Source organism: Dromiciops gliroides, chromosome 1 (assembly GCF_019393635.1).
Source record: "Dromiciops gliroides isolate mDroGli1 chromosome 1, mDroGli1.pri, whole genome shotgun sequence".
NCBI lineage: Eukaryota > Metazoa > Chordata > Mammalia > Microbiotheria > Microbiotheriidae > Dromiciops > Dromiciops gliroides.
This window is the reverse complement of record NC_057861.1, coordinates 59254124-59388701: the sequence shown is the minus strand read 5'-3', so window position 1 is coordinate 59388701 and position 134578 is coordinate 59254124. Positions and strand designations below refer to the sequence as shown.

General features: G+C 42.7%; 5 protein-coding genes across 5 annotated transcripts; 3 read left to right on the top strand and 2 right to left on the bottom strand.

Annotated features, from left to right (window-relative positions):
- The first annotated feature begins 17144 nt into the window (after positions 1–17144).
- Positions 17145–30152, top strand: HSH2D (hematopoietic SH2 domain containing). Its single transcript, XM_043979354.1, has 6 exons — positions 17145–17257; positions 19766–19855; positions 22795–22960; positions 25220–25318; positions 29517–29856; positions 29920–30152. Exons 1-6 carry the CDS (start codon positions 17145–17147, stop codon positions 30150–30152), a joined length of 1041 nt encoding a protein of 346 aa, XP_043835289.1.
- A 6521-nt stretch (positions 30153–36673) lies between these two features.
- On the bottom strand, positions 36674–37202 carry LOC122740098 (60S ribosomal protein L21-like). The gene has a single exon (XM_043981945.1). The coding sequence runs from the start codon at positions 37200–37202 to the stop codon at positions 36720–36722; it is 483 nt and encodes a 160-aa protein (XP_043837880.1). The 3' UTR covers positions 36674–36719.
- Positions 37203–44310: 7108 nt separating this feature from the next.
- Positions 44311–67944, bottom strand: CIB3 (calcium and integrin binding family member 3). The gene is made up of 6 exons (XM_043990401.1): positions 67892–67944; positions 67765–67773; positions 48996–49107; positions 46495–46642; positions 45708–45903; positions 44311–44401 (listed from the first exon to the last, which is right to left on the bottom strand). The coding sequence occupies exons 1-6, from the start codon at positions 67942–67944 to the stop codon at positions 44380–44382; spliced, it is 540 nt and encodes a 179-aa protein (XP_043846336.1). The 3' UTR covers positions 44311–44379.
- Positions 67945–72578: 4634 nt separating this feature from the next.
- FAM32A (family with sequence similarity 32 member A) lies at positions 72579–78601 on the top strand. The gene is made up of 4 exons (XM_044002685.1): positions 72579–72743; positions 72901–73039; positions 77370–77423; positions 78070–78601. The coding sequence occupies exons 1-4, from the start codon at positions 72670–72672 to the stop codon at positions 78136–78138; spliced, it is 336 nt and encodes a 111-aa protein (XP_043858620.1). The 5' UTR covers positions 72579–72669; the 3' UTR covers positions 78139–78601.
- Positions 78602–87374: 8773 nt separating this feature from the next.
- Positions 87375–119161, top strand: AP1M1 (adaptor related protein complex 1 subunit mu 1). The gene is made up of 12 exons (XM_044002672.1): positions 87375–87569; positions 97072–97228; positions 100220–100287; positions 101544–101674; positions 102454–102601; positions 105186–105312; positions 108341–108483; positions 110139–110210; positions 111952–112110; positions 113535–113660; positions 114368–114443; positions 117623–119161. The coding sequence occupies exons 1-12, from the start codon at positions 87528–87530 to the stop codon at positions 117643–117645; spliced, it is 1272 nt and encodes a 423-aa protein (XP_043858607.1). The 5' UTR covers positions 87375–87527; the 3' UTR covers positions 117646–119161.
- The last annotated feature ends 15417 nt before the right edge of the window (positions 119162–134578 follow it).

Sequence of the window (134578 nt, the reverse complement as noted above, 5' to 3'; positions counted from 1 at the left end):
ACATACTTTAACCATATGTCTAATAGGCAGTTGGAGATGTGAGACTGGAGGTCAGCGGAGTTTAGGCCTGAATAAGTAGAGCTGAAAATTATCTACATAGGAATGATCATTGAATCCTTTCAATGTAATGAGATTACTAAGCAAATTGATATAGACGGAGAAGAGAAGAGGGCCCAGAATAGGACCATGGGGTACTCCCATGGTTAAAAGGAGCAACAATAAGGAAGATCCAACAAAGGAGACTGAGAAGAAGCCATTAGACAGGATAAGTATGAGAAAAGGTGAATGTTATGAAAACCTACAGAAGAGAATATCAAGGAGAGGAGGGTTATCAGTGTCAAAGATTGCAAAGAAGTAAAAAAAGATGAGGAATGAGCGAAGGTCATTAGAGATTGGTAACTTTGGGGAAAATATATCTATTGAATGATAAGGTTAAAAGCCAGACTGTGAAAAATTGAGAGTGAGAGCAAAGGAAGTGGAGGCACCACTAGTAAGAAGTCTTTTCAAGGGGTTTAACTATGAAGGAGAAAAAATATACAGGAAATAGCTGGCAGGGATGGATGAATCAAGTGAAGGTTTTTTGAGAATGATGAACATAGGAGTATGTCTGTAGGCAGTAGAGAAGCAGCTGGCAAATGGTAAGATGGTGCAGTCTGGTGGGTTCTCCTCCAAAAAGATCTAGAAAATGTACCAACCTAAAACTTTATGGGAAATCTAGAAAAAGTCAGAGTGAGTCATTTGTCCTGCTCAGTTGAACACAGTGAGACAGACAGGAAAGTCTGCAGACACTGGAGATGGGGTCTGGCCAGGAGCACACAGCATGTGAGGCACTTAGCACCCAGGAAAAGGCTGTGCCCCAGGGCAAGAGAAGGTTCCAGACCCATTCCATGACACCCTCAGACTCATACTGGAGCACTGTGATTGGCACAGGTACCAACTAGTAGCTTTGTTGCCCACTACCCAGTTCCTGGGTAGTGGGCAGGATAAACCAAGAAGGAGACCCATGCAAGGCATTGGTATTCCTGGCTAAAGAGGTCCTAGGTGATATATGGAGAAAGGAAGAAGTTCAGAAGCAAGTAGCAGCAGCACCAGTATGATTAATCATATGGTAGAGTCAAAATGAGGCCTCACTTTCAGCATCTAGTCCAGCTTGCTGGGAAATAACCAGAATGGGAATCCAACATCAAGGGGAGCCTACAATTCTGCCTTTCTGAACCAATAAGACTTTCCTGCTCATTGATAGGAGCTGAGTCTGGCAGCCATCTATTCTTTTGGGGGGGGGGCAATGAGGGTTAAGTGACTTGCCCAGGGTCACACAGCTAGTAAGTGTCAAATGTCTGAGGCTGGATTTGAACTCAGGTCTTCCTGAATCCAGGGCCGGTGCTTTATCCACTGTACCACCTAGCTGCCCCTTAGCCATCTATTCTTGTACAGACCCAAAGTCAGGTCAGGAACTTGGAGAGCTCACAGAGATGGAGGAAAAGAAGGGGAGGGAAGATGGTAATCAGACTTTGCCCTAGATGATATCACTTTGAGAGTTCTGAAAGATTGCAGGTCCATGGCTTGTCCCTAAAATCCTAGAATAACATAATACTCCAAGAAAGAAGTAGCAGCACCAACCCAGTCTTTACTTCCAGAAGGAGTATTGAGCCCAGGCCTCACATCAAATCCAAAGTCAGGAAGAATGGGGAATCCCACCATAATGACCTATTATGGTCCATTTTGGAGTTTTCTTGGCAAAAATAGAGGAGTGCCTTGCCATTTTCTTCTCCAGCTCATTTTGTATATGAGGAACTGAGGCAAACAGGGTTAATTAACTTGGCCAGGGTTACACAGCCAATAAATGTCTGAGGCCAGATTTCTTTCTTTCTTTCTTTTTTTTTTTTTTTTTGCGGGGCTACAGGGGTTAAGTGACTTGCCCAGGGTCACACAGCTAGTAAGTGTCAAGTATCTGAGGCCAGATTTGAACTCAGGTACTCCTGAATCCAGGGCCCGTGCTTTATCCACTGTGCCACCTAGCTGCCCCCTGAGGCCATATTTGAACTCAGAAAGATGAGTCTTCCTGACTTCAGGTCTCTATCCATTGTGTCGCCTACCTGCCCACTGAGTATAATGCTACAGGGTAAAACAAAAGCAAACAAACAAAAACTCAACATGATTTCCAAGTATTCCTGATGAAAAGACCAGCACTGCAGAGAAACTTTGAAGTTCAAAAACAAGAGTTAAACATGAAAAGATAAACATTAATTAACAATGATGAAGGACTAAACAAGGATAAATTGCTTACATTATCTCACCTAATCAGTGTACACAAGCAGACATCCATACCAACAAGGAGGAGGAGGTAAGAGGGAGTGGCTGATGGTTGAATATCACTCATCTGCACCCATCAAATGAAGAAACAAGGAAGAGGAGAAGGAGGAGGAGGAAAGAGGAAGAAGAAGAAGAAAAAAAGAAGGAAAGAGTGAGAGAAGGAAGAGAGAGAGTTGGGTGCAGAAATTCATTTCATTCTACAGAGAAAAGGAAGGAAAGGGGAGAAAGGAAGAGGGTAGATTAAGGGAGAGATTAATCCTAAACAAAATAAATTCTAAGGATTTACAAAAAAAAAAATCTATAGCTCTTTTTGAGATGGCAAAGAATGGGAATATGAGAGGATGCCCATAAATTGGGGAATGGATGAATGAGTTATGGGTGTGTGTGTGTGTGTGTGTGTGTGTGTGTGTGTGTGTTACATAAACATGATAGAATACTATTGAGCTGAACTCTTATTGGCTTAACAACCTCCTGACAGAAAGGTTATCTAGGATATTGGCCAGTGTGGAAATTTGTTTTGATTCACTATACATGTTTGTAATAGGTTTTGTTTTCCTCCTGTTTTCAATGGGGGAAAGGGGTAGGAGTGAGGAAAATGAGAAGGCAGAACTTGATTGATTAAAATAGAGAAAGATAGACAGACATAAACATGTATATATATATGAAAGAAAACTTGTGAACTCCGATCAACACAATGACCAATCACAGTTCCTGAAGACTCATTGCCCACGTGACAGAGAAGTGATGGATGTCAAGTGCAGATAAAGACATTTTTTTAAACATGGCCAATAATAGGGGATTTGTTTTTCCTGCTTTCTCAATGGGGTAGGGGTAGAGAAATTAAAGAGAGAAAAGGCTGACCTTTGAAAATAAATGAAATGAAAACAAAAATTAGTGAAGAGGGGTCAATCTGTGAAAGAAAATGGAATGAAGGGGCAGTTAGGTGGCTCAGTGGATAGAGCACTGGCCCTGGATTCAGGAGGACCTGAGTTCAGATCTGACCTCAGACACTTAACACTTACTAGCTGTGTGACCTGGGCAAGTCACAACCAATTGCCTCACCAAAAAACAAAGAAAATGGAATGAAATGGGATTACTTGGATATATAAAGGGTGTGCTTGGCAAGAAAAGCCATCTTTTTTTATGTGAGACAGATATGTAGGAAGGCATCTGAGTGATGTGAGCTGAGAAGAGAATAAGAGGGCATTATGGCCTTCATTTTTTCAAGGAAATATGAAGGCAGGTCATCAATGTCCTGAGAAGCAAGAGGTGACCTTTTGGATCCCAGGGCAAGAGACTAAGACAAGACTCATCAGGCAAAGATGCTGCCTTTGGAGATGAATTCAGTGAAACCAGCGCTATGTTGGAATTGAGCTAAGTTTTGAGCCTTACGCAACCCCAGAGACAGGGGTGGCGTAGAGGATAACATGACCTCAAGGTGTTGAGGAAAATTGTTAGTAGTTGATTCTTGTTATATCTTTGAAATAAATAGCCCCTCGGAAAAGCTGATCAATGTTAAGTGGCCAAATGAACCTGGGGTATTAGTGACCAACCTCTAACAGGAGAGCAAATACACCTCTGTGAGCCAATGGAGTAGAAGAGACACCCCAATCCTGCAGGCTTACTCCCTTGAAACCCTCAGGGGCATATGGAGCAGCCTGATTCTGAGAGAGTGGACCATAGCATACCTCACTACAACTAATATTGAGGGTAGATCCTTTCCTCTAAGGAACTTAGTGCTTACTGGTGTTCAGTCATTTTTCAGTCATGCCTGACTTTTCGTGACCCCGTTTGGGGATTTTCTTAGCAGAGATACTAGAGCGGTTGGCCATTTCCTTCTCCAACTCATTTTACAGATGAGGAAATGGAGGCAGACAGCATGAAATGACTTGCCCGGGGTTGAACAGATAATCTCTAAGGCCAGATTTGAATTCAGGAAAATGAGTCTTCCTGACTCCAGGTCCATCACTCTATCCACACTGTATTTGGTTAATTGGTAAAATATTACACATTTGGGAGAAGTGACTCTAGTATCCCAGGCAATTCTTTAAGATGGTCACCATCACCATCATCAAGAGTAATAGCTATCATATATATGTATCCTTAGAATTTACAGTGTTTTACAAATATTATTTCATTCGATCCTGAAACAACCTTGTGAGATAGGCGTTATTATTATCCCTATTTTATAAATGAGGAAACTGAGGCAGGTGGAGATTAAATGACTCAACCAGTGTCACACAGCTAGTAAGCATTTGAGGCTGGATTTGAACTATCATCCCAAACCATATCTAGCCAACCCCAGCCATTGGGTCATGTTTTACCACCATCTTCCTTTTGCATACACTCTAGCTTTCTCTTTCCATCTGTTATCTTTGAGAAGTTTTCAAATAAACATTACCATTGCTTCTCAGAAGATCATGTAAATATATTGTCCTATAGCTCATCCACCACCCTTGTGACTTCCTAGACCAAAACACTCTGCATTGGTCACCACTCTCCTGTTAGAATGTAAGCTCCTTGGGGGCAGCTAGGTGGCACAGTGGATAAGGCACCAGCCTTGGATTCAGAAGGACCTGAGTTCAAACCCAGCCTCAGACACTTACTAGCTGTGTGACCCTGGGCAAGTCACTTAACCCCCATTGCCCTGAAAAAAAAAAAAAGAAAAACAAACAAAAAAAAGAATGTAAGCTCCTTGAGGTCAAGGACTGTCTGTCTTTTGTATTTGTAATCTTCAGTACTTAAGAAAATGACTGGCATAGAGTAAGCACTTAATAAATGCCTTTTTATTATTGCATGCATTGCCACTTGTAGTAATATTAATAACTGAAATTCATAGAGCATTTTAAATTTTGAGAAGTACTTCCCATATATTCTCTTGAGCTTCATAACTACCCTGTGAGCTAAGAGGTACAGATATTATTATCCCCATTTCACAGATGAGGAAACTGAATAGAAGTAATTTACCTGTGTTCACATAGCTAGCCAATGTCAGAGAAAGTATTTGAACATGTCTTCCAGACACCAGGTACAGCATCCCACCCACCCATGATACCATGCTGGAAATAAAATAATAACAGCTTACATTTCTCTAATATTCTCTAACTTACAAATTGCTGTTCTCACCCTGTGAGAGAGGACAAATATCATTGCCCTAAATTTAGCTGGCAAGGGAGACAGGCTAGGTGAAATAGCTCTAGACCTTCAATTCAAATCCTACCTCAGACACTTACTAGCTGTGTGACTCTGGACAGGTCATTGAATCTTTCTCAGCCTTGGTTTTCTCATCTGTAAAATGAAGTTAATAATAGCCCTTACCTCACAGAGTTACTGTGAGGATAAAATGAGATAACATATGGAAAGTGCTTCACAAATATTAAAGTGATATATAAATGTCTGCTATTATTATTGTGGGCAACTAGGTGACACAGTAGGTAAAGTGTCGTATCTCAAGTTAGGAAGACTCGTCTTTCTGAGTTCAAATCTGGCCTCAGACACTTGACACTTACTAGCTGTGTGACCCTGGGCAAGTCACTTAAACCTCATTGCCCTGCAAAACAAACAAAGAAAAGAAAGAAAGCGCTGATTACAAAAGGGCATATTTAGTCTTGATGGGGAGGGTACTGTGGTGGGGGGAGAGGAGAAATCCTAACAGTCAAAACCATCCAAAAGCAGAATGTATGAGTAGCCTTAGGAGGTAAGGGTTTCCCCCACACTGGAGGTCCTGAAGCAAAGGCTTGATAGCCACTTGTCAGGAACGTAGGAGGATTCATGGAAATATTGTTTGATAGGTCGCCTCCAACTGATTCTGTAAGTCCCAGACATGGGTTGGAGTCCTAACACTAACACTTCTGTAATATTTGCCCATGAGCTAGTCACTTCACCCTCTGAGTCTTGATTTTCTCTTCTGCAAAATGGGAATATGGGAATAATAATAATTACACTGCATATACCACAGGGTTATTGTGGGGGTAGAGCTCTGAAAACCTAAACTGCTCAAGAAATGGAAGTATTAGCAATAAGCTCCAGAGGCTCTAGTGGCTATGATAAATGATTAAGTTCCAGAGAGAATGCAAAAGAGCCTTTACAAATCATCTGTTCTAGGGACAACTAGGTGGCGCAGTGGATAGAACACCGGCCCTGGAGTCAGGAGAACCTGAGTTCAAATCCAGCCTCAGACACTTGACACTTACTAGCTGTGTGACCCTGGGCAAGTCACTTAACCCCAATTGCCCCACCCAAAAAAAAAAAAAACCAACCACTCACAAATCATCTGTTCTGGCCCTCTCCATTTACAGATGAGGAAATTAAATGATCTACTCAAGGTCACCCAGGCAGAGCTACTAGCAGCCTACCTCAGGTACCCTAATTCTTAATCAAGTGTTCTTCCTGCTACACCACAACCAATTCCTCCAGGTTTTCTATGTACACTTGCAGATGTAGGCATCATAGTTGGGTGATATTAGGTTAGAGGAGGGTGAGAGGGAAATATAGAAGGTTCAGGGTTTTCTGTGGCTTTTATAGCAGGCCTGTTTGGGAAGTGGGCAGGGAAGAGAGATAACAGCAGTTCAACGGCAATTACTTTTTGATAGCAAAACCAAAGAACTGGGGGCTGGGGAGGGAAACCATCTTGGTCCTGCAAACAACACATAAATAGCGCTATATCTCCTTGTGTACAACAGATCAACTCTTGAAACAGTTTTGCATGAAGAAAACTTTTGCAATTGATTCATAATTTAGAAGTGCTTTTGGGAATCCTCTGATGAAAACCCTTCTGAAGCCAGAGTCACTTGTACAGTGAAGAATCATATCATCCATCCTAGAGCACCTAAATGTAAGCTGTTTTTAGGATTTCTTTTGTAGACCCATCTGTATAATAAGAAAAGGCAGGCTGCCTGTCAGGCTAAAATTTTCAGAGCTAGCTTATTTCATGTAATCAGCATGGCCCGGCTTGCACTGGCTGCAATGGAAGTTTTGTGAAGATGTGGAAAGATTACTAGAACTAGACAGGCCCAGCCCTCCCGTGAGCTTTCTGGATGAATTTTGGCAGAACCAGGTGATCTTTCTAGTTTCTTCCATCTCTAAAGTCCTCTGATTTTTTTGGATCAGTTAATTAACAAGCATCAATTAGGTGCCTCTTATGGTGCTGGACGTTATGGGGCACAAAGACAACAATGAAATAGTTTCTGCTTACAGAGAGCTCCCATTCTAGAGCTATCATTATATCATCCTTGACCTCAGTTTCCCCATCTATAAAATTAGAGGCCAGACGCTAACATCTCTTCCAGTTCTGCCATTGTGTGATCTGAGGTCCTTTCCAACTCCATAATTCTGTGTTTTAGCTCACATATTGTATGTTCTAAGGTTCCTTTTTTTCTGTCTTGTGATTCTGTTAGGGTATCTACAGTCATACATTACCTCCATATTTGCTGTCCCACTTCCTCTGAATTAGAACTGGTCTGTTTAATATTCATTTGTTCTCAGGCACTTCCTGAACCTCAGAAAACCTGCTCCCCAGGCAATCACCTTGTGATTCAGAGGAGGAAACACACCTGTCCTAGGCCCTACCCACTTGTGACATACAAACACTGAACCGAAACTCACCATCGAGGGGCAAAAACTGAAATACAGTGTTCAGGTGGACAGAGGTTAAACTTCATTTGTGTACTCCTTGCCTTCTTGAGGTAATATCAAATCAGGCTTGGGAGGGCTCATACAACTTCAAGTTTTTGATGCTAGCCTATCCGTAAACACCTGGACTATCAGAGCGGGCATTGAGGAAGTTGATCACCCATTTGAAGAAGTGAAAATCCCCAAAGAAGAAGGTGTATTTATTCAGACAATAGGAAGGTAAGTTTGACTTCCATTCCTGAAAAAATTCTAGAATGTATAATTAAACAGATAGCTTGTGGATATTTTAAAAGGGAAACAAGGATGATTTTTAAAAATCCAACATGGTTTCAGCGAGAGCAAGTCATGTCAAACAATTCTCTTTTGACAGGATTATTGGACAAGTAGATCAGTGGAATGCTGTAGAAATAATATACCTGGATTTCAGGAAGGAATATCCCCATGATAACCTTGTAGACAAGAATATTTCTCCACCTTTCCCTTCGCTTTTAGAACATAAGGGAACAATGATAGTCTTTCATTTTGTCTTTATATAACCTGAGCATCTATGTAGTTCAGTGTTCTTCATGTGGTAGGCATTTAATAAATGCTTGTTGGGTTGGATTGGATTGGACTGAAATGAACTGTAAGAAAGAAAGATTTAAACTGGCCCATAGTAAATTTAAGTGAATTCAGAACTGGTTAAAATGATCCAATCCAAAGAATGTGAGCTAATGGATTAATAAGGGGGTTGAACTAAATAACCTCTTAGGTCCTTTCTAGTTCTAAGTCTATGATTCTATGATTTGTCTAAATAGGAGCCTCTAGTGGAGTATTCCTTAGTTTATGGTAGCACAGTATATAGAGTATTGGACTTGGAGTCCAGAACCCTTGAATTCAAATCCTGCTTCAAACACTTACTAGCTATTCAATCCCGGCCAAGTAACTGCATCTCTCTCAGCTTCAGTTCCCTTATCTACAAAATGGAGGTAACAGCTATGAGGAACAAATGAGATAATATATGTGAGGCACCTTGTAAATCTTAAAGTACCATATAAATTCTAGCTGGGATCAAATGAGATAACATTTGTAAAGTGCTTAGCACAGTAACCAGGACATAGAAGTTCCATAGTAGATTATATAACCTTGTATATGGTAGGTTTTCATAAATGCTTGTTCCCTTTCCCTTACCCTTCCCCCAACTGTGATTACCATATCTATCTTTAGCACTGTTCTGCTCTACATTTTTATCAATGACTCAGATGATGTCATAGAATTAGCACTTTTCAAATTTACAAATAATATAAAGCTTGGAGGGATCTCTATCCTGTGAGATAACAGAATTGATATCCCAAGAGATCTCAACAGGCAAGAAAGTTATGTGAAACAACTCAGAGGAAATCTAATAAGAATAAATGTGAAATACTACGTGGGAGTAGAGGGGAGGAATGAGCAGTGTAGTGCCAATCTTGCTACTAGACTGCATTCAGTCAAAAGATCTGGGTTCAAATCCTAGCTCTGATAATTACCACTTATGGGACCGTTGGCAAGTCTTATCATCTATAAGTAAAATGGTGGGCGGGCAGCTAGGTGGTGCAGTGAATAAAGCACCAGCCCTAGATTCAGGAGGACCTGAGTTCAAATCTAGCCTCAGACACTTGACACTGTAAAGTTGCTATCTGTACGGTTGCTAAAATTCTAGCTAAACTGTCTAAAATTCTATTGAGTGGTTGCCATAAATTATAATTATAAGCTTTAGCAAGAGTTTAGACTTTTAAGTATTTATGAAGGAGCATAAGAATTTGGTAAGGAGAAAGAGGCCAAGATTCCTTCATCTATCTATCTCAGGGAGCCAGCATCTCAGTTCCACTCAAAACAAGGTCCCTGGTGAAAGAGAGCTCCCTCACCCCTTCCTCCCACCAGAAGCCTCTTGTGAAACAGGAAATAGGGCCGTACACATATACACAGCTCCAAGCTAATTGGTTGGCAGCTTTGATTGACAAATCCCACAGGTGGTTCTACAGAAGTAACTTCCAGAAGCTAAGGTCACATGGCTTCTAAATCACATGCCTTCTCCTCATGGCGGAGCCTCCCTGCAATATCTCTCCAGCAGGGGGTGCAATTCTAATTCTCACAACACTTACTAGCTGTGTGACCCTAGGCAAATCACTTAATCCTTATTGCCTGCCCCCCCAAAAAATGACAAATATCAATAATAGCATTTATATAGCACTTTAAGATTTGCAAAGCACCCTACAAATATATTTTCATTTGATCATAACAACAACACTGCAAGATAATCACCATTTTCACAGATGAAGAAACTAAGGCACAGTGAGATTAATTAATTTACCCAGCTAGTAAGTGTCTGAGATCAGATTTGAACCCAGGACTTCCTGACTCTAAGTCCAGTGCTCTATTCACTGCACCACCTAACAGCCTGACTTCCCATGCATAGTCTGAGGGTGATGGGATCAGACATCAAGAGGGCATATTCCACCCCTCAGCTTCCTGGTGTTTAGAGAGCAATCACTCACACCATCCTGCTCTCCCTCCACCATGCCAGGACCCTGGAAGGCAGAGGGCACTGCTTAGCTGGTTCTTCCCCAGGCTCCACTATGGCTACCTAATTTGCACCTTCTGAATCCTGAATCCCTGTGATTCAGAGTCAACAGGTGGGGGGGTGGAGCAGAGAGGGAGGGGAAAGGAGCACCCCTAGCCTGCCCCTTCTCCCTGTACTCTCCTACTCACCCTCCCCAGTGCCTTTTCTCTCTCCTCCTACTGGGCTTTCCAGACCTCTTTCTCTCCCCTTTATTCTTTCCATTGTCTTGTGTTTATGAAAACCCTGGGGGCAGCTAGGTGGCACTGGGGCAGCTAGGTGGCTCAGTGGATAGAGCACAGACCCCGGAGTCAGGAGGACCTGAGTTCAAATCCGGCCTCAGACATTTGACACTTACTAGCTGTGTGACCCTGGGCAAGTCACTTAACCCCAATTGCCTCACCAAAAAAAAAAAAAAAAAAGAAAATCCTGCATCCCTGGCCACCACCCGCAGTGCGAATGACTTCTGCACAGAGAGAATGGGAAAGCTCTGCTTCAGTTACCTCGGGGATAATTTTACTCACCATCACCATCACCTGTAACTCTACCTCCTACAGCCAAACTCTTGCAATTCCTCTCTGATCATCATTTTCAAACCTTTCACTTTTCCCTTTGCTTTACTTCTCCTAAATCCTTTTCCTCACTATAACTCCCATTTCCTCCATCTTCCTTGTTCTCCCAACCCATCACCTCTACTTTGGATGCTCTCTTTCTCCTTGCAATCTTGTCCTTACAGATAACCAATTCATTGCCCTGTATCCTTTCTTTCTTGCCTTGTACTTCCAACATTCATCCCTTGCCAGTCCTCAACCCTGGATCACCCCCACCATCTTCCTTCTCTGTTCCTACTTCTATGCTGCTGAATGCCAGGAATGGAGGACATGACAAAACCATGCCAACTGAATTCATTACCAACACGTTTTCTCTAAGCTCAACGAGGCCTTCACTGGTATACAACTCCTTTTCTTCCTTCGTTTGTCTCTATCTCACCCCTCTCCATAGATGTTCCAAATCTGAAGTCTCCGGTGCCACCTTCATACCCTCTCTCAGCAGATACTTTCACTTCATACTCCAAATATAATATGCCATAATATAATAATATCTTTGAAAATATTGAAACCATTTATCACTAGTTCCCTCTTCTCTACTTCACACCTCAGAATCCTTCTACATCTTCACTTGTTTTCTCCCTTTTTGTTCCAGCTCCTGAAGAGAAAAACATCCTCCCCAACCACCATTGCCCATGCTCTCATCCCCATTCTCCTTAACCCCATTCTTTCCATGTCCTACTCCAACTCTGGCTGTTACTTCCATTGTGCCCTTTGGAATTCCTGTTCCATAACTAACAAACTTCCATTCCTTTTCCTCTTTCTTTCATGCTCCTAACATGGCTTTCTAACACCCACAGAGAACTAGCTTTCTTCAGGTGACATTGCATTCTTAGCCATCTTCTCTACCACTAGCTATACCTTCACTCCCACCTCCACATACTCCCCCAACACTCATCCAGAAGAGATGTTGGGGTACTACTTGCTCCACATTACCCCATACGCTACCTTTACAACCATCACTCAGCATCCTTTCCTATCACCCAATCCATTAAAGGGTAGCTTTGTCTACAAGCCACAGGTCATTCTCCTTTTCTCCAGAAATTTCAGCACCAAACTTACGGTCTTCCTTTATTCAGGAAATTCAATGTTCATGTTGATACCTCATCAAATTTCCTAAACTCTTACTTCTTTAATTTCCTTCAATCCCATGATCTAGTCTTCCTCTTCACCTCAGCTAGAGTGAGTTCTCGAATCACTTGAAGGTCTTCACGTAGAGGCTAGATGACCCCTTAACAATAATGTTGGATGGAATTCCTCCTCCTGTATCAAATGAGCTGAATGATCTCTGAGTCCACTTTCAGCTGTGATGCACTTCTATGAAGCTCTCTTAGGTGGTACCCTATTCTTTTTTTTTTTAATAATGAAAGGCATGATTTATTTTTATTTTTATTTTTTTGTGGGGCAGTGGGGGTTAAGTGACTTGCCCAGGGTCACACAGCTAGTGTCAAGTGTCTGAGGCTGGATTTGAACTCAAGTACTCCTGAATCCAGGGTCGGTGCTTTATCCACTGCACCACCTAGCTGCCCCAGGTGGTACCCTATTCTTAACAGCAGCATTGCCCCCCAGGTCCGTGTCCCTTCCCCACTATGGCCAAAGAAAGTGTTCTTTGGAGGGACACTAAAAATAGCTTATAGATCTCACCTCTTCAAGTTTCTATTAAATTTGATAAACATTCATTAAGTACATGCTGTATGCAAGAACTATAAAACCCCAGAGTTCTCATATCTGGGATTTGAAAGAAACAAGTCCTTATTTATTCTGTCTAGACCATTCTCATCAATCTAGATTTGGGGCTTGTTCAGAACCTCAATCATCCCCTCCCCAAGAAGAAGCATCAGATGTGTGTTTTTTCATCCCCTTCATCACCTTAAGCCAAGTCAGTGGTTACTTGCTAGTGAAACACCTATTATTTGCCTACTTGGGGAAGAATGGGGAGAAGAGATGGCATATAAGAAGACTATGCTGATCTTAAAGAGTTTCCTGTCTAATTGGGAAGATGAGCTTGATGTACTACTTGTTTCAATGCCTCAGTTACAATTTTCTTCTGCCTGGAATGTCCTTCTTCCCCATCTGTACCTGTTAGCACCCTTTGTGTCCTTTAAGGACTGGCTCAAAGTCTACATCCTCCATGAAGGATTCCTTGATTCCTCATCCAAAAGGTATCTCCCTCTTCCTCTGATCTCATAGAGTTGTGTATTCTTTTTGTTTTTTTTTAGTGAGGCAATTGGGGTTAAGTGACTTGCCCAGGGTCACACAGCTAGAAAGTATTAAGTGTCTGAGGCCGGATTTGAACTCAGGTACTCCTGACTCCAGGGCTGGTGCTCTATCCACTGTGCTACCTAGCTGCCCCAGAGCTGTGTATTCTTCTTGTAGACTGTATAGAGGGTGAGTCCAGCAAGAACCTGGTCAAGATTATACCCTTGTTAATCAGTTTTACAAGGTTAAAAGGTGAAGTCTTCATTCCAACATTGATGCTATCTCCCTATATCAGGTATAAACAAATCCATTAACATCACATTTGAAGATGGTTGATTGAATCATGACTGACTAGTACATAATGAGCGATGCCCTGGAATTTGGCTTTTTTGTTTTGTTTTGTTTTGTTGTTGTTGTTTTTTTTAGTGAGGCAATCAGGGTTAAGTGACTTGCCCAAGGTCACACAGCTAGTAAGTGTTAAGTATCTGAGGCCAGATTTGAACTCTGGTACTCCTGACTCCAGGGCCGGTGCGCCACCTAGCTGCCCCGTGGGATTTGGCTTTTAAAAGGAAGATCTGAAAATACAAACCAAAACAACTCTGACGGTCAATTTGACATCTATCAGACTAGCAAAGAGCACAAAAAAAGGAAATAACAATTGTTGGAGGGGCTTTTGAGAAAAGGACACATTGATGCAGTGGTGGTGGAATTATGAATTGATCCATCCATTCTGGAAAGCAATTTGGAACTATATCCCCAAAGTCACTAAACTGTTCATGCCCTTTGATCCAGTGATGCCACTCCTAGGCTTATACCCAAAGAAATTAAAGAAAGATCCATATGTACAAAAATATTAATATCAACACTTGTTACAGTGAAGACTTATAAATTGAGGAGGTGTCCCTCAATTATGGAATGGCTGGACAAATTGTGGTAGATGGATATGATGAAATATTATTGTGCCATAAGAAATGACAAAAAGAATATCTATTAACTGATGCTAAGGGAAGTAAGCAGAACCAGGAGAACCATTAAATGACTATAATAATGTAAAGGAAAACTGAAAAAATAATGAATGAATAAAAATACATTTCTTTTGGGGATCTCTTTCTGGAGGTGATTGGTGGATTCTTTCAATTTCTATTTTATCTTCTGCTTCTAGAATATCAGGGCAATTTTCCCTGAGAATATCTTGGAAGATGATGTCTAAGCTCAGGTAGACCAATAATTTTCAAATTATCTCTCCTGGACCTATTTTCCAGGTCAGCAGTTTTTCCCAGAAGATATTTCACATTACCCTCTATTTTTTTTTATTCATTTGGATTTGCTTTACTGTGTCTTGGTTTCTCATAAAGTCACTAGCTTCCATTTGTTCAATCCTAATTCTTAAGGCAATTATTTTCATCAGGGAGCTTTTGTACCTCCTTTTCCATTTGGCCAATTTGACTTTTCAAGCTGTTGACTTTTTTCTCATGTCTTTCCTGCATCACCCTTATTTCTCTTTCCATTTTTTCCTCTACCTCTCTAACTTTATCTTCAAAGTCCTTTTTGAGCACCTCTATGGCCTGAGACCAATTCATATTTTTCTTGGAAGCTTTACATATAGGGGCCCTGACATTGACATCTTCCTCTGAGGGTGCACCTCGATCTTGCTTGTCACTGAAGAAACTTTCTATGGTCCTCACCTTTCTCTGTCAGCTTATCTTGCCTTTCTTTTACTTGACTTTTAGCTCCTTAAAGTGGGGCACTGTTTCCAGGCTGCAGTATCCCAAGCTTCAGAAGATCCCAGGTGGTATGATTTAAGGAGGATAAGGTTCTTCACTCACCTGGCCTGTAAATGACCCCAGACCAACTTGCTAATCAACCAACTTTGTGTTTTGGGGTTGTCATCTCTGATGAGCCTGTGCCCCTCCCCCACCTGAGCCACTGCTACTCAAGCCTACCTCCTGGTTCTCAGCAGGGGTGAAAAACCCAAGTTCTGCCTCAGCACCAGCATAGACCCCTGCAGTCTTCCCCCTGCCAAGGGCTCAGCCCTCTCACCAGACTGTGAGCTTAGTTCCAGATGACACTGGTGCTCCAGCTGATTCAGAGGCTCTGGGAGTCTCCTTCTCTGCTGAGGCCTTCCTGGGACTGGATCTGTGTTAGGGTGACTGTGGGGTTGGGCTCTACTCCTGTCTCAGCACAGCAGCTCCCTCCTTCTGACCTTCCAAACCGTTCTTGGTTAGAAGATGATTTCAGCACATTCTTCTGTGGGTTTTGCTGCTCCAGGAATTGTCCTATGGCATTATTTGGATGTTTTTTGGAGCCATTGTGTCATGAGTTCGAGAGCTCACTGCCTTTCCTCCACCATCTTGGCTCCGCCTTCAAAAATGCATTTCTTAAGCTCTTTGCTATCAAAACACTGTTGATACAAATAGAAAAGCAAGCCTGTTTCTGCTCTCAAGGAGCTTGCAGTCTAATAAGGAGAGGCAACACATATAGGTTTCAGCTGCAAAGCAGATGTAAAGACCCCTAGTTCTTAGGGTACAGCCTCAGCAAAATGGATGGGAATGCATCTTCTTTAGTGTTATTTCTATTTTTTTTTTTTGCGGGGCAATGAGGGTTAAGTGACTTGCCCAGGATCACACAGCTAGTAAGTGTCAAGTGTCTGAGGTCGGATTTGAATTCAGGTCCTCCTGAATCCAGAGCCAGTGCTCTATCCACTGTGCCACCTAGCTGCCCCTTTTAATGTTACTTCTACAGAAAAACCATCTATTTTTTTTTTGTGAACTCAGGTCCTCCTGAATCCAGGGCCAGTGCTTTATCCATTGTGCCACCTAGCTGCCCCATAATTTTGTTAAATACTCCCCAATTACTTTTTTTTTCCGGTGAGACAATTGGAGTTAAGTGACTTACATAGGGTCACACTGCTAGTAAGTGTTAAAAGTCTAAGGTCAGATTTGAACTCAGGACCTCCTGAATCCAGGGCCAGTGCTCCATCCACTGCACCACCTAGCTGCCCCATATCTATTTCTGATATTCAACTATTTGACAGTGTCAAAGACTTTTTGTTTGAGAACTTTCTTGTCTAGGTCTTCAGTAGGTGTGGTGCATGAGGTGACTCTAATAGCTGCTTTCCTAGATAATGGCTGCCAGGGGCTGCACTTGGGGTTCTGGGCTGTTGGCATCAGGGTGTGAAGGGAGGTGATGACTTGACCTGCCTGGCACATGCTACTTCCTGTTTCTCCCACAGCCTTGCTGCTTCAGCTAAACTGAAGCTAAGCCTGCCCTGTGGGTTACAGTTGTCCAGCAATTATGATAGGAATGGTTTTCCCCTTCTCCAAAGGGGTTGCTCCCCTGGAGGGGGGCAATCTGGAGACAGGGCTGGTGGTCTTAGAGGCACTATTATTTCTTGGGCTTTTGGGCTTTCCCTGACCATCTGTGGCAGTTGGTCAGTGGTTGGTATGGATTGTATTGAAGACAGTGAGTCCCTTCTCTGTTTGGTTCTCTCCTTGTTGACTGTGGGGGGCAGGCTGGAAGCAGAACAAGTGTTTTGGAAGGTACTGCTCTCCCTGTGACTTCTGGACTCGGGGTCCTGAGCCATCTCCATGAATGTGTCCCGGGCCCTTAATAAAATGTTTGTTGATTAAATGCACAAACAAAACAAACCAGATGCCTGAGTTCAGTATTTATATATTCACCAATGGCCCCAAAAGACTCCTGCCCAGAAGGGAGCATAACCTGAGGCAGGGAGGGAGCCTGCGGCTGAGTTAATCAGACTTTTACTTTCTCTCCTTAGCACCGGTGGCCCACAGAGAGAGAACATAGAAGCCATAATGCAGATGCCATTATCACTTTCCTCTCCTTTGGGCCAGTTTGGAGCCAATCAGGCCAGCTGGCTGATGCAAGATGGGACGTCCACGTGGTACCACGAAAACATTTCCAGAGAGTGAGTCTCCCTGCCCTTGTGTCAGTAGAGTGGAACAAGCAAAGGATTCCCTGTATCTTGCCCAGAATCAGCAAGGCAGGCAGCTGGGCATGCTGGGTACCCACACCCAAGATGTTAAGACTTCTGGACAGTGACAGAGCAATACATCTCTCCACCCTGGCAGTGGAGGACACTGACGCATATGGAAGAAGTCAGGAGAAGCAGGTGGCTCCCTGTGGGCTGTTACTTCCAGCTCCAGGTCTCTGCCAGCTTCTCATTAAACTTCTCCCTTTCCATGTATAGAACAGAAGCCCAGGAAGAATTATCATTGATAATGACAATAGCTTGTGCTTCTATAGCACTTTAAGCAGAGTGTTTACATATAAACCTGAACACAGGACTTAGAGTCAGGAAGCCCTGAGTTCAAATCCTGCCTCAGAGACTTACTAGCTGAGTGGCCTGAGGAAAATCACCTAACTTCTCTGTCTCAGTTTCCCCATCTGTAAAGTGGAGATAATAATAGCACTTACAAGGTTTCTGGGAGTCTCAAGGGAGTTAGCATGTAGAAAATTCTTTCCAGGCCTGAAAGTGCCATATAAACAGTAGCTATTATTATTGTCAATATTATCATTATCATTTTTTGATCCTCACAACAACCTTGTGAGGTAAGCATTATTATTATCCCCATTTTGCAGATGGGGAAACTGAGTCACAGAGAAGTTCGTTGACTTGCCCAAGATTTACAAGGCTAGTAAGTAACTGAATCAGGATTTGAACTCGGATCTATCTCACTCCAAGTCTCTCTCCATTGTGAAATGTGAAATACTTAAATCTCCATAAACTGAGTCACTGAACTTGAGCCAGTGGGAAGTACCTAGGAGTTAAATCCTTTAGGGGGTCTCTGGGGTGTTCAGGGAGGACTAAGACCTCTGGTGTGAGGGCTGCTCATACACCTTTGGTGTCCACTTAGTTCATCCAGCTCTCTCCTGTGGCTCCAAGAAGCTGTAGCGGGCACGGTGGCCACACCCGGGTAAACCATCTCAGCAGACAGGCTAAACCAGGTTGAGTGTCTCAAGTATGTGAAGACTGTTGTTCCAACAGCCATGAAGGCGGCTGAAGCAGGCCTATGGAGCCCTGAGAGCTTGGTCAGACACAGAAGATGCAAAGATCACCCTCTGCATCCTGGGTCATCATGACTTGTCCTTTTGTCTTGCCACTGGACTCTGATGACTCTGGAAGAGAGAATGAGGCTGACGACTCTGTGCAGCTCTGCCTCACTTAAATCCAAGACATCCGCCTGTGATGTCATTGGTCCCCTTTGAAACAGAGGACAAACAACAAATCCTCTAGGGTCAGCTGAAGTAGGCATTATAGGCCACACACAGTCCAAATTGTAAGAGAATTCTCTGTAAACCTCCGCCATCACCATTTCTCCTTTGTCAATTCTACTCAGATGTGCTTTCTTGGGCAAACTTCCACACAGTGGACCTTCCCCTTCCCTGTCACTTCCCCATCATTTAGGACCATCAACATTAACACCATGCTAAGTGTCCCTCCCTCTCTCTGAGGCCACAATTATACACTTTTACAATGGCATGGAATGCCATAACTAGAAGTGCTAATGATGGGATTTCAGGTACCGCAAAAGCCCAATGATAGAGATACTTCTGAACAGCAGACCTTCAAAATGCCTCCCCTTTATATCATGTAGGCATCCTTGTGCACATCCACATGTACAGAATGGCCCAGTCAGTCCTGTCCTGTCATTCCAAAATGCATACTGAAAAGTCTTGTGACCAGGAGATGCCTGATCGGTCTTAGAGCCATCAAACCAGCAGCTGCTATCGCACATTGTATACCTAGAGCCCCAAAGCCAGAAGGGGACCCCAGAAGCTGCTGGTCCAACCCGGCCTGAACAGAAATTCTAGCTCCCCCATCCCAGTCAAGTGGTTACCCAGCTTAAGGCACTGGGGCATGCTTAGGCTAAAGAAGAGGGAACAGACTAATGAACTGCCTCCAAATTATCTGTGAGGATAGGCATAAGGCAAGTTGCAGACTGACAGATGCCTGATTGAAGAACTTCATAACAATTGAGGCTTTCCGGCAATTCAATGAGGTAATGAACTCCTGTCATCAGACTTCTTCCAATGGAGGCTGTTTGCTCAGGTTTTTTCTTTGTTTTGTTTTTGGTTTTGGTTTTTTTTGCATGATGAGTAGGAGATTTCAACACTGGTAAGAGTTGAACTAGATGACCTATCAAGTCCCCTCTACCTCTATAATTTAGAGATGAGAGAGCCTTGGAGTGGGGGTGGGAGGGGAATTTGGAAGAAACCAAAGTTTACAGGATTTTTTTAATGCATTAGGGAGGGTGCTGTCCTCCTCAGAGAATTGTCTGGAAACTTTCCCAAGGGTGGGGGGTGAAGATGGAGGTTTTTTTGGGGGAAGGGGGTTTCTAAATGGGTAGCCAAAGGTTGGTTGAGTCCTGGGATCTGCCGTGGCATCATTTCAGGCTTCTATATATTGTTCTAGAGCCGCTGAAAATTTGCTCCAGAACAAACCTCTAGGATGTTTCCTAGTACGAGCAAGCCAGCGTCATGGGGGCTACACACTGACCTACAGGTAAGTAGATAAAACAGAAAGGAGCAGATCCCTTCCCCCTCAAGATCCACTATGGTATATAACAAACTGACAGCATCTAGCTAGAATCAGAAGACCTGAATTTAAATCCCAGTTCTTTCATTTATAATCCACGTGATGCTGGAAAAGCCATTTAATCACTATGGGACTCAGTTTCCCTGTTTGTAAAATAAGGAGGTTGGACAAAATCACTTCTAAGATCTTTTCCAGTTTTAAATTTATGATCTCTGATCCTGTAATATATATATATATATATATATATATATATATATATATTTTGCAGGGCAATGGGGGTTAAGTGACTTGCCCAGGGTCACACAGCTAGTAAGTGTCAAGTGTCTAAGGGCAGATTTGAACTCAGGTACTCCTGAATCCAGGATTGGTGCTTTATCTACTGCGCCACCTAGCTGCCCCAAATATTTTCAATAATTTTCAGTTGTGTCCGACTCTTTGTGACCCCATTGGGGGTTTTCTTTGCAAAGATATTGGAGAGGTTTGCCATTTCCTTCTCCAGCTCATTTTACAAATGAGGAAACTGAGACAAATAAGGTGAAGTGACTTGCCCAGGGTCACTCAAGTAGTAAGTGTCTGAGGCTGGATTGGTACTCATGAAGATGAGTCTTCCTGATTCCAAACCCAGTGCTCTATCCACTGCACCACCTAGCTGCCCTTACTAATTCATAATATAAGAAAGACTGAGTTTGACATATTCTCCCAAATGGGGAGAGGGCAGGAAATGGGGAAGCAAGAACAAATTCCTTCTAATTTCTTATATTTACATATGAAAGAGCCAGGTCTAAATTAGTTCTGAAATTAAAACCTTAAATAAGCTGTGTATAATGGAGCAGCTAGGTGGCTCAGTAGATAGAGCACTGGCCCTGGATTCAGGAGGATCTGAGTTCAAATCCAGCCTCAGACACTTGACACTTACTAGCTGTGTGACCCTGGGCAAGTCACTTAACCCCAATTGCCTCACCAAAAAAAAAAAAAAAAGTTGTGTATACTTTTGCACCTGCTTAAGCGAAGAATGCCTCAACAAAGTCCATGTGGCCCCTTTTTAAACAACACAGAAATTGTGCCTCTTTTTGTATTCCCAGCACTTAGTACAGTGCCTAGTACATAGTGGGTGCTTAATAAATGTTTATTAATTGATTAATTGAAATGCACATTCTTCCCTGAGGGTTCATGCCCATAGACATAATACTCAATCTCCAAATACATGGTTCCACAACTGAGCAGACAGACATAATATCTTTCCTATAGGATTCTGCCTGTTTAGGTGCTTGCAGGGGTCTTCTTCGATCCAAAGACAATAAAGCAAAGAAAACAGAAAAGAAAAATCAAGCTTTCCCTCTCAAAGAAAGAGTCTGTTTCCAACAGGATCTCAAACAGCCGTACAAGATTTGAAGTTGCCTGCAGGTCACCCTCTTACCTTAAGGATCAAATGAGAGCACATTAGGAAAGGGCTTAGCGTAGTACCCGGCATACAGTAGGCACCTAATAAATGTTTGCTTCCTTCTTCCCTTCAAGTGAGAAACCAGAGGTAACTAGGTGGCGCAGTGGATAGAGCACTGGCCCTGGATTCAGGAGGACCTGAGTTCAACACTTACTAGCTGTGTGCCCCTGGGCAAGTCACTTAACTCCAATTGCCCCACCAAAAAAAAACCCCCCAAACCAAAAAACAAACAAACAAACAAACAAAAAAACAAGTAAAAAACCAAACTGGCCTGAGTGAAAATTCTTCTAGGTCCCTGCCATTTAAAGGGCGTGGGCAATTTCTCCAGGGAACCCTACAACATACAGGGAATTTCAACTAAAGATCCTTACAAACTTTTCAATGAATGAATGAGGATTTAGTAAACAATTACTGCATGCCAAGCTCTGTGCTAAGTGCCAAAGATACACATACAAACCCCAAAATAGCCCCTGCCCTCAAGGAACTTGCATTCATTTTATTTTGGTTTGGGGCGTTTTGAGGGGGGCTTTTTAATTTAATTTTTCCAACTATTTTCTCTCCCTCCCACCTTCACACCCCCCCCCTTTTGAAAAAGAGAAAGAAAAACAAAACCCTTGTAATAAATATGCACAGTCAAGCAAAACAAATTCCTGTACTGGCGCTGTCCAAATTTATCCCTTCCCTTCATCCTTCACCCTAAGGCTATCACCTCTCTGTCAGAAAGCAGGTAAGTTTACAGTCTCATAACAGAGTGACAATATCTCTAGGAGACTGGTAGTGAGAGAGGGATATTTTGGTTTATAAAGTTATAGGGATAGCTAAAGGAGCCATTTTCTGTTCCATCATTTCAGTCACATCCAACTCTCCATGATGCCAGTTGGGGTCTTCTTGGCAGAGAGACTGGAGTGATTTATCATCTCCTTCTCCAGGGATCTGCTTTAGTGAATGGATAATAACCTGTGTTTCAAACATTAATTATTTGTATACACGAAGCTGACAACCTTGCTTTCCCTGGAGTTTGTATTGTTTCTCCACAGGAATGATGCCCAGACCCAGCTCTGTAGGAATTATTAAAAAAATAAAGACCTGGGTTCTGATTCAGAGAGGGGTCACTGATTCTGATTAATTAATAAAACAGCCTTTTTCATTATGAAATCTACCTTCCCAGACTTTTCTCATTTTTCCCTTGGTCCTCTCCTTCCTGACTTTGTTTCTCTTTTTCCCCTCTCCCCCTCCCCAAGGAATATGGAATGGTGCCTGGCCTATGGTCAACAACTGAGGCACGATGGCTTTGACACATTCTTTCAGAGAAAGGGGACCAATCCTCCCTCTTCTCTTCGATTTGGATCGGAGAAAGTCTGTTTTCCATTCCTATCCCCAGCCCTGAGTTCTGGGATAGCTCCTCCCACCCCAATTACCCTCCTCACATAGAAACTTGACCTGACTCTTGGTCTCTTCTCCTCAGAGCCAGGGACTGCTGCCGCCACTTCATGATCAAGCTTTTGCCTGATGGCCGATTGGTGATCCCTGGAGAGAAGGGTATCCATTCAACACTAGTGGAGCTGGTCAGCTTCTACCAGAAAACTCCCTTCCAGCCCTACATGGAACTGCTAACTCAGCCGTTTGGCCAGGTGAGGAAGGGAGGGTTCTGGGTGGGAGGGACTTTGCTGGGAACTTCTGCCACCTCACCCACAGAGGGATGGAAATGGCCAGGGCTATCCCTTCCCAGAAACCAGAAGCATGAGCAAGAGCCTACAAACAGAATGAAATAAATAGTAGAATTTACACCATTTCCTGGCAAGATAGCTGAAGATCCCATAAGAAGGGATACATGACAGGTCTGGCCACATGTCCCAATTCTGCTGATCACCTCCAAACATGTAGGAGAAGCAACCATATACAGGAATTAATCTAGATAACTAATGTAGGGTTCTATCATAATCATAATAATGACTAGTATTTGTATCGTGCTTTAATGTTTGCAAAGCGCTCTTTGCTGTGTCATTTGATTCTCACAGCAACCCTGAGAGGTACAAGCTAGTATTGTTCTTATTTTATAGATGAGAAAAATAAGTCTGAGAGAGGTTAAATACTTGCCCAGGGTCACACAAAGAGCAAATGGCTATGAGCTTAGTTAGGTGACTGAAGGGGTGGAAGGACTTGAACTCAGACCTTCCTGATTCCAAGTCCAGTCCACTATCCACTGCCCCACCTAACTTCCTCTGGAATTCTAGAGTTCAGTAATTCTAGGGTTCTATGATCCAAGGGTGGAATAATTCTTATTATTGTTTGGTCGTTGTAGTTGTGTCTAACTCTTTGTGACCCCATTTGGGGTTTTCTTGGCAAAGATACTATAGTGGTTTGCCATTTCCTTCTCCAGCTCATTTTACAGATGAGGAAACTGAGGCAAACAGAGTTAAGTGACTTGCCCAGGGTCACACAGCTAGTAAATGTCTGAAGCTGGATTTGAGTTCAGGTCTTTCCTGACTCCAGGCCCAGCACTCTATCCACTGAGCCACCTAGCTGCCCCATAATATAAGATACTCTGGCATTTAAATCCCTCATAGCCAAGCCCCTTCCTACCTTTCCAGTCTTCTTATACTCTACTCCCCTCCATTCACTCTATGATCCAGTGCCACTGAGTGGCCTTCTTGCTGAGGCTCAAACATGGCGCTCCATCCTCCCGACTCAGAGCCTTCATCTGGAATGCATTTCCCTCACCTTCTACTGCTTCCATCACTACTCAGCTCAGATCCCACCTCTGTCAAGAGGCCTTTCTCAGCTTGCTTCCACACCTCCTAGGCCTTCCTGCCTGAGATTTCCTTCCATCTACTCTTTATCTACCTGTAAGTACTTGATTACCTTCCTATTTGTGTCCTGCGTTAGAATATGGGCTCCCTGAGGGCAAACACTGTACTTTTGCCCCTTTTTGTATCCCCAGTGCTTAGCACAGTGCCTGGTTTCAAGTAAGAACTTCATCAATGCTTATGGATGAGCTAACTAGGATGCTGGATCCTATTATCTGGGTTCATGTGACTCTAATTAGAAGGGTTCTTTGGCTTCCGATTCTAAGAGCCCGCAGTTCTGTGTTTCAGAGTCCTGCAGTTCATACTTTAGTTTCCTTACATCAAAAACTGCTGTAGATTTGTCTTATAAGTCAGTTCTGGTCTCAGTTTCCCCCCTTCTCGGCTAAGTGGCAGAGTAGACTTGGAGTCAGGAAGAACCGAATTTGAATCCTGCCTCAGACATTTACTAGCTGTGTGAATCACTGGGAAAAACACTTTACCTCCCTTGACCTCAGTTTCCTCATCTGTAAAATAGGGACAATACTATCATCTACATCCTAGGGTTGCTAGGAGGATCAAATAAGATGACATAGGTAAAATGTTTCACCATCCTTAAAGTGCTATATAAATACTGGCTATTGCCATTATTTATCTATGAATATTGCAGTCAAAGAACATGTCATTTTTGCATTACTATCTCCAGTGCCTCATGCAGTATCTGGTGCATAATAATCAATCAATAAAGATTTAATAATCAGCTAGCACTTTACTAAGCACCCACTAGGTGCCAAGCACTCTGCTAGTCATTGTGCTACAGTAAACACAAAAAGGAAACTGTCCCTATTTTCTTTTTCTTTTGGGGCAACAGGGGTTAAGTGACTTGCCCAGGGTCACACAGCTAGTAAGTGTCAAGTGTCTGAGGCCAGACTTGAATGCAGGTCCTCCTGAATCCAGGGCTGGTGCTTTATCCACCGCACCACCTAGCTGCCCCAACTGTACCTACTTTCAAGGAGCTTACATCTCTCACACGGTAGGCACTTGATAAAGGTTGGTTGAATAAATGGAAAGGAATGACTGACTTGTTTTTTTTTTCTTTCTTTCCAGGAGGATGAGTACTCCAACATGGCATTGGATATTAACACCATACCAGTGAACAGCTCATCTACCCACATGCCCAAGCCCAACTCATCTCTTCCCATCAATGTAAGACATCTTTCCCCATGGGTATCCTGTAGCCTTGGCTTTTTCAATGACCATATAGAGAAGATATATGATCAAAGTGACAGATAGTTAGGAAAGTTCAGAATTAATGGAACAACTAGACAGAAAGAGTCACAATCAGTGAACCAACATCAACCAGGAGGGAGGTCCCTAATGAATGAAAACTAACAAGATCTCAGAGTAGGAAGGGCCTTCAAAGGCTATCAGGTCTGACCTAACCAGCAATCTACCCTATAACATCTCCAAGCAGTAGTCATCTTTAGTTGAAATATCTCCAGGAAAGGCGGGGCACTATCTTAGGGGGAGCCCTATCCCACCTTTGGAAAATGTTCTTTCTTAAGAAGCTATTCCAGGGGCAGCTAGGTGGTACAATGGATAAAGCACTGGCCCTGGAGTCAGGAGGACCTGAGTTCAAATCCGGTCTCAGACACTTGACATTTACTAGCTGTGTGACCCTGGGGAAGTCACTTAACCCTCATTGCCCCACCAAAAAAAATAAAAATTAAAAAAAAAAAGAAACTATTCCTTACATGCAAGCTAAATCTGCCTCTCTGCCATTCCCACCTGCTGTTCTTGGTGCCTACCCACAACATCTATCTTTGGCCCTGTTCCATTCAAATGTAACATTGGAAAGAGGACTGGAGACAGAAGATATGGGTTCGAATTCTAGCTCTATCACCAGTTGTGTGGTAAATCACTTAATCTCTCCAGATCTCAGTTTTCTCATCTGTAAAATGTAGGTATTGGAATACATAACTTTTGAAGTCCTACCGATTTTAAAGCTATGGTCCTATCAGTGATTTGGAGGAAAGTGTAGGTGACATATTAAGCCAATTTGCAGAAGGTATAAAATTGGAGGAGAGCGCTACCATATTGGATGACAGAATCATAAGCCAACAAATAATAACAATAATTAGAATTGATACAGAGCTTTAAGGTTTTGTAAAGCACTGTACAAATATATATATTTTAGTGAGGCAATTGGGGTTAAGTGACTTGCCCAGGGTCACACAGCTAGTAAGTGTTAAGTGTCTGAGGCTGGATTTAAACTCAGGTACTCCTGACTCCAGGGCCGGTGCTCTCTCCACTGCGCCACCTAGCTGCCCCACTGTACAAATATTTGGGCAGCTAGGTGACACAGTGGATAAAGCCACTGTAGGCCTGGCATCAGACACTAGCTATGTGACCCTGGGCAAGTCACTTAACCTTCTTTGTCTCAGATTCCTCATCTCTAAAATGAACTGGGAAGGAAATGGCAAACCAATCCAGTATCTTTGCCAAGAAGATCCCAAATGGACTCAAAAAGAGTCAAACACTAAAAAAAAAACCCTTAGTAATAAATATAAATCTTATCTCATTTAATCCTTGCAACAAGCCTGGAAGCTTCTAGTATCCTCATGATTTTAGTTGAGGAAACTGAGGCTAAGAGAAATTAAATGATATACCCAGGGTCACATAGCTAGTAAGTTTTTGAGGCAGGATTTGAACTCAGGTCTTCTGTCAGGAAGTATAATGTTTGATCTACAGAACCAACTGGCTGTCTACAAAACATATCTGGACAAACTGAGATGATGGTCTAAAGCCAGCAAGATAAAACTTTCAGAGAAAGTCCTTCAGAGTCATTTCCAAGCCACATTAAATAATTTCACCTCATCATTTCAGAGTCAAAATGGGTGCACTTGACCCCAAATACTAGCCCCTCTCTAATTTGTTACCCCTCCTCAATGATTTTGGCTTCATTCAAAGAACTAAATCCACCCTCAAAAGTTCAACTAAGTCCCGTCCCCCCCTCCACCCCAACTGAAGACTTTCAGAATAACATGCTTCGGACTCTGAAAGTCATGGTACTAAGAAATCCAAAATTAGTTTTAACCACATCCTGATATTGCAGGACTAAGAAGTCACATCAAGAAATCACAAGCATTTATTAAATGTCCATTCTGTGCCAGGCATTGTGCCAATCTCTAGATTTATAATGACAAGTAGCAACAACTGATATTTTAGAATATGTAAACAATTTAAGTGAGACACACACACACACACACACATATATATGCATCTAGAGAGAGATCACTCTTGTCACTATTTAAATTAATAAGGACTGAGGCAATTAAATCTAAGCATATAGATTTCTTAACAAAGCTAGTCATTACCAATCAATTGGCTCCAAGACCTCCTCCGTAGGTAAGCATTCTCCTAGTCAATAATAAGGAACCAATCATTTTATACAATTTTGAGTAACATAGGCATTCTCTCCTCTGATTGACCAGAGTTTTACAAATCCTTGGGTTATTACAGGAATATCCTGAAACATTCTGTGGCTATTACAAGAACATGCTGCAAGAAGCATGGAAGATTTTGTGGTTGGCACCCATTGCCTTTTCAGAATTTTCTCAACATCTTAACCTCCCATAATCATATGATTTATGATTTATATCAAAGCAATGCCTGACTCACAAAATGGCAATCACAAAAGGGAAAGGACCAAATAAAATGGAGTTAGTTTGGGCTTTCACACTATATAGACATTTTGTTGTTCAGTTGTTTCAGTCATGTCTGACTCTTCATGACCCCATTTGGTGTTTTCTTAGCAAAAATACTAGAGTGGTTTGCCATTTCCTCCTCTAGCTCATTTTACAGATGAGGAAACTGAGGCAAACAGGGTTAAGTTGACTTGCCCAGAGTCACACAACTTCTAAGTGTCTGAGACTGGATTTGAATTCAGGAAGATGAGTCTTCCTGACTCCAGGCCCAGCATGCTTTCAACCGCACCACCTTAGCTGCCCCTACATAGACATAAACATAAACAGAGACGCAGATACAGACATAGACATAGACAAAGATATAGATATCTTTAGAGCCTCACAACAAGCCTATATGGTGGGTGCTACAGTTACTATTTATCCCTGTTTCACAGATGAGGAAACTGAGGCCTGGGGAGTTTCTAAGTCATGAATTCTTAATCTTTTTTTTGAAACTTATAGACCCTTTCTCAGACAATGTTTTATTTTTTTTTTTATTTTTTTTCTCTATGGCACTTTTTTTTTTTGGTGGGGCAATGAGGGTTAAGTGACTTGCCCAAGGTCACATAGCTAGTAAGTGTCAATTGTCTGAGGCTGGATTTGAACTCAAGTCCTCCTGAATCCAAGGCCAGTGCTTTATCCACTGGGCCACCTAGCTGCCCCCCTCAGATAATGTTTTAAAATGCAGGAAATCAATTATATTGAAATGTAATTATCCACAAAAAAATTTTTAAACAGATTCATGGTTCCCAGGTAAAGAACCCATTCTAAGTGACTTGCCCAAAGTCACACAGCTAATAAAAGTCAGATGCAGTGGGGAGGAGAAGGGTTTAGACCAGGTTCCCTTTCTGTCTTGCCCATTCTATATAGATACTCCAGTATCTATATTTTAGCTCTTGCCCATATTAAAATTCACTTCCCACTTTTCATGGTCTTTCCTACCACCTCATTGCTTTGGCTTAAACCTTCAAGTCTTTGAGGAACCCTTATTAAAATGTATTATTTGCCTATTAGAGTCCTTTAAAATATCATATCGGGGCAACTGGGGGGCACAGTGAATAGAGCACCTGCCCTGGAGTTAGGAGGACCTGAGTTCAAATCCATCATCAGATACTTCCTAATTGTGTGATCCTGGACAAGTCACTTAACCTTGATTACCTCCAATAAAATAAAATATCATATCATAGGGAGTTTTTTGTTAGACTGAACAACAGAATATTTAGACCTAGAATACCTTTATCAGAACACAGACCATAGAATGTCAGAGTTGGAGGGAATCTTAGAACCTAAAACTTTAAATGTTAGGGCTTTAAGGAGGTGTTAGAGAAAATGTACTCTGATCCCCTCCTTTTACAGTTGAGAAAAAGGCCCAGGGAAATGAGAATGACTTGTCCAAGGTCACAAATCTAGTTAGTGGGAAAACTGGATCTAGAACTTGGGTTTCCTGATTCCTAACTTTATGCTTTTTAAAGGGGAGGTCTAGGAAGGGCCATCTCAGTGGGGTACCCTAAGAAAGAATACTGGGCTACACCAGGAGCCTGTGTCAGGGGAGGATGCTTAAAAGGGGGGGAGGGTAAAAAGGTACAAAAACCAACTTTCCAATATTTCCAGGGTCTAGCCCAGGTGGAATAGCCAGTCACACTGAGCTCTGTTTCCAGGTATCCCTGAAACCTATGCCGCTATCTCAAAAAAGAATGATGGAGATGCCCAAGGCTGACTCATCCCAACCATGGGTAAAACCTTTAGAGCAATTGCCAGCCCTGGGTCATGCCCAGATGTCAGAGAAGGTTTTGCTCCATGATGCCCCACAAAAAATCTGGAAGAACATTAAGAATCTACCTCAGGCTGGGAAGAAGATAACAGAACAAATAAAAACCCATCTCTCAGGTGTGAAGCTCTCCTTCCCTTCTTCAGTAGTAGCTGACAGCCATGTAGAGGGCCAAGCCAGGGAGGCCCCAGGTCCAGAGGGAGATGGATCTGCCACCCAGGTGGAATACAGTCTTCCAAAGAAGGAAGCACAGAACCCTCCCAGCAATGTCTATACAGATCCTTTTGAGCTAGATCGGCTTCCAAAACACACCTCTCACCCCAAGATTCAAGATCTCCACCTGCCTCCAAGGAAAATGTTTGGGACATCAATTACCCCCATTCCAACTTCTAAAGATGCCATCTTGCCTACCCCTAGAAGGGGGGTGATCTCAGGGACTATACACCAGCGTAGACCCAGGCCAACAGTTAATTCCTCTTTCCCTGAGGAATACCATCCACCCCCACCCTTTGCCCCAGGGTACTGAGAGCCCTGGAGGAAACTGAGGATCACTCACAATGTTGGTCTAGGGTGACAAATAGGTCCTACATCTAGAGCATGGTGTTCAATTCTGGGCACCCTATCCTTAGATAGACATCAACAAGCTCAAGAGTATCCAGAGGGGAATAACTAGTTGGTAAGGAAACCAGAAACCCATCAATATAAGAATTAGTTGAAGGACCTGAGGAATTTTAGCCTGGAGAAGAGACTTAGTAGTGATAATAATTTATTGTCTTCAAATAGCAAAGAAGCAATAATCATTTTGCTTGACCCCTAAGCACAGAACTTTGGCCAATGGGAGAAAGGAACAGAAAGGCAGATTTGGGGTCCTTATAAAAAAGACCTCGGTTCGAGTCCAGAATTTGACACGACCTAGCTCTATGACCCTGGACAAGTCACAACTTCTCAATGCTCTAGGCAAAAATCAATCACCCACCTCTATGAGTAGCAGGAGTTTCCTCACCTAGAAGTACCCAATACCAATGAGATCACAGGTTCTGGTTTTGTCCCCATAGAAGAAGACATTTCTAATATTAGAGTTATCCAACCACGGAATAGACTGCCTTGGGTGGATAGTGAGCTGCCCATCACTGACTGTATTCAAATAAAGACTGGATAACCACATTGTTGAGGATGTTGGATTTGCTTATCAATGTGCATGTTGTATTGTCCCCAGTAGAATGCAAGTTCCTTGAGGGCACAAACTACTTTCTTTCTAGGTCCTGAGTTCTGGACCTGATCAGGAAGAATTGAGTTCAAATGTGATCTTAGTCAGTTACTAGTTGTGTGACCCTGAGTATATGTCTGCCTCAGTTTCCTCAATTATAAAATGAGGATAATAATAGTACCTCCCTCACAGGGTTGTTGTGAGTAGCAAAGGAGATAATATTTTTTTTCAGTGAATAAATGGGTCAGAGTGGCTGTGAGCCTAAGAAATCAAGTCCCATATACTGTTGGGGTTTTTTTGGCAGGACAATGAGGGTTAAGTAACTTGCCCAGGGTCACACAGCTAGTAAGTGTCAAGTGTCTGAGGTCAGATTTCAACTCAGGTCCTCCTGAATCCAAGGCTGGTGTTCTATCCACTGTGCCACCTAGCTGCCAGGAGATAATATTTGTAAAGTGCTTAGCACAATGCCTGGCACATAGTAGGTCCTTAATAAATGCTTGTTTCCTTCCTTCCCTTTCTGTCTTTGTATCCCCAGCATAGTGTCTTATATGTTATAGTAATTTACTAAGTATTTTAAAAGTTGAATTGTAAGGTGAATTAATGCATGGGGAGGGAGTTTAAACCACATGACCTCCAAAGTCCCTTCCACCTATTAGTGCCTGTGATTTTATAGTCTTGGAGATGTGGGAGGTATGGAAAAGTAGACCTTTGAGTATACTTCCTGCCTCCAACACTAAAAAATTTAAGCATCTAAGCTAAAGCTACCTAAGGACTGGAAAGCATTCAAAAACTCAACTTACATTCTGGCATTTCTGCTCACTCACACACAGTGATATTTTTGTTTGCGGGGAGTTTTTTTCCCCCTGGAGCTACAACCCAGTCTCTTTCCTCTGCTTAACCAGAATTTGTTCATCAGGCCCCTAGATTTACTGGAACTTCTTCAGCACTCTTCTGTTAGGAAAAGGAAATGGTTGACAGGCCTGAGATGTTAGCAGAGGCAGTTGATCAACGTTGCCCATCCCACCAAAGTAGAGAAGACAGGGGTCATGCCTGTGCTTCTCAAAAGCAGGGCTGTAATTAGCAAGAAAAAGCGACAAAACAAAAATGTTTATAGCAGCTCTTTTTGTGGTGGCAAAGAATTGGACATTGAGGGGATGCCCATCTATCAGGGAATGTCTGAATAAGTTGTGGTATAAGAGTGTAATGAAATACATTGTGCTGTAAGAAATGATATGGGGCAGCTAGGTGACACAGTGGATAGAGCACCAGCCCTGGATTCAGGGGGACCTGAGTTCAAATCCTGACTCAGACACTTGATACTTACTAGCTGTGTGACCCTGGGCAAATCACTTAACCCCAATTGCCTCATGCCGCGCCCCCCCCCCCAAAAAAAAGAAATGATGAACAGGCAGATTTCAGAAAAACCTGGGAAGACTAAAGCGGATTGATGCTAAGTGAAGTGAGCAGAACCAGGAGAACATTGTACACAGTAACAACAACGTTGTGTGATGATCAACTGTGATAGACTCCACTCTTCTCAGCAATACAATCATCAAAAACAATTCCAAAAGACTCATGATGGAAAATGTTCTCCACACCCAGAGAAAGAACTAGAGTCTGAATGCACATCGAAGCATACTATTTTCACTTTTTTGGTTGTTTTTTTTTTGTTTTTTCTTTCTCGTGGTTTTCCTCTTTTGTTCTGATTCTTCTTTCACAAAATAACTAATGTGGAAATATGTTTAACATGATTGTACATATAAATTTTTTAAAAAATAAACATTCTGGGGGAAAAAAAGAGTGACAAAATGGAGCTGGTGTATCTTGGGTTGGGCTTATGCCAAATGAGCAAGCAGGGAAAGGTTGGAGAAGCTGGCACATATACCCTGGGGCAAAATGCTCCTGCCACACCTCAGTAAATAATCAGTATAGTGGAAAGCAGGATGAATTTGCAGTTGGAGAAAGTGGGTTCAAATCTTGATTCCCATGTGATCTTGGGAATCATTTCATGTTTCTAGTGCTCAGTCTCCTCAGCCTGTAAAATGGGAGTGGGGATAGAGTTGGATCAGCTGGTTTCTAATTAATTAAGACATGAATTTTATGGTCTTGCCATTATGAATTTGGGGGTAATCCCCAGATCAGGGATTGAAGTATCTGTTAAAAATGACCCAATCAGGTGTTTTTTTAAGTACTTTAAATGTAATGGAAGACAATGGTAACTTCTTGGTTCCAAGGGGCAGAACAAGGAACAATGGGTAGAAGATATAAAGAGAGAGACTGAAGCTCAGTGTGACTGTAGACCCTTTCCCTCCCTCCCTACCCCAACACATTGGCATAGAGATTTGGTAAACCTAGAAGATATCTGCACTGTTGAGCACATACATTTTTTCTGGAGGTCCCTAAGTTCCTAGGGGCTTTGGACGTTGGATCTAACTTCCTTCCTCCTAAGAAGCCATGTGGCCAAGACATAGAGAAGTCAGTCATATGGAAAGATAGACGAGGAGGCCTTTGAGCCTCAATGGAATGGACCTCCATCTTTCTCCTGGCAAGGTGGCAGGTATTGGAGGAATTTGTCACCGTCTCTGTGGCAGGAGAAAAGTAGAGCTGAGATTTGTGGTGTGGCAGAGCATAATGGAAAGTAGGGAAAGATGCATGAAATCAGGCTGGTTAGTGCTAATAGACTAGAGCAGGGAGCAGACTGTGGTTGGTGATATGGGATTCTGGTACAGCTCATTCTTCCCTCTGCTTCCCTGGAGCTAGAGGAACCCCAGAGATGTAGGAGAGGTGAGCCCATTAGAGAATTTCTCCAGTGTTAGTAATCTCTGAGATATTCACAATGTGGACTGCTTGAATGCAGAGAGAGACTTAATAAGGAAATGAGCCAGTAGCAGTGGGAGATAGAAGTTGGTTTGTTTATTTAGGTAATGACCTGCAGGACCAAGCACCAGGACAAGCCCCTCCCTGACTCCATGAAGGGAAAACTTTAACCATTGGGGCTGTCCATAAGAAGAATGATCTGCCTCAGAAGGTAGTAGATTTCCCCTTATTATCAGACTTCAAGTAAAGATCATGCTCTGGGTATGTGGCAAAAGAGATTCTTATACAAATTAGTTTGAACTCTGAGGTCCCTTCCCAATTTTGTAAAATTATGAATAAGAATAGCCTTAGTGTTTATCCCCTTCTCTCCATCTACCACCAAAGTACTGCATCCATGAAGAATGGGGGTTATTGTTGTTCAGTTGTGTCCAACTCTTCATGACCCTGTGGACCATCACAGCCAGTACTGTCCAGGCTTTTTTTTGGCAAAGATACTGGAGTGGTTTGCCATTTCTTTCTCCAGTGCAGTTAAGTGACTTGTCTAGTAGGTGTCTGAGGTCAGATTTGAACTCAGGTGTTCCTGACTCTGGGCCCAGTGCTCTATCCACTAAGCCATCTAGCTGCCTCTTATTAGTATTAGTATTGTGATATTGGTGTTTAAATTCACAGCTCTTAGCCTCTACCAATGTATGTCTTTATACCAGAGCAAACCCGATGACAGATTGTCATCATAAAAGCAAAAATATTGAATTATACAAACCATGGCCCAGAGCTCCCCAAAATTCTAGCCTCCCATGTACTGGGTTTGATCCTGAGGACTGGCCTTAATGGGTCATTATTTTTCATGGTCTCATTGCCCCCATCTGGAAATGTCCCACAGAATCTCCAAATATGCTTATAGAATAGTTTGTGTCTAGGTTTCCCAGAGTGTGGGTAAAAGGGGTTCTTAGCTCCTACAATGACTCAAGATGCTAAATGTACAACAGGTACTGAAAAGTTTGTTGTACCCCATGGAAAATTCACAAGATTTAATGAACTCACAGAAGCCCCTAAACAGATACAGAAATGTATAAAATGCTCAAAAACTCAACTCCCCTCAGAAGGGAGCTAAGCTGGGGTGGGGGTGGAGATTGCTCTTAGGGAGATCCTTGGACATTTTGGTGAGTTCCTCTTTTTCTCAGAGAGTCCTATATAGTCTATTCAGGAATAGTAGTACCCCACCTATGGTTAAATTCCCCCCAGAAGTCAAACATCCTTTGTGGGCTGTTAAAAAAAAGTCTCCCCTTCCCATCAGACCTGTATTGTCCAGTAAGAATGCTGTGCAGGAATTTGAAGATGATCCTCCTTCTTTCTCCAAGGGGCTCACTCCATCAGAAAATCTCTTCTCTCTAGGAAGTCTCAAGCTCAAGCTCACAAAATTGGGGTTATCAATAAGGCAATTCCCAAAGTTGGTGCTAATTAAGGAATCTCCCTTCTCTAGTTAGAGGGCTTGATTCTGGGACCAAACGACCCAGAAAACTAAAAGGTACCTTTCCTCTGCACAGGAGTCGGGGGTTCACAAACGTTGTCCATGAACACATACCTACCACTACCACGCTTCTACGGCCAGTTGCCATCCACTTCCCATCAGATAAAGAAACCATGGCTGGACACAGGCTCTCTCTCCACATCACCCCAATCCCTAAACACAATTCTGCTCGGCTTTATACCAGTCTGTCTTCTCAGAGTTCAAGAGAGCAAGAAAGGGAGGGAGTTGGCTTTGAAATCTTCTTTTATACCGTCCTGATGAGAGTCCATCACTCTGATCCAATTATTTTGTATATCTGGGATCAGTAGCAAGATAAACATCAGGATGAGTGGAAGTGGCCCCAGATATTTTTTGGGTTTTGTTGGGGTTTTTTTTAAGCAATTGGAGCTAAGTGACTTACCCAGGGCCACACACCTAGTAAGTGTCAGAGGTCAGATTTGAACTCAGGTTCTCCCAACTTCAGGGCCAGTGATCTACCCACTACACCACTTAGCTGCCCCTCTGATCTGATTATTTTGAAGATAGCCCCAGTCTCAAAAACCTGAAGATTAAGGTGTCAGTGTTCATGCCTACCAGTCCATTAGGAAGAGTCCCTCAAATGCCTCCAAACAAAGGTTCAGGCATTATAATCTGATCTAGTTGAGTGACAAACTCTTCAAATTGTTCAGGGACTCTCGTAATCAAACTCCCTTACAATTAAAACAGATGATATGATGACAAGGGATTGAATCAGGTCTTAAGCACTCTTGGCACCCAATCCCAGAAACATGTCTCCTGGGAAGTCTAATTGGTTCCCAATGAGTCCTCCTGCCTCTCCCAGTATGGCAGTAGAGGGGCACATCAATTTACTCAGAGAAAAGTGATAAGGCAGGCTTGGAGTGTTCTGGGTTCTCAAATGGCAAGATTGGCATTGTAGAAATTGTGATTGATTTCTCTTAATGCAACAGCAAACTGAGGTATACTGACTTCTCTGAGAACTGCAACCACTTCTGCTAGCTATGCTAACCCCAGGAAGGAGAAGAGGGGTCTAGACATGGTTGCCATTTTCCCTTGCCTCTCATCTTCATTACTTTAGCCACCTCATTTCATCAGACTCCCCAACCTTTTAAACTGCGCATACCATAAGTATGTTTACCCAAGCCGAGTCTGTGTTAGGTGATGTCACCAGGCTATGGAGCCCACACACAAGCTTCTGGGTTATGTATTCCAAAGAGAATTTCCTTCAATGAACAAGGCTGACTCAGCTCCAAACGTTGTGGGAATGTGGGCCCCATACATACATATATACCCACCCCCTTTCATAATGAAAAACTTCCAAACAATTAGAACTATTCAGAAATAGAACCAGTTTCTTTGAAAGATCATGAGTTCCCCATGACTGAAGTGCTCAAGTGAAGTCTGGATGACCACTTATCTTAGATTATGAAGAAGAGTTTAATTTTTCAGAGGCAAGTAGGACTAGACAATTTCTGAAGCCCCTTCTGATTCTATGAAATTTTTTTTCATAATCCAAGAATCTTTTTATTATGTTTTTTAGTCATTTATGCCATGAATTCGTAGGGGATTGGTTCCAACAGCTCAGGTTCCTTGCCATTGGTCCTCACAAAGTGTGATTCTCTGGGTGGAGCAGGCTGACGTTTCAGTTGAACCCAGGTGCCCTTTTCTTTGGCTTCCTTCTTCTTCTGGTCATTTTCTTTTACCCTCTTCAGGAAGCTATCTCTGCTCTTAGAATGCTTAATATGCTCAATAAGTACATTAATTCTCTTGGCTAGAATTTTGCCCTTAACCTGTTTGTTTACAACAATGCCTACAGCATGTTGGGTAACATTATAGACCTGTCCAATCTTGCCATGGTAACATTTGTGGGGCATTCCTTGCTGAACTGTGCCCATACCCTTGATATCTACAATATCACCTTTCTTGTATATTCGCATATACGTAGCCAAAGGAACAACACCATGTTTTCTAAAGGGCCTAGAAAACATGTAACATGTTCCTCTCCTTTTTCCTTTTGTGTTCATCATTTTGGCAACTCACTGGAATATGGTGGAGCTGGTGGAAAGGAAGCTCTATGAAAATTTTGAGAGAAGGCATAGGTTCTTTCTTTTGTAAATATCTCCAGTGCCTAGCACAGAGCCTGATACATAGTTGTTGTTCAGTCATATTGGACTCTTTGTGGCCCATGGACCTTACAATCCATGGATTGTTTTTTGTTTTTCATTTTTTGGCAAAGTGGAGTGGTTTTCCATTTCCTTCTGCAGCAGACTAAGGCAAACAGAGTTTAAGTGACTTGCCCAGGGTCATACAGCTAGAAAGTGTCTGAGGTGATATTTGAACACAGGTCTCTCTCACTCCAGACCCAGTACTATCCAATTATCCACTGAACCCCTTACCTGACACATAGTTCAGTCATTTTTCAATCATGTCCTAATCTTTGTGATCCCATTTGGGGTTTTCTTAGCAAAGATACTGAAGTGGTTTGCCATTTCCTTCTCCAGGGTCTCCATTTTACAGTTAAGAAAACTAGGGCAAACAAGATTAAGTGATTTGCTTAGGGTCACACAGACCAGTATCAGAGACCAGTTTTTGAACTCACAAAGATGAATCTTCCTGATTCCAGGCCCAGTGCTCTACCCACTGAGCCACCTATCTGCCCCCATTTGACACATAATAGGCACTTAGTAAATACTTGTGGAATTATTGATTAATTAATTGAAATCAACAGGGAGGATGCTGCAGTAGATGAAGTACTGAACCTGGAATCATAAAGACCTGAGTTCTAGCCTGAGATAGTTACTAGCTGTATGGTCCTGGGCAAGTCACTTAAATTCTGTTTGCCTCCATTTCCTCATGGGGGGGAGGGGCAGGGCAATGAGAGTTGTGACTTGCCCAGAGTCACACAGCCAATAAGTGTCAAGTGTCTGAGGCTGAATTTGAACTCAGCAATCCAGGACTGGTGCTTTATCCACTGAGCCACCTAGCTACCCCTCCTCATTTTTAAAATGCAAATACCTCCCACAGTCATCATGAGGATTAAATGAGATAATATTTATAAAGCATTTAACACAGCACCTATCAACCTAGCACAGCTGTCAAGGTGGATAAGGTAATGGGCCACTATAGAAATATTAGCTATAACGATAGCTATATATAATAATTATTATTATCATTGAAATGTATATTGTGGTCAGAATTCCTTGATTTATCAAGACACACCCTATGACAAAGAATAGACTTAGAAAAGTGCTGCAAGACTGAGCCTGGAGCGTTAGATCACCAAGAACCAGCTAGTTCCCCATTGGAGTCTGCAGCCTCTCAATCAGGGACAGGAGCAACAAATTAGCCCAGCTGAAGGGATAATGTGTACATCCCATTGTACAGAACCGCATAGACCAAGATGAATCTATAGGCGACCCCACCCAAGGAAACAGAAGCTGCTTCTTGACCATACTATGAAGATCTTGGTCATAGAGGATGACCAATGACGAAACTTAACTTGACAATTCCAAAGCCACGGGAGATAACTTTTGAGTATGACAAGGGATCAGAGAAAGCAGTCCAATAGTGGAGAGTTGAAGCTCAGAGGAAGGAGGTCATTTTCAGGGGACAGAAGCTTGTTCATAATGTTTTCAGAAGACTAAGGTTCATTTTTCTTAGGTCGGTGTGTTTGGTGACCACAATATAAACTTAATCAAGCTCCCAAGGGTATTCAACTGCATTTCTGCACACCCCTCTACTCTCTGCCCTGTGTGAAGAGTAATAGTTGGGAGTCTCCATTGTCATCTTGGAAACAGTCATAGGACGGGGGCACTAATTCACTGAGGAAACTTGCCTTCAATGTAAAGGGAGCCCCTACACTCCCAATTGAAAGCCTTCTGTGAATACACACTAAATGAAGCACTCCAACCTCTTCTGGCAGCTAAGGATGTCTAGGAGTGAACACCCCAGGCCCCTGATCAGGGGTGTTCTCCAAGCTGGAGCCTCCAGGAAGTCACAGTCTCCCACCAGACACATCTCAGGGGATATGAGTGAGACATGTTCTTCATGGAGGGAAGGCAAAACACACATATTCACAGAGAGAAAAACACATGTGCCCTAAGATGCCTGAGACATGAGAGTCATGCCTTCCTCTCTTCATTTGTGCCTGTCTCACCCTCACACATTCTCAGATCACAGAGTTATGGCCTGCCTGAAGGATCAGAAGTCAGAAAAATCCTTTGATTGCCTTCCATGGTTTAAACATACCAGCTGTTAACAGCTTTTGGAAAAACAGAAGCGCCAGAGGAAAGAGAGAAGAGTTCTGCACTTGGAGTCAGGAGTCCTTGGTTCAAATCCTGACACTAGTAATGTGACCTCATTCAAGTCACTTCCCATCCCTGAGCTAACTTAGTTTCTTCATCAGTAACATCATGATTATACAGGGACTTCAGAGGTCATCAAGTCCAACAGCATTATTTTAAAGATGAGTCAACCGGAACAGCTAGGTGGCGCAGTGGATAGAGCACTGGCCCTGGATTCAGGAGGACCTGAGTTCAAATCCAGCCTCAGACCCTTGACAGTTACTAGCTGTGTGACCCTGGGCAAGTCACTTAACCCCAATTGCCTCACCAAAAAAAAATAGATGAGCCAACCAAGGCCAAGAAGGGAAGGCCTATGTCCTTGAGCCACCTTACTCACAAAGGGCAGTCAGGATTCTCTCTCTCTCTCTCTCTCTCTCTCTCTCTCTCTCTCTCTCTCTCTTTCTCCCTCCTCTCTGACTCCAAATTTTGTACTCTCTCCATTCTACAATGCCCTCCTGACATTACCAACCTTCAGGGCTGTTGTGAGCCAAGTACTCCATAAAACTCATTACCATAATCACCATCATTCTTGGCACTCAGGCTGCAATTACTTTTCCTGACCTGCCCAGCTTAGCTACAATGCTTTCCCAACTATGCTAAGAGCAAATCTCTAGATGAGTTAAGTAGAGCCAAAAAGACTTAGCAAAAAGTATGTAGATCCAGGCTGCCAGGAAGGCAGGGCAGGATAGCAGAGCCCAAGTGGGTTGATGAGCTAGGTACATATATGCCTATGGCTAATACATGTCAAATGAAGATCAGCTGAAAAAGAGAAGACTCGGAGGAGGTGGGAAGAAGAAGGGAGAGGGACATGATAGCTGGCATCCAGTATTTGATGGGCTGTCATGTGGAGGAGGGGCTAAATTTGTTCTATTTGACCCCCAAGGGAAAACGCAGGAACAGTGGGTGAAAGCTGCAAAGAGGTCAATTTCAGATTGATATCAGGAAAAACGAGAGCTGTCCCAAACTGGAATAGGCTGCCAGGGGAGATGGTGGGCTTTCCCTCCTCAGAGGTTTGCAGGCAGAGGCTAGACAACTAGCCTCTGGTACGTTGGTATAGCCAGCTATTCCTTCATACACAGGCTAGACTAGGTGGCTGTGGAGGTCCCTTGCAACTCTTAAATTCTGTGATCTTGCTTCAGAATTTTAACTCTAAGTCAAAGAAATAGAAACCAAGTGGGTACCTATCAATTGGGAAATGACTGAACAGGTTGTGGTATATGAATGTAACTGAATATTATTGAACTATAAGAAATGGCAACTATGTTTCAGCAAAATCTGGGTCAGGGGAGGCGGGGTGTTATATGACCTGATACAGCTTGAAGTCAGCAGAGCCAGGAGAACAATTCACATGCTGATTATAATAATAAAGAGAAGAACAAATTCAAAAGACTCCAGGATTCTGATTGATGCAGTGACTAATCATGATTTTCAGAAGACTCATGATGAAAGAACAATAAGAAGAACCAGCATCAACATAGCTTTTTCCCCCCAGGGCAATGAGGGTTAAGTGACTTGCCCAAGGTCACACAGCTAGTAAGTGTCAAGTGTCTGAGGCCAGATTTGAACTCAGGTCCTCCTGAATCTAGGGCCGGTGCTTTATCCACTCCACCACCTAGCTGCCCATCAATATTGCATTTTAAAGTTTACAAAGTGCTTTATAAACTACCTGGAAAGTAGGTGCTAGTCTACATGGTTAGTAAGTATCAGAGGCTGGGTTTGAGCTCAGGCCTTCCTAAATCCACTTGGAGTGTTCTATCCACAGCACTACCTAGCTGCCTGAGTGTGCTTCCCTCCTCTTGGCAGAGAGTTGATAACGACTGAGGTGAAGAAAGGAATATACTTTTACAGACAGAAACAATGCATTGATGTGTTTTCCTTGACTATATATAATGGTTAAAAGAGAGAGTCTCTTTTCTGGGGCAGGAAATGGGCCTAAGAGAAGTTTGTGGATAGAAATAGTGGTTCAAAAAAAAAAAAAAGAACATAGTGAAATGTTTGAAAATATATAGAAGAAAGCAGAAGGAAATTCAGAAAGGGGCAGAGAGAAGCCCAGCAGCATTCTTACTTTTGTACCATCGCATTAAAATTTATAAAAGATGCACCAGGAATTCTAAGTTTCATATAAAACATTTAAAATCCTCTTTCATGTTCTTTGTTGTAATACTGAAATGCTTGTGTCTATTGTTGCCTAAGTTCATAAAAAAAAGAAGACAATAGCTCAAAAAAAAAAAAAAGGATTGGGGAAGGGGGCATATATTCGGGGGAAATGAGTTCTTCCATTTGCCGAAAGCATAGAGTATGTGTGGGAGGAGCAGAGTGAGATGAGGCTGGGAAAGAAGGCTGATGACTGACAGTGAAGGTCCTTGAATATCAATCAGACTAGTTGGACTTTATTAAGTGATAATAATAGAAGGTTACCTTACTACATTGCTTTACAAAGCACTTTCCACATGACAACCCTCTGACACAGGTAGCCAAAGTATTTTCATCTTTATTTTACATATGAACTGAGGCTCCAGAGCGTTAAGGGATTCACCCAAGATTATAAAGCTACTTCCTAAGTGCGGTCCAGAGACCCCCAGTGAGTCCCTGAGACTCTTTCAGGGGCTCCATGAGATCAAATTCATAATTATAATTTCAAATCCAAGTCGCTCAATTTGAATTTCATTCAAAATCATAATATTCATAATAATACTAAGTAATTTTAATCCCAAATAGATAACTATCGATAGATGTAGACCACAGAAACCAAGTTCTTTGGGTTCCTCAACAATTTTCAAGGGATCCTGAGACCAAGAAGTTTGAAAACTGCTATCTATAGAATGCTGTCTCTCAGTATAAATCACTAAGGTGCTTTGAATGGGGGAGCGACTGCAAAGCCAACATCGACCAAACAGGATGGAATTAGCACCCAGACAGGAAAGAACCCGCTCCTCCTGTGTCCAAAGGAGGCCTAAAGGAAATTGCTATTTCTAGCACTGAATGGTGGAAGTAGGTAGTCCAGCCTGAATAACCAACATTGGCAGAGTGCAGGCCTCAAGAAAGGGCAAATAGGCCAATGGGGGACGACATCAGAGAGTACATATTTATAACAGAGTCAAGGAACCTGATCAAGGCGGGGACTCTTTCGGCATTGGGGCCAGTCTGTACTGCTGGGGAAAGTCTTACAAACAGCCACTGTTCCACAAAACCATTTGGTATTTAGTTTTAGAGAACTCAGGAGGCATTACCCCAAAGAGAAAATGGTACAGATAGTGGCTAGGTTCCAAGGCCAGACCACAGAAATCTATCTGACCCAGGGTGTAGCTAAATTCTACCATTACCCTGACTTCCGAGTCCTGGGAACAGAGGTCAGATTGCATAGGAAGAAGGAAACAGAAAAATGTATTCCCTTTTGTTGGTATAGAGTCAGCTGTAAGCAAAATCTCAAAGTAGGCCAAATACCCTGTCTCGCCTCCCAGGAGACATTGTCCTGATCTCTCCTCATCTGGTCCCTTGAAAATTCAGCACTCAGTGACTTCCTCTGGACTTGGCTGCAGGACAGAGGAGTCAGGCACTGGGGCAGGCAGGACCATGATAGGGGAGGAATGGAACACTAAAGACATAGTCTGGCTAGGTAGAACTGGACATTAGCAAGGTACCTTGGAGTCATGGCAAACCAAGCTGCAGAGACAAAGAGCGGACTCAAAAACAGTCAACCCAATTCAACAATCATTTATTAATTAAATGCCTACCGTGTATAATAAATACACTGTGCTAAGTATAGAAAGGCAAAATATAAAATGGTCCCTGTCCTCTGAGTTTACACGTGGCGGGACGGGACGGGACGGGGGGGGGGGGGGGGGGGGGGGGGTTAGTTCAGGCTGACAGGGGTTGAGAATCAGAGACGATAAATAATTGATGCATTAGCACCACCTTGTGAGTGAATAACTGTGTGCACCCTTTATTATTAGGATAGCTCAGTATTTAAAGCAAAAAAAAACAAAGAAATCAAATAAAATCTCTGCAAGAATAATTCTAGAGAATAAGGATATTTTTTGTCCTTTCAGCCTTAGCATGACAAAACTTGTTCCAGGCCTTAACAAGGCAAGGCTTGCACAACTAACTCCTCGGACCCCAGGAGACCGGCCAGGCATTGTCACTGGAATTCAAGCTTTAACCACAAAACTCTCCCAGGAAACTCTTGCTGCTTCAGTGATTATGGCCTGAGTCTGGGGAGGTGGAACTCAGTCAGAGGGGCGACAAATGAGGCAGTAGCTTCCTATCTGGGCCAGGCAGGACAGCTCATGGGGAAGAATGGGGAACTTAGGGTAATGATTGGACTAGGAAGGAACAGCTGTCCGGGTGGATAGGATAATGCATCAGTCCAGGCTGGTCACAAGGAAGAATGGGGCACTGGAGTCATTGCCAGGTTAACCAGCTCACAGAAATAAATGGGACATTGGGATTAGCTAAATCAGGCCAGGTTGGTTATGGGAAAGCATGGGAGGCTGGGTTCACATCCAGGCTGGGCAGGGATAATAACTACAGGGATAGATGAGTAGAGTTCTGGGGTCTTGGCTAATGTGGGATATTGAGACAAGATTTAGTTATAGGGAAAGACAAGGTGCTGGGGTATCAATCAGAATGGGCAGGTCTGACTCAAGGGCCAAAGAGTCCTAGGGTCACAGGCAGGCTGGCTGAGTAGACATTGGGAATGGATGGGGCACTAGGACCATGGCTTAGTTAAGCCTAGCTGGTTATAGAGAAGGATGAGATGGCAGGGTCGTGACTGGGATGGGTGGATCCAACTGTAGGGGCAGATAAATGGGGGCAGATGCTGGAGTTACAGTAGGGCTGGGCCAGGCTTGCCAGCTACACTTCAGACTCGGATGTGAAAGGTGCTGTAGGAGAAGCAGAGAAGTGAGAGTGTTTATGGGGTGTCCCCTCTCAAAGAGCTCATGCTGTTTCAAGACCTTTAATGAGGAGTCCTATAACTCACCCTCTTCTTCTTCTTCTTCTTCTTCTTCTTCTTTTTTTAGTGAGGTAATTGGGGTTAAGTGACTTGCCCAGGGTCACACAGCTAGTAAGTGTCAAGTGTCTGAGGCCGGATTTGAACTCAGGTCCTCCTGACTCCAGGGCCGGTGCTCTATCCACTGCACCACCTAGCTGCCCCTACTCACCCTCTTCTTGCCACCATCTCCTAGAATCCCTGGCTTCCTCCAAGATTCCCTCTGCAGAAGGCCTTCCCTAGTCCCCTCCCCATCCTTTTTTTTTTTGGCAGGGCAATGAGGGTTAAGTGACTTGCCCAAGGTCACACAGCTAGTAAGTGTCAAGTGTCTGAGGCCAGATTTGAACTCAGGTCCTCCTGAACCCAGGGCCAGTGCTTTAGCCACTGTGCCACCGAGCTGCCCCACCCCATCCTTCTTTTTTTTTTTTTTTTAGTGAGGCAATTGGGGTTAAGTGACTTGCTCAGGGTCACACAGCCAGTAAGTGTTAAGTGTCTGAGGCCAGATTTGAACTCAGGTACTTCTGACTCCAGGGCCGGTGCTCTATCCACTGCGCCATCTAGCTGCCCCACCCCATCCTTCTTTAACGATCTACTTGGTATATAGTTTGTCTATGCCTACATATGTACATATTGTTTTCCCTCTCAGAATGTAAGCTCTAGGAGGGCAGAGACATGTTTTTTGCTCTCTATCCTCAGCACTTCACACGATGACTGAATAAATGGATATATAGATATACAGTTGGGTAAGTGGACAGATGAATAAATAAATGAATGGGTAAGTGGGTAGATAAATGAAAGCTTGAATGAGTAGAAAATGAGGTAAATAGATATATGAATAAATAAAGGAATCCATGGATATGTAAAGAATAGGTACATAAGTGAATAGGTAAAGAGACAAATGGATAGATGGGTAAAAGAGTAGAAACTATGGATGGAATGATGGTGTACAAGATGTTAAGCAAACGTGATCTCAGTGCTTCCAGTCTCCTCACTACTTACAAGCATTTGGTGTCTTTTCAAGGTCTTCCCTATTCCTGACATCTTTTCTGAAATTATTCACACTAAACTATAAATGATTAAAAAGAATTTCAAGCATAACCTGTCTCGGGGTGGGAGTGAAAAGCACATGTTAATAAGAAGTACAGTCCTGGTTGAAGTCATAAGATTCTAACAGTAGATTTTGTAGAGAGGGTAATCACCTGAGGAAGTCTGGGGCGTGTAGAATCATGTTTTGAAAGTCATCCAGAGAGAGTCTGCCATCATTGTCCACATCAGCTTCATTAAGCACCTTCTCACACACAAGGCCAACTTCCTCAGGAGTCAGCTCACCTCGAGTGAGCTTGGTCACTGTCTTCTCTAGGTCCGATGGGCAGATATAGTCATCGTTGTTAAAATCTGGGCCAAAGGGTACCATTGAGCTTCACCAGGGCCTTGGAGCCAAGACCCAAAATGAAGAAGGGTGCCCTGGGGTTGAGGGACTGGGAGAAGCAGGCATTGTCTGGGGATGAGGAATTTACAGACAAGCAGTGTCCAGGAATAGAGTGACATTAGAGGCAGACAGTTGCCTGGGGTAAGGATGTTAGAGATAGGTTTTGTCTGGGTAAAGGAGTAACAGGAGCAGGCAGCACCTAGGGACGGGGGTATTAGAGCCGATGCTTGGCCTGGGATAGGCCTGTTAAAGGTAGTTAGTGGTGGGTGCAATTTTAAGGCTAGTAGAACTGGAAAGTCCTTAAAGATCATCTATTCCCACTTTGTTCTTCCCGGTCCCACTTACATGAGAGAAAACTGAAGGACAAATTGGCAAAGTGACTTGCCAAGATCATGTAGTGGCTTAGTGTAAGAACTGGGACTCAAACCCAGTTTGTCAACTGCTTTCTCACTGTTTGGGGTTGACAGAACTGAGACCACATTCTAGGTGGAAAAAATATCTGGCCTCAGAGCTCCTGTTTTCCCCTCAGGCCCCATGGCCAGGTTCCTTTTACTTACCATAAATTTTAAAAGCATAATACGCTTTGAGATCTCTAGGAGCCATTTCACTCATCACGGAAAACATGTCCAGAAAATCATCCAAGGTCATGTTCCCATCCCCATCATGGGAAAAGACCTGAGCAATCCTCTCTCGGAATGGGTTATCCTAGAAAACAAAGAGTTAAAAGCACCAACAGGTGGATACATATCTTATTGGATGGCCTAGCCCAAACAATAGTGATCAAGGGATCCGTGGAATGTAAGCTCCTCTTGGTGGCAGCTAGATGGTGCAGTGGATAGAGTACTGGCCCTGGCTTCAGGAGGACCTGAGTTCAAATCTGACCTCAAACACTTGACACTAGCTGTGTGACCCTGGGTAAGTCACTTTACCCTCATTGCCCCCACAAAAAACCCACAAAAATAAAAACAAAACAAAACAAAAAAAGAATGTAAGCTCCTCTCAAGGAGAACCCGTTTTCTATGTAGTCATTGCATCCCTAGTACCAAGCAAAGGATCTTTCACCAGTGTTTCTTTCTCTATGAAGACTTTCCCAATCCCCCCAGTTGCTTGTGTCCTAACTCTGAAACCTACAAGGTATTCATTTTGTATCTCATTTATATTCTTACATATCTACAAGTTTTCTCTCCTCTTATATTGTAAGATCCTTTGAGGGCAGATACTGTCAAATTTTTGTCTTTAATGCGATTACTGAATCAAATCGAACGGGTTTGTTGTCGACTTGGAGGAAGATCTCCAACTGCTTAGGGGATGTGTCCTTCATCCTATTCTGTTAGATGTTTTATTTTTATTCATGACCTAGATGAAAGTACAAATGACATGCTTGCCAAGTTTGCCAGAGGCCAGGCACATCCCCGTTACTAGGGGATGCTGCAGCTAGTAGACCATTTGAGTATGGAAGTTCTGAGCTGCAATAGGACTAAAGTCTATCTAGTGTCCACATTAAGTACTGTACCAATATGGCAAGCCCCAGGAACAGAGAGCTACCTGACTGGCTAAGGAGGTGAAGCTGTCCCAGATCATAAAAAAATGGAGCAAGTTAGCTTTCATACCAATCAACATTGGGATCAGACCTATGAGTGGTCACTATTTCTAGACTGAGAAAAATAAGGAAACCCAATATCCAAAAAAATAAAATAAAATACTGATGATACAAAGATAGTAAAGATAAATAAAATATTGGGTAACTGAATTATGATCCAACAATATCTCAGTGGATGAGAATAGTTCAAATCTAAGAAGGTGAATTTGAATAGCGACAAATGAAAAAATATTATTGGGCTCAAAAAGTTAACTGAACAAATACAGAATAGGGAAAGGGGAATTGATATCGGCTTTTTAAAAAAAAATATCTGAGGGTTTTAGTGGACCCTAAACAGAATATGAGTCAACATAGCAACCCCAAAAAAGCCAACAAAATCTTAGGTTGAATGAATGGCAACAGAGAGAATTCAGGGTTTGGGGCATGATGGCAGTTTTAAATCATTTGAAGGACTGTCACATACTCGAGGGACTGGATCTGTTCTGTTTAGTTCCAGAGGGCAGAACCAAAATGAATGGGTAGTAGTTCTAAAAAGGCAAATCAAAGCTTATCAGGGGAAATCTCCTAGTGATTAGAACTGTCCAAAAGTAGAATAGGCTGCTTGGAGAGGTGGGAAATTCCCTTTCCTCGGAGGTCTTCAGGCATAGGCTGGATAGTATTTTATAGTTCCTTCATGTTTTTTTCTTTTTCTTTTTTTCAGTTAGGCAATTGGGGTTAAGTGACTTGCCCAGGGTCACACAGCTAGTAAGTGTTAAGTGTCTGAGGCCGGATTTGAACTCAGGTACTCCTGACTCCAGGGCCAGTGCTCTATATCCACTGTGCCATCTAGCTGCCCCATTCCTTCATGTTTGAATCAGACCAGCTGGTGGTTGAGGTCCCTTTCAGCTTTCAGATTCTGTGATTCTATGAAAAAGTTAAGGAAAAGCTATGATAGGATGACGACTAGGGAACTGGCAACAGGGCTACTAAGGCACTGAAGACTAAAACTAGTCAGTTACCTTAGGGCTGTTAAACTAGCATTAGAATTCTCCCAGCACCAAATACAGACCCCACAAAACTCTGCAAACTAGGCTACTACATGTAGACTGCCCTTATGCCCTTAAAACAATGGCCGATTGCTATTTTTAGGGAGCAAGGAAAAGGAAGGGCCTGTGCAAACTCCCCTACCCTCTCTGTAGGCTAAACTGGGGGGAAAGAGAACCTCACAGGGATAGATCAACCAGCACATTTTGAGCTGTCAGTCGGATGGACTGGCTGACACTGAGCATTGGTAGGAAGGAGGGGCTGGGAGAAGGTCCGAGGCGGAAGAAAAGGAATTCCAAAGCGGTGAGAAAGCAAGAGGGAAGCAGGAGGGCCCCGAGATGCCTCAGAGAAGGAAAGTCCAGCAAGTAGGGAGCCAGCCCATCTGAGGGCTGGCCCTGCCCTGAATTCTGACAGAATCTCCCTCCTCTCTCCTACCTTTAGTTCAGGCATGCTGCTGATGACTTCATATGGCACCTTCACATTGGGGTTGCTGTTGTAGTCTAGAGGAACCAGCTGAGGAGCCAGATCCTGAAAACGATAAAATAGCCTGGGATGTGGAAGAAAAAGAATTGTTTAGGATGAGCCTTTAATTAGCCATTAGAGCCTTCAGGGCTCTTGGAAAGAATTGTGGGAATTGTGGGAACCAAACTGACTCCATCTTGTGATTCAGTACTGGATCTAGTTCAGTTCCCTTTCTATTCAATTACGGGTCTAGTCCAGTTTCTGTCTTGTGGGAAAACTTTATTCCATTATGGGAATGGTGAGAAAATTTTGTTACATTGCTTGAGTCTAGCCCTGCATGGCTGGGCCAGTGGACCACCTCTCCCTGTTGCTTTGTTGTTGTTGTTCAGTCATTTCAGTCATGCCCCACCCTTCGTGACCCTATTTGGGATTTTCTCAGCAAGGATATGAGAGTGGTTTGCCATTTCCTTCTTCAGCTCATTTTACAGATGAGGAACTGAGGCAAACAGGGTTAAGTGACTACCTGTTGCTTAGAAACCCTTAACTACAGACCTAGATTATGCAGAAGCCCAGTTAGATCTGTTGAAAATTAAATATAGTTTTTATCTGCCTGTCTCCTACAGAAAATAATAATAATAAACATTTCAGAGAAATCAATTTTATAATGTCTCCTACAATTTGTTTCCATACCTGTCCTCCTATGAACAAAACAGATCAGAGGACATAATGTCTCTCCTACAGGAAAAACCAGATCAGAGACAGACAGAAAAAACATAATACCAGTTTATTTTGTCCCAAGAAGAAAGAAACATTATCACATAGAGACCCCCTCCCAAGAAGGGAGCTCAGAGACTCCCCCTTTCTGAGGTTATATAAGGTTTTTTGTTTACTGGTTACAGAGTGTTGTGAATTTCATTAGCATGATACAAATCAACCCAAAAGCAAATACTATAACAAGAATGGATGTAATGCAAAGCAGTTTTAACAATTTCAGTTATAACAAGTATGGAGGAAATATAGATTCACCATGATAAGATTACAGAATTCCAAAAAGGAGTTTGGCAAGGATGAGGATGCCCAGATGTCCCCATAAGATAGGGACTTACTATCCTGAGGAAAGAAGTCACCAGGTAGGGACTTTTATCTGCTAGCTATCTAGGTTCAGTTTGAAGTTCAATTGAAGGACATTTTGCTCCTATTAACCCAGAGTTTCATAAAAAATCCTTTTGGATAATAAGGTACCACCATCAAATCCAGGTGATTCATACATTCTTATTAACAGATCTGAAGATTGAAGCAAGGAGTTTTCTCATAATTATACATCTCAAGCAACCTATATGTCATCTGAAAACTGATAAACATATGAAAAACTGATAAAGTAACTGGTCAGTTACTGTTTCCTTGTCACTTTGATTGAATATAGACACTTGGCAGGGGTGGGGAGTAGGACAAGTGAGACACCTCTTTTGCCAATTTGAAGAAATTGTACCAGTTCACTCTCTTCCTCCCAACTTGGAAAGTCCCTAATCTTTCCTCCAATTAGAAATCAGATTACCTAATTTTGTATGCTGGTTTATATCCTGTTCACTGTTTTCTTTTGATGCATAAAAATCTGTTTCCCCCATCTTCGGTTGGGGGGAAAGCTGAGGCGGCCTGATCCCAATTTGTTATGCAATTATCATGCATTGCTTAATAAAACAATATGCTCAGAAGCTTTAAACTTTATTTCCTCTTGTTTGGGGCAAACTGCCTCAGTTTACCCAAATAACTCGAGGAGACCACCAAGTCAAGCAGAGACAGATTTATTACATTCCTGCAAGAATGGGCAAACTCAATAACTGAGTTGCAATAACTAATACATGCCTTGAGCTTTTATAGTAATGTTGGTGGGGAGGAAGTCCCCACAAACACTAGGGTGAGCTCACAATCTAACATCCAATCCTGTCTCACCCAGGGTGCGTGTTTAGCTCGTGATCAATGTATGGAGACATGCATATGTGTTCCAGGAACAAGAGGGAAAACGGGAGAGGGAACAAGGTCAAACCAAAGGAAGAGGGAACAGGGGAGTGACAGTGAGAAGAATGACAGTTCCCACTGACTCCCCCCTCCCCTCTCCTGGCCCCTATCTCTAAAGATATTCAACTTGAATAACAGGAAGAGTCACTCAGGTGTTTCAGCACTGTTTTGTAGTCGTGTTAATTTTAGAAGGATGACAGGCTTAAAATTTATCTTTGGCTATGTTGGGAAATCAAAGAAATAGAATAAAGAATAAAAGAATAATCCATTGTTGGGACCCTAGGGTCCAGGGGATTCTGCTCTGAGAAAAAGAAACATGTCACTTAACATCTGGTCTCAACTTAATTGCCGCATCCTGTGCTGAGCCCCGTGATCGCCTGCCCTTTCTTCTTGAGTCCCGAGTATTGAATTGGTGGGCAAACTCCCGGACCCACTCAACAGGGACTGGGGTTCTAACATATGATGGATTCCAAATAAAACTAAGATGTAGCTGACAAGTGGGGAGACTGAGCAGAAGTAAAAATACTGTTAATTGGCAATAAAACTTAAAGGAGACAGTGAGAATTTGACAAGCAATAAACTTTTATTGGGGCGGGGCTGGGTACCTTTCAGACCCCATCCTCAGAGTTTAATCTGACTCAAATCCATAATCATCTCATGCACTCTGTTGTTTCAGATTTTACCCATCACATCTGCCATAAATGAATATCAGTGCGTTGTATTCCTATTTGACATATTCCTCCTCAGTGATCTGCCTCTGGTACTGGTTCAGGCAGTTCATAATGCCTAAAGCACTGAGAGATTACATGACTGGCCCAGGCTGACACAGCCAGTATAGGTCAGAGGCAGGACTGGAACCCGTGTTCCTAGCTTTGAAGCTGGCTCTCTAGTCTCTCTACACTGCACTGGTTCTCACCTGGAACATAATAGGCACTTAATGAAAGTTTGTTGATTGATTATATAATGTTGTAAGTACTAATTGTGTGACCTAGGACAAGTTACTTAAGTTATCTAAGCCTCAGTTTCCTCACCTGTAAAATGAGAAGACTGGACAAGATCATCTCTAGAACTATGATCCAATGATCTCATCGCTTCACTACAAGTCATGCATCTGCTATCTCAGATGAGATGTTTTTCCTTTTTGAGACTTAGTTTCCTCACCTGTATAATGAGGCTAATAAGCCATGCTTGACCAACCTGACAAGGCCATTGTAAGCATCAAATGTATGTGTTGCATTAGCCTGTGAGCTCCTTAAAAACCGGGACTTTTTTTTTTTTTTACCTTTCTTTGTATCTTCAGCACTTAGCACAGTATTTGGCGCATAGGCTCTTAGCAAATGTTTTTGGCTGACTTGTTGGCTAAAATATGCCATAATTATAAAGTATTCTGTAAATGTGAGATATTATTATTAAGCTCATATCTAGAGGATCCATTTGACATGTGACGCTGACTTTGTTCTCTGTATGAAGCCCATGAGACCCATTTAAAGCTGTCATCGTTGGACAAGCCTGGGAACAATAGGGCAGTATTTTGAAAAGGATTTCACATCAATAATAAATGCCTTATTCCTGACACAATTATGGACTTGGCCTCCAATCAATACATGATCAAACACCAACCCAGGCTTGGGTTTCAGGTATGACAGACTCCCCGACCCGGGCAGTCTGGGCTTCAGGTAAAGAATACAATGGAATGAGGGTCTTGCAAAGGGCAGATGAATTATATAACTAGTGACATGGCCCAGCCCAGACCTTCTGAAGATTCCATGATTTCTCGAATGACCAGAGAGCAATTTGTGCTGAGAGTACCCTGCAAAGGAGAACAATCTCCCTCCCACCTGTCTGACCTGATGTCTAGGGTCACGAAATCACAGGATCTCAGATTTGGAAGGGATCTCAGGGCCATCTGGTCTAACTCAAGCCAAAAAAATGAATCTCATCTACAAGCTAGTTATCTAACCTTGGCTCAAAGACAGTCTGATTTTCCAAAAGCAATCGAATCCACTTTAAAATTGCTCTAATTGTTAAGCTACTTTTCCTGACATTGAGCCAAATTTTACTTTTTTGCAATTTTCATCAATTGTTCCCAGCTCTTCCCTCTGAGAGGCCAGTCAAAGCAACCAATTCTTCTTCCAACTGACAGCCTTTCACAGACAGATAAAATAGACATGTGTCTACTTGAAACAAACATATGAAATGGACCTGTGTCTGCTTCATAGACATATGAAACAGATTTACAAAATGGGCAAGTGTCTGATTTGTAGATACATGAAACAAACATACAAAATAGACATGTGTCTATAGACATGTGAAACAAACCTATGAAATGGACATGTGTCTACTTCATAGACATAAAACAAACATACAGAATGGGCATGTGTCTACTTTATAGATAAATGAAACAAACTTGTGAAATAGACATGAGACATGTCTACTTCATAAACAGTTATTAAGTAATCCCTAAGTCTTTTCTTCTCTAATTTAAATATCCCCAGTTTAGATATCCTCTCTAGTTTAAAACATCACTAGTTTTAAAATCTTCTCTGATTTAAGTACCTCTAGTATTTAAATTAGTTTACCTCTAGTAAACATCTCTAGTTTGAGCAATTACTTCAACTCATCCTCTTAAGGCATGAACTCAAGAACTTTCATCCTCCTTCTTGTCCTCTATGAGTTGCTCTCCAGCTCATCTGGGTCTTTCCTTAACTCTGTCGTGAAGAACTGATCACCGGTACTTTGATATGTAGTCTAACCAGGGCACAGCATAACAGGACCACCAGTTTCTGATGCCTGGAAACTGCAGCTTTTTTAAAGCAGCCAAATACCAGAATAGTTTCCATGGCTTCCATATGACAGAGTGGGCTACCATTAAGCTTATGGTCCACTAAGTACCTGTCACAAACTGCTATCTAGTTATGCTTCTCCCTTGTTGGACTTGGAAAGTAGATTTTTACAATGTATGCATAAGACTTTTCTTCCAGTCCTATTCAGTTTCATCTTATTTAGTTGGGTCTGACATTCTAGTCCATCAAGATCCTCTTGAATGGGAAAAAGATCCAAAGTTCAGGTTTCTGTATAAGTGGATGAGATGCATATTGAGATGTTCCCAGGATTGGGAGCAATCTATGCTTCTATAACCAAAAAGAAGTTCTATCTGATATAGTCATAACTAATAACAATCCTTCACATGTGCAAAGGGCATTAGCACTCACAAAGTATTTTTCATCTGCTATCATGGAATTGCCTCATGGTAGGATGTGACTTTAGAGGACAGCCCTATCAAATGGTCACGCAGACTGCCAGGAACCAGTGTTGGGAACTCACTGGCTCTAGAGTCAGCTCATTCCACGTTAAGAAGGAAACAAGGGAGCAGCTAGGTGCCATAGTGGATGGAGCAACAGCCTTGGATTCAGAAGGACCTGAGTTCAGGTCTAGACTCAGACACTTGACACTTACTAGCTGTGTGACCCTGGGCAAGTCACTTAACCTTCATCGCCCCCCTCCAAAAAGGAAAGAAGCATTTATTAAGTGCCTACTATGTACCAGGCACTTAAGCACTCAAATATTGTTTCATTTGGTCCTCACAACAACCCTATGAAGTGTTATTATTACCCCTATTTTGTAGTTGAGGAAACTGAGACAGACAGAGGTTAAGTGACTTGCCCAAGATCACAGTTAGTAAGAGACCATATTTGAATCCAGGTCTTCCTGACTCTAGGACCAACTCTTTATCTACTGTGCCAACTAATTATCTGCTTTTCTTCTTTCCTTCCTCCCTTCCCTCCCTCTATGTAACTTCCAATGCTAGACTACTAATATATGATTCTTTCTGACCTTCGTTCTCTTCTCTTCTCTTTTAGGAATGTGGGGGGAGATACTATCTCTGATTACCTTCTCCCTCCCACCTCTCCATAATTGAAAAAAACAAACCCAAGACCCTTGCAACAAATATGCACAGTGCGAAACAAACTCTCACATTGGCCATGCCTGAAAATATATCTCATTCTTCACTTTTGGTCCATCACCTCTCTTTCAAATGGCATGCTTCATCATTAATTTAAAGGAGAGCTTCTTAATCTTTTTTGTGTCATAGGCCCATTTGGCAGTCAGTGTGGTGAAGCCTATGGATCTCTTCTCAGAATCATTTTATTAAATGCATACAGTAAAATACAGAAGACTGCAGAAGAAACCAAGTATATGGCAATGGTTATCCTGAATTTTTTTTTCAATTTCATAAATCACAGGTTAAGAATTCTTGGTACAGAGAAAGTTCCTTACATCGATGAAATAGTTGGTCATGTCCCTATCCCTATGTATTGAGCCAAAATCTAATTATCAGCAACTTCCACCAATTGCTTCCAATTTTGCCTTCTAGAACCAAGCAGAGCAAGTCTTCCACATAACAACCTTTCACATATTTGAATAGAACTATTGTGGTCCCTCAAACCTTCTCAGCTCCAGGCCAAACACCCCCAATTTCTTCATTTGATTCTCATGTGAAATGGTTTTGGGTTCTTTCATCATCCTGGTTGCCCTGTCATGGAAACATTACAGATTGTCAAGGTTTTCCTTAAAACATGAAATCCAGAACTGAACACAAACTCTAAATGCAGTCAAACCAGGGTAGAGTACAGTGGGATTCTACAGTGTCCACATTAAACTAGAACATGGGTACAAGTCTGAGTATGGTGGTAAGTGAAGCTAGAAGAGATAAGGCTGGATTTGAACTGAGGTCTTCCTGACTCCAGGCCCAGTACTGTATACACTGAGCCAACAAGCTGCCTCTAGCATCAGCAAGACCTGAATTCTAATTCGGCCTCAGATACTTGCTAGCCATGTGACCCATAGCAAATCATTTAACCTCTTTTGCCTCAGTTTCCTCAATTGTAAAATGAGAATAATAATAGAACAAATAGCAGGTACTTAAACCCTTCCCCCGACTCCTCAAGGATGATAAGAGGGGTTAGGATATAAGACTCTTCACAATCTGGTTCCAACCCATCTCTCCAGAAATGACATAGCGAATAATGTACTAGACTTGGATAAGTAGAAAATCAGGATTCAGATCCTGCATTGGATACTACTTACTTGTATGACCCTAGACAAGTAATTTAACCTTCTTAGCTTCAATCTTCTCATCTATAAAATGAGAATAATCATATATGTGGTACCTACCTCAAAGGGTTATCAAATATCAAATGTGATTATGTAGATAAAGTGTTTGCAAATTTTAAAGTTCTAAATGGCTAATGTGATTATGATTTAGAATGAAAACAATCTAGACTATCAAGATCCTCCCAAAAATATGGTGCCCAGAACTGGGCACAATATCCTAGATGAGGCACTCTGACAAGGGTAGTGTACAGGGGCATTCTAGAGTGGGTAGCATTAAAGTGGCAGACCATCGGTACAAATCTGAGTGTGGAGGTAAGTAAAACATTCCCATTCGTGTACTCCCGTACTCCAGCCCAATTCAAGTAACCATTCCCCAAACTTGGCAAGCTATCTCAACTTTTGTGCATTTGCACAAGTCATGACCCATGTTTGGAAATCCATCCCTCTTCATTTCTGCCTTTCAGAATCTTTCTCTTACTTTCAGGTACAGCACTAGTGCTACCTCCTCCTTGAAGCTTTCCATTTCATGAAGATTCTCCAAGATGAACGTATTCTCTCCCTTTCCAAATTTTCTTAGTGTACTTTATCGTCTCATTTTTGCACCTATCAATATCACTTTGTATTATATGTATCTGTGCTGTTGTCACATTCCCCCTAATAAAAGATAAGGTCCTTGAGGGTAGAGAATATTTAATTTTTTTTTCTTCATAGTCCCCATAGAAATCTAAACCAGTGTCTTACATATAATAGCTTTCCAATAATACTTGTTGTTGAAAGAAAAATAATGAATCTGGCACTAAAGTCATTGGAAAAAGTTGGGAGATAAGTGATAGCAACAAAACTGGAAAAGGAGTGATTTAAGTAGATTGGATGGAATCCAAAGGAAGAAAGGTCACTGAAGGATGGTGGTAGACAAATGACCATAAAATGTCACCCATCCTTATAAGTCTTTATACTTTATAGTTACTGTAATTATAAGTCTGAGGGAGAAGGAAGGGAAGAATACAATCAAGAAAGCTGGAGGGATGCAGCATCTTTGAGGAAGAGGCAAGTTTCCTTTAAAACAAGGAGATAATTGTAATTCTGGTTAAAATTTGAGGAGGTAGGAGATTTTATTGAGGATCGAATGGAAATTCCAAGGAGCAATTCTAGTCCAGCAGGCTAGAAAAGATAAGTGAACCTGGAAGGAGTAGGGATGTTGAGAAAAGAGATGGAGGTTTAGGTGAAGGGACAAGGGGGCTTGCAGTCTAGGCCTAAAGTGATGAGATTAGATGGCTAGAATTCACCTCCCAGTAGGATTACAGATAAATTAGAGGGACATTTTGGCAATAGGGGTAGGGGACCCCTCAGCCAGCAAGATTCGGATGTTAAAGGAATTTGAAGAATTAGCATGCTAAATATAACCAAAACAGAAAATATTGGATGTTGGAGGGGATGTGGGAAAACTAGGATGCTAATCCCCTGTTGGTGGAGTTGTGAAAAGATCCAACCATTCTGGAAAGCAATTTGGAACTATGCCCAAAGGGCTATAGAACTGTGCATACCCTTTGATCCAGCAATATCACTGCTAGGTTTATAGCCCAAAGACAAACCCAATAAGAGAAAAAGACCTATTTGTACAAAAATATTTGTAGCAGCTCTTTTTGTGGTGGCTAAGAATTGGAAATCAGGGGGCAGCTAGGTGGCGCAGTGAAAGTTCAAATCCAGCCTTGGACACTTGACACTTGTTAGCTGTGTGACCCTGGGCAAGTCACTTAACCCTCACTGCCCAGCAAAAAAAACCCCAAAATTTTAAAATTTTTAAAAAGAATTGGAAATCAAAGGAATGTCCATCAATTGGGGAATGACTAAACAAGCTGTGGCATATGATTGTAATGGAATAATACTTTGCTAAAAGAAATCCCAAGCAGGATGATTTCAGAAAGACCTAGAAAGACTTGTATGAGGTGATGTATATAGTGAAGTGAGCAGAATCAAGAAAATATTGTGCACATAGACAGCACTATCATTTGATGGAAAACTGTGAATGACTTAATTATTCTCAACAATACAATGATCCAAGATAATCCCAAAGGACTACAGATGAAACATACTATCCACCTCCAAAGAAAGAAGTGATATTTATGGAAAACAGACTGAAGCATGCTATTTTTCACTTTCTTTCATTTTTTTCTCCTGTTCAAGTTTTGTTGTACAGGATGACAATTATGGTCATGTTTTGCATAATCATACATGTATAACCCATATCTGATTGCGGGGAGAAGGGATAAAAACTGGGACTTAAAACTATAAATAAAAATGTTTATTACTTTAAAAAAAGAATTAACATGATGAAGTTCTAAAGGAAATATGATATAATGTTGTTTGAAGTGTGTCTGGTCACGGTATCCCCTGTCCTAGGAAATCTTTTCCCAAACAGAAACCATAAGGAGACCAGAAGCTCATTCTCCTGATCCAGTCCTTTTTATTCAGGAAAATGCTTTATTTGTGCACATTAATGATTAGACTTAACATAAAGGAACGATTCCATTAAATTTAAATCAGATGGGGGCAGCTAGGTGGCACAGAGGATAGAGCACCGGCCCTGGAGTCAGGAGTACCTGAGTTCAAATCTGGCCTCAGACACTTAACACTAGCTGTGTGACCCTGGGCAAGTCACTTAACCCTAATTGCCTCACTAAAAACAAAACCAAAAAAACAAAACAAAAAAAAAATTTAAATCAGATGCTAAATTATGTGGATTTAGCACAGCATTGTGGTTAATTGTTGATGCTGACTGGGCTGCACTATGTCCAGCCTCATGATTTAGATTTGATATATAAAGCATAATATTACTTTTATCATGTCGTGGCCTATAACTACATAGGTATATGCTGCATGAATTTAGGAGTGGGTACCAGAAACTAAGTCACATCCCTGCCCTACACACATCTTTCTCATACCCAATTCCTAATGCACAAGGGAAGCTCCCAAGAGTCACACTTTCCTTGATATTCACTGAGAGAGGCAGTCAGGTAATGGATTTGATAGTGAGACAGAACCTAAAGTCAGGGAAGTTGTTGTTGAGTCATTTTTTCAATCATGTTCAACTCTTTATGATCCCATTTTGGGGGTTTCTTGGCAAAGATACTGGAAGTGATTTGCCATTTCCTTCTCCAGATCATTTTTACAAATGAAGAAACTGAGGCAAACAGGGTTAAATGACTTGCTCAGGGTCACACAGCTAGTAAGCATCTGAGGCCAAATTTGAATTCAGGAAGTTGAGTCTTCCTGACTCCAGGCCTAATGCTAATTTATCCACTGTGTGCCACCTAGCTGCCCTAGAATTAGAAAGATTTGCATTCAAATCTAGCCTCAGACACTTACTAGTTTCTTGACTCTTGGCAAGTCACTTAACCACTACATGCCTCAGTTTCCTCATCTATAAAATGGGGATAATAGCAGCATCTACCTCACAGGGTAATTGTGAAGTTCAAATAAGAAAATATTTGTGAAGCACTTAGCACAGTGCCTGGCTATATCAATGCTTATTGCCGGGGTTGTTATAGGAGGATAATAATAGTGGCTAATAATAATAGTGGTTTACCAAAGCCTTATTTTGTGAATATCATCTCATCTGATTTTCACAACAACCCTGGGAGGCAGGTGTTGTTATTATCCACATAAGGAAACTGAGAATGGTAGATTGTAGAATGGTAGATAGACTTGGCAAGGATCACGCAGCTAGTGGCTAAAGCCAGATGTGAACTCAGATCTTCCCAACTTTAAATACTCTATCCAATGCACCACCAAGCAAGATTACACATAGTGCTAGATAAGTGCTATTGTTGTTGCTGTTATTATTATCATTATTATTATTAAATCTTTCACCAACAACCACTGAAACTTCCTTCCCACCAAATAGCCTCAAACATTCTTTTCTGACTCTCCACTCTCACTGGGTCACCAGCCATGACACACCACAATCTCCAGTTCTTCTAATCTCTCAATAACTACTCCCAAGTTATTTTCTTTACCTTCATACTAACCAATAACTGCTCTGAGGTTATGCTCAGATACTTCTAAATACTGTGGAAGAAATGCAGGGACTTGCCTTCTCTCTTGCAGACCCTAACACATATCTCTTTCTCCCTTTCCCCACCTCTCAACCTCACAAAGGCCAAGATCCTAATAAGCCTGCCTGGAATCTCACCCCAGATGTTCTTTACTTAGCACCTTAAAGACAACATCTGGCATTTCTCTAGGGCTTTACAGTTTACAAAGCACTCTCCTTGAAGCAATTCTTTGGAGAACAATATTATTATCCCCACTTTATAGATCAGGAAACTGAGACCTAAAGTTATGAAATGCTTTGCTTTTTGTGACCTTGAGGTCACACAGATAGTATAAGAACCAGGATTTGGACCTAAGTCTCCAGACTCCAAATACAATCCTCTTTCTACTAAACTACTCTGTGCTAAGCACACACTCCCACAAATCCTCCATCCTCCTCCACTTACTAGCTAAGACCTACCATCTCTGAGCCTACATTTCTCCATCTCTAACATAAGGGAGTTGAACTAGATAGTGGTTCTTGCTTTTTATGTCATAGATTCCTTTTGCAGTCTGGTGAAGCTTTTTGAAATAATGCATAAAATGAAACACAGGATTACAAAGAAAACCAATTACAAAGAGTGACCCAAGAGTCTTAATTTTCAATTTCAACAGCTTGAAGCTCTGTAGTTTTTATCTGTTAAAGCTTAAAAGTAAGACTTTTAAACTAAGGTTTCAACTTTCATAACTTAAAAACCATGGGGTTTTAAGCTATTATGGTTTAAAACTAAGACTTTGGGAGCATCCTGTATTGAAACAGTTATCAAACTTTTTCTTTAATGTTTACAGATACCAAGATAAGAACCTCTGAACCAGATAATCCCTAAACCTCCTCCCTGCTCTAAATCCTAGTATCTCCCTTTTAAATTGCATTCCTTCTTTGATCTCTGTTTCAATCCACCACTACTTTCCCCACTGTCCTGCCAGGGCTCATCCTTAAAGCTATCAATTACAGAATCACAGAATTTGACAGTTAGAAGGGAACTCCCCAGCCATGTAGCCTAACCTAAGCATGAAGGAACGTCCGATATAACCTATCCAACAAGTTGGTTATGCAGCCTTTGCCTGAAGTCCTCCATCGAGGGGGAACCTGCAGCATCTTGGGCAGCTCATTATACCCCGGGATAGCTCTAATTGCTGGGCAGCTTTTCCTGACATCAAACCTAAACTTGCCTCTTTGCAATTTCCATCTGCTGTTCCTGGCCCTGCTTCCTGGGACCACACAGAACAAACCTATCCCCAATCGTTCCTAGTCCTTTGTACTTTAGTCTGAGTGAAGGCTGTGGGAGACAGGTTTTGACAAGGGCGAGGAAGAGAAAACATGATGTACTTCCTACTGTTAGGGCCATTCGTATACAGGTAGTGGGGGGAAAGGAGAGAGCAAGAAGTCTGACTGGCTGAGATGTCAATCAGCATCCAGCCAAAGCAGTGATCCTATGATAATCCTGACGAACTGACCTAACGATACCAAATGACAGGTCAGCCCGCCAGTGACTGTGGTAGAAAGAAGAGAGGATGCTCTACTTCCCCTCCATTTCTCAGGATTCTGGCTCTCTTTTGAGAGAGTACAATAAAATAATTCCTTACATCCCTGTCCTGAAGACAAACTGTCAGTTTCATTGCTTTGCTATCTGGTGGCCTTGCCCCTGATACTGTGTTCTGAGCAATATTGGATTTGTGGTCGCAGTATCTGGGTTCAAATACCAATTCTGCTACTTGCTGTATGAATTTAGGCAAATTCCTTAAATATAGACCTCAGTTTCCTCATTTGTAAAATGACAAAGTTGGACTAGCTTAGGAGTTCTTAACCTTTTTTTGGGGGGGGAGGTTCATAGGCTCCTATGGACCCCTTCTCAGAATCATGTTTTTAAATGCATAAGATAAAATCCAGAGGATGACAAAAGAAACCAAAAGGTTTTGAAAATAAAAGAAGAATCTTTTCTCATCCAGCTTCACAGACTACCCTGAAATCCTAGGTTAAGAACCCCTGGACTTTAAGATCTCTGAAATCCCTTTAAACTCAAATCCTGTGACCCTATAGGCATCCACCCTTGGCTTGAACTTTCCCAGTGATGGTGGGCTGGGTCCCAGAAGAGACTTACCTCAGAATTTCTTTCCTTGTGAAGAAAGTGCAGTCCTGCAAAGAAAGGAGACTAGAGAATGTTGAGTTGTCAAAGCTTCCTCTGCCCCATTTCCCCCAAAAGCAGGGAAATAGCAAAGATCCTCCCATTTGTGCCATAAATATGCCTTTTTTATAAGGGTGATGAGATCCCCCTTGGACTTCTTCATGAACACAGTTGGCTAATCAGAAGGAAGGTCAGTTGCCCATGGGCCTGAAAACTACAACATGAATCAACCATTCAGACTAGTATTTTTCCTCAACCACCTGAATTTCTGGTAGAATTGTTTCAGCACCACACAAATCACTGAGTGCAATAGCTATAATCCAAGATGTAGCAGTAAAAGCAGTCAAAAAGAGACACATGGCCAAAGCATAAGTCACCCCTCTCAGATCCCTAGAATTCTCCCCTTTCCAGTCTGTCCTTCACATGCTTCTAGAATAATCTCCCCAAAGCCCAGGTCTAAACCCTGTTCAAAACCCTTCCATGGCTCCCTATTGCCGGCAAGAGAAAATCCAAACTCCCTGATTTAGTATTCAAGGCCCTCCATAATCCAGTTCCAATGGACTTTTCCAACCTGATCGAGCATGACCACTCTATATTCCAGGCAAACTACAGAACTCAATATTCCTCAGTCTCATCCTTCCCATCCTGTCCTTTCCTGTCTGCATGCATTTGCAAACCATCCTCAGTAACTGGAAGAGATGAACCTTCTCACACTTCTACTGATAGGAATCCCTCCTTTTCTTAAAATAAAAACTAAATATCCCTGAAGCCTTTTCTGACCACTCCAGCTTGAAGTGATCCTGCCTGACCCAAATTTCTAATCTTTTTTTTATTTAACCTCTTGTATACCCTTATCACATTCTAACTTGTCTTATAGTTATTCCTGTCTATTCCCCTATTAGATTGTAAGATCCTTGAGGGAAATAGACGTTTTTCATCTTTGTTTCTCCAGGACCAAGCAAAAGGACTCACATTTAGTTTGTTGAACACTTACTATGTTGAACTAAACTTGGTAAAAATGGCAGGTCCTTGTTTCTCCTTCTCAAGGTTCTTACCTGATATGCGTCAAGCTGTTCTGGAGTGAAAACTGTCTGTTTGTTGCCCATGTCTAAATTCAGGCTCAGTTCTCCTAATAGCTTTCCCCTTAAATGCAGCGGTCACTTGGTTTTAAAAGCAGGGGCAGGAGCCTGGCATAAGGGAGTCAGCCTCCTGACAGCTATGAGAATTTCTAAATCACCTCCAGGAGTATTTAAGCAAAATCCCTATCTGGCATCAGTCACCTATGCCCTCCCTTTGCTCCCAGCCCCCACCTTCAGCAGGACTCACATTACAGCCTCTCATGGAGCACAGCCCAAAGCTGCCTCCCGCCCATCATGTGCAGTCCCACCCTCTATCCAGGGAGTATATGGTAGGCAGAGGAGTATGTTGGAGCCTGGACTGGGAAGCAGAAGACCTGAATTCTTATCCTGGTTCTGCCACTAATTACCTGTGACCTGGAGCAAATTTCATTCCCTCTCTGGGACTCAGTTTTCTAATCTGTAAAGAGTGTTAGGGGACAGCTAGGTGGCGCAGTGGATAGAGCACTGACCCTGGAGTCAGGAGGACCTCAGTTCAAATACAGCCTCAGACACTTAACACTTACTAGCTGTGTGACCCTGGGCAAGTCACTTAACCCCAATTGCCTCACTTTAAAAAAAAAAAAAGAGAAAGTGTTAGACTAGATCAGAGGTTCTCAATCTTGTTTATGTCCTTGACCCCACTAAAAGTCTGAAAAGCCTAAGGACCCCTTCTCAGAATGAGAAGAATCATATTTTTAAATGCATAAAATAAAGGAGATAGGATTAGAAAAGAAACCGATTCTATTTAAATGTAATTATCAAAATATTTTTAAAATAAATTCATGAACCCCAGGTTAAGAATCTCTAGATTGGATGATCTCTAAGATCACTCACAGCTCTGGCATTCCATGACCTATGGACTAAGACAGGGCTTCTTAAACTTTTTCCATTCACAACTGCTTTTCACCTGAGAAATGTTTATGTGACCCCCGGGTACATAAGGATATAAAACATTCATACATAAATTTTTCAAGACCTCCCACATTCAGTTGCATGACCCCATATGGGGTCATGACCCATAGTTTAAGAAGCTTTGGTCTAAGATCCCTCCCAGATCTGAGATTTCATGTTGTGTGTTTTAAGGTCCCTTCCAGCCCTATGCCTTCTATATACTGTGTTTATTATATACTTGACATGAGTTTCTGTTCCCTTTTGTCCTTGAGGTCAATGAGTATTCAGATTACCTGTGCCTAAGACAAAATACATTACTATATATATAGTAATACACAAGACTGCTGCTTGGTCCCTCTACCTCCAAAAGGCCTCCTCTCTTGCTCTGGACCCATGCATACAGACTGGATTCAGTCATAGGGAAGCCCAAACCTTAAAAAGAGAGGTAAGGCTAATTTTCTGGTCCACTCCGGCTCTAGTCATTGCCACCCTATAGCTCTAGGGAAAATCACTTATAGCTAAAGTTTGGATCATGTCCGGGGTATCCAGAAAAAGGTCAATGAAAGGTACTCTGTACAATGAAGATCAGGTATAGGACAGCTATTTATTTCTTCCACTCAAAAGAAATGTTTAAAACACAAAACTCACAATCATGAATCGACAATAGCAACCATGAAATCACTTACAATTACTACTGCTCTTCCAGGAGGATGATACTTCAAATGTTAAGACAAGGAACTTTTTGTGATATTGTTGAATAGGCATTTTACCTTCACCATGACTCTGTACTATACAAACAGCTCCCTCCAGATTGATGTCTTCTGGGAAACCAGGCTGAGGCTTGAGCTTATCCTCATGCTAGGAGTTATCTTCTCCTTTGAAAAACATTACAGTGGGGCAGCTAGGTGGCACAGTGGATAAAGCACCGGCCCTGGATTCAGGAGTACCTGGGTTCAAATCTGGCCTCAGACACTTGACACTTACTAGCTGTGTGACCCTGGGCAAGTCACTTAACCCCCATTGCCCCGGAAAAAAAAAAACAACATTACAGTGGCTTCTAGAGGAATCTTCCTGAAGTTCAACCAGCACCAACTGAGGAACCCAAGAACTCCCAAACTCTCAGGATAATCACTCCAAAAAATCCACCCCTCAAGCATTGTTTGGTCGCCTATACTCAGGTGGGGGAAAAAACAAAACATGAAAGGTAACCAGGAACCCAGAATCTAGGTCAGGCTTGCCTAGAAATATATGAGCCCACTGCCATGTAGGAGCAATGGTCATAGATCCCAGGGTAGGTAGGGGGCACCCCAGCTCCCCCACACATAGGAAATTCCAGAAGCCAAAAACAATTTAGGGCTGCTAGATATGCAACCACCTTCCCATTAGACCTGAACTGTTTGAATTACTCATTTTAATAGTAATGGAGGAGTAATGGAGTAATGTGTGACCCTGGGCAAGTCACTTAACCCTCATTGCCCCAACAACAACAAAAAAAATGCCCTCTAATAGTAATGGGAGGGAAGGTTCCAATTTCTTGCTCCCTTTGTTGAGATTTTAACCCTTATGTTCCTCCCTTATGGTTCCTCCAAATACAGGGTTCACTTGGGAAATCCTCTTCTATCTCCCATAGTCCCATTCTCTCTCTCTCTCTCTCTCTCTCTCTCTGTCTCTCTCTCTCTCTCTCTCTCTCTCTGTCTCTCTCTCTCTCTCTCTCTCTCTCTCTCTCTCTGTCTCTCTCTCTCTCTGTCTCTCTGTCTCTCTCTCTCTCTGTCTCTCTCTGTCTCTCTCTCTCTGTCTCTCTCTCTCTCTCTCTCTCTCTCTCTCTCTCTCTCTCTCTCCACCCCCCTCACTTTCATCCCTGAATTCTCAAACTTGGAGTTGCTCAAGAAGTAATCCCCAAGGCTGCCACTGCCCAAGAAATCTCTCTTCTCTTCTTGAAATCTAGATTCAGGCATCATACTGCTTAGGAAATCAAGATTTTTCCTTCTCCTTCGCACTCAACTTGGGTTCAGGAACAACATCTATGAACTTTTCCCTTTGCTTTTGCAGGAACTCTTGCTATTCTTCCACAGCCTGGGGACTATAATCTCTTGGGCTTAATTGCTCACTGGGATAGTCTTAGCAAGTGCCATACGCTTCTGCACCAAGAAAGCCATTCCTGGGAAGGAGAGAGCATATAGATGCACATGTATCTCACTCCCTGTCCTCCCAGAAGCCAGGTTCACTCTGCTAAATTCAAATTCATCTTTACACACTTACAAGTTATGTGACCCTCAACAAATCACTTTTATGTTTGTTTTTTTATGTTTTTTTGCAGGGCAATGAAGGTTAAGTGACTTGCCCAGGGTCACACAGCTAGTAAGTGTCAAGTGTCTGAGGCCGGATTTGAACTCAGGTCCTCCTGAATCCAGGCCAGTGCTTTATCCACTATGCCACCTAACTGCCCCATAACAAATCACTTTTTTTTAAAAAGTCTCCTGTTTCAGTTTTCTCAACTTCAGTAAAATGAAGATAAGCCTTATCTATCAGAGTTGTTGTGAGGATCTAATAAGATTAATATTTATTAAACAAAATGTCAAGCACGTAGTAAGTGCTGTATAAAGCTTATTCCCTTGGCTTCCATCAGTAAGCTCTGGTTACTTGGCTTTCTTTTATAGATCCTCACCAAGGGGTGGCTCCTCTGACAAGACTATATCTTCCCGAATTCTTTTGTTCTTGTTGTTCACTTGTTTTTCAGTCTGACTCTTTCAGTTTGACTCTTCATGACCCCATTTGGGGTTTTCTTGGCAGAGATACTGGAGTGGTTTGCCACTTCCTTCTCCCCATTTTATACTTGAGGAAACTGGGGGGAAACAGGTTTAAGTGACTTGTCCAGGATCACAGAGCTAGTAAAAGTATATGAGGCCAGATTTGAATTCAGGTCTTCCTGACTCTGGACCCAAGTCCTTAGTTAATTAAATATCTTGGAGACGACCCCAGTCACTGAAATCTAGCCCACAATGAGACCAAAGGGTGACTCCAAAACCAGCCAATCTCTCCTAGGAGAGCTTCAGTCTTTGGGTGATAATCTGGAGTTTTCTTTGTCCTTTTAATAAGTGGACAGAACCTTCTATAGGGAGGTAAGTTTCTCATATTGATGGGGGGAAGTTCTTTCATCAATCCCCCCTCTTATAAGAGGATCTCACTTCTTACCTAGGTTACAATGGGAGATAATTAGGGCGAAAGGATCCTGTTCTGTTGGTTTCCAAAATAGTGGGGGTATGAAGACTGCTTCCTGAAGTAGAAAACATCTCTCCCAGGTGTCAGGGTGAAAGGATATTAAGGTGTGTTGTCACTGTATTTGCCTTCTTATCTGAATTTCTACATCCATGCCTGAAGTCATACCTGGAGCTCCTGGCATAAAGAACCAGAGAAGGGGCGAAAGTAGAAAGGAGTGCCTGATAACACCTGCTGGTTGCTGTGAAGGGGATTTGCAGGAGGCACAATCTTGGAGAATAGCTCCTGACGTCACCTGCTGGTAATAACTAGGAACTGCAGGACTGCAGATTTATGGGTCTTCACCATGAACACTCAAGAATTACAAGGGGAGAAAACCTGCTTAATAGTAATGATTTCAACTGAGATGATAGATAAAATCACTTTGCAAACCATAAAGCCTTGTAAAAGGATCAGCTATTATTTATCACCCTGCCTATTCAGAACTCTAGGTGACTGGGAATTTATAAATTCCCCACCCCTATCCCCCCTCCCTTGCAACTTAGAGCATTTTCCAAGGGTTTCCATTGATCAGTCAATAAAACTTACTTTCTTCCTCAACTTTGTAAACTCTGAGCATTCAAGTAAGAAATAAGTGTTGGCATACTGGGGGTATTATGCATATATTTCCCATTTTCCTAGAGTGACATTGTTTTCCAAGAAAATGGAAAAAAAAAATCCTCCCCTCCCACCTCTCCACAATATAACAAGCTCTTCATTCTATAAAAGCGAGTTTAGATTTTAATGCTGGGAAACAACACATATAGGTGGGTTCTAAAGCAAGGAAGATGGAAATGCTTAGGTTTTCTTGGCAAAGATACTGGAGTGGTTTGCTATTTCCTTCTCCAGTGTACTCCCTGTCCCCAACATGTCTCTCCATCTCTTGCCTTGATGGCAAGAACTAGTCATTTTTCTCACTTATGGAAGGGCAGCTAGGTGGCACAGTGGATAAAGTACTGGCCCTGGATTCAGGAGGACCTGAGTTCAAATCTGGCCTCAGACACTTGACACTTACTAGCTGTGTGACCCTGGGCAAGTCACTTGACTCTCATTGCCCCACAAAAACAAACAACAAACATTTTTATCTCATGTCTTCTCAGTGTCCAGTCTACAATAAGTACTAATTTTATATAGAAGGGATTAAATTAAAGTTTTCTTGACTAAGCCAATTATTGGATATATAAGGGTCCTACCTTTCTACTATGTGCCAGGCACTTATGTATTGGTTGGCCAGGTGGTAAAGTGAATAGAGTGCCAGACCTGGAGCCAAGAAGACTCATCTTCCTGAGTTCAAATCCATCCTCACACCATTATTAGCTGTGTGACCCTAAACAAGTCACTGTTTGCTTCAGTTTCCTCAACTGTAAAATGAGCTGGAGAAGGAAATGGCAAACCACTCCAGAATCTTTGCCTCAAAAACTCCAAGTAGGTCACAAAGAGTTGGATACCACTGCACGCAACTAAGCAACAACATGTGACAGGCACAGTGCTAAATTAAGGGGATACAAAAAGAGGCAAAAGCAATCCATACCTTCAAGGAGCTTACAATCTATAGGGGAGACAATATGCGAACAAATTATATACAAATCAAACAATAAAGCAAACGGAAATATTTAACAGAGGGAAGACACTAACATTAAGAGGGATTTGGAAAAGGGCAGCTAGGTGGCGCAGTGGATAGAGCACTGGCCTTGGAGTCGGGAGTACCTGAGTTCAAATCCAGCCTCAGACACTTAAGACTTACTAGCTGTGTGACCCTGGGCAAGTCACTTAACCCCAATTGCCTCCCTAAAAAAAATTTAAAAATTAAAAAAAAAAAAAAAGAGGGATTTGGAAAGGCTTCCTGTAAAACTCCCTTCTGGGTTTCACCTGGAATCCTCAGCTGAAGTGTTACCTCAGCTCAGAGCAGGAATGGGCTCTGCCTTCTCTTTTATATCTTAGCCCCAGATTCTTTTAGTCCATCTGACTCCCTTAGGCCCCTCATATATTCAATAATTGGCTTAGCAAAGAAAACTTTAATTTAATCCTTTTATATAAAATAGCTCTAGAGCTGGAAGGAACCTCAGAAGTCATCTGGTCCAACTCCCTCATTTTCCAGAGAAAGAAACTGAAGCCCAAGGAGGGGAAGGGCCAGAGGGAGGATTTGAACCCAGGCTGTCTGACAGAGACCGTACTCTTTCCACTGTACCATGCATAAAAAGAGAGGGAGTGGTCAATTACCAGTCTCCACTTTCAGAAGGCAAGCAGTCCTACAAACCTCTAAAATAAAATCATACATAATAAGTGCATAATTGATGTGGCAAGAAAACAATACAAAGGGTCTGAAAGGGAAAGTCATTACTGATGGTAATGACTTTCGGGGGAGGTGGGATCTGAATGTAGTTCAACAGACAAACAAGAAGGAGGAAACATTCCAGTCATAAGTAAATACCATAAGTAAAAGCCTAATGGTGGAAAAGTACAGGCCATATCATGTTTGGCTGTAATATAAGGTACATAAATATTAATCATGGTGCAATTAACAAGCATTTATTTATTAAGCCTGTACCTTATACCAGGCACCGTGCTAGGTGCTAGGGATTTTTTAAAAGTCTCCTTGTCTTCAAATAGGTTATATTCTATCAGAGGAAACATGAACACAATGGAAAGAGATCTGAGTTTGAATCCCATTTCTGCCACTTACTAGTTATTTAATATTTGGGGGGGAGGGGGAGACTCAGGGTTAAGTGATTTGCCCAGGGTCACACAGTAAGTATCTGAGGACAGATATGAACACAGGTCCTCCTGACTCTGGGATTGGTACCACCTAGCTGTCCCTCTAGTGATTTAATTTTAAGCAGGGCACTTAATTTCAGTTTCTTCATCTGTAAAAGGAGGAGTTTCTACTGGATCACCTATGAGATCCCTTCCAACTCTAGGTCTATGATCTATAAAAGGAAAGCAGGTGAAGTTTTCCTTGGTAATCTAAATGTCTCTTCCAGTCCTAAATCTACCATCCTAGCTGGATCTCATGAATCCTTGCCTCTATTCAAATGTACTGAGTCCAATCCAGAAGGGCTGACCCCAAAAAGGGTTTATTTTCTTTCACTGGTTGCCCTCTCTCAGATTTTACTCAAGGAAATCTCCAAATATGCTTATATCTAGGTTTCCACAAATGTGAATGCGTCACTAGCTCCATTACAAGCACTCAAGGTAACAAATACATATCTGGTAGAAGACTGTTTATTTCACTATACAGAAAATACAAAAGATCCAAAGTATTCATTGGAGTCCATAAATTGATGCAGAAAACACAAAGCACTCAAAATAGCCAATAAAATTTTCTTAGAAGAGAAGTAAACTTGGAATTGCCAGTGGGGAAAGATTCCAACAGCAAACCTCTCCAACAGGTTTCAACATAGCTCTCTCAGACTGAGTCACTATTTTGGACTTCCTTCAGGAAGCAAATACACTCAGGGAATACAGTGCTTCCCCTTTCCTGTCAGACTTGCACTGTTCAAATAATTCATGGTAATAGTGGGTGGCAAAGTCCAACTTCTCATTTCCCCCACAAAACAGCTTGAGTTCCCTTGAAGTGTTGGGATCACAACAGCAATCCCAGTGTTTCTCCAAGAGATATGCTGCTCTGGAATTTCCCCTTCTTTCCAGAAAGCTGGATCTGTTCATTTTCAAACCAACCTCAAAGCCCAAGAAGTCTTTCTCTCCTAATTGGCTTAATTTCAGGATCATGTTGCCTAGAAATTTTGGATTCCCTTCTCTTCTACAAGACTATAAACTACATAACTGTCACAGATCTGCCTTGTTAGAAAGGGTTTCACCCTAGGGAGCTTCCTATGTACATGAAATGCCTTTCAATAAGCATTTTGGCCCTACTTTAGGAGCTGGGGATACAAAAACAGCAAACAAAACCAAATTGGGATATGAAGGACAATTTATGCAAAGGCGGGGAAGGACAGAATATTGGATTCAACAAGTAGGCCAGTACAGATGGAACATGGGTAATGAGAGGTCACAGATGCCTCTATGTCTAAGAGGGAGTAGTGGGAGGAGAGGACTTAGAACAAGGATAAGCCTGGATGACCATGCAAGTTGCATGGCATAAACTCGCACTGTATGCCAACTTCCCCTTGGCAATCCTAGCTTCAGACAAGGACTCGGCTTGGATATCACAACCTAAGGGAAGCCTTCCCTAGTAGCCACGACCTCCTCGACCCCAGATTGTGATTTGTTTTTCACACGTCTTAGTGAAAGCCCTACTCTCCAGGGAAGTGTTCTATGTTTGTCTTGGTGTCCCTAGCGCTTAGCTCAGCAGGGTGCCCGCCACGCGGTAATACCATTAGCTAATCTTTGTTGAATGTCTATCATGTGCCAGGCCCCGTGCTAGGTGCTTTGGAGCCCCATTAACACCCTGAGAAGTAGGTGCTCTTGTTATCTCCATTTTACAGATGAGGAAGCTGAGGCAATGACGGGTTAAATGACTTGCCCAGGGTGACATAAATAGTGTCCGAGGGCGTGATAAATGCTCTTGAAATCAAGTGAACTGCAGGGATCATTTTACAAATAGAGGGGAGATTGAGGCTCTGAGGGGAGCGTGCCTATTGTCACAATGGTGACAATGGTGGGGAAGGAACAACTACCCAACAGCTGAGCTACAGTTTCAGAGCTCCGTCCTCCACTAAGAACCATTGCAGTCACTCCCCGTCCTTAGGAATCAGTTTTTCGGTCTCTCCACGAGAAAGGCAAGTCCGGTCCCCCCGCTCTCTGAATGAAAGGCACTTTGCGCAGGCACACAGCCAATTTCCCGTCCCCCGCCAGGACTCCTAAAACGACTCCTTTGGCCGGAAAGTTGCGCACGCGCACTAACTTCCCGACGTGCTCCGCGGCGCTCTGGGCGGTCTCTCTCCTTAGCTCCGGCGTCCGGCTGTAGACATAAAGGACCCCACCCTAGGCGTGGTTCGTGTCTTTCCCGTCGTGCCCCGCGTGTATCCTAAACAGGAAGTGAGGTAGGAGCACAGCTGGGCGGAAGTTTCAGGTATGGCGGAGTACGAGCAAGTCCAGAGAAGTGCCCTGAAGCTTAAAGGGGTGTCTGAACTGGGCGTAACGAAGCGGTAAGTGCCAAGACAGCGTCAAGGCCACAGAGGAGACTGGGGTGGTAGGGCAGGACTGGAGGCAGGGTCCGAAGTCTGGCGCTAGCACTTACCTGGTGCCAAGGGAGGAGGCCTCCTCGGTCAGTCCATTTAACCGTCCGTCCGTCTGCCCTCGCAGGAAAAAGAGGAAGGACAAGGACAAAAGCAAGGTCCTGGAGCAGATCGTGACGAGCAAGAAGAACGAGGAGGAGAAGCGGAGGGGGCTGGACAAGCGTACCCCAGCGCAAATCGCCTACGAGAAGATGCAGGAGAAGAGGGTGAGCGATGGGGGCATTTTATGTAATGTAGTTTAAAATATTCCGAGAGGGGAGCCGTAGGCTTCCCCCGGACTGCTCGAGGGGGCTCGATACGAACAACGCAGCTTAGACCGAGGGAGGGTGGGATCGCCTTTACTTCTGCCAGAGTCGGCCTATGTTGGGAGTCTGTGTTCAGTGGTTTATGAAAGATGTTGGTAAACCACAGGGGAGTGACCAGGATCCTGAAGGGACTGGGGATCGTGGAGAAACGCCGAAAGAACCACGGATGTTTCTAACCTAGAGAACAGAAGACAAGGGGGCAGGGGACAAGGGGAAGACGAGGGAAGTGTTACATACCAGCCGCACTATGGAAGAGAGATTTTCTATGTCCTGCCTGCCTCAGAGGGTAGAAATACAAGCAGGGGAGGCAGACTGGAGTAGTGACTGAGAGGTAGAATTAGGCTTCATTTGTAAGAAAATAACTTGGTTCAGATCCCACCGCTGACATGAGCAAGTGAATGCAACTCTCAGCCTGTTTCCTTCTCTGTAAAATGGAGGTTGTTTATTTGCACGTAATACTTACCCTACTGGCTGTGATATCTATTTTACAGAGTTGGGAGGATCAAATAAGATAATGAGTGTCAAACCCTTCCCATACTTTAAAGCAGTATATGTGTGTGTCAGTTGTTATTGAGCATGGGGGCTGTTTCAAAGAACAGTGGTCTGCCTTACAGTACAATAAGTTTTCCATTACTAGGGGGTCTTGAATGGAGAACTGGGTTAATACATGTCCAGGATAATTTGGAAATTATCATAAATTGTTGTTAGATTTTTAGAAAGGAATTTTTCTTCAGGTGTTGGTTGGAATAGAAAACCTTCCTATTTTGAGATTGAGATTACTTGAGATATATTCTGAGCATTTTCAAGTCATAAACTATTAAGTGAAAGCCTGAGCAGCCACTATAGGAAAGCTGAGATTCCTCAGCCTTTTTTCTATAGCAATGAAAATAATTCCCCAAACATTACATAAGAAGAATTGGATCACTGTTGTAATCAGAAGCTGCTGTTCCAGAGTGGTGGAGAACTGAACACAATTTTCCAAGAGTAATGACAGCTCTTGGACCTCTGTCACTTTGCACACCATAACATCCCAGTCTCTTGACAACAAAAAAGGGGGCGCCAGCATTTTATCACAAGCTGAATGCTTAATTGCTGAGGGGAAGAAAAATTGTTGAGGGGTGAGTCAAGATAATGGAAGGTGGTAGATGAGGGTGAGTGGGATGGGAGTACACCCACTGACCCCTGTAATAGAGACTCGAGGAGAAAGGAGGCCGAAGCATTGATTTTATTTCTTTCGAAAGAAAGGTGTACCACACTCACTGGGACAACCAGGAGGTGTGACACACCGGGATTAGAAATCAAGCAGTTTTTATACTTTTTACAGACGTCTAATTTGAGCAAAATGCGGTAATTGAGTTCAGCAATGAATCATTCTCCTGGAATGTTCAGCAATTACTTATTTTGCAACATTTTCAGTTTCTGCAACAACTTTATCATGTCTATATAATGTCTCAGTGCAGACTCTTTGAAACAATTTTTAAGTTGATATGCCTATATTTAGAAAGGGGGGATAGTAGCTTCCCATTATTGCCTCTCTCTAGAAAAAAAAATAGAGGGAGAGAAATAGGGGGCTGTAAAGGACTTTAAGACTTTGAGATCAGATCACTAGGCTGAAGGGGGGGGGGGCACTTTCCATCTCAGTGGAGGGTCATATCCATATGTCCCTCTCAAGGGGATTTAGCAGATCTTAGGGGCCCACCTGGAGATTGATCTAAACTGATTGAATTAAGTGAGAGTAACTGACTGCTGACTAGTTTGTAAGCACATCTGGCTGGTACTTAAGAGGGTACTGTTCTCAGAAGCTAAAAACTTTGAACTTTACATTGAGACCACCTTCAGGTCCAGTGAACCAATGAATTTGAATGACACTAGCCAATCAGCTTGAAGAACCTCCCATTTCTGGGAGGAGGATGTGAAGGAGGAAGTAAATGCTGACTGGGAACTTCTTCCTCTTTGGCTGGAGAGATAGGTGTGGTGGTGGGACTTTACATGGGAGTTTTGGAAGACTAGGATTTCCATGCTATAAGAAATCTGTTCTCAATCTTTCTTTCTTTACTATCTTATATCCTTTAATAAACTCTTAAAAGCCTAAACTCTTGGTGAATTTATCAGTGATTCTAGCCAGTTTCCCCAAAAAACTGGCGGGGGGGAGGGGAGGACAGATTAGAACCCACATTTAGATTTTTAAACAACACAGGGAAATGTGGCATAAAAGAGTAGGGACAGAATCAAGAAGGACTTCACTTTCTAGGCATCAGTTTTCTTTATTATAAGTAAGAGAGTTAGATGAGGGGATTTCCGAGATCTCTTCCAGCTCCTAATCTGTGATTCTTGTGTTCTTTCGGTTCTTGAGGGATGACTGCAGTGAGTGTTAGGTGATTTTTGAAAGAGAGGATGCAGATGCTATAGACCTTCATGGTCCCGTGCTTTAATAATGTATATTCTTTGACTTTTGAAAGAGCCATTGTTCCTGACTGGAATATAGATCACCAATTAGAATGATAATTAAATTCAACAAGTATTGATTTAGTGCCTACTCTTTAGAATTCATTGTGTTGTGCCGTTGAGGAGATAGAAGATTTATTCCACGAGATGTCCATGGAACAATGTGCCCATCCCTGGAAGAATAAAGTTTAGATAAGCTCCTTGTGTGATCATAGGATTTTGTGCTGGAAAGGACCTTAGAGATCATGGAAGCCAACCTCTTTGGTTTTACAGATGAGGAAATGAAAGCCAGAGGGGGTAAATATTATAATCACACAGATGATGAACACAAGAGCTAAGCTTTTACCCCAGGTGCCCTACCTTCTTCAAGTCTTGAAAAGTACCATACCACGCTGTCTCTAATTCGAATGTTCTACTACAAAGTGCAAGGGTAGAGCGTATACAAAGTTAACTATAGTATAAATTGACCTTCTTTCATTTTACTCAGTTATAACATGAGAAGGTTCAACCAGATGGTGTCTAAGGATTCACCTAATTCTGAAATTCTGTTCTCTTCCATTCAAAGAACATTTATTTTAAAAACACTGTGTGCAGAGCACTAAGCTCACTGTTGAGGAAATAGAAAGTTTACATGAGACAGGATGCCATTCTGAGGAGAATCTGATTGGTTTTTTACCTTAATGTCATGGGTGGAGAAGATGTAGAGATTGCTCTCCTTCCATAAGGCATGGAAACTTTCAACATGTAAGGTTGCAAGTACAAAAGATTCTAGGAAGAGGTAAGAGACTAGGACATTTGGGAAAGACTATTCAGAGGCAGAGTTTTTTGGACTACCACAGTAGGCAATATGGAACCGTGAAAACCATAAAGCAGAGAATAGCAAGTATTTATATGGTACACTAAAGTTTGTAACACATTTTACCTATAGTATCTCATTTGATCCTCACAACAACCCTGAAGGGTAGGTCCAATTATTAATCCCTTTTTACAGATAAGGATACTGAGGCCGAGAAATCTGTTTTGTTTTGTTTTACCTAGTCACAACAGCTAATAAGTGTCTGAGGCAGAATTTAAAGTCCATACTCTTCTACCTCCCAAGTCCAGTGCTTTTTCCACTGTGCCACATAGTACAGACAAAATGTATGAGATTTATCTAGCCATGTTTGAAGTACATATTTTGGAGGCCAAAAAGCAGAAAGAGGCAAGTTGTAGTCATAGCAAAGGGTGAGGGGAAAACACAATACAGAGTAACTAGCTTCCTGAGCCACTTTGGATAAATCACTTACCTTCTCTGGACTTCAATTACCTCATCTGGAAATGAAGGAGATGCAACTAGATGATCTGTGAGGTCTCTTCCACATGTGATACTTTTTAAGAACAGAAAGGTTATGTAGCATTTTGTTTACAACAGTGGAAGTTTCTCAGAATGTGGATAGTGGTGGAATAGGTAGGGGTGAGATTGAGAAGCATAGGAAGGGGAGTGTGGTTGTGCTTTATAACTTTGTCCTTTGCCCAGTATAGTTCAAAAACAACTTGTTTAATATAACTACAGTGTTTAAACATCCTTCAAAACCCTACTGTAACATTCTTCTGCCAGTTGTCAGCGCCACATCAAATTGTCTAACTTTGGAACTAGCTGCCCTCTGTAACCTTTCAAGAAACCACTCAAAATGTTACAGAGGCAGTTAGTTCCATGAGAACTACACTTCCCTGCTTTTAGTGGGCCTAGGTGGTGGTTAGGATGTGTGAATTTATAACCTTTCTTTTTTCTTTTTTTTCTTTTAAGCAAATGGAAAGAATCTTAAAGAAAGCATCCAAAACTCACAAGCAGAGGGTGGAGGTAAGCATCACAAAGCATTAAAAAACTGTGATTGAAACTCTAGGTTTAGCAAGTATTCTGAGTCCTATACTTTGTAGCACCTTCAGTGGTGAGTAGGGCAAGAAGTAGTGGTGGAAGGCCAGGAGGATTTGAGAAGAAGCATTTATCTTTGACTTTCTTGTTGCTTGATTGGTGAGAATTCTTACAAACCAGCATATTATAAATGCCCACCAAGTATGTAAATATCAGGGAAATGGTGAGTGGGGAAAAGGATTTCCAGGGAAGTGTAATTGACAAGAGCTCACCTTTATAAGATGCTTTGGGGTTTATTTACAAAAATCACTTTAGCCCCAATAGCCAGGTGTGGCAAATGTTGCAAGTTATTTCCATTTCACTGAGCAGAAAAGAGACTTATTCAGGGTGACATAGTAAGATTCAAAATTAGGATTTGAATCTGTTTTCTGACTCCAGAGTTTACATTCTTTCTATTTTGCCATATCCCCTTCAGGAATTTATATTGGCAAAAGGGAAAGCCTTCCAGCCGACATGAGGATAGGCATCTCAGGGTAGAGTGCAGTAATTGGAAAGAAGTAGCAGCCAAGTTGGGAAATTTATGGACCTTTTCTGGGCTTGTGGTGAAGCATTTTCTTTTCTTCCTTCCCTCTAGGACTTCAACAGACATTTAGATACTCTCACTGAACATTATGATATCCCCAAAGTCAGCTGGACAAAATAGACTCTCGCAAGGCCGAGTGGTGTGCCCCTGAGGAAGAGGAATCATTTGTATTTGTTCTGTATAACTGTGGCATGTTCTGTAAATAGTTTCTTTCCCCACCCCCTTTTATTTTTTAACATTTCCTATTTTTAAAGGCTCTGTAATCAAGTTAGTAACTTGTTGCATTTTATTAAAGTGCGACTTATGCTTAGTTATTTCAATTTCTTTGTGACACAAAATTTCTACTCTTTTAGGTTAAAAAAACATTCAGGGGCAGCTAGGTGGCACAGTGGATAGAGCACCGGCCCTGGAGTCAGGAGTACCTGAGTTCAAATCCGGCCTCAGACACTTAACACTTGCTGTGTGACCCTGGGCAAGTCACTTAACCCCAATTGCCTCACTAAAAAAAAAAAAAAAAACATTCAGTTATTTATATAAGGTCATTGAAACTTATTAGTAAGGATATCCAGCTAGGAAAGTGTGATAATTCAGCCTCTGAACTAACAAAGGCTTTTGTTACACTGTCTATAGTGTAACCTTGCTAAGCCAGTACCAACAGACTCTAAGGTGCTTATTATAGCCAGTTATCATTTCCTTACTCGTCTATATGAAAATAATAAAGCTAGGGGCAGCTAGGTGGCGCAGTGGATAGAGCACCAGCCCTGGAGTCAGGAGAACCTGAGTTCAAATCCAGCCTCAGACATTTAACACTTACTAGCTGTGTGACCTTGGGCAAGTCACTTAACCCCAATTGCCTCACTAAAAAAAAAAAATAATGGATTTCTAGGAGAAAACCATATGTGTTAATGTTAGCTGCTCTCTCCCCCTCCCTGGAAACCAACCTGGGATGAGCCTTCAGCTTAACAAAAGGAATGCACATTGATCCTTCTGATTAGCATGGGGAAGAAGTATACCTAGATGGTTGGAATTTGATCTCTAGACCACCCCCAAGTCATATCAATCAGTGGAGCTGAACGATGCTAACCAATTATCTTAGATCAATGTGTGGTGACCCATCTCTACCAAAAAGAAGATAAAAATCTGGGGACAGGAGGGTCTCTCCTCATTAGGTAATGTAGGGCTTGAGGCCATGTGCTCTCTCTTGGCTCTCTCTCAGGCCTCCTTCCTGGGACTCTTACTCTCTCCATGTTGGGTATGTAGTTACTTAGGCCTGTAACTGATGGGGAAGTCAGGCAGACACATGGTCAATACTTTATTAATATGTGATCTTAATTAATAATAAATGCTTACTGCCAAAACTGGTGCAATAGTCTTTAATTTATAAGTAGCAATATTTTAGAAACCCCAGCCTAGTCCCACGATATTTTAAATAACACAGGAAGGACATTAGAGAAGCAAGACTACTCTTAGCTTGTTCTATTTTGTACATATATCATCTATTTATTGCTTGTGTCCACTCGGGCAAGTGTCTGGGCCTCAGTTTCCTCACCTGTAAAATGAGAAGGTAGGACTCAGTGATCTCTAAGGTACTTTTAGGTTTGAATCTATGATCCTATGACTTGAAGGAGACAGATGGGGAGAGTATGTTAGGGCTAGACTCCATGCACTTACAGAGAGAAGGTCTGGGTTGGCCACCTGCTGCTTTCCTGTGTTTGTCCAGGATCCCAGGCTGGGGATGTGTAAGCCTTCAGTGCTCCAAAAGTGGTCACATACAGGACAGTGTCTGGTTGTTTCCCCCTGGGCTGACTGGACTCAGCCACTGTCGGCCAACAGGGAAGCTCTGCGGGTTCAAAGTGACAGAACAGTAGGCTCCTGTTTGGTCTGGAATTTTCTGCCCTGCTTTTTCCTCTGCAGGCATCAGACTGCTAAAAGCTGGAACTGAGACCCTGCTCTGCTGCTGGGATCTAAGCCTCTGGCAGCTGCTGCTTCTGAACTTGTTCCTTGACACAGCCTAGGATCAGAACCATTCAATCACTCTTATTCTGGAAAACCACCTGGAATACAGTTCCCCTCCTCCTTCTGACCTGGATCAGGGATCTGGGAGCAGGAAGTGGGTGATAAAGCTGCCAGTTGGTATCTTTTCCTTCAACTCTGTACTCAGTGCCCCCTATGAATTCACAACCCCTCCTTGGGTGCTAAAACCCCCACCCCCACCTTACTAGACCCTGGCCCCAGTTACTCTCTGTCTCGTTCACTGTGGCTTTTATATTTCCCCACCAGAATTCATTCTGGTGCATTTTGGCATCTATTTGGAGGAGTTTGGGACCTTACTCTATTAGATTCCTGCTACCCTGCCATCTTGACCTCACCTCCTTTTATAACCATTTAACTGCACAACAAACATCATGCACACCATTGTTCCCTTCCCCATAAATACCATATTATCTTCCCTTTAAAAAAAAAGACAGGGGGCAGCTAGGTGGCACAGTGGATAAAGCACTGGCCCTGGATTCAGGAGGACCTAAGTTCAAATCCGGCCTCAGACACTTGACATGTACTAGCTATGTGACCCTGGGCAAGTCCTTAACCCCCATTGCCCCGCAAAAAAAAAAAAAAAAAAAAAAAAAAAAAAAAGACAGTTAAGCCAAACTTTCTGATATAGTAACTAACAAACAGAACTAGTCTACGTTGGTCATTAACTGGTTTTTGTTTTTTTCTTTGCAACAAACATGTAAGGGTAGTTTTCAACATTCATTTTCATAAGATTTAGAGTTCCAAACTTTTCTCCCTCTCTCCCTGACGTGGGGAAAATAGGGTAGGGGTTTGGGGTCCTTAGGAATTCCTCTTTAAAGAATTACACCGGGCAGCTAGGTGGAGCAGTGGGTAAAGCACCGGCCCTGGATTCAGGAGGACCTGAGTTCAAATCCAGCCTCAGACACTTGACACTTACTAGCTGTGTGACCCTGGGCAAGTCACTTAACCCTCATTGCCCAGCAAAACAAAACAAACAAAAGAATTACACCCTCAGGGCAGCTAGGTGGCACAGTGGATAAAGCACCCCTGGATTCCGGAGTGCCTGAGTTCAAATTGGCCTCAAACACTTAACACTTGTTAGCTGTGTGACCTTGGGCAAGTCACTTAACCCCTCTCCCCTTTGCCCCACACAAAACCAAACAAACAAACAAAGAATTACACCCTCTAGCACACAAAAGCAATTAGACTAAGACAGTTTATTTAGTGGCAGGAGAAGGGAAGGGAAACCAAAAGAAATCATTGGACTTCTCATGGGGAGAAAGGCATGGCACAGAGCTTGGCTCTGAAATACCAATCTCCTCCAGCAGGAGACAGGCAGATACTTCTTTTGAGGACTGATGGGGGTGACCATCTGACTGTGGAAAGTTCCCTTAGTTGGGGGCAGCTCGGTGGCGCAGCACATAGAGCACCAGCCCTGGAGTCAGGAGGACCTGAGTTCAAATTTGTCCTCAGACACTTAACACTTACAAGCTGTGTGACCCTGGGCAAGTCACTTAACCCCAATTGCCTCACTAAAAAAAAAAAGTTCCCTTAGTGAGGGAGAACTGGGAGAATTGGGTGAGGGCTGGCTTTGGATCTCTCTAGCCATCTCTACACAAAAGCAGCAGCCACACCCAAATTTATCTCCCCAGGGGTAAGGGAGACTGGAATGAAGGGTGGGAGTCATGCAGATAGCTCAGTCTGATCTGGTTCCACTTAGCTCTCTAGGTGTGTCTGTCCTTTGGATTAGTTTCTCAAGGAGAAGGTTCTTTGATGTGCCCCAGAGAACTTCTGGGGTGCTCTGGGCCCATAATACTCCCTTTCCTCCCCCTTCTACAAGACAGCCAGGTTATATATGTACAATCCACAAGTGCTCTTTTTATCAGTTCTTTTTATTTTATTTCTTTTTTTTGGGGGGGGGGTGAGGCAATTGGGGGGTTAAGTGACTTTCCCTGGGGTCACACAGCTAGTAATTAAGTGTCTGAGGCTGGATTTGAACTCAGGTCCTCCTGACTCCAGGGCCCGGCGCTCTATCCACTGCCACCTAGCTGCCCTTTGAGCCAATTCTGATGAGTGTTAGGCTCTTTGCAGATTAAATAGATTACTCCACCCAATTGGGTATGTGTGTGTTAATCCCTCTTTGAGCTAATTCTAATGAGATTAAGGTCTTTGAGCCTATTCTGATGAGTGTAAAGTTCATTTACTGCCCTGTTCCTCCCCCATCTCTTCCCCCACTCCATAAACCCTTTCCTGTTTCTTGTGGGATTTCATGTGCCCTTTCCCCTCCCCCAGTGCATTCCCCTCACCCCTCAATTTAACCCTAAAGATGTCATCATGAGGCAGCTAGGTGACACAGTGGACAAAGCATCCACCCTGGACCCAGGGAGATCCCAGACAAAATCGGGCCTCAGACAAAAGACAGTCACCCACTGTATAATCCCAAGTATGTCCTCCAACTCCAATTTTTTATGGTTCTCTGGGGTCTTGTATTTGAAAGTCAAATTTGCCATTCAGTTCAGGTCTTTTCATCATGAATACTGGAAAGTCTTCTTTTTCATTGAACATTAACCGGTTTTTAACAAAGAACATGGATTTTTGTTTTAACTTCAGCTATCCAGAACCAACAGTGGCCATTCTATTTGATCTGAGTTCTCATCTTTTGGTGGTATCTTCATTTACATGATTGTCATTGTGTATATTCCACATGTATTGTTCTATACTAGTTAGTTAACACAGATTTTTTTCCATGTTCCACACAGTCCATTCCTTATGGCACAATAAGGAAATGAATAAGGAATATAAACTGCAGTCTTATACCATGACTTTGTTCAATCATTCCCCATTCCAGAGATACTTTGTTTTGCTATTATAAAAAGAAGTGTTGCCGTAAATACTTTTGTATCTATAGAAACAAATTGGATCATAGATTTGAGTCAGTTCCATATACATTTTGGATATCAGGCTTTTACCAGAAATCCTGGATACAAAAGTTGGGTTTTTTTTTTCTGATTCCATAGCCTCTTTTAGTTTAAACAGCATTGATTTTGTGGGGGCAAAAGCTTTATAATTTGACATAATAGAAATTGTCTTTTGTAATCCCTATCCCTTGAGAGGCAGCATTACAGAAGAAAGAAGAGTGTGGATCTAGGTTCAAATTCTGGTTTTACTACTTAACTATGTGACCTTTGACAAGTCACCACCACTTTGGGCCTCAAGTGTCCTCATCTGAAAATGAAGGGTCTCTCTTAGATAACTTGTCAGCTCTAAACGTAGGACAGTGATCTTTGTGTGGTTACGAATTCTCCCCCCTAATACGTTGAAAGATACAACCTTCTAGTCTCCTCTAATTTTTTTTACAATGTGATCTTTTATATTTGAAATATTTACCCATTCGAATAAATTTATGGCATAAGATGAGAGGCTTGCTGTATTTATTATTCATTTCCTTCCTACATTCTACAGTCCAACCAAACTGGCCACCATGCTGTTATCCCACACATTGTAGCCCCTCCATCATCTCCATGCCCTGGCACTCGCTATCTCCCATGCTGTACCCCTGCCTCCCAAGATCTTATTTTCCTTCAAAACTGTTCAAACTATACTGTCTAAATGAACCTTTCCAAATTCTCAATCCTGCCCCATCCCAGCTCCAGATGCTGCTAGGACTTTAATCTCCTCAAAAAATTATAATGTATTTATTTTGTAAATACTTATCAATGTTCATGCAGTCTTCCTCATAGCATGTAAGCTCCTTGAGGGCATTTTGTGTTCCTGGCACATACCTTAGTGCTTTTAATAAATGCTTGTTGGCTGACAGATTCTAGTCAAGGCACAGATGATTTCCCTGGTTCTGCTTGCTTCACTCTGCACTACTTCATATAATTATTCCCATGTTTCTCTGAATGTCTCATCATTTCTTACAACATAATAACATTCCATCATATTCACAATCTACAGTTTGTTTAGCCATTCAATCACCAAATATTTTTAAGCACCTACTGTGCACTAAGACATAAGATAAACAAGAATTCCTGACCTCAAAGCTTCCAAATTCTTTTGGGGAGATAACATGTACATGCAGAAGTATACACAGAAAAACAGGTTACTTTTGAGGGGAACAGAATAACAGCTGCAGGGATCAAGAAAGGCTTCATGTGGGGGCAGCTAGGTGGTGCAGTGGATAAAGTACTGGCCCTGGATTCAGGAGGACCCGAGTTCAAATCCAGCCTCAGACACTTGACACTTGTGTGACCCTGGGCAAGTCACTTAACCCTTATTGCCCCGCAAAACAAAACAAAAAAAAGAATAATAAAAAAAAGAAAAGAAAAGAAAAGCTTCATGTAGGAAATGGCACTTGAGCCGAATTTTGAAGGAAATAAGGGATTGGGAAGCAAAGGTGAGGAGGAAATGCAATCCCAGTGTGAAGGTAAGCCAGTGAGAAAGGAAGAGGGGAGGGAACAATCATTTGTTAAGTGCCTGCTATATACCAGGCACTCTGCTTAAGGGCTTTTATCAAATAGTTCATTTGATTCTCACAACTGTGAGAGGTAGATGTTACTATTACCATTATTTTACAGTCGAGGAAACTTAAGGCAGACAGATTTAGTGTCTTGCCCAAAGTCACACAGCTAGTAGGTTTCCGAGGCTGGATTTGAACTCAGGTCTTCCTGACTCTATCCACTTTGCCATCTTGCTACCACCTTAAGGCATTCCTCAGTGGATGCCCATTTTGTTCTCTGCTACCAGAAAAGAGTTGTGCTACCAGTAGTCTGTTATACTTGGGATCTAAGGTCATTTCTACTACTAGAGATGTTGGTGATAGATTTAGGTAAGAACTATCTCAGGCCCAAGATACATATCTCCTGCCTTAAGGCCTCAGAGCATGATTCCCTCCCCATCCTCTGGCAAAAGATGAGGCTACATTTAAGATATTGATTGCTGGCTATCTGGGACCAGAACAGCCTGGGATAGCCAAGGGCCTTGTACAGAATTGCTTATTTATTTCAATTGAAATAAGGATGATAGTTACTGAGAAGTCTACCCTGCTGTACAGCAGGAGTCATGGATCCTCTGGAAGCCTGGTGAAGCCTATAAACCCCTTCTCACAATCATGCTTTTGGCTGAGTGTAGTTCCATAGGGAGGACAAGGCTGTTGGATTGCTTGAGCTCAGGAGTTCTGAGCTTGCAGTGGGATTAAACTCAATCAGGGTATCTGCACTACATTCAGCACCAAGATGATGAGCCCCTTGGGAGAATGGCAGTGAAAGAGGATGAGGAAAGACACCAGGATGCTTAAGGAGGGGGTGACCTGGCCCAGGGCAAAGCTTCCCTGATGGCTGGCAGTAGCCATTGGCTGAGCAAGACAAGAGACCCAGTCTCAACAATAAAAATGTTCTTAAATAAAATATGTGGAATTACAAAAGAAACATTGAAATAAAAAATAATTTTTCTATCCAAATATACAGGTACCCTGAAACTATCCACAGACCCCACAGTAAGGATCCCTGCTACAGAAGGGAAGAGGGAAGGGAATAAGTATTTACTAAGCACCTATTATGTATAAGGCACTGTGCTAAGTGATTTTTACAAATATCTCATTTGATCCTTACCACAACCCTATTACTATCCCCATTTTACAAGTGTGGAAACTGAGGCAAGCAAAATTAAATGACTTGTCCAGGCTCACACAGCTAGTGAGGCTGGATTTGAATTCAGGTCTTCTTGACTTCAAGTCCAAGGCTGTCCCTACTTCCCCCACACCCACCTCCAGCTGTCTCAAACAGTGGCACAATGGATAGAGCACCGGCCCTGGATTCAGGAGTACCTGAGTTCAAATCTGGCCTGAGACACTTAACACTTACTAGCTGTGTGACCCTGGGCAAGTCACTTAACCCCAATTGCCTCACTAAAAACAAAACAAAACAAAAAAAAAACTGTGGTGGTCTCAAACACAATGCTAATTACTTGCAGTTCATGGGTATATCACCTCCTAGCTCTAAAATTCTATGTTCTTTCAACAAACATTATGTGGATCCATAATGTGCAGACTGCTAAACCTGGAGTCAGGAACACCTTAGTTCAAATTCAGCCTTAGACACTAACTGTATGACCCTAGGCAAATCACTTAAATCCCTGTTTGCCTTAGTTTCCTCATCTGTAAAGTGGGGATAATAATAGCACTTAACTTCCAGGATTGTTGTAAGGATCAAATGAGGTAACAATTGTAAAGTGCTGGGCAGCTAGGTGGCACAGTGGATAAAGCACCAGCCCTGGATTCAGAAGGATCCAAGTTCAAATCTGGCCTCAGACACTTGACACTAGCCGTGTGACCCTGGGTAAGTCACTTAACCCTCATTGTCCCGTTAATAATAATAATAGTAAAGTGCTCAGCACAGTGTCTGGCACGTAGTAAATGATATATAAATGTTAGCTATTATTAGTCCTATCTATGTGCAGAGCAGCACTGTTCCTAGGTGATGGGGAAAATACGGTTTAAGTAAAAACAGTTCCTTTGCCTTCATAGGGCTTAAAGCCTAGTAGAGGGATAAAAGAAATTCCGATAATAATACTATGCAACCTGACAAGAGAGTGTTTTGGAGAGGGCTATGTGAGCTCTGAGGTGAAGGTTGTTGATCATGGGGATCAGGCAAAGCTTCCTGGAGTGGCATCTGAGTTAGTAAAGGATATAGAAAGGAATTCAAATGAAGAGAGCAATGAGATGCTGTGGATGTGATGAAGGAGCCGTTTCTGGACTCAGGAAGACCCTAGGCAAGTTTAAGGTCCCTCCCAGCTCTGACATGTATGCTCTAAGGTTCCTTCGAGCTGTGGCATTGTGTTCTAAGATCTTTCCAGTTTCAGTTTTCCTTCTTCTAAAGTCCCTCCTGGGTCTGACATTCTATGTTCTAAGAGTCCTCCCACCTCAGACATTCTAAGAGCCTCCCCAGCTCTGACACTCCCTGTTCTAGGGCCCTCCCAGCTTTGAAGTTCTATGATCAGCCCCCAGCACCGATGTTCTGGTTCTAAGCGGCCTTCAAGCTCCAACATTCTGACTCTATCAGCTGGGTCCCGCGAGCCTCGTCACTCTGCGTTTCCTCTGGCCTGAGGCTCCCCTACTCAGCCACAGGGTTCGACCGCGGCCGAAGCTCAGGAAACTTGGGGGCCGGAGCTCAGGAAACTTGGGGCCCGCCCACCCCTACTCAATTTCCCAAAATCCCACCTCCCTTTCCGGAAGCCGGGCAGATAGCGTCCCAACATCTCAGTGCGCCTGCGCCCCGGCGGCGCGCACGTAACGTACGCCGCTGTGTTCTTTCCCATGCGCGTGCGCTAGAGGCCGAGGGCCGTTCCCAAGGCCGGACATAACGGTTCCAGGGCGGAAGTGGAAGTGAGGTTCCGCAGGTTGGCTGCGCCCGCCTGCTCGCTTCAGTGCCGCCTACTCTGTAGCTGCCGCGCCTCGCCCTCGAACTCTCCCAGCCGCTGCCGCTGCCGCCGCCGCCGCCATGTCGGCCAGCGCCGTGTATGTGCTAGATCTAAAGGGCAAGGTAGGGAAACCCGGCCTCGGCCAGAGCCGCTTCACCTCGCCGCGTTGCCTGGTAACGGCCCCTCCCCAAGGCGGGGGCGGGGACTTCCCCCACCCTACTCAGGTCCCTGTCACCCTGTCACTGTTCCCTAGGAAAGCCTTTGACCTCCGCCCTACAATCTCTGGCGGTGGCTACCACCCCAGGGCAGCCCATCACCTGCACGAGCACTTAGCACTTGCGGTGTGCAGTCAGCCTAGAAGTATTTATTAAACACCTACTATGTGCCAGACCATGGGGCTAAACTCTGGGGATACAAAGGCAAGAGACAGTCTCAGCTCTGTCGTAGGACCCCGGACATCTAGGCGGAAGGGACCTCATGGTTCAAATGAGGAACTGAGGCCCGGGGAGCATGAGAGAGGGGATTTGAACCCAGGGCCTTTCGCTACCCAGCCAGGGCTTTTCCCACTGCCCCTGGAGAAGGGAGATTTAGAGGAGCTTCTGAACTTAGCCATGCAATCGAGGAGCTGAGCCAGGTCTAGGAGGAAAATGAAATGCCGCGGTGGTGATACGTCAAAGGTCCGTGTTAACTGCATTAGAGGAATATAAAGTGAAGTGGGAGGAGTTGGGGGAGGGAGGGACAAAGTGAACCGAGGTGGCATCTGGGTTAGCCTTTGGGGGAGTCGACGAGATTCAACAGATTCCAAATACAATGAGCAAAGGAAGCAAAGATACAGCCAGAAAGTGAGGGGTATGTTTGGGACCACAGGGAACTGTCCAGTTTGACTAGAGCCTCGGGGTATAGATGGGAAGAATGTTTGAAAAAGGAGGGTGGCTCCAGGCTATGGAGTGTGGAGAATGCCTGATGAGGCCATTGAGCTTTGTGTAGGAAACAAGACCTCGGAGATCCCAGGGAGGGTCTGACCCAACCCTGACCTGAATGTACAACTCTGTGCCACCCCGTTTAGGTTGATCATCTAGTCTTTGCCAGAAGACCTCGAAGCATCTTTGTCTTAGTGGGGTCCCATTGCACTTTTGGCTAGCTTTCATTGTTAGGAAATTTTTCTTTGTCATCAAGCCTAAAATTTCTAATTTGCAGCTTCCTCATCGTTCCTAAATCCATTCCCTGGGACTAAACAGAACAAGTATGATCCCTCTTTCTAGGTAACTGCCATTCAGATCATTGAAGGCGGCTGTCATATCCCTCCTAAGCTTCTCCAAGCTAAAGACCTCAAGTTCCCTCAAATAGTTATCACGTGGTGTGAATTCAAGGTCCTTCATAGTTCTTCCTCCTCCATCCGGCATTCTCCAGCTTGTTAAGTTCCTCCTTAAAATGTAGCATGCAAAGGAAGGAAGCTAGGTGGCCCAATGGATAAAGCACCAGCCCTGGATTCAGGAGGACCTGAGTTCAAATCCACCTTCTGACACTTGACACTTACTAGCTATGTGACCTTGGGCAAGTCACTTAACCCTCATTGCCCTGCCTAAAAAAAAAATGGCATGCAAAATCAAACAGTACTCCAAATGTGGCCTGACCAAAGCAGAGTCAACAACAGAAAATACTACTCTTTTTTGAAAAGAGAGATTTACCTTTTTCTAGCCCCAGCAACTCCCTTCTTCTGCATGATCCTCTAAAGATGACTGACAGTGGCTCAGAAATAGCATCTGAAAGTTCTTTCAGTATCCCAGAATGTAATTTGCCTGGGCCTGGTCACTTAAACTTATCAAGGGAAGCTAGGTGCTCTTTTAGTGTCTCTCTGTTTGTTCTGTCCTTTCCAGTCCAAAGACCATTCTCGTTGGCAGAGAAATAGAAGCAAAGTCATATTGAATAATTGTCTTTTCTCCATTCCTTATCATTGTCCCATCTACACTAAAAATCCTTTTTGTTGTCCTTAGCTTTCCTTGACAATCTTAATTCATTTTGAGTTTTAGTGTTCCTATTACCATTCTTAAAGGACTTCAGTGTGGCTTAAATAAATTGTATTTGATACGTTTTGTTTTGTAGCCACATATAATTCCCAATAAATGCCCGCACAGATTTCTTTACAAAGTACATTCCCTGGAGAAAAAAAAAGTTTATCGATTATTAACAGAAAGGTGAGATGTGTCCTTTAACTTAGGTAGTGTGACATTGACCATTATTTTTTACCAGAATTTTACTGCCTCTCCAGTGTCAATTGTATGTACTTACCATCATTGTGTATATTGTCCTTTTGGCTTTGCTTCCTTCATTCCGCATCATTTCATATGAATCTTCTCATAATTCTCCAAATTCTTTATATTTGGCATCCCTTATGGCCTGATAATTTTCCATTGTGTTCATATGCCATTATTTGTTCAGCTACCCAATTATTAGATAAATGGTTTATTATTACAAATAAATCTTTTTTGTTATTTCTAAATAATGTTAATGAATAGTTTGGGAGAGTTCTTATCAATTCCCCTTTATTAATAATAGCTGACATTCATATAGCACTTTTAAGCATTACAATATGCCTTAACATGCTCATTTCATTTGAGCCTCCCCACAACCCTGTGAGGTAGGTAGTACAAGCATTACTATCCTTTTTTAATGGATGAGGAAATAGCTTCAGAGAGATTAAATGACTTGCTCATGATCACAACAGTTTGTATGTGTGATGTACATTTTTGTACATAGGGGTTTTGCTGTCAGTAACCTCCTTGAGGTAAAGTCCCAATTGTGGGACTGTAGACATTACTGGCTTATAGGATCATAGATTTAGATCATTGGCACAGGCTATGAAGTCACATAGTCAACCAACTATTAGTCGACCAACCTAGTCAAAAATCTCCCATCCTTTAGAGAGATTGAGGGTATTTGTTCTTTGTGGTTAATTGCTGATGGGATTCTGGGGGAGCTGAGAAATTAAAGGGCAGTAAAGTGAGTGACTTGTTTGATAGGAGGAGGGGGAGGAGATTGTTCTCTTTCCTTCCAGCACTTTTCCTTCTTGATAGGAAAATAGCATGACTAGCGCTGTTGCGATGTTGCAAAGCCTGTTAAGTGATTTGATCTGTAACATCAACATTGGACATTGACCAAAGCTAACATCCAATGTGTAATCCATTGTTGAGCCTCCTTTCCCTGGAATTGCTTTTAAATAAGTGCTGAGGTGATTTAAGTGTTTCATGCAAACAGTGAACCAACCATCACGTGTCTTTGTCCCTATTTCTTCTGTGTAAAGTTCTTTCCCTTACTGACACTTAGCATGCAGGTAGATAGAGCATTCCTTAAGCACTCACACCATTCCAGGCATTGTACTAAGCTCTGTGCAGACAAAGCCAAGCAAAAAAGACAATTCCTAACCCTGCCTTCAAGGAGCCTACATTCTAAAGGAAGAAAGCAACACATGCAGGGGTTCTGGAATTTGAGGGGTCGGAGTGGCCAGGAGGTGAAATCTGGAGAGTGAGAAGTGAGCAAGAACGAAGGAAGCCTGGCCTGGGTACCATAAGGGGTGAAATAGTGGCCTAGGGCAGGAACTCCCCAGTCAGAGAAAGGGCCCCGTAGCAGAGGAATCTCTAGGGTAAGAAAGGCGAGGTCTAGAACATGAGGAATTCGGCTGGGAGTAGAAGGAATTTCAGAACTGTACTCTCAGCATCTAAAAGTAGGCCTTCCTTTGGTGGACTGAATCCCAAATTATCTTTATCTTGTCTTTCCCAAGCCTGCTGACAATAGAGGTTTCCGTGGACATTTGGTACCCAGGAGTACCAAGCCAGAAGGACTTGAAGAGTCCAGATACAAAGGGAGAAGAGGCCAGAACAGCATTGTTTAGGAAGAAGACACTTTAAGAGGGACATGTGCATGCTAGAATTCATGCCAAGGAAGGTGACAGGATCTCAACTGGAAGGAATCTCTGAAATCATCTAATCTAGGCCATCTCTGCAACCATTGGCTGAAAGAAGTAGGGGTATTTATACTGGATACGAGAAACCTTGGTGGGAGCAAAATCACTCTGAAGCTTTTCACATGGAAGAAGAAGCAGACTTATTATGGGGACCCCAAGAGCCAAGCATCCAGAACCCTGGATTCTGGTCCCATCTCTGTCTCTCCTTCCTCTTTTGTGGCCTTTTAAACTGTTTCCTCCCTCCGGACTTCTGTTCCCTCATTTGGGAAATGAGCAAACAACTTAAATGGACAAATGCAGTGTTGTTCATGTGAGACTTAGGCTGGGAAGGAAACTGGAGCTATTGTTTAACTTAGGTATAAGAGTTTCTGATCTTAAGTTAGGCATAAATTTTTTTCTAAATAATAGAATGAATTAGTTCATAGACCTAGATTAGAAAGCCATTTTCATCACAATTAATAGCTAGCAGTGAGGTACCTGAGAAGTCTGGCAATATTTGTCTAATCTGCTCATTCAGGGTTTTTTTCTTTTTCTTTTTGTTGTTTTTGTTTTTTGTTGTTGTTGTTGTTGTTGTTTTGGTGAGGCAGTTGAGGTTAAGTGACTTGCCCAGGGTCACACAGCTAGTAAGTGTCAAGTGTCTGAGGCCAAATTTGAACTCAGGTCCTCATGAATCCAGGGCCAGTGCTCTATCTACTGCGCCACCTAGCTGCCCCACTCATTCAGTTTTGTTTTGTTTTAATTTTTTTTTTTAATGAGGCAATTGGGGTTAAGTGACTTGCCCAGGGTCACACAGCTAGTAAGTGTTAAGTGTCTGAGGCCAGATTTGAACTCAGGTACTCCTGACTCCGGGGCCAGTGCTCTATCCAGTGCACCACCTAGCTGCGCCCCACCCCCCCCAATTCAGTTTTAACAAACATTTCAAAATGATGATACATGCTGATGGGATGTAAGTGCCTTGAGGGTAGAGGCTGTTTCATTTTTGTCTTTGTATTTCTGGTGCCTCGGACTTAGTAGATACTTCATAACTGTTTGTTGATTGATTATAGGCCCTTCTAGTGTGCTGTAGAGGTGATTCTTTTTGATTCAGTCCAAATCTATGATGTCAAAGGTATAGGGAGCTTTCAAGATAGAAATGCATTCCATAGTGTAATTTAAATTTGTAGAGTGTTTCCTAGTGCACTAAGAGGTTAAATGACTTGCCCATGGTCACACAATTAGTATATATCAGGCATGATTTGAACCCATGTCCTTCTGGCCACAAAGGATTTCTGTCCTCTTAGGACTTACATTGTAACAGGAGATATAATATATCATCTTTTCTAGTAATTTATCTGTAGCTACATAAGAGAGGTACAAACTAAGTGCTCTGAAAAATCATCTTTTTTTTTGGTGTGAGGCAATTGGGGTTAAGTGACTTGCCCAGGGTCACACAGCTAGTAACTGTTAAGTGTCTGAGGCCGGTTTTGAACTCAGGTCCTCCTGAATCCAGGGCCGGTGCTCTATCCACTGCGCCACCTAGCTGCCCCCTGAAAAATCTTAAGAAGAAAGAATTACTATTAATGGATAGGAAACATATCAGGGAAGTCTTCATGGAGAAAGTGACGTTTGAGTTGTGTCTTAAAGGATAAGTCAAATTTCAAAAAGCATCTTTTGAAATTTCAAAAAGCATCTTTAGAAAGAACACTAGACTTGAAATCAGGAAAACACAGATTCAACTCCAGATCTTAATGCTTACTAGCTGTGTAGCCCTGGACCAGTCATATAACCTTTCTGAACCTCAGGTTTATCATCTGTAACATAAGGTTAATCATGTTTGCATTACCTACCTCACAGTGTTGTTTTGAGAAAGTCGTTTTGTAAATTTCAAGTTCTATGTAATTGTGAATAGTTATTATTTTAGGGCAGTTTGAAAGAGAGAGAGGAAAGGAAAGGGCAGAGTATGTCCAGGTGACATTGAATAGTAGAGTGAAAAGTACTAAGGAGAAGTAGTGAGGTAAAGCTGGAATGGCATGTTATTGCCACATTTTGAAGACCCTGAATGCCAGACTAAGGAGTTTGAAGGTAAATCGGAATATCAGATGATTCTGAACAGAGAAATAACATGATCAAGATCTGTGCATATAGATCTGACAGCAGTGTGAAGAATGAATGATGGGCAGTAAGGATGGAAAGAGTGAGGAGGATGCTATTGGCCAATGTAGTAGTTCAGGGAGGCTGAATTGAGAGCCTGCAAGTGGTGATAGGAGGAATAGTGAGGAGGGGACAGATGCCAGAAAAATGGCAGAGGGTAACAAGGACAACATGGAGGTGGCGAAGGTTTTAATTATGAGAGACTGGGTGAATGTTGGTGCTAGCAGCAGGTTTCAGGGGAAAGATAAGCGACTCAACTTGGAACATATTGTTTGAGGTGGTGGTGGGATGGGATGTATATATCTTTTGTTTTCTTTTTGTGGGGCAATAAGGGTTAAGTGACTTGCCCAGGGTCACACAGCTAGTAAGTGTCAAGTGTTTGAGGCTATATTTGAACTCAGGTCCCCCTGAATCCATGACCAGTGCTTTATCCACTGCTCCACCTAGCTGCCCCTTGATGGGATGTATATATCGAAGAACTATATATTTGGGGCACAAGTCTGCCAGAAGCAGTTTTATTAATTAAATTATTCTAATCCCAAGTATTTCTTTTTGAGAGACATCCCCAAAAAGCAAAATTTCTCCCTGCCTTTGAATATCTGTCTCTGACAAACCATTTTCACTTTGAGAATTTATAGCAAATTCAAATTGAGAGTTTATAGCATTCAAAAAAACCCCAAATTCTACAGTGAGATAAAACATACTGACAGTGTTTGGCTTTGATTCATCAGACAGGCAATATCTGTTGCCAACTCCTGTCTACTTTATCTTCAACTATCTCTTACATATGCCCCTTTCTCTCCACTGCTACTGCCACTACCCAGTGCAGGCCCTTATCACCACACATCTGCACTATTGAAGGAACCTGCTTGTTTGTCTCCTTACCTCTAGTTTCTCCCCAATCTAGCAGTCAAAGTGATCTTCCTGAAGCACAGATCTCATTATGTCACCTTCCTATTCAGGAAACTCTAGTGACTTCCTATCAGTTCCATGATTCAATGTAAAATCATGTGGTATTCAGAACCCGTCATAACCTACCCCACTCCCCACCTGTGTAGTCTTCCAATACCTTACTCAGTCCCATATACTCTGTAGTCACGTGTCCCTGGTCTCCTTGCTGTTCCTCAAACAAGAGACTCTCTCTTCCAGCATTTTTTTTAAATTTTTTTTAGTGAGGCAATTGGGGTTAAGTGACTTGCCCAGGGTCACACAGCTAGTAAGTGTTAAGCATCTGAGGCTGGATTTGAACTCAGGTACTCCTGACTCCAGGGCCGGTGCTCTATCCACTGTGCCACCTAGCTGCCCCGATCTTCCAGCATTTTTACTGGCTCTCCTCTATGCCTGGAATTCTCCTTATCACCAACATCTCCTCCTCCTTTCTCTGACTTTCTTCATGTCTCAGCCAAAATCTCACTTCTACAAGAAACCTTTCCTGGTTCCCCTTAGTGGTAGTGCCTTCCCTTCGTTAATTATCTCCAATTTATGTTGCACTTAGTTTGTTGTGGGGTTTTTTTTTTTGGTTTTTTTTTTTTTTTAGTGAGGCAATTGGGGTTAAGTGACTTGCCCAGGGTCACACAGCTAGTAAGTGTTAAGTGTCTGAGGCCGGATTTGAACTCAGGTTCTCCTGACTCCAGGGCTAGTGCTCTAGCCACTGTGCCATCCAGCTGCCCCCTAGTTTGTTGTTTGTACACAGTTGTTTGCTTGTTGTCTTTCCCTTTAGACTGTGAGATCCTTGAGAGCAGGGCCTGTCTTTGGCCTTTCTTTGTTTCCCCAGAGTCCTGTGCTGGCCCATAGTAGGTGTTTAATAAATGCTAATTGACTGACAGAAAAGTAGTGACTTAAAATGTAGGTGAACTGTGGGGAATGAGTTTCCCAAACCATTCAGTCTGGTCAAGGATGCAGAAAGGCAATAACCTTACCTAGATTAAGGTGTTCCCACTCTTAGACTGGTTACTACCCTTACTCCATTTTCCTGTACCTTAGAATTCTTGGGGTTTTCTTCCTTTTTCTCCCTAGGTGGTGGTATTACATTTTCCCATGAGCTAGGAAGGGGGAACATGGAGGAATAGAGGGATGGCAGTATTGACACCTGGAGATGGGGCTTAGATTCCATTGTCTTCCTTTTACAGAGGAGGGAACTAAGACCCAGAAAGCTTCAACGTTGTGCCCAAAGTCATACACTAGGAAGTAGCAGAGCCAGTTTTTCTGGGGATGCTTGGGGGTGTCTCTGGCCTTGACTCCACTTCAGTTCTTGGAGTATAATCAATAGTGGGAGTCTTAGTAGAAACAAAAGATGTGTCAGGAAGCATGCTGGGCAAGCACTTCTGGAGTTCAGCCACAGAGTATTAGACGTTAGCAGTTTTTGTTCTGTGCTGTCCAGGGTGAAGGTTAGCATGGCCTGATCCGCAAACAAGTGTCCAGGAAGAGAGGGTAGTAAATAATGTCAAATAGAGAGAGAAGAGGTCAAGGATTAAGACTGAGAGAAGAAACTGCCAGATTTGATAATTAAAAGATTGTTAATAGCTTTGGAAAGAGCAGAGACAGTCGAGTAATGAGGTCAGGAGCCAAATGCAAAGAGTTGAAGAGTGAATGAGAAGAAAGTAAAGGCAACAAGTGTAAATGACATTTTCTAGGAGTTTAAAAATGGGAGAAAGAGAAGAGAGATGAAGGGTCTGGTGCGGTTTGGTGAATGCAGAGCCAGGTTCTGCAAGTGACAGTGGAGGTCCTCCTGATGCTGTGAGTCATCAGTCAGTTGACAAAGACTTATTATATGCCAGGCAATACACTCCATGTGTGAGAAAAGGGGACAGCCATCGCTGAAGAGCCTAGAGATAGGTTTGGTTTTTAAAAGAAAGTCAGGGCTCATTCAGTGTCAGAAAATAATATTTAGTGTGAAGGAGAGCTGAACAATAGAACAGGCACAGAAGAAGGGACAGGCAAAGGATAATAGGGATTGAAGAGGGAAGGGGGATGAGCTGCACCAAGGAGGTCGGGGCAAAAGGGTTTTTCATTTTGACCCAGGCCTCCAATGGTAGTTTTGAGCAACTGGAATGAGGGGAACCGGGGTGGGGGGGGCACGGTGTTTAAGATTTCCTTATAGGACAAGACCAGAACTGAGATTACAGAATGAGGCAGTCCCAGGGCTCAGAATATCATGGTAGTTTATCAGGGCCCCTACAGGAATCCCATGGTTTCCCATGGTCTCAACTGAAGAGCCCAGGAGGGGGAATGTTTTAGGACAGGGCAGCAGGAAGGAGGAGGCCCTCCAAGTAAGGTCTCAAAAGAGAACACAAAAACATACATAAAGCGGGGGCAGCTAGGTGGCGCAGTGGATAGAGCACTGGCCCTGGAGTCAGGAGGATCTGAGTTCAAAGCCAGCCTCAGACACTTAACACTTACTAGCTGTGTGACCTTGGGCAAGTCACTTAACCCCAATTGCCTCACCAAAAAAACACAAAAAACCCATACATAAAGACTCTGGGTGATTCAGAAGATTGAATTGGAAATGCAGGCAAATGCTTTTTCTTTTACAGGTGCTTATCTGTCGGAATTACCGAGGAGATGTGGACATGTCAGAGGTGGAGCATTTCATGCCAATCCTGATGGAAAAGGAAGAAGAGGGGATGCTATCTCCCATCTTGGCCCATGGAGGAGTTCGTTTTATGTGGATTAAACACAACAATTTATACTGTATCCTTTTGGAGAATGCCTCTAGGGGTCTCACATTATTCCCAAAGAAAACCCTGGGTATGTGACTATAGCTTTGGAGACCTGAGTTTTATCCTCAGCAGCATCACTAATTTGCAGTGTAAGCTTGGGCAAGTCCCTTCTCTTCTTTTTGCCTTCATTTCCTTACCCTATAAAATGAAAATGTTGAATTAGATAATCTCTGAAGTTCTTTTTATCTCTGCCATTCTATATTTTATGGACTCCCCCAGCCCCCTTTCTATACACACATACTCTCTCTGTCTCTGTCTGTCTTTCTATCTATATTTATCTTTCTATCTTTTCTCAGGTCCATGTTCATGTTGCTTATTTCCCAACATCCATCCCTTGTTCTTTTCTAGACTTTCCCACTACTCCTGTCTAAGCCAGGGTACCAGTTCCTTAACTCAATAAATGCCCTATTTTCAAGCATCTTGTTATTCCCCCAGATCTGATCATATTAAAGGATAACTCTCTTTAACACAATGTAAAGAAATTACCCCAAGGCCTAGCTCAACTTGCGTTTTTTCTTGTTCTTATTCTGTTTTACAGGCCACATACCAGAACTGTTAAGAGTAGTAACCCTGGGGCGGCTAGGTGGCGCAGTGGATAGAGCACCGGCCCTGGAGTCAGGAGTACCTGAGTTCAAATTTGGCCTCAGACACTTAACACTTACTAGCCGTGTGACCCTGGGCAAGTCACTTAACCCCAATTGCCTCACTTAAAAAAAAAAAAAAAGAGTAGTAACCCTTTTGTCTCTTCTCTACTGCCATCACTTGAAATGACCCTAAACAAGAAGGCACTAATGGCAGGAACCTGAGGGGCCTTCTTCCCCTTGGCAGATGTAGAGTCTGACACTATTAAGGAATAAGGTTTAGGATTCAGCTATAACTGCTGTTCCATTCCTGTTTGAAAGGCATTCTTTATACATTGACAGTCCATAATGTAGGCAGGCATTATCCTTACTTCCTGAAGCAGACCTCACAACTGGTCCAATTCATCACAGCTGTGCCACTAAAATTCCCAGCATGCTCAGAGCTGTGATGTTTAAAATCTAAATTGTGGTCACCTTAAATTAGAAGCTTTAGCACCAGTCCTTGGGCATTAAACATTTATTAAAGCATACAGATATTCCCATGGAGTTCAGAAAGTTAAGAAAAAAGCCTATTTAGCCTAGAGTTCCAGCCTGGTCTGGTTCTTCCTCAAGTCCTCTGCCACAAGCCTGCTTCAATCACAAACTCTCTCCAGCAAATTAATTGTGGAAGCTTTTTATAGGTCTGGAACAGAGGCGGTCCTTACACACTGCTTCAAGCTGATTGGTTGGCATCATCCAAATCCATTGGTTCTGAAGGTGTTCTCAAGGTGTGATTACAATCCAGTTAACTTGAAGTAAGCTAATCAGCAGTCAATCACTCTCACTTGATTCAATCAGTCTTGATTAATCTCCAGGTGGGTCTTTGAGTATCTGCTAAATCTCATTATTTCATCACAGAGCCTAAGGGTGAAGGAAAGAATTTAAGAGAACTGATAGATGTTAGAAGGACCTGAATAGAGCACCAGGAAGAGAAAGCTCTGAGTAGTTCCTAAATGTTTACACCCTTATGGAGACTGTGTCTGTCTGAACTTTTCATTGTGCTTAGTGTGAGGATTGAGGATGTATACCAAAGACAGAAGATGGAGACTAAGCAGCCATGAAGGCATGCACTGCCTCAGTCCTACTCGTCTGCCAGACCAAGAGTGGGGCAGGGTGATGAAACAGGATGGAATGGATTTTGCCCCTGGCCCAGGGCTGTCCACGATGCATGGCACTGCTTGGGGGGGGGCGGGGGCAGACCCCTTTGCTGGCACATTGCAAGGATAAAGAACACTAAAGCAAGTTGAGATTAGAATTACATTCTAAATGTTTACACCCTTCTAGACATTTGTCTAGAATAGCTTCTCAACCTCCTTGGTGTCATGGGCCCCTTTGGCAGCCTGGTGATGTCTGTGGACCCCTTCTCAGAATCATGCTTGTACATGCATAAAATAAAATACATTTGATCACCAAGGAAACCAGTGATATTGAAATAATATTATGAAAATGTTTTTAAAAGAAAGCTCACAGTGGCAGGTAGGTGGCACAGTGGATAGAGCACCAGCCCTGGAGTCGGGAGGACCTGAGTTCAAATCCAGCTTCAGACACTTGACACTTACTAGCTGTGTGACCCTGGGCAAGTCACTTAACCCAACTGCCTCACTAAAAGGAAAAAAAATTTGAAAAAAAAAATTGCAAAGAAAGCTCACAGACTGGTTCACACTCAGGTCAAGAACCCACGGTCTAGAATGACCAGAATAATAATTTACACATTTCTAGAGCATTTAACGATGGACAAAGGGCTTTCCTCGTGGCAAGTCGATAGTAATGCTTTCGATTTTTGTCACCCCTCTCAACTACCCAGTTAGGCTTTATTAATCACATTTTACAGGTGAGGAAATTGAAGCTCAGAAGAGTAAAGTGACTCACCCAAGTCCCCATTGAGTGAGTGACAGGCCCAGAGCACCAGACTTTGGGCTTCCACCAATGGCCTTGCCATTGTGCTACACTGCCTTTCGTTATTAAGCACTCAGAAATAGCTACAAACCCATAAGTGCAAAATAGGCCACAACCTGAACACAAGTGCTGTAGCACTGACAGATAGGGACATAAAAGAAAGAGATAGTCACAACTGGGGTAGAGAGGGAGTAAATTCTGGAGGTCATTCTGATGGACATGAGGCTTGAGCCAGGCCTTAGAGATTAGGGACAGGGTTTCAGATGATTTGTGCCCTTCTCATTTGGGGGCCACTGCCATATATATCCTGTCGATGGTTGATCTACGGTGTGATCTGAATTACCACAACAGCCCCATCAGGTCTCTTGGCCTGTAGCAGAGTAAATGATTATCAGACCTTTCCAAATGTATTCCCTTCAAAGGCTCCTTAATAGGTTTTCTGTCAGTGGTTGCAACATCTAAGAAGAATGCCTGTGTGTCTCTGGTGTTTGCCTTTCTTTACAAGGTAGTACAGGTAAGTGCCAAATTGGGAAATTAGGTTTTCCTTTCCTTGATAATCTAACTTCATTCACCCTGCACAGCCAACCTCAATAGGACCCTTGCAATGTGTCCTTTGTCCCCCAGAGGGCAGTACTCCACAGAGGTTGCACCTTGGACATTGACAAGAGTCATGCAATGGTGGAGTAGAGAGTGGTAATAGGGAATAGTTTGAACCAGAAGGTCATGGGGGTAGGGGGGGAGGGTTGAATGAGAATACCATTTGACAGTGCTCCTTGGGAGGAGAGATCATATCCAGGTAGAGGTGAGGAGTGGGATGCTATTCTAGGCCTAAGGAATGACCTGTGTGAGTGAACAGAGGCAAGAAAGAGCATCCTGGAATGTATAATAAAAATAAGAATAACAATAATAATATATGCAGGAGAGTACCAGGAGACAAGAGGAGCAAAGCAGAGTAGAACTTGAAAGCCTTGAATACCAGGTTCAGGAATCAATTTTGTATTTGATAAGCAAGGACACATTGCTAAAGGCTCTTGAGCAAGGAGGGGAGGTTTGATCAGACCTGAGCATTACTTAGGAAAATTACTATAGTAAAAGAGATTGGAGATAAGAGAGCCTGAGTCAGAGAAATAGGTTGACAGACTATTACAGTAGTCTAGGTTATGTGGGTCTGGCAGAGTTAGGAAAGCCAATTAGGAAGGAACAACACATTAGAGAGATGACATATTTGCCAGGAGTCTAGATCTAAGAGTCACAAGCTCTCCTAAAGGTGATAGAAGAAAGGAAACATCTAGAAAGAAGAGAACATGGGTAATTGCAGGAGAGTGTGCTGCTGGGCAAGTTTTAGACCAGCCAGTCCTCTGTCTTCTAGCCAAGTTGAACTTTTCCTCCTGCTTGTAAGTACTTGGTTTTCCATCTTCAACATAGAACTAAGAAAATTAAATGTTTCATTATCCCAGCACAGATAATTTGAGAGTGACATATAGGCTAGACCAGGGCTTCTTAAACTGTTTCCACTCACGACCTCTTTTCACCTGAGAAATTTTTATGCAACCCCAGGTACATAAGCATATAAAATAGGTATACATAACCTTTTACTGTTGCCCAATTTTTTGTGACCCCCACATTAAGTTATGTGACCCCATATGGGGTCAAGACCAATAGTTTAAGAAGCCAGGGGCTAGATTGCCAAGTGCCTTTCCAAGTAGAAGAGTCAGAGATATGTAGGAATTAGCTGTGAATTTTTCATGTTTTTTCTCTCTTTTATGTTAGGTATTTTCTGAATATTTCAAAGAGTTGGAAGAAGAGAGCATTCGTGATAATTTTGTTATTATTTATGAATTACTAGATGAATTAATGGATTTTGGATACCCTCAAACCACTGACAGCAAAATTTTGCAAGAGTGAGTATCAGTAGCTCCATGTATCTCCCCTCTTCCAGTTCCACCTTGTAGCATGGAAATAACCTTTCCATGGCAAGTCCGTCTGACAGGCATGGCCTGGGGGATGATGGACTTTGTGTCTGTCAGGCTAGCTCTAGCTTATGTATGAAGAGGGACCTTTTCATCCATGGAAATTCAAAAACTCTACCGTGATTTGGGCAGGAGGGGAGCAGCACTTTGATTCGATGTGGGTCAGCCCCTGTAGCACCAGATGACAGCTTCTCAAAATCCTGAAGCAATGTACACTGGTATCCCAGTGTTACTGATATAGCTTTAGAAACACTATTTGTCTCCTAATATGTCATCCTTGAAGGGCTTGAATAGCCCTATATTGGGGCTCTGCAGTCACAATTTAATGTGGATTCGATGCCTGAAGTGGTCATGATACTTCACTCCGTCAGAATGTTTTTGTTAGGACTTATCTTGCTCTCCTGAGTTTCTTTATTAGCAGACATGGGTTAATGGTTTCTTTTTACTTGGGAAAACCAGAAATTAAGCTGCTCTTTCCTAGAGCTTAAGTAGATTGGGGGGAGGAGGTGGTACCCATCTGGATTAGATCCCTATAAACCCCCTACCAACTTTAAGGTTCTACTCTATCATTCTGTGCTTTAGGATATTTTTTCTAGGCTGCCAAGAGTTTCCTTTGTTCACTTCTTGAAGTGTAACATTCAGTCAAGTGACTAAAGTAGTTATTTCTGTGTTAGTCATACTTTCTTAACACTAATCATGTGATTATAAAGATACATCACTCAAGAAGGCCACAAACTAGAAACTGGAGCCCCCCGTCCACCAGCCACGGTCACTAATGCTGTGTCTTGGAGATCTGAGGGAATCAAGTATAGAAAAAATGAGGTGTTCCTGGATGTCATCGAATCTGTTAACCTCTTGGTAAGACCATTGATTTACTTGCTTTTTTTTTTTTTTTGAAACGAAAATAAAAGCTACTAAACTTTGTAAATTAGCAGATCTACAGAGGCCTAAGACATCCCCAAGTCAGTGTGGCAGAGTGCTGAAATTTGTTTTGTTTGGTTGTTCATTAATTAACAAAAATCTATTTTCTCTCTCATGATATACCCATGGGAAAAAAAAAGAAAAAGAAAACCCTTCTAACAAATATGCATAGTCAAACAAAATGGATTCCAGCTTTGGCCATCTCCCCCCAAAAAATGTCTCTTCTGCAACCTGAGTCCATCACCTTTCTGTCAGGAGGTGGTAACGTGGATCATCATTTGTCTTTTGGAATCATTGTCAGTCATTGAGCTGATTAAAGTTTTTCCATCTTTCAAAGTTGGTTGTTTTTTACAGGGTTGTTGATAGTATAAATTTCTTCTTGTTTTGTTCACTTCACTCTTCAACAGTTCATACCAGTCTTCCCAGGATTCACTGAAACCACCCCATTTCATTTCTTTTGGCACATGGTATTCTCTTCCATTCACGTACCATAATTTGTTCAGCCATTCCCCCAGATGATGATGAGCCCTTTTAGTTTCCAATTTCTAGTTATTACAAAAAGAGATGCTATAAATGTTTTTTCCTCTTTCTTTGATTTCTTTGGAATATCAGTGATAGTATTTAATTAACAATTTCTGGGGCATAGTTCCAAATTGCTTTCCAGAGTGGCGGTACCAATTCACAGATCCACCAGCAGTGCGTTAATGTGCCTTCTTTCCTGCAGTCTAGCCAGCATTTGTCATTTTCCTTGTTTGTCAGTTTTGCCAATCTGATGGGTATAAGGTAGAACCTCAAAATTGCTTTAATTGGCATTTCTCTAAATATTAATGATTTTTGTATGACTATTGATAAATTGGATTTCCTTCTTTGAAAACTTCTTGTTCATATCCTTTAATCATTTATCAATTAGAAAATGACTTAGTCTTTTAAATTTAAGTCAGGAACTTATATACCTTGGAAATGAGATTTTTATCAGAGAAACCTGCTGAAAAGATTTCTCCCCAAATTAACCTGCTTCTCTTCTAATTTTAGCTGTGTTGGTTTTATTTCTGCAAAAACTTTTAAATTATATGTTATCAAAATTGTCTGTTTTGTCATCTGTGATCCTCTCTGTCCTATCTCTTGTTTGGTTGAGATTGCAGAACCATGAGTCATGAAACCCGGATCTGAACCCTTATTCTGGCTCTTGCTGGTATGCAGCTGAGCCATGTTCTTTTTTTATTTTTTCTGGTCCTCTATAAGATGAGGGGGTAGGACATGATTTCCAAGGTCCTCTTTGGTTCTTATGTTCTATGAAACCACATCTAGATAAACAAGACCTACATTAGGTCTACTTCACTTGGTGTTAGTATCAGTGGGGCTTAAGAGAAAAAGGTTCCTAAAGTTTTAAATTTGGGAAGCAAGGAAAGGATCCAGATAATCTGTGCTGTCTTCCCACTTATTCTGCCTGAACTTATTCTTTCTAACTCAACACCAAGCCGAAAGTACAATTTGTTCCTCCTTAAACTGACTTCTATCTAGCTTAAGGAAGTGGGAGCATTGGAACATCTGACAGTGATAGTAGCAGGAACTTAGGTTTCTACCAATCCTTTCCATTGGGTCTTTGGGCACAGAGTGGAAGATAGTCCCATAAAGATCTTAAGTAAAACTAGACAAGGCTAATTTTACATATTTGTCAAACTTTGGTTGAATGGCTTATTTTTGGCTAAAAGAGAGGGTCCTTTTTTCTGAAGAAGTGGAAAAAGTATTGGACTTGTCAGAAGGCTTGGGTTGGACTCTTGTCTTTGGTACTCCCTGGTCACTTTACTTCTCCAAGTTTCTATTTCCTCCTGTGTAAATAAGGACAAACTCATTTTGGAGGTAGAATTGACAGCACTTGGCAACCAACTGAATTTTGGGAGAGAAAGAGAGTAAAGAATCAAGGATTCTTGAACCTATGTGACTAGAAAGTTGGTGTTTCCCTCAACAGAAATAGTCGAGTTAGGAGAAGTGGGTTTAGAAGGAAAGCCTAATGAGGTCTGTTTTGGACCTGTTGAATTTGAGATGTCAGTGACTCCAGGTGGAGTTAATTAGCAGGCAGTTGATGGTGTGGGACTAGAGCTCAGGAGAGAGATGAAAGCTGGAGAGGTAGATTTGGTGTCATCTGCATGGAGATGATACTACTTTATTGAAAGCCTAGTCAGACTTGTCAAATTCTATACCATCTCAAGATCTGTCCCAGACTCCCCCATTGCTAGTGCGTCCCCTCTGAGATTACCTTCAATTTATGCTCTATCTATCTCACACACGTTGCCTTTTTGCATGTTGTCTTTCCCCATGAGAATGCTTGCTCCTTGAGGACAAGGGAACATGTTTTTGCCTTTGTTTGAATCATCAGCATTTATCACAATACCCGGCACATAGTAATCACTTAATAAATGCTTGTTGATTGATTGATCTAATTTCATTATATTAATGTACAAAGGTTCTTTGCAATCCATCCCACAACAGTTTTGCCTAACCTGCTTGGTTCTTCACATAGGTCAGCGCCAATGGGAATGTCCTCCGTAGTGAAATTGTGGGCTCCATTAAGATGAGGGTGTTTCTCTCAGGAATGCCAGAACTTCGCCTGGGCCTCAATGACAAAGTTCTCTTTGACAATACAGGGCGTGAGTATCCACACCAATGGACTCTTTGTGAGCTCCATGTCCATGCTTCCTCCTTAGTGCATCCCTGCTGTATAAGGACTTAGCCTTTTCTTTGGTAGGGGAAGAAAACCTCTCTACCCCAGGAAGAAGAGTTTGCTAAGCAAATAAATGATGTGAATGAGATTTTAAGGCAAATGTTAGCTTTCCCACAGGAAGAACCAGATTTCATGACCTTTTGAAGTATTCATTTTTCAGGACGGCACTTTATGCAAATTATTTTTATTTTTTCTTTAAAATTGGGCCATTGCTAGATTGTTTGGAATTGCTGTCTTTGTGTAAAATCATGAAACTACATTTCTGTCTGTTTCAGACTAGCTTTACCAGCAAGTCTAAATAAGTGAGATTCACCATATTTTATATGGTTTACTCCATAAATATATAGAATCCCAGAGCTTGAAGGGTCCTCAGAGATCATCTAGGCCAGGAACCTCCTTTTTCAGATGAGAGAGATGAGGCCCACAAAAGGGACATGACTTGCCAAGGTCACACAGCCAATCATCTATTCAGCCAGGATGGGGAATCACAGTTTGTTCGTCTCTGACAGTCAGTAAAACGTATTCAGTGTTTACTGTGTACTAGCACCATGCCGAGCTCTGACAGATACAAAGACTAAAAATAGTCCCTGCTCTTGAGGAGCTACCTCGAATGGCGGAGACAACATGTACAAATAGGGTGTAGACAGGATAAATTGGAAATAAAGAGGAAGACCGTTTGGAGGATAGCCAGAGAGAATGAATGCCCAGAGTCAGGAGATGGAGGATCTTGTTGGAGGAACAGAAAGGAGTCCACTGCCACTGGATTACAGAGTACGTGGAGGGTAAGGTATCCGTAGACTGCAAAGGCAGGAACAGGGCCAGGGTATGAAGGGTTTTGAATGCCCTTCAAACAGAAATACTGGAGTTTCTTGAGTAAGGAAGAAGATGACGTGGTTAGACCTGAACTTTAGGAAAATCACTTTGGTGGCTGAATGGAGGATGGATGGGAGTAGGGAGAGACTTGAGCCAGGAGTCCCACCCACAAACCATTGCATTGTCCAGGCAGGAGGTGAGGAGGGTCTGCATCAGGTGGTGGCAACATTAGAGGAGAGAAGATGGGGAGAGGGTGCATATGGGAGAGAGATTGCAAAGGTGAAAGCAGCAGGCCTTGGGCAACAGATGGGTCATGGGAGGTGAGAGCAAGGGAGGAGTCAAAAATGACTCCTGGGTTTTGAGCCCAGGGGACTGGGAAGATAGTGGTGCCCTCAGCAGCAATAGAGAAAGAATGGGGGAAGGTTTGGGAGGAGGAGAAATAAATTCTATTTTGGACATGTGGAGTTTAAGATGTTTATAAACTATCCTGTCGGAGGTGTCCAGGAAGCAATTGGAGATGTCAGAGGTGCCCAGAGAGGTTTGCATTGGTAGATTTGAGAATCATCTGCATGGAGATGAGTGTTGAACCCGTAGGAGCTGAGGAGACTACTAGGGGCAGTAGTACCAAGGGAGAAGAGGAGAGGACTCAGCACAGAGCCATGGGGGATAGCCAACGTTAGCCTTGGAAGAAGATTCACTCAGGGAGACTGAGAAGCATCAGTCTGATAGGTGGGAGGAGAACCCGGAGAGGAGAGTGTCTGTCACGTGGTGCAGAGAGGCCTACCTCCAGCAGAGCTGCCATGTGAGCCAAGCAAGTCATTGACCCTCTGTGTGCTTCAGCTTCCTGCTTCGCCTCTCAGGGTCACTGTCAGCCTCAGGTGGGGTAAGCATCAAGGGCTGGCAGAGTCCAGAGTCTTCTAGAAAGGTCAGCTGTTCTTGTCCTCATCGTGGTTATGAGCCTCCTGCTTGGTCTCCCTGCCTCAAGTCCCTCCCCTCTCCGGTCCATCCTCCACCCAACTGTCAAAGTACTCTTTCTAAAACTCGGGTCTGGCCACACCACCCCCTTCCCTACTCAATAAACTCCAGTAGCTCCTTTTGACCTTCAGGATCACATATAAAATCCTGTTTAAAGGGTATTCAAAGCCCTTCATACCCTGGCCCCCTCCTACTTTCCTAGTCTTCTTACACCGTCCTCCCTCTTGCTCTATGCAGTATCCACATGTTCTGCCCCACACAGTGTGAGCCGGGATCTTCTCTGTGTATCCTGGCTTTTCTGTTCTTTGAACAAGATGCTTCATCTCACCTCTCTCAGCATTTTCTCTTGTTGTCCTCCCATGCCTGGAATGATCTCCCTCCTCATCTCTGCCTCTTAGTAACCTTGGCATCCTCTAAGTCTCAGCTAAGATCCCACCTCTAAAGAAACCTTGCCAATTCCCCCTTAATTCGAGTAGCTTCCTTCTGTTAATGATTTCCGACTTATCCTGTCAATAGCTTGTTTGTCCCCAGCTATTTGCATTTGCCTCCCCCATTCACCTGTGAACCTCATGGAAGCAGGACTACCTTTTGCCTCTTTTTGTATCCCCAGAGCTTATGGTGCCTGACACAAAGCAGGTGCTTCCTTAAATGCTTATTGACTGTTTATGATCAGTAGTATTGCCTTGCATTTCTATAATGCATTAGTTTTAAAAGGCTTTTATATCCAGTATTTCATTTTATCCTCACACCCCACTTGTTTGATAGATAGCATTTGAAAGCCAAGAAAACTAAGGCTAAGTTTTAGTGATGTGCCCAAGATTCTACAGCTAGCAAAGTGCAGAACTTGCTGAAAAGGCAAGGGGAAAGGCCTGTATCCTTACCACTTTTTGGTCAGTTACTAATTGCTCACCTTTTGAGGTGCTTTTTAATTTACAAAATATTTTCTTCACACAATCCTGTGAGGCAGGTGATACAGAGGTTATTGGCCCAGTTTTTCAGGTGAAGAAACTGAGGCTCAGAGACTCGAAGTTGCTTTGTTATCAGTGACTGAGCTTGGCTTCCAGCCCAGGTCTTCTGACTTAGTCCTGGCCCCTTTTGTGTTTTATCTTCTCTGCTGTCCTTTTGGTTGCTTCTTTTCCTCACATTCTCTCCTTGCTTTCTTCCAGGTGGAAAAAGTAAGTCAGTAGAGTTGGAAGATGTGAAATTCCACCAGTGTGTGCGCCTCTCCCGCTTTGAGAACGACCGGACAATTTCTTTTATCCCCCCTGATGGAGAGTTTGAATTGATGTCTTATCGCCTCAACACCCACGTAAGTGTGCCTGGGCTAGGGTGTGGTGGCAGTGGTAGTGAATGTTAGACAGTTTAAAATGTCAGCTCTTCCAGGTACCTGACCAAGGCCTAAGTAAAAAGTACCCTCTGAGAGAGAAAGGAAACAAGGAATATGCTCCTCCCAGTTATTGGCCACGATAACACGGGTATCCATGTGTCCCAAGGATTGCTATAGGTGTGCTATCTCCTGATCCAATAGGGCTTTGTTTGGTCATCCTGAGAAGCCACTTAATGAAAAGATAAGAATGGTTTGTCATTAACATATTAAAGCACGTATGTAATTACCAAACTCAGAGCTGTGGCCGTGCATCTTGGCTGAAAGCTAAGCCTGGAAGGTTCAGAAACACTATTCACTCTGGGGATAATCGGGTATAGGTAAATTGAGTGACACTAACTGCCTTCACAAGAGACCAGTTTCTTTCTCTTTTTTTTTTTTGGCAAGGTAATCAGGGTTAAGTGACTTGCCCAGAGTCACACAGCTAGTGTCAAGTGTCTGAGGTCAGATTTGAACTCAGAACCTGCCAACTCTAGGGACAGTGCTCTATCTACTGCACCACCTAGCTGCCCCTAGGAGACCAGTTTCTTGGCCCGGTATTCATCCATTTGGAATGTTCCTCACTCTGGGGAGACACCATATAAAAGTAAAATAGAGAATGATGTAAATTAGTATATATCATACCCATGATTTTTCATAGAAATTTAATAACTCATCACATAAAAATTATGGAGTAAAAAACCTCCAATAAAAACCATCAAATCCAAACTCTTTACATTTTAAGTAATAAGAGGAAGAAAAATAATACGATAAACTTGAATAAAATAATAACAAGTTTGCTCTTTATCCAATTCCAGTTTCTTTTCTACCAGTGAACTATTTTGTTGTGAGTTTTTTTATAGTCACAACTGATTTGCTTATATTTTTCTTCATCCCCTTGTTATATTTCCATATCTCTCTATACATGTTTCTTATATTTTACAGCACCATAATTGTATGTTCCATTGCTGAACCATAGCTGATTTAGCCATACCTCAGTGATTGAACATTCCAGTCCTTGGCGACCATTGTTCCCAGTTCTTTTTTACTATCAATAGGACAGCTCTAAAGATGGTCTGGTAGTGGAATCAATGAGTAATGGGAAGCAGGGCATTCTATATTCACATGCTAAATGTCCTGTACAGACATTATCTTTGAGAACAGCAACTTTTGTCCTCATACCCCAAAGAAAGATGTTGGCCAAGGTGGGAGGAAGATGAAGAGGGCCATGGGGTGAGGGAGTAGATGCCATAGGTCTAATGCTCAGGGAGGAGGAAGCCAGAGGGACCACTTTCCCAGCAAGGGCAGCCTGGCTTCTTCCGAGGATGCAGTCCTGGACAAATGGAAAATCGGTGAGGAAGTGAGGATCTTTCATTTCCTGCATGTCATCTTTCATGGAGCTGTTCACCTTTCCATGGAGCTACCAAGCCTAACTCTATGAAAACACCTCTGCTGCTTTTTCCCTCTCTTAGACCAGCTTGCCAGAAACACACACCGATAGATCACCTTATGTTAAGTTTTGAGGTTTCTGTTTCTGGCAAGGGTTAAATTGCTAATGGTTTCAGACTCACCATTTTCTTCGTCTTTGTATCTCTTCCCAGGTAAAGCCCTTGATATGGATCGAATCTGTAATTGAGAAACATTCCCACAGCCGGATTGAGTACATGATTAAGGTTGGTCAGTCAGCTTTAAGTGGATCTGGCCCGCCAGACAAAGCCCAGATTCATTTTTTTTTTAAGCTTTTTATTATTATTATTTTTTTTTTTTGGTGAGGCAATTGGGGTTAAGTGACTTGCCCAGGGTCACACAGCTAGTAAGTGTTAACTGTCTGAGGCCAGATTTGAATTCAGGTCCTCCTGATTCCAGGGCCGGTGCTCTATCCTCTCCGCCACCTAGCCACCCCCAGATTCTTTTTTTTTTTTTTAAGTGAGGCAATTGGGGTCAAGTGACTTGCCCAGGGTCAAACAGTTAGTAAGTGTTAAATGTCTGAAGCCGGATTTGAATTCAGGTCCTCCTGACTCCAGGGCCGGTGCTCTATCCACTGCACCATCTAGCTGCCCCCCAGATTCATTTTTAAACCATTCTTCTATTGGTTATCTTGGTTGTAGTAATAGCTCCCATTTCTAGAACAGTGTAAGGTTTACAAAGCACTTTGCTCACAACAGTCCTGGGAGGGAAGGAATCTTTGCTTCAATGCTAGGCAATTTTTTTATCCCCCAAAGGAGAATTTTAACTCAGTGAAATTTTGCTATTTGTTGTACTTAGTATCATAATAATATTTATCATTATGATTACCACTGCTCTGAATAATTCACATTTCTGTGGCTCTTTAAAATGCTTTCCTTGTAACCCTGTGTGTAGATAGTGCACATGCATTATTATCCCTGTTTTACTATTAAATGAAGGCTCTGAGGAGGTTAATTAAGTGTCAGAATCTGAATTGACGTCACCTATCCAGTGATGTTTGTGCTCAGCCACACTGCCTGGACAGTTAATGAGTCCCTGATGGATTACAAGAATTGAGTCATGCCCAGGGTGGGGAGGGGCCTCAAACCATGGCAGATGAGATTCTGTTGAAGGAATGGGGAATGTTTAGCCTGGCAGGAAGGAGGCTGAGAAGGCAGGGTTTCCCACGGGCCTTTGTGTGGAAAGACAAGGTAGACTTGTTCTAGATAGAATACTATGACAGGTGAAGGTTACAGGGAGGCACGTTGTTGCCAGCCCAGGACTGGGAATCATGACAGGCTGCCTTGTGGGCAGAGAGCTCCTCATCCATAGTTGTATTCAGGAGGGTCTCAGCCCTGCTGGGATTGTTAAGAGTGAAGATCGCCTGAGTAATACAACTAAAGGAGAGAGGAAGGAGGACTCACTTATGTTTTCGGGCAGTAGGCTGGGCTTCCCAGAGGAGATCCTTTTATACACGGTAGCTAGCAGCTTTTCCCACTGGGCAGATCCAGGTTTCCTTTATGTGTACCAAATGAAAAAATAGCTTTTATTCATTCATTAACATAAACCAGTAAGTGACTTGCCCAAGGTCACACAGTAAGTGTCTAGGACTTAGAGGCAGGTCTTGTACTCTTAGTCACATGATGAAAATAACACAAAGACCCAGTTTGGTTTGTTTTTTAATCCACAAAGGCTTGAATAGAAGCCAAATATGTAGGGATTTAATTTCACTTTTCTGGCAAATGTTTACTAAATGCTTCTCCCTGTGCCCCACAACATTCTGCTATAGAGTCTTTTCATAATATTACTCAGAAAAAAGCATCCCTCCTTGCCCAATTTCCTGACCACAGCTGCAGTCATGTCCCTTCACAGCTTGCAAAGAACAAGTTGCAATAAAGGAGTGGGGGTGGTGGATCTTGCTTTTATCCTTTGCTAAGAAAGCTCAGTATGTTTGTGGCCTTCCCATAGGCAAAGAGCCAGTTTAAACGCCGATCGACTGCAAACAATGTGGAGATCCACATTCCTGTTCCCAATGATGCCGACTCGCCAAAGTTCAAAACCACTGTGGGGAATGTCAAGTGGGTCCCAGAGAACAGTGAAATTGTTTGGTCAATTAAATCCTTCCCGGTGAGTGAGCCCCTCAGCCCCAAATTGGAGCACCTCTTCTCAGTCCAAAAACCGAAACTTTTCAAATACACCAAGAGGGAGTCCTTGATGTTATCCCAAAGTGTCTATATACTGTCAGTTTGGTCAAACATTACTATTATTCACCCAGAAGTGAATTCTAAAGGAAGGTTCAGATCAGCACATTAATTAAGTACCTGCTACATGCAGAGCCCCTGATTGGCACTAAAGAAAATAGGTTTAGAAAGTGGAATGAATGAAAAAGCATTTATTAAGCACTTACTGTGTGCCAAGCCATGGGCTATGCCTGGGGGATATTTTGTATAAATTCAAAAGCCAAATCAGTCCCTGCCCTCAAGGAACTTACATTCTAATGGGGGAACATATCTGGAGATTGGTGATAAGGCCCATTGCCTGATTTCTAGGAGTTTCTAGTTTAATAGGAAAGATAACTATAATGAAAAATAGTAATGGTTTACAGAGAGCTTTCCTCTTGAAGTAGTGTAAGTGTTCTCCCTATTTTATAGATGTAAGGCTCAGGGAGGTTCAGTGACTTGTCCAGGGCAGCACAGCTACTGAGTGCAGAACTTCGGACAGGCAATGCAAAACAAAGAAAACCAAGTGATCTCAAGAGGCCTGAGCAAAGAAAACTCATGATGAGAAAAGGCACTTGAGCTGCACTTCTGAACTGAGAGAGGAATAAGATTTCCACAGGTCAGGGTGAGGTTCTGGAGAAGGAATTCTAGGTCTAGAGAAGGATGTTGGCCATAGCTGGGAGGTAACGTACAAGCCTCCAGTGTGTGGGCCAGAGTCCAGGCTTCACTTGTTAGATCTTAGGGAACCACTGGGGGGCGGGGTTGGGGATCATTTAGGAGGCTTTTGTTCTCCCTCTGCTTTTTTCATTTGTCTCTATCTGGAGTCAGCTGAAACTTTGGAAAGGATCTGACTCAATTAGTCAGGCTGGAACCCTCCGCACTTAGTGCAGATTTCACCAAGCCAAAGAGATTTAAGCCTAGCTGGTTGACTTCCATTTAGTGATATGTGTGTAAAGTGAGCCAGGCCCCACAGATCCCTTTAGAAGCTCATTCCCACGTGTTTAGCCTAATATGCCTGTGTGTACCCACCACTCACATTAAGCTTTTGCCTCCTCTGTCCGGTGCCAGCTGTAGACATAGGTCTAGCGGTTTTTCTTGGTAAAACTGGCAGAAAGTTTGAAAGGCAGCCTGGTACATGAGAACGACTTTCTGCCATGCAGCCACTGCAAGTGAGAAATGATGTGCTCATTCTTGGACTTCTTCCAGTGCATTTACTACTCTAAACCAATACTTAGACCAGCCAAAAATGTGGCTGAGGTTCAGGGTGAGACTCTTGGCTAAATTTGCTTATATTTCAGTACTTACTCTTTCATCTTTCTCTTCTGTGCACAGGGAGGGAAGGAATATCTTATGAGAGCTCACTTTGGCCTGCCCAGTGTTGAAGCTGAGGACAAAGAAGGAAAACCACCCATAAGTGTCAAGTTTGAAATCCCATACTTCACCACCTCAGGGATACAGGTCTTTATTTTAATGATATAAAGTTGTTGGAAGTGATGTCCAAGGCTGGGCGAGTGAGGGTGGGAAATTCATCTTGTTACCGACTGCTACTACTTCAAGTCTTTCGCAGAGGAAAAGGCAGCTCTGATTGGAAAAGGGGGACAAGAACGTAGAAAGGAGGAGGCTAAGAGCTGTTTGAATTAAGAATGTCTGAAACTAGTTAAGTCATTTAAAGCCTTGAAAGCTCAAAGCACAAAATGTTAGAGCTGAGAGGGACATAGAATGTCAGAGCTGGGAAGGTCCTTAGAACCCAGAATGTCAGAGCTGGGAGAGCCCTTAGAACACAGGATGTCAGAGTTGGGAGGGCCCTTAGAACACAGGGTGTCAGAGCTGCGAGGGCCCTTAAAACATAGAATGTCAGAGTTGGATGGGCCCTTAAGAACCCAGAATGTTAGAGCTGGGAGGGCCCTTAGAACACGGGGTGTCAGAGCTGGGAGGGCCCTTAGAACGCAGGAAATAAATAAAATATAAATATAAAGGAGCACCACATGCCTGGTTGCTTTTCCCATACTTTTACATTTGTTTACAATGCTTAAATGTTTAGCATCTCCAAATTCTGGAGATCAGTGAACTCTTCTCTCAGGAGGAAAGCAGACTGTCACTAAGAAGGTGCACTTTATTCTTCTGAGGACAGGCAACTGTTCATTGTTCACTCTTGGGCCCTGCAGGTGCGCTACCTGAAGATCATTGAGAAGAGTGGCTACCAAGCTTTGCCTTGGGTTCGGTACATTACCCAGAATGGAGGTAAGTTGCATTACTCTGGTTAATGATGTCTCAGGTCTTTTGGCATTAGAATCGCCCTTTCCCCAACCCCCATGATCACAGCTCAGAGGTTCATCACCTACTGCACAGACAGAATGGAAAGCACTTAGGGTATGCCCATGTTAGTCAAAAAACAAAAATAAAAACAGGATGTATAGTGATTTCTGAAGGGTGATTCTCCCTCATTTCAAAGGGTATGTAAACTCAGATTTCTGGGGTCATATTGGACTCTAGAATGTCCCACAGGGTCGTGTGTTTCCAATCATTTCCTCCCATTATAGTTCCACAGAGCCAAACCCAGCACATGTATGGTTCACAAGGCCCTTTATACATATTAATCTCATTTGAGCCTTACAAACTCTTTTAGGGAGGCTAAGCAGAGACTATTGTCCTCCTCATTTTAGAAAATAGGTTCCCAGAGGAAAAGTGACTTGTTCACAGCCATTAAGTGTTGGAGCTGGGACCCAAACCCAAACTTGTTTCCTGTCCTGTCTTGGGCTCTTCCCAACTCAGCAGGCTGCCATATCTAATGCTCTGTCAGTTTCCCACATCCAGGTTCCAGGAAGGTTCTAGAAAAAGAGATGCATTGTTCTCATGCTTCACAACCACTATGAGCCAAAGATATGCCATACTTTTTTCTATAATCTGCCATTTATAAAACTTGAGTGTGGCTTATAATCAAAGTATACCTTTTAGGGATGTAGTCCAAACTTTGGGGAGTACACTATATATTTGTGACTAACAATCTAATTAAACCCTGAAAATAATTGTCTTTAAGTTCTTTTGTGTAACTCAGAAGGGAACCATATCAATATTGATATTACTCACCATAAATGAAAATAGGAAACACAAGGAAGTTGTATCAAAATGAAATAGTCACTTACATGTTATCCTTTAAGAGGTGAATAAGGGAGTTGCTAAAAGTGGTTTTGTTTTGTACCCAAAGGCAACAAGAAACATAATTTTGTGAAATGTTTACTTATCTCACCTTGAATTCTTCCTAATAAATGTCAGCAAGAGGACCACCAAGAAGATAATTGTAGTTTTTGTAGCAATATCTGTTGCCAAAAAAAAAAAAGTAGAGAAATTCAGTGAAGAAGCAGAAATTCTTTGAAGAACGAAAGAAGGTCCTGTAAATGAAAATAACATACATGTACATTGATATTCTGTTACTTTGTTGCAAAGGTGGGCATGGGAGACCAGGACAAACAATATGGTTCAAGATTCAAAAAGAAAGAGGTCAAAGCCTATTCAGAAACCTCCTGCTTATGTATCATGACTGTTCTCTTCCAGAAGATTGTTAGAAAGTGCTGGGTGTGACAGTACTAAATGACATCACAATTTGAAATTGACTCAACAAACAGAAAATGACTGGTTGGGGGGGTGGCGGGGAAGGGAGCAGAGTCATTGCTAAATCAGCTTTTACTGTGCACTTAGAACTACTTAGACTAAAGTTTAAATCATTACTTGAATAAGAAGGGATAAATTTGAGAAGACATTGCAATCCCTTACAACAACTTAAGCTCACACAAACTATTGAAGCTGGGAAATGTGTAAAGAAAAAATATTTTCTATAGAAATTTAACTGATACAAGAGTAATTATCACAACAAAGAGGCCAAAAGAGCCCCAAAACTTCCTCAGCCTGTCAACCCTTGATCTTCTTGCTAAAAGGAAACATGACAGGCAAATGTAATATTGGCTAATAACATAAACTTGTGCAAAATGTTGCAGAGGATTATAATAGAAGGTTATGAGCTGGATTACCTCTTTTAAAAAGCCAAGACTGGTAGAAGGGTGGAAAAGAGTTTCAGATGGCTTGACATAAGCCCTAAATAAGCAAAATCAACCTATGAGCATTTGTAGATAAAACTAGGTGGAGAAAAACAAATAGGCAAAAAAATGGAACTGGAATCAACCAGTATTTTTAGTTACCTATTTTAGTCATCAGTGACACTGGAACTTTGCATTTTTGGACTCAACACCTTAATCCTTGATGGCATATGAGGTCATGAAAAACAGCTGAACCAGACCAAGGACACACAGAGAAGATGTGTTGTAGGCAACAAAAATGTCGAAGCATTTGGAGATGACCTATCACAATATTTTAAAAGGAGAAGAAATAAAAAATGTTTGAAAAACAGGTATTGCAGGGGCATAGTGAGTGAGCTGAATTTGGAACTGAGGAGGAGGAAGAGAACATGTTACAGTATGTTTTGAAAATTAACCATCCCAAGCTGCTTCCTTACACATTCATCTTTTAACACCAGTATTCTTCTCTTGATATTCTTTGATGAAAATCATGAAACATGACAGTCTGGAAACTATATCAGAACTCTGGGTAGCACAAAAGGGCAATGGAAATATGAATGGTGGACATAGATAGACTACAGTAAATTATCAGACATGACACACCTAAGAAATAGTGAAAAATAGATCTACAGAGGAGATGTATTACCAGAAAAGGAGGTTGGCCAGTCATGTAGGGAGAGGAAGGGATGATGGACAGCGGAAGGGCTACATGGTGCCCACGTTATGTTAGCAAACCTAGAGGAAAGCCTCTGGCACCCGGGGTGCACCTCCTCTAAAGGATTTAGGGCAGGATATGGACAAGAATTTCACAGGATACCTGGTCATGATCTGTATCATTGAAAGGAGTAGCTACATTGGGAAAATCATAGATCCTACAGTCTTTGGTTTTTCCATACCCTAGAATAGAGCATTGAGTTACATATCTGTCAGCAGACGTTAGTCTGTGTTTTCTCCTGTCTAATTCCATCATCCAAGTTCCCCGCCCATTCTTACTTTGTCTTTTTTAGATTGAGAAAGGTCTTTGTACTGACACAGGTTCCCAAATGTCATTGGTTGGCTGCAGAAAATTTGGACTCGGGCGGAACAATATTACAGAAGGTGCTCAGTTTCATAGACACAGAGCTGAGTGGGGAGTCCTTATAGGTAGAAAGATGCCAAGACCTGCTCAGGCAGACCAAGCTTTAGTCTCTAGTCATAATTTTATTTTAAAACATGTGTTGTTTGGTTATGTCTACATCATTAACCTACTGATAAAAAGGAGAGGGAAGTTGGGGAGCAGAAGGAGAGAAATGGCAGTTGTCAGTGAACTTGGAAGCTCATCTCAATTGTTCTCAATTATCTCTCTTGTAGACTATCAACTCCGAACACAATGAGGTTTCTCTGCCAGCCCAGATGACACACATCTTCAGGCCCAGAATTTGTTTGTAGGAATTTCTTGTGGTACTGAAGGCTGTCAGCGTCTTGTCTTCAGTGGCGACTTCAGTGAATCTGAACGAGCCGAGGAGAGAGAATTAAATAGATATTTATTGACTTTGACACCCAGCATTATATGCCCTGACCATGACTGTGTGGATATCTTTTCATCATTTGTACACATTGTTTCTGCTGTTCCAGTTGAGTCACACTTTGCCCCAAATAGGCAGGAACACAGGAATGATCTTAGAATTCCCCTGTTCATGCCTGCCCAAGTCAATTTTGGAAGGAGACAAAAGCCCCATTTTAGAATAAAATGCTCTTTTCTGATTTGATGTGAGCTGAGTGGTACCAAAAAGGATGGTGGCAGATTTGCCAAAATAACTGCTAGGTGAGTCATCTTCTTACTGGAAATACGGTAGAGGCACCAGTGAAGCAGCGTCAAGTGGAAATTTAGGGAAAATGATGTATTCTGAAAGTTTGTTCTTTGAGATCCAGCTCATGGGGGAGGATGTTATCAGGCAGAGTTTTGGAGGTAAGTACATGCCTATTCACCCTGATTCTCACCACAGCACATCTGCTTCCAAAACTGCTCCTCAGAGTCAGTCTAGGGTATGTCTCCCTAACAGGGATCGGCATACAGAAAAGGCCAGTGCTGAATGTTTACAGAGCATGTGCTGCCTGCTTTTGGGTTGTCACAACTCACTTTCCCAGGACGTTGTTGGGGTAGCGAAGTGACCCACAGTCATGCTACCCACCATCCTTCCCATCCCTACCCCAAAACACCACTTATAGCTCTTAAGGATGAATTTAAATATAGAGAAAACGAGATTGTACCTGAGTAACAAGGGTTACTGATTCCATGTAGTCTTACCCAAGAAGCCAAATAGAGAAGCTCATTGAATTATTTACCCTTTTTTAGTTTGGGTGAATCTTTTAGATCCTGCAGACCCTTTCAAAATCCATTGTCCCTTTTGGTCACAGCCATGCCAAAAGGTTCACAGGCTGTGTGTGCCTTCAGTCCAGGGGCTCCACTGAGCCTTGAATTTCGGATGTATTGAAAAAAGGCTGGGGCCCTAGCTCTGGGTCCCCTTTCACACCATGTGCCATTCTGTTAGTTTTACAAACCAGAACAGTATTTTTCTAGCTCTGCTGGGGGGCTGATGAGTGTGATGAAGATGGGCTGCGTGTTGTGTTCGTCCTGGTAGGTAGCAGGGGCCTGAGAGGTGAGACATTAAGTCCCTTCTCCCACCCCAGTCTGCTCTCATTTGTCCTTGTGAATCCAACATCGTGATTTTCTAGGGGAGACTTTGGCCCAGGTGTTTTCTGAAGATGCTTCTTGAGACTGTGAGAATAGAGTGTGTTCTGTAAATGAAAGTGCTATGTGTTTTGTTAATGCCAATTCAGTTACTGTTATTACCACCCAACTGTAGAACATATTGGTCAATATTGCATTAAATGCAGATTTCAAATCTACTTTGTCTTCTGAAATTGACTGGATGAGTCTCAGCTGTCCATCCAAAAAGGTCTTGCTTAGAGCTGGAAATAGCCTGGGGTTTAGGTGGTGGCATGATTGCTAACTTCAATCCAAGCCAGCAAATCCTAATGCCAGAAGTGATCTCTAGTGACACGTCCAGATCTCACACCTAATCCAATAATGCATTTGAAGCAGGAATGTTGTCTGCAGCATCCCTGACAACTGGTGGCCTTGCTTCTGCTTAAATACTGAGAAAAAAGGAATTCTCAACCTCCTGAGCCCAGTCCTTTTCTTTACATCAGTCTGTGAAACCTGAATCCCTGTAGCATCCTAACTGCCACCCCTCCCAAATCCCGAGCTCAGAACTTGCCCCTTCTCCTGCCCTATCATACCTGCTCTGGCCCTCACTTCCTCCCTTCATAGCCCAGCCCTATAGTTAACTAATTCAACCATGTACTCCTGTCAAGTCTCTGGGCCTATCTTTGTTCCTGCTTGCCAAACCCCAGCCTTGGGTAACCTCCACCATCTGACTTCTCTGTTCCTTGCTCATGTGCTTCTCAAGCACGCCAAAGGAGTCCACAGTCAGTTAACTAATCTCCCATGTTCCTTCCCAGCTGCACAGTGATCCTTTTGGTCTAACAAAACTGATTATCTCTATCTTTTTTGTTGGCTATTCTCTACCAGTCCAGAAGCAACTCAATGACATCACCAAAAGGCACATGTCTTTCTAGATTCACTGCTTCATCCCACCTCAGCAGAGACCCCATACCTTCTACAAGAAAGTTGAGACCATCCATTATGAACTTCTTCCCCCTGTACCCCACCTCAAAACCCCTCAATATAATTTCTCATTCTTTCCTCCTTTGCTCTTAATTACTAGAGAAGAGATGGCCTCTCTTACCTCCTCTGGCATATTGCTCCTGAAATCCCAACTTTTCAGCTTCTCTGTCTCTCTAACTCTGTCTTTGTCTTTCTCTCCCTATGTCTTGCTCCCTCCCCCATCCCTCTCTTTTCCCTCCTTCCCTGCTGCCAACAAATATGCCTGTACGCCCCATCCTTAACCCTTCACTTGACTACTATAACCTCAAGCTATCATCTTATCTCTCTCCCCTCCCTTTCACAGCCAGATTCCTAGAAGCCCTCTACACACACTGTCTCCACTTCCTCTACACACACTGCCTCCCACTCATTTCTCAACCCCTTACAGTTTGCCTTCCAACCTCACCACACAACTAAATTTTCTCCCTCCAAAGTTGTCACGGGCCTAACCTTGCTAAATGAGATGACCTATTTTCAGTCTTCGGTGCAACATTTCATGATTAATCACTCCCCCTCCTCCTAGTTACTCTCCTTGGGTTTTTGTGACCCTACTTCCATTTCATCCTCCTGCCTCTTTGACTGTACCCCCCTCTCTTAACTATGAGTGGTGACTTGTCTTGGGCCCTCCTATCTCTATCCTCTCTCAGCAATCTCAGCCCCTGTGCTCTCAGTTATTTCTATGCAGATGTGTATTTCCAATCCTTAATCTCTCTTGACCTCCATTCCCGCATCAGTACCTGTCATCTCTACCCGGAATATACCACAGCCGTGTCACATTCATGTCCAAAATAAGAACTGTCTTCGTATACTCCTCCAAACGTTGCTCTTTTTGTTGAGGGTCATAACCTTGGAGTCACCCAGGACTTCCCTCTCCACCCCACCCCACCCCCATCCAACTAATTTCTAAGTCTTCTTGATTCTGTCTCCTCTACATGCCCTTCTCTTCATCTCCATGGCTAGCCATCACCTGAGTGTAGGCTCTCTTCATTTATGAATTATTTAATTTTTATTACCCTGGGTTATTGAAAGACTCCCAATTGGAGTCACAACTTCGAGTCTTTTTCTCCATTCTGCCCCCTGCCAGATAATCTTCCCAAAGCACAAAGTGTGCTCACATCACTCCCTTGCTTTCAACAACGGTCCATAGCTCCCTGTTGTCCTATTTAATACAAACTCCTCAGCTTTTTTTTTTCTTTTTCTACAGGGCAATGAGGGTTAAATGACTTGCCTAGGATCACACAGCTAGTAAGTGTCAAGTGTTTGAGGTCAGATTTGAACTCAGATCCTCCCAAATCCAGGGCCGGGGCTTCATCCACCGAGCCACCTAGCTGTCCCCCTCAACATTTCATTTAAAGTCCTTCACAATCTGACTCCAGCTTACCTTCCCTGGTTTATTTCACGTTACCTACCTCACACTCTGCATGACAGCCAAACGAACCTGATTTTCCCCCTGAACACAAGACAGCAAAGTGTAATAGAATGAAGCCCAGCTCAGGAATCTGAGGATCTCCTTTCAATTCCTAGTTCTGCTACTTACTATGGGACTTAAGTGACTAGCCTCTCTGGGCATTTGTTTCCTCATCTGTAAAATAAGGAAGAGGAAGTTGTACTAAATGATGTCCAAGGATCCTTTGAGCCCTTATCCCCCATGCCACTGCATGGACCATCCCCTAAGCCTAGAATGTGTTCCCTCCTCATCCCCTTCTCCAGGAATCCTGAGCATCCTTCAAGCTCAGCTCAGGTGTCATGTCCTACAGGAATGCCCCTGGTCATCAGCACTGCTCCTTACAGCTCAAGTGGACACTTAACCTGTGTTCATACTGTATATATATAGGGAGAACAGGGAATGTTTTCACTTTGTTTCCCCATTGCCCAGAATGGGTCCCCGAACAATAGTAGATGCTCAATAAATGCTCACTGGACTGAATACTTGAAGACAGCAATCATACCTTTGACCAAAATCTCATCTCCAGACTAAACATTCCTGGTGGGGCAGCTAGGTGGTGCAGTGGATAAAGCACCGGCCCTGGATTCAGGAGGACCTGAGTTCAAATCTGGCCTCAGACACTTGACACTAGCTGTGTGACTCTGGGCAAGTCACTTAACCCTCATTGCCCCACCAAAAAAAAAAAAAAAACCCAAAAAACTAAGCATTCCTGGTTTTCTTAACCACATATCCTATGGCACGATCTCCTGTCCCCTCCCTTTCCTGCTCACTTTTCTTTACATTCTCTGGTTTGTGCATGGCCTCTCTAAAGTGAAGCTTCTAGAAATGAACACAGAACAACAGGCAGAGTCTGCCATGGCAGAGGACAGTGGGAATACAGTGCTTTAAATGCCTCCCCTCCTCTGATCTCGACAGCCACCCTATGCAGTGGGAGCTGTTGTTATCCCTGTCATGCACGCAAAGGGACTCTTCCCCATTCACACAGCTAGGAGGTGGCAAGGCTGGGACTCAAACCTAGGTCTGCTGACTCCAAGGTCAGCGGGCTCTCCACTGGACCAGAAGAGTCTCTGTGAGATGACTCGCTGAGTGTGCAGTGCACTAAGCTTCTTTCACATGTGGTTTTCTGGCCACACCTCCTTCATCCTATACTTGGTCTGTTCTTGTGAACTCAGGAGTGGGACCTTACATTTACTCCAACTAAATCTGGTCGTATTAGAGACGATCCATTCTTTTTTTTTTTTTTTTTTTTGGTGAGGCAATTGGGGTTAAGTGTCTTGCCCAGGTTCACACAGCTAGTGTTAAGTGTCTGAGGCCAAATTTGAACTCAGGTCCTCCTGAATCCAGGGCCAGTGCTCTATCCATTGCACTACCTAGCTGCCCCTGAGACGATCCATTATAACCTGTCGGGCCCTTTTTGGAGCCTACTTCCAACATGCCAGTCATACCTCCCAGCTCTGTACCGAGCACAGATTGAGAAGCACACCGTCTATGCCTTTATCCAAGCCACTGATGAAAATGTCAAAGACAACAAGGCCAGGATCAAGAGACACCATGGAAAAGGGACTTGACTGACTCGGGCTCCAGAGGGTTAAATGAGCTGAAATGGGTGAAGGTAATCAACAGGTGGGAGCTCAGGTTAATTACCTCAAACTCTGAATAAAAAACGTATAGAGGCAGCAAACCCTGCTAAGGACAAAGTCTGCCTGTTGTATCTTCTCTGGTTTGTGACAGAATCCTAGATTTTCAATGTTAAAGAGCTCAGCTCAAACCCAAGCCACAGATTCAGAGAAGTAAGGAGGGACTTCGAAGGCTCACCCCCAACAAGATCCTTTCTGCAGTCCCCTCCTTCCCCTCTGCCAAAAGTGATTGTCCACCTCTACTGTGTGGCCATAGGCAAGTCACAACCCTTTAAAATGGGGGCAATTATTATACTAACTAGCTCACAGAATTCTAATGAAATACAGGCTGCCATCTGCCAAGTGAGAGGAGTGGACAAGAACAGAGAAGTCAGGCACACATGGCTTGTGGCCTACAGCACTCCTGAGTGGTCCAGAACCAGATTAAAATGTAATTGGGGAATATTAAACATAATAAAAATATGATACATTGCAACCAAAATTATAAGCAAAGGAGAAAGCTGGGAAAGGATTTTTGCAACAACTATCTCTAATAAAGGCCTTATTTCTCAAACATATAGAGAACTGAGTCAAATTTGTAAAAATACAAGTCATTCCCCAGTCGACAAATTGCCAAAGGATAGGAACAAGAAGTTTTCAGACAAAGAAATCAAAGCTATCTATAGTCACATGAAAAAATGCTCTAAATCACAAGTGATCATCGAAATACAAATTAAAGCAATTCTGAGGTACCACCTCACACCCATCAGAGAGGCTTAAGTGACAAAAAAGGAAAATGTTAGATATTAGAAGGGATGTGGAAAAAGTGGGACCCTAATCCACTATTGGTAGAGTTGTGAACTGATCCAACCATTCTGGAGAGCAATTTGGAACTATACCCAAAGGGATATAAAACTATTCTATAAAACCCCTTTGATCCAGCAATACCACTGCTAGATTTAGATTCCAAAGACATTCCCAAAAAGAGAAAAAGACCTATCTGTACAAAAATATTTATGGCAGCTCTTTTTGTGGTGGCTAAGAATTGGAAATCAAAGGGATGCCCATCAACTGGGGAATGGCTAAACAAGCTGTGGTATATGATTGTGATGGAGTATTATTGTGCCATAAGAAATAACAAGCAGGATGATTTCAGAAAGGCCTGGAAAGACTGTGTGAACTGATGTATAGTTAAAGTGAGCAGAGCCAGGAGAACATTGTGCACAGAGACAGCAATATTGTTTGATGAAGAACTGTGAATGCCTTAACTATTCTCAGCAATACAATGATCCAAGACAATCCCAAAAGACTAATGATGAAGCGTACTATCTACCTCCATAGAAAGAACTGATAGTGATTGAACACACTCTGAAGCATGCTATTTTTCACTTTCATTTTTTCTTTTATTCAAGTTTTCTTGTAAAAAATGACTAATATGGTAATGTTTTACATAATTGCATATGTATAACCTATGCTTACAGCCTCAAGGATGGGGAAGGGGAGGGAAGGAGGAAGGGAGGCCTAGAATTTGGAACTCAAAACTTTAAATAAAAAACCATAAAAGATAACATGTGGTTTTCAAAGTCAATATGTGGGCCACAAGGATCCCTTTGTATGGTTTAATGGCCCCCATTTCTATCTGAGTTTGACACCCCTGATCTAGAAGACCTCAGTAGTTCCTTTCAAGTTCCAACATTTCTCCAATCCTTACCCTTGAGTCACTTATAGAAATGTGAGGAATGAAATCATCTGAAGCAATTGGGTTCTGCCCTGGGGATGAGGGTCAAACTACTCTCAGATTATCAGCTGGAAAAAAGGACCTCAGCAACCAGCTGGCCTGGCCCCTCCCAGAATCCCCTGGAAAGGAGAAATGACAAGTGACCATAGAAGACCTCTAGTTAGGGAACCCACTACCCTGTGAGGCAGCTTATTTTCCTCCTGGACACCTTCCATTAGGAGTTCTTCCTGAAGGGAAGCCTACATCTGGTGCTTCGAGACTTCATCCCATCATGATTGTACATATATAATCTATAGCAGATTGGTTGCTCTCTTGGGGAGGGGGGAAAGGAGGGAGAAAAATGTGGAATTCAAAATCTTATTTAAAAAAAAGCCACAGGGACAGCTAGATGGTGCAATGGATAGAGCACCGGCCCTGGAGTCAGGAGTACCTGAGTTCAAATCCAGCCTTAGACATTTGACACTTACTAGCTGTGTGACCCTGGGCAAGTCACTTAACCCCAATTGCCTCACCAAAAAAAAAAAAAAAAACCCACCAAAAAAAAAAAATGTTGGGGGCAACTTGATGGTGCAGTGGATATAGCACCAGCCCTGGATTCAAGAGGACCTGAGTTCAGATGTGACCTCAGGCACCTGATACTAGCTGTGTCACCTTGGGCAAGTCACAACCCTCATTGCCCTGGGGGGAGGAAAAAAAATGTTGACACTTCATCCCATTACTCCTGCCATGAGCAAAACAAGCCAACTATCACCTCATTTCCTTGGACAGTGACAACAAATGTTGGGGCCCAGGCTTTGAGGGTATTCCCCACAGCCCCTTTTCAGCTAAGTTAATCAACAAATATTAATGGCTAGCACTTAAAGAGAGATTTAAGGTCTACAAAGCACTTTACAAATATCTCATTTTGTCCTCGCAACAACCTACCTGGAAGGTAGGTGCTCTTATGGCCCCCATATTCTAGATAGGGAAACTGAGGCAGGCAACAGTTAAGTGACTTGCCCAGGGTCACAAAGCTAGAAAATGTTTAAAGCCAGTTTTGAACTCAAATCTTCCTGACTCTGGGTCCAATACACTAGCCATTGTACTATGTAGCTGCCTGTATTCGGGGCAAACTATGTATCAGGCACTGTGATAAGTTCTGGGGATTCAAAGAAAGGCAAAAACACTATTGCTGCCCTCAACATGTAAAAAAATCTACATATGATATATATATATATACATATATATACAGTATAAATTATAGATCTAGTATATTATATACGGTATATATGTTATACACTGTATACATACATATATACAGAAGTGTGTGTGTGTGTGTGTGTGTATATATACATATATATATATCATGTGGGATAAATGGTGCATAGATTACATATACAGTATATTGAAAGGTGGTCTTATCTGGAAGGTACCAGGATGGGGGAGAGGTGGGGAGAGAACTGGAAAGGCCGACTGCAGAGCTGAGCTGAGTCTTCAGAGAAGCCAGGATGCAAAGATGAGGAGGAAGAGCATTCCAGGAACTAGAGGAAGCCAATACAAAGGTATGGAATGGGGGCAGCTAGGTGGTACAGTGGATAAAGCACCAGCCCTGGATTCAGGAGGACCTGAGTTCAAATCCGACCTCAAGACACTTGACACTTACTAGCTGTGTGACCCTGGGCAAGTCACTTAACCCTCATTGCCCCAGAAAAAAAAAAAGAATAAAGGTATGGAATGTCATATTGAAGGTTTAGCAAGAAGACCAGCACTGCTGAACTGTAAAGTGTAAGAAGATGGGACATGTAGGAAATGAGCAGACTGTGAAGAGATTTAAAAGCCAAACCCATGATTTGGGCCTCGAGGTAACAGAGTAACTTTCTCAGACCTGTGATTTCGGGAAATCCCTTTTACAGCTGAGTGAAGGTTGGACTGGATTGGAAAGAAACTTGAGGCAGACAGACACACCAGCAAGCTATTGCGATAGTTCAGGCGTGAGGCCCCACTTTGTCAGAAGTGGAGCGAAGGAGGTGCATAAGAGAGAGATTGTAAGGGTAAAAAGGACTTGGCAACAGACTGGATATATGGGGTGAGTATTTGTGAGGAGTCAGGATGCCTCTGAGGTTGTAGCTTCAGTAACTGCAAAGATGGTGGTACCCTCAATAGGGACATTTGTACCAGTCTGATTCCTTCATCTTGACAAATGAGAAAACTGAGGCCCAGACAAGAGAAATTATTTACCTGGGGTTATACAGTGAACTAAGGGCAGCTAGGTGGCATGGTGGAGAGTGCCCAGCCTGAAGTCAGGAAGACTCATCTGAGTTCAAATCTGGCTGCAGACACATTAGCTGTGTGACCCTGGGAAAGTCACTTAACCTTGTTGGCCTCAGTTTCTTCATCTGGAGAAGGAAATAGCAAACCACTCCAGTATCTTTGCCAAGAAAACCCCAAATAGAGTCACAAAGAGTTGGACACGACTGCACGAAAACATACAGTGAATTAATTAGCAGGAGACCAGTGCTTGAATCCATGTCTCTTAACTCTTTAAGTCTTGGCTCTACCACTATGTTAGTTATCTATCCCTTCTGGGAAGGCTTTAGATCTGAAGACCTGAGTTGGCATCCCAGCCATCATTTATAATATACTGTGTGTGTGGAGGGGAGGGAGGGGGTCATGGCCCTTTTCTGAGCCTTCACTTGCCCGTCAGTAAAACTAGAGGTCTCCTCCCAGCTCCAATATTGTGAATCGAGGGTCCATTTCTCTTCCCTCTCATCTTCATTTCCTCCTCTATGAAAGGAAGAGGGACAAGCTGATCTCTAAGGTCCTTCCCAGCTCTAAATTTTGTTACCATTTCAAGACCCAATAACCAGGCACAAGTCACAGATTCTGAACACTCTCCAAAGCAAATAAATAAATAAATAAAGGTAGCATGGGCTTGCCTTCCTGAAGCAGTGGCCACTAGAGGGGGCCAGCAGGAAAGGAATGGAGCTGCCTGGGGCTGTGCCCAGGAGCTGGGGAACCAAGTCCTCCTAACTTGTTAATGTGAGCAGAAGCTCCCTCTCTTTTCTCCCCACTGTTAGGGAGAACACATCCAGGGACCAGCCCACATTAAGAAAGGCCCTAATACCATGAATTTCCTTTCCCTTGATAGGAAAGAGCCCTGCATGTAGAATGTTTGGGGAGGGTCTGAAGCCCTACTAGTGGCAATCTGTGACCTTTACTATGTCACTTCCCTTCCCTGGATCTCAGTTTCCCCCAACTCTAAAATTATGAGGTTGAACTAAATCTAGGATTCTTTTTTTTTTTTTTTTTTTGGCAGGGCAATGAGGGTCAAGTGACTTGCCCAGGGTCACACAGCTAGTGTCAAGTGTCTAAGGCCAGATTTGAACTCAGGTCCTTCTGAATCCAGGACCAGTGCTTTATTCACTGCACCACCTAGCTGCCCCCTAGATCCAGGATTCTTAATCTGAGGCCCATGAATTTGTGGCTTTTTTAAAAAAATAATTATCAATATAATTGGTTTTCTTTGTAATCCTGTATCTTTTATTTTTTGCATGTACAAAATTTATTCCGAAAAGAGGCCAATAGGCTTTCTCAGACTTCTGAAAGGGTCAGTCACACACACACACACACACACACACACACACACACACACATACACACGGTAAAGAACTCCTAGACTAGAGCATCTCGAAGGTCCCTTCCTGTATAATATTCTATCATTTTCTGCTGTTGCCTGGTATAGCAATGACTACCTGACCCAGCTCTGGAAGATCTAGACAGGAAAAGAAAGCTACAGTTGCATTTGGGTAACATTTTTAAACCTTTCATGATCCCTTGGTACATTGCTCCAGTCAATTCAGCAAAATTCATTTCAAGGGTACCTCCTATCCAACAGGTAAGGCCCTCCTGGGCACTAGACCCAAAGATAAAATTGAAATAGTCCTGACCTCAAGGAACTTGTATTCTATGGGGGGAGGGGATAAAACATGGATGTGGGTGTATAAATATGAAGTTGATGCATAATAAATGTAGTACATAGGGGGTACCACTTGGGCCCCCCTAGACACAGCTGTCCTACACAAGCCAAAGCTTGTTAATGTAATAATATACAAAGAGAAGTAGTCACCCAGATCTCTTGAGCTTGAGAGTTCTGAGTTGCAGCAGCCTAAGCCCACTGGGTGTCTGAAGGAAACTCTACATCATCATGGTGAGTGCCCCCATAGCAAATATGTAGGCAGGGATGGTGGGGAGCACCAGGTTACCTGAGGAGGGCTAAATCAACCTAGGTCAAAAATGGAACAAGTCAAAGTACCCGTGCCTATCAGTAATGGAATGGGGCCGGTAAGAGACTCTGTACTGCTAACCTAGGTGATTTAAGAAGAGAAAGAAGGGTGCAGCTAGGTGGTGCAGTGGATAGAGCAATGGCCCTGGATTCAGGAGTACCTGAGTTCAAATCCGGCCTCAGACACTTAACACTTACTAGCTGTGTGACCCTGGGCAAGTCACTTAACCCCAATTGCCCCACCAAAAAAAAAAAGAGAAAGAGAGAGAGAAGGAGGGAAAGAGAGAGAGGGGGAGAGGGAGGGAGGGAGGGAGAGAGAGGGGGAGAGGGAGGGAGGGAGAGAAAGTGGGGAGAAAGAGGGAGGGTGAGAGAGAGAGAGAGAGAGAGAGAGGAGGGAAGGAGGAAAATAGTCATAAAATGTTTCTCTCATAAATCTGAGGTACACTTTAATAGACCTGATCAAATCAGTGGGAAAGAATGGACATGGATAGGAAAGATGCATGGAAGCGCACACACGCAGGGAATATATGTAGCCGAAATGTCACATACATATAGAATATATGGCCAACACTCAGGGGAAGGAAGGACAACTCATGCTCAGTGCTGCAGAGCCTCTAACATCTTCTGATGAGAACTGCTCCTGCTGGCCTGACTTTCCCTGCTGTTCTCCCCTGGAAAGGTAGAAAAGGACCAGGTTATAAAGGGCTTTGAACTCCAAACAGCAAATGTGATATTTGATCCTGGAAGTGAGAGGAAGAACCTGGAGTTTATTGAATCGGAGAATGACAGAGCCATGGAGTCCGGAGCTCCTAGTTTATGTACACCTAGACATTTGGGGAATGGCAAGTAGGCCAATTTGTCTGTAACATTAAGGGCACATAGGGGAATAATATGAAATCAGTCCACAAAGAGAAGCTACAGCCATTTTGTGAAGAACTCTAAATGTCAAAAAGGGGAAATTATATTTTATCCTAGAAGCAGTAGGGAGTTGCTGAAGCTTCTTGAGAAGGGGAAGGACATGTCAGACCTGTGCTTTCAGAATATTAATTTTGTAACTCTGTGCCTCTGAGTCAAATAAAGACTCCTCACTTTCCCTTACTTTCTATATCCAATCAGTCACCAAGTTTTGTCAATTCTACCTCCACAACCTCCCTGACATTCATTCCCATCTCTCCATTCTTAAAACTAACACCTTCCCCAGGGCCCCTCACCTGAACTATTTCAGTGATCTTCTAATTGGTCTCTCTGCTTCTAGATTCTCCTCAATCCATCCTTAAGTTTAATTCAATAAACATTTTTTGTTTGTTTGTTTGTTTTTGCGGGGCAATGGAGGTTAAGTGACTTGCCCAGGGTCACACAGCTAGTAAGTGTCAAGTGTCCGAGGCTGGATTTGAACTCAGGTCCTCCTGACTCCAGAGCCGGTGCTTTATCCACTGCGCCACCTAGCTGCCCCCTAATAAACATTTTTTAATGAAGCACCTCCCACATGCTAGGCTGTATCACTAGACACTGGGGGTCCAGAAATTGTGAATTATTTAGGATTGGAATTGGAAGGACGGTGTCATCCTCCATAGAAAAAGAGAAATTAGAAGGGATGAGGTTGGAGGAAAGACAAGTTCTGTCTGGGACATACTAAGTTTGAGATGCCTACTAAACATCCAGTTTGGAATGTCCAAGGGAAAGTTGGTGAGGCTTAGGAGAGAGCCCAGGGCTAGATATATAGACTGAGGAGCCATCTGCATAGAGTTGATAATAAAACCCATAGGAGCTTCCATTTACTCTCTGTGCAAACTTGAGGAAATCACTTTTCCTTACTTGGTCTCATCTTCCTCATCTGTTTAGTGAAGGAACTGGATTATATGGCCTTCTAAAGTCCCTTCCTTTAAATCTATGGTTTCTTCATCGTCCTGACTCTTCAGAGGCTCTCCAGCCAGTAAATGACCTTGCTAAAATTCAACACCCATAACTGAACATGATCCCTCCCCCCCCCCCCAGGTATGGTTGGACCATCACTTTCTTAATTCTAACTTGCCACTAGCTTTCTGAGCTGTCAACTCACATGGCTGACTCATATAGAGCTGACAGTCAACTAATAACCCCAGATCTCTTTAAGATGAACCATTGCCCGGCCATGCTGACATCATCTTGTGCTTGCAGAGTTGAGTTTTTTGGAACGCAAGTTTAAGACTACATTTAATCTCACTTTGTTTTCATTTCAATAGATTAGGCCCGATGTTCTAAACTGTCAGGATGGTTTCAGTCCTGACTCTGCTGTTCCTCCCCATTTTGTTATATTTGCAAATTTGATATTCAAGACGCCTATGCTTTTATCCATGATCAGTGATAAAAATGCTAGAGAGGAGAGGCCTAATCTCAGGGCCCTGGACTGTCCCCTTGAGATCTCCAACTACCACCACCAACAACAACGCTATCAAGCCTCTAAAGCCCTCCATAGCTACACTTTACTCCCCTCCACATCCTCTGGAATCCAGGGCCAATGGCCTCCTCACTGTCCATCTCTGGACTCCCAAGTATTTTCACTGGCTGTACCCCAAGCCCACAATGCTCTCCCTCATCTCAGCATCTTTGCTTCCTCTGGATTCCTTCAAGTCTCGGTTCAAGTACCGCTTTCTGTAAGGATCCTCTTCTAGCTCTCCATAATCTTAGTGCCTTCCCTCTGAGATTATTTCCAATTTATCCTGTTTGTAACTTGTTTGTACCTATTGTTTGCATCTTGTCTCCCCAACAGACTGAGAACTGCTTGAGAGCAGAGATGATCTTTTTTTCCTCTTTGTGTTCCCAGTATTTAACCCAGTGCCTAGCACATAGTAGGCACTTAGTAAATGATTGTTGAGTTTAGCCCCCCCCCACCTCCTTGACATTTATCAAGAGAATACACCAGACTGAATTCTGATCAGGAAAGGCAAGAAGTAAGCCATTTTTTCAAACCCAGGGTATCTTAGGGAGAAGGATATAGAAGTCTATGGACACTAGAGAGAGGGGCTAGTAGGAGCAAACCCCTGGCTCTTGCAAACAGCATTCCAGCACCGAGGAACTGAGGAGAGGGCTGAGACAAGGCAACAGAATGAGATCCCAGGGGATACTTCAGCAGGTGGGGGTGCACCAATGGGGGCCACCTGGTATCTACCACCCATGCTGGGTCACAGATCCAAGGCAGAGAAGAGCAGAGTACTGCACCTGTGACCTAGCACTATGATAAAATATAGGGAGGAGTCCTGAACTTCGATAACTGTATGACTATGATCTCAGGAGAAGAGCACAGACCAAAAAAGAGCCATCAGTTCAGTCCCTCTGAGCCTGTAGAGCCTCCAGCAGCACCCCAATAGTAGCTGAGTCAGCCACCTGCTAAAACTCCCAACTAGAAACAAGCCAATGGACCTAAACGTGGGACAGGAACTTGAAGGACTCAGACAAGAGGTCAGTGAATAGATATCCCTCCAGGGCACACCGCTTTGGAAGCATCAAAAGCTTGTAGGCCCCCAATCAGAGCTGTGAAAGCAGGAGAAGCATATAAGAGGACAGAAGCTCAAGTAAGACATCCCCCACACCCACCCCAGAAATGTACAGAGTCCAGCCAAAGTCAAGAAGGAGGCTGGATGGACAAGCAAACAAACAAAAAAGAACCTGACCAGAAAGAGCAATTATGGTGACAGGGAAATTCAAGAACACAGAAGAACAATGTGACTTAAAAAGAAAAAAAAAACCCTTACAAGCAAAACCTCAAAGATAAATTCAGCTTGGATCCAAATCCAACAAGAATTCCTAGAAGAGTCAAAGAAAGAGCTAAAAAAAATTTTTTTTAAACCAAATAAGAGCAGTAGAGAAAAGAATAGGGAAAGAGGCAAGAGCTAAGGAAGAAAGATATAAAAAGAGAATAGCTCAGAAAAAGTGGTATAAAACTTCACTGAAAAACATAACTCCTTGAAAATTAGAATTGGCCGAATGGAAGCTAATGATTCCATGGGACACTGAGAAATAATTAAACAAAGTCAAAAGTGTGAAAAATAGAAGAAAATGTGAAATCTCTTCTAGAAAATAGATCAAGGAAAAATAATTTATGAATCACTGGAAAATACAACCCCCCCCCCAAAAAAAAAGAATCACTGGAATAAGTTTTTGGAACAAAACTCATTATTTGATAAAAATTGCTGGGGAGGTTGCCTTCCAGGTAGAGCCAAGATGGCGGAGGAAAGGCAGAGTGAGTTCCTGAACTCATGACACGATCGCTCCAAAAAGCATCCAAATAATTCCATAGGAAAATACCTGGAGCAGCAAAACTCACAGAAAAATGTGCTGAAATCATCTTCTAACCAAGAACTGCTTGGAAGGTCAGAAGGAGGGAGCTGCTGTGCTGATACAGGAGTCGAGCCCAACCCCACAGTCACCCTGACACAGATCCAGTCCCAGGAAGGCCTCACTAGAGAAGGAGACCCCCAGAACCTCTGAATCAGCTGAAGCACCAGTGTTGTCTGGAACTAAGCTCACAGTCTGGTGAGTGGGCTGAGCCCTGGGCAGGGGGGAGACTACAGGGGTCTATGCAGGTGCTAAGGCAGAACTTGGATTTTATACCCCTGCTGAGAACCAGGAGGTAGGCTCGAGTAGCAGTGGCCCAGGTGGGGGAGGGGCGCAAGCCAAATTTATAAACTTACAAGTCATTCCCCAACTGATAAATGGTCAAAAGATATGAATGGGCTGTTTTGAGACAAAGAAATCAAAGCTATCTATAGTCAGATAAAAAAAATGCTCTAAATCACTATTGATTAAAGAAATATAAATTAAAGCAACTCTGAGGTGCCACCTCACCTATCAGATTGACTTATATGACAAAAAAAGGAAAATGATGGATGTAGGAGATTTGGGAAACCTAGGATACAAATGCACTGTTGGTCCTGTTGTGAACTGATCCAACCATTCTGGAGAGCAATTTGGAACTATGCCCAAAGAGCTATAGAACTGTGCATACCCTTTGACCCAGAAATACCACTGCTAGGTCTATATCCCAAAGACATCCCAAAAAGGGGGGAAGGGCTTATTTGTACCTATTTATAGCAGCTCTTTTTGTGGTGGCTAAGAATTGGAAATCAAAGGAATGCCCATCAATTGGGGAATACCTAAACAAGTAGTTGTGGTATATGATTGTAATTGAATATTATTATGCTATAAGAAATGACAAGCAGGATGATTTCAGAAAAACCTGGAAAGACTTACATGAACTGATGCAAAATGAAGTGAATGGAACCAGGAGAATATTGTGCACAGTGACAGCAATACTGTTTGATGAAAAACTGTGAATGACAACTATTTTCAGCAATGCAATGATCCAAGACAATCCCAAAGGACAAATGATGAAGCATACTATCTGCCTTCAGAGAAAGAACTGATATTGACTGGACACAGACTGAAGTATGCTATTTTGCACTTTCTTTCATTCTTTTTCTTTTATTCATCTTCTTGTACAAAATGACTAATATGGAAAAGTTTTACATAATTGTACATGTATAACCTATATCTTAT

Excerpts from the sequence above, each read along its gene's own strand:
- HSH2D (XM_043979354.1), top strand. The coding sequence starts at position 17,145 with ATGCAGATGCCATTATCACTTTCCTCTCCTTTGGGCCAGTTTGGAGCC. Across the intron at positions 22,961-25,219 it reads TAACTCAGCCGTTTGGCCAG|GAGGATGAGTACTCCAACAT; the intron begins GTGAGGAAGGGA and ends CTTTCTTTCCAG. Across the intron at positions 29,857-29,919 it reads TGCCACCCAGGTGGAATACA|ATCGGCTTCCAAAACACACC; the intron begins GTCTTCCAAAGA and ends CTTTTGAGCTAG.
- LOC122740098 (XM_043981945.1), bottom strand. The coding sequence starts at position 37,202 with ATGATGAACACAAAAGGAAAAAGGAGAGGAACATGTTACATGTTTTCT.
- CIB3 (XM_043990401.1), bottom strand. The coding sequence starts at position 67,944 with ATGGTGAAGACCCATAAATCTGCAGTCCTGCAGTTCCTAGTTATTACC. Across the intron at positions 46,643-48,995 it reads GCAGCATGCCTGAACTAAAG|GATAACCCATTCCGAGAGAG; the intron begins GTAGGAGAGAGG and ends TTTGTTTTCTAG. Across the intron at positions 44,402-45,707 it reads CACGCCCCAGACTTCCTCAG|CACCTTTCACATCCGAGTCT; the intron begins GTGATTACCCTC and ends CTTCTCCTACAG.
- FAM32A (XM_044002685.1), top strand. The coding sequence starts at position 72,670 with ATGGCGGAGTACGAGCAAGTCCAGAGAAGTGCCCTGAAGCTTAAAGGG. Across the intron at positions 72,744-72,900 it reads GAACTGGGCGTAACGAAGCG|GAAAAAGAGGAAGGACAAGG; the intron begins GTAAGTGCCAAG and ends CTGCCCTCGCAG. Across the intron at positions 77,424-78,069 it reads CTCACAAGCAGAGGGTGGAG|GACTTCAACAGACATTTAGA; the intron begins GTAAGCATCACA and ends CCTTCCCTCTAG.
- AP1M1 (XM_044002672.1), top strand. The coding sequence starts at position 87,528 with ATGTCGGCCAGCGCCGTGTATGTGCTAGATCTAAAGGGCAAG. Across the intron at positions 102,602-105,185 it reads TCGAATCTGTTAACCTCTTG|GTCAGCGCCAATGGGAATGT; the intron begins GTAAGACCATTG and ends TTCTTCACATAG. Across the intron at positions 105,313-108,340 it reads TCTCTTTGACAATACAGGGC|GTGGAAAAAGTAAGTCAGTA; the intron begins GTGAGTATCCAC and ends GCTTTCTTCCAG.